The sequence below is a fragment of the Pleurodeles waltl genome, chromosome 8 (genome assembly GCF_031143425.1).
Source record: "Pleurodeles waltl isolate 20211129_DDA chromosome 8, aPleWal1.hap1.20221129, whole genome shotgun sequence".
Lineage (NCBI taxonomy): Eukaryota > Metazoa > Chordata > Amphibia > Caudata > Salamandridae > Pleurodeles > Pleurodeles waltl.
In genome coordinates, this window is record NC_090447.1 from 1,515,911,733 (window position 1) to 1,516,028,191 (window position 116,459).

Here is a 116,459-nt window from a genome sequence, read left to right on the forward strand (position 1 = left end):
CTTGAATTCTCAGCTGGAGCTTTTCACAAGCTGGATCATTGTTCTTGCTGTTCAAGACTGTTAGAAATGGGGTCTTTGGTTGACAGTCAGGTTACCCCCTGTCCAAGCAAGGACCCTCACTCTAGTCAGGGTCAGTCACACACAATCCAAATTATCCTGTGCCCACCCTCGGGTAGCTTGGCACTGAGCAGTCAGGCTTAACTTAGAAGGCAATGTGTAAAGTATTTGTGCAATAAACCATGCAATAACACAGTGTAGCACCACAGAAATACACCACACAGTGTTTAGAAAAAAATATAATATTTATCTGATAAGATGCAGGTCAAATGATTAAAATGCTATAAGTATATGTTGAGATATCACTGTAAAAGTGATATAAAGTGTCTTTAGTCTTTTAAAAGCATTAAATGTCTCTTTCAAGCACAAAGTACCTGGTTTGCGTTCAAAATCCCAGCAAAGAACCGCAGAGGAGGAGATGTGTGGAAAACAAGGGGGTGTGCATCGATTTCTCGGGCTGCACACGGCGATATTTCATTTTGTTTTCACGTAGGAATGGCTGTACGTCGATTTCTGGCGCTCGGTCCTGGATCCTCTTCGGATTTTTGGATGCCCTGGGGACGATGCGTGGATTTCTGGTGCTGACAGGATGAAGTCACAGCGGCTGCGTCGATCTGGTGGGTGTTGTGTGGAAATTTCTAATGCACGGCAGGTGCTGTGTCGATTTCTCTCTGGAAGTCAGGCTGCGTCGTTCCGGCTCCGCTGTGCATCGATCCAGTGGGTTGTGCGTCGAATTTTCGGTCGCTACATTGGCGCTGCATCAATCTTCTCGCTGCAAAGTCAGGCTGCGTTGTTCCGGTTCGGCATGCGGTGAATGTTTCACCACAATCCAGGCTGTGCGTCATTTCTGGCAGGTTGTGCATCGATTTTCGCCACACAAGGAGTCCTTCTTGTAGAGATGAAGTCTTTTTGGTCCTGAGGCTTCAGGGAACAGGAGGCAAGCTCTATCCAAGCCCTTGGAGAACACTTTTCAGCACAGCCAGAGAGCAGCAAGGCAGTAGGGCAACAGCAAGGCAGCAGTCCTTCACAGAAAGCAGTCAGGTGAGTCCTTTGGGCAGCCAGGCAGTTCTTCTGGGCAGGTTGCAGATTCTGGTTGAGGTTCTCTTCTCCAGGAAGTGTCTGAGTTGGTAGGGGCAGAGTGACTGTTTCAGGTAGTATCTATGCATACAGTTGTTTAAGCCAGCTTTTAATTTCTGGGGGAGGCAGGGGATTTCCAGCACATTGCAATACAGCGTTTAAGCAAAACCAATGGCAACTCCACAAAACCAAGTACATCTATTTTTTTTGTTTTGCCAGGGACATTAAGCCCAGCAAGGTAAGCTTCAGTTCTTGTGGGAAGGTGTGTCGGTCAGTCCAACAGCACCTTCAGTAACTTCTCCCATGTCTGATACAGCACCAGGTAAGATCAGACCATGTGAAGAAAGTCTACATTGGTCTGCCTGCACCATGAGCATGTGTTGTATGTGCTTCAGAGTGAGGTAACCTAGAGTTCTGTGACATTTCCTTGACATATGTTAACGACTGGGCCCACTGTTAGTTGAGTATCATATACCCCAGGCACTGTTCCCATCTATTTCTTCCACTCGGGTGTTGAGGTTGGTGCTGTGTTAGTAACAACATATCCAGGATCATGATCACTTTTCTACTGCACCCATGTGTCAACAGGTTCTCCTACACCTCTGACAGAACTGGTACACTCTGCCCATGACCCATTATCTGGTGTAAACCCACTACCACAATGCTATGGGTCATACAGATTCTGCATTTCTTGGAAGGTGCAACGTTCTCCTACTGTATATAGAGCCCCTATGGTACGGACCCCAGCATCTAGCCATGGCTGTTGATCATGCACATTTGCAGTTCTTTTAATTCCAGTAGTTTCCATAGCAGCAACCCGTGGCAAAAGGGAGCTCCCATCCGCAGACTTGGACATATCTATGCAACAGGTTTTTGCTGTTGATGCTAGTCTGTCCAGCTGTCGGGAGAATGTATTGGGGTCAATCAACCAGTCCATAATTGAGGTCTCATACAGACCCTGGAGTAGGTCACTCCTTTTGTGGCACAGCTCGCCAGCTAGCTGATGCATTGGCCATTGCAGCTGGGGGTTGCATTATAGTTCCTAATTAGGGGCACCTAAACCGCCATTAGTCGACCCCTGTTGTACTTTGCTAGGTGCCATGCATTTTTTACCACGGCCCCATATCAAATCTGACAATAAGTCATGAATTACAGCAAAGAAAGCCTTTCTAGGCACTACTAGCAAGGATGTGAATAAATACAGAAAGTGAGGGAGGACCAGTGCCTTTGCATACATACCTAATACCACGTGTCCCAGCATTGACAGCAGTAAAGCAATCCAAAAATAGGTCGATTGGTGGGATGCTGCAAGAACAGTGCCCAGATTACCATGCATCAGGTTCTCATCAGCACGACAGACATTGGCATCCACGTATTTAAAAGTGTCAAACTTCCACTCAAGTCAGCTGGATGGCAAAGCAGCTCAAGCAGCTGGAGAAAAATTGAGAAAAAAGCAGGCAGGACTTGACCAAATTTATTTTGTGGGGGAGACTTCAAAGAGAGGCATTCGAAGTGTGCAGTGTCCCTGCTCTTCCTCCAGACTCACTACAGGTGGGTATGCAGCCCTTTGTGTGGGATTAGGACATAGCCCATTCAGGTGTGTCAGTACTAAAGGTTGGTGGAACTTGCGGAGTTCTACTCTGCTGAATTCCGCAGAGTTACATAAATAGCCTGTGCAATTCTGTGGATTTCTGCCTACCCCTACAACTTAGCCCTTCTCCTCCTCTGTTGCGTTAGGGTGATGGCAGAGACGTGTTTGCCCACAACTAGAATAGCAGTGCAGGCGAGCGCCCAGGCCTGCTCGAGCATGAAAGTACCTTCTACAACAAAGGAAACAAACAGGCCCATACCAACTCTCGCGGCAGGCTTCGCCTCACAGCTCTTTTAGATTTTAGCTCAATTAATCCCAACAATCTGCACTTCGAATAACAAAGCCTCCTCTGAGAAACAAACTGCAGGGCTCTTTCACAGGAAACATGGCCCCATTTCTTGGCAGAATTGCGGCCTGTCAATCTGGCAGCACTTGCCCTTTATTAGCCCGCCGGATCAATGTCTTGTCCACACATTTTCACACTCACAGCAAATAAATGCTATCTGAGGGAGCACTCCTTCAAGACAAGGGATGGCAGACGCAACACCTTATTCACAAGACATTAAAAAACAAGACTGGGAGTCATTACGACCCCGGCGGTCAGCGATAATGTGGCAGTAAGTACCGCCAACTGGCTGGCCGTACTTACCATCATATTATAACATAGGTGGGTTGGCTGAATCCAACCCGCCAATGTACCACTCCGACCACCACGGTGGTAACAGCCGCCAAGCTGGAGATATCCATCTCCAGCCCGGTGGCCGCCATTTCTCCGCCTGCAGGATTATCACCCCGCCTACCACCATGGTTTTCGTGACGTTCGTAACACCACGAAAACCATGGCGGTAGGCCATTGCATTGACAGGGAATTTCTTTCCTGTCACTGATAGGGGCCTGCTCCCCCCTTCCTCTCCAGTTGCCCCACCGCCCCTCTTCTTCTTCAGTTACCCCTGTGCCCCCCTACCTCTCCAAACCCTCCCCAAACCCTCCCCACCCCCCTACATTCACACCCCCTTAACACACACATGCATACACACACCCATTCCCACATACTTACACGCATGCATACATGCATTCACACACACTTCCAAACAAGCATGCAGACATGCATTCACATTTCACAACATACACGCACTCACACATCCGTACATGCACACACGCATTCACCACTCAACACACACCCACATTCATGCACACACATACATACACACACCCCCACAACACCCCACACCCTCCTCCCCTGTCAGGGACCCGACTTACCTGAATCCAGGGGGTCATCAAGCAGGAGACGGGACGGGGCGCTGCTACTGCCAACATCACCCGCTAGCAGAACACCGCCAGGCCGTATTATTGGTCATAATACCGCTGGCGGTGGTCTACTGGCGTGGTGCTGCTGGTGGTAGCAACGCCACCTTACCGCCATCCGCCGGCATGGCCACAGCCGGAATTCTGCCATTCTTGTGTTGGAAATACGGCTGTGGTCATAATATGGCAGATGGCTGGTAGCCGCGGCGACGGTCTTTTGGCAGCCGTCGCCGTGCAGCGGTAGGCGGTTTTTACCACCAAAGTTAAAATGAGGGCCTGTGTTTGTTTTATTATAACATAGTTTAAAATGACAACATGGTGACTCAACAATGTCCCATATATTTTCTGAAAGCATACATTGTAAGTGCATGCGGGGGAGCGATACAAAACAAGTTTCTGAGTATTTTAGGTTAGAGGGGTCAACAAGGGCATAATGGAGCATATATTAATGAAAGTACTTTCAAGCCGCATGTCGGTAATAGATGATCTTGCCAGTACTTAGGACCAACGACTGATTGTTACCATTAAGCTATGGGCTTGGACAAGGAATTGAGTGCTCTTTTTCTATGTGTTGACATCTGAAGAGTCACAAGAACTGAAAAGGCGAACTTTATTTTAAACATAATACCGTGTTTTCCACACAGGCAGGTGCAAAAGGGACACTTCTGATATAAACTTAAAGTGGCACTGAAGCTCATTGCATTCTCACTAAGAAAGAACAAGGGGCCTGATTACGACTCCGGCAGAAGGGATTACTCTGTCCCAAATGTGACGTATATCCCGCCCGCCGAATTACAAGTCCATTATATCATATGGAACTCGTAATTCAGCGGACGGGATATCTGTCAAATTTAGGATGGAGTAATGCCCTCCGCCGAAGTCGTAATCAGGCCCAAAGTGTTTCTATGGCTTGATATTAACGTTTATCCTTTGAATAATCATAGATATATTTATACTCACACTGTAACACTACAATGGTGGTCATTACAACATTGGCGGTAAAAGCCGCTTACCGCGTGCAGAAGACATCCAAAACACCGCCGCGGAATTCCGCCACAGCTATTATGACACACATCTCGGAATCCGCCGAAATTCAGACACCCACACAAGTCTGCCACACCAAAGGTCAGTGATAAACTGGTGAAAACAAAACCTCCACCGTCACGCCAACAGAAACACGCCCATGCTATCACGACCCACGAATCCACGCGGCGGTCTTTCAACCGCGGTATTCCATTGGCGGTACACACCGCCGCGCTCAAAATACACACACATCTCCAAAACACCACCACATTGGACAATTCCAAATACAGACACCTGATACACATACAAACACCACTCCCACACACCCAATACAATATAAAACACACACCCACATCACCCACAAACCCCTACGACCAAAATTCACGGACGAAGGCCAGATATACAGAGAGCACAGCAACTGAGAACCCCACCACACAGAGGCACACAACACCATCACCCATACAAGATTGCACGCACAAAACACCACACACCACTACAAATCAACACACACATCAACACTTACAGCACCCCTCACATCACCCACACCACCCCATGTCACGCCAAAGACACCCCCGGTTTTCCAAGGAGGAGCTCCGGGTCATGATGGAGGAAATCCTACGGGTAGAGCCACAGCTATTTGTCTCACAGGTGCAGCACACATCCATAGCCAGGAAGATGGATTTATGGCGCAGAATAGTGGACAGGGTCAACGCTGTGGGACAGCATCCAAGAAATCGGGAGGACATCAGGAAGAGGTGGAACGACCTACGGGGGAAGTTGCGTTCAGTGGTCTCTAGGCACAACATCGCGATACAGCGGACTGGCGGCGGACCCCCACCTCCTCCCCCTCAACTAACAACATGGGAGGAGCAAGTCTTGACCATCATGCATCCAGAGGGCCTCGGAGGAGTCGGTGGAGGAATGGACACTGGTAAGTCAAATCTCAACTATCATATCCCCCACCCTACCTGCATGCTATCACACACCCCCACCCTCACCCCCTCCCCTAACACTCAAACTCCTCACTAATGTCCTAATAACACAAACCACTCATCCCAACACCAAGTCTGCATGACACAACTAAGCATGGTCACCCCTCACCAAAGCATGCTCACTGCACATACCCATAACAACCCCCTAACCATCATCACACAAACCCACACACAGGAATGCTTGCACTGGGGTACACAAACACCCACCCATTGCACACCATTACACACACTCATGCAATAATCATGCTCTTATATCCCTGCAGGACCACTAAGGAACGTCACCACACCAGAGGGTCCAGACAACTCCACTCCACCCACAGAAGAGGCCCACAGTGACAACAGCAGCTCTGCCCTACTGGATCCTGATGACCAGCCCGGACCATCGTGGGCCTCGGGACAGTCGGTTCCCCTTGCACAGGCACAGCCCAACACTGACCTTCCACCCTCTGGTAACACCAGCACAGCACCCAGCCGGCGGGCCCATACCTCCATACCCAGGACACGTCAATCAGCGGTGTGTCCACCACTACAGGGAACCCAGGATAACCCACCACCCCAACAACAACAGGGACCTGGGGGCAGTGGTAGTGGGCACACGGTCCAGGGGACGGAGGCACAGGAACACAGAGGAACTGGGAGGGCTGCTGTGCGACAGGGGGCGGACAGCCAAGGGAACCCACTCTCCACGAGGCCCTATCCTCCATCATGGGAGCATACCACCACTCCCAGGAGACGATGGCAACGGTCCTGGCCAAGTTTCAGGAGACCCAGCACCTGCAGGAGGAGCAGTATTTGGGGTTCAGGGAGGAGCTCAGAACCATCAGCTCCGCCCTGGGCACCATCGTAGGGGTGCTGAAGGACATACAAAAGACCATGAGGGACACCGTGGCACTCCAAGGGGCCCCTGACACTAGCCTGGACGATGAACTGCCCACCACCTCCGCCGGCGCTAGTGGACAGGACGCCCCACCACAGGACCACCACACCAGCACCCCACCCCCTGCAGACGGACAACCACCACACAAGCGGTCCCTGAGATCCAGGAACAGGACAGAGCAAGATGGCAAGACCCCCGCCAGGAAATGAGACCACCCTGATTGTCCTCCCACTGTCCCACTTTGTTACCCTGTCCATACTTAAACTGCCCCAGCTCCACTTCCTATGCCCATATGGGCAGTGCACCTGTGTGACCAATGGACTGGACTCTGCTATGAACATTCCTCCACCGTCCCCCATCACCATATTACAACCCCCCTCCATTTTTGAGCACTTAAATAAACACCCTTGAACCACAAAACAATCTGGAGTCAGTCTGTGATTTGGTAAATATGTATTATCAATGACAGTGTCAAAATGCGTTTCCAATTGTAAAGCCAACATACCTATGTCACACATCACAAGTCCTTGAAGGATGCAAGCAGATGACAGACGTTGCTAACCACACCTGTGAAACCATAATGGAAAGGTACAACTCAGTGACCAAATACTGCTATGAAATGACAGACAGGATAGAGGTAGAAGTGTGAAAGTGAATGTAATGGTAAAAAGAAAACTGTTCTCACCTGTGTGTCACTGGAAATATTGCTGTATGACTGACTCCCTGTTGTCTATGCCTTCTTCCTCAGCTTCCTCCTCATCACTGTCCACAGGCTCCACAGGGTCCACAGCTGCCACAACACCGCCATCTGGACCATCCTCCTGCAGAAAAGGCACCTGGCGTCGCAAAGCAAGATTGTGAAGCATCAAGCAGGCGATGATGATCTGGCACACCTTCTTCGGTGAGTAGAATAGGGAACCACCTGTCATATGGAGGCACCTGAACCTGGCCTTCAGGAGGCCGAAGGTGCGTTCGATCACCCGCCTAGTCCGCCCATGGGCCTCATTGTAGCGTTCCTCTGCCCTGGTCCTGGGATTCCTCACTGGGGTCAATAGCCAGGACAGGTTGGGGTAACCAGAGTCCCCTAATAGCCACACACGGTGCCTCTGGAGTTGACCCATCATATAAGGGATGCTGCTATTGCACAGGATGTAGGCGTCATGCACTGAGCCATGGAACATAGCATTTACCTGCGAGATGTACTGGTCTGCCAAACATACCATCTGTACATTCATGGAATGATAACTCTTCCAGTTCCTGTACACCTGTTCACTCCTGTGGGGGGGACCAGAGCTACATGGGTCCCATCAATAGCACCTATGATGTTGGGGATATGTCCAAGGGCATAGAAGTCACCTTTCACTGTAGCCAAATCCTCCACCTGAGAGAAAACGATGTAGCTCCTTACGTGTTTCAGCAGGGCAGCCAACACTCTGGACAACACGTTGGAAAACATAGGCTGGGACATCCCTGATGCCATGGCCACTGTTGTCTGAAAAGACCCACTTGCAACGAAATGGAGCACTGACAGCACCTGCACGTCAGGGGGGATTCCAGTGGGATGGCGGATTGGTGACATCAGGTCTGGCTCCAACTGGGTACATAGTTCCTGGATAGTGGCACGGTCAAACCTGTAGGTGATGATTAAATGTCGCTCCTCCATTGTCAACAGGTCCACCAGCGGTCGGTACACCGGAGGATTCCGCCATCTTCTCAAATGTCCCAGCTGACGGTGCCTAGGAAGGACAACAGCGACCACAGAGTCAACAAAATCCCAGGTATGTACCCACAGATACACAGAACACGACACCAAAGACAAAACTCTTCCTGTATGTGTGTCGAGTGTAGGCCTCGGTATGTGTGACGCAGTAGTAAATGAAGCCATGTGGGCCCCTGAAATGGCGGCTGCCTGACCTCTAAACTGGGACAATGGGATGTGAGGTATCTGCGCTGGCGTTGTATACCGTTGCGGTAGGCGGTCGTAGACCGCGGCGCAATGCTGCATTGGTTAACATTGGACCCTATGGGTCCCAGGAGCCAATGATGAAGTGCGCCGGCGGTGATGATACGCACCGCCGCGGACGTCACTGCCGCGGACGTCACCGCCATTTTCTATTGTCGTAGTTTGGACTCTTGCTTTGAGCAAGACTGCTGGTCTCAGGATGACAGTACTTTCGTTCGTAGGTGACTAGGTCTCTTCCTACAACTATTTGTAACTGTTGTCCAAACCTTACCGACTTACTAGCAGTACCTCACCGAAAACACAATAGTAAAAGGTGATTTGTAGCAGTCGCTTACACATGGACTCAAAATACAATATTTCAGGGTTGTCGTGGTTAAACAGAAATTACCCTTTTCTCACAGATTTATAATGTCTCATACAAACAAAGGCAATAACACAGATGCAGTAAAGTTATAATCGTTTTTATTCAACATAACTGCAATTTGTGATAAGTTGCATGAACTGCAATGATTAGGATAATGAATATACCAAGCAACAGTATAGTAAAGAGGAGAGTCATTGTTATAAAGACCCCCACCATTATGCAATATAAGATAAAAATATATATATATGTAAAAGATGGAATAAGCCCTAATACCCTAAGGAGAGTAGATCTAACCTTCTACCTAAAAAGGAAGAGCTGGGTTCGTTAAACCTAATCTGCCAAAACCGTGTCCATGAGAGGAGCCCCCAACCCTCGTTACCTTGGAATGAGGTCTCTATCTCAGACTCCGCAGGGACACGAAGACTGGATCAGTGTCAAGATGACTGGAGCATTGGTTTCAGCGATGGTGGCGATAGTGGCGATTATCTGTCTAAAAGTGTGTTGTATTTATACAGATCTACAAGGTCCCCTGACATAAGTGTTATTCATAACAATAGATAACAGGCATGCTTGGGACGGCAATTAATATCAACAATCCCTCGAAAGTATAGAGAGGGAAAATCCCTAAGTGTGAATGCCTACTGTATGTTTGTCTTTGGTGCTTGATCTTGACGCCTTGGCGCAGTGACACTGATAATAGAACCCATAACAAGTGGCCTAACTATAAACAAGGCCGCCATTTTAAAGGAAATAAATAATTAAATGGACTAAGCCAGAGCAAGCTAAGTAGGTTAAAAGTCACTGGGTGACGGGGGCACGAGTTTACAAGCCTACGGCTAAGCTAACTCCTGTTAACCCATTAAAATAAACTAGGATTCACTACACTATCTGTTCAATCACTCGATACCTGATCTTCGACAATGGAGGACCTACACTGCAAGTGCTGCTGTGACCTCGGTCTGGAAGAGACAATGGCTGCTGCGTCTGGGGAAAGGGCCCCTGCCTTCACTGCTCAGGAGTTGGAGAAGCTAGTAGATGGGGTCCTCCCCCAGTACACGCTACTCTACGGTCCTCCAGACCAACAGGTAAGTACACAGGGAGCACGTTGTATGGGCTATGCCTGGGTGGAGAGGGCTGGTTGTAAGAGGGAAGGGGGCAGAGTTCAGGGAACATGAATGAGTGTGAATGCATGTGCCACATGGCAAGGGCAGGGATGTGGGCCACTCACTTCGACGGTGCAGTTGGTAATGACTTCTCTTCTTCCCCTGTGCATGTCATGTAGGTCAGCGCCCACCAGAAGAAGGACATTTGGCGTGCCATCGCCAAGGACGTCCGGACCCTGGGGGTCCACCAGAGATGGGGCACCCACTGCCGGAAAAGATGGGAGGACATTCGCCGCTGGAGCAAGAAGACGGCGGAGGCTCAGCTGGGGATGGCCTCCCAATGTGGGAGGGGTGCCCGTCGGCCCATGACCCCCCTGATGTTCTGGATCCTGGCGGTGGCCTACCCGGAGTTGGATGGGCGCTTGAGGGCATCACAGCAGACACAAGGGGGTGAGTACACCCTCATTCTGGGGACTTTGCGCGCAGTTGAGGGGTCTGGGTGTTGGAGGAGGGCTGTGGGTTTCCCTAGGCCAGGGCGACTTCCGTAGGCTAGGCCCCTCCGTAATGCAGGCCATGTGCCACTCCACCCCACCTCAGTAGAGTGCCAAGTACAGGTATACATGCCCCTGTGGCATCCATGTGTGCAGATGTCCACCATAGCGATGTAGGCCATATCCCAGGAATTGCATCTGTAGAGGCCAAGAGCACGGCGTAGTGCAGGGGGCTGCTGTGTCTGTATTGTCCGCCAACGGTAGCGGTAAGCCATGCACTCGACCTCTCTTTCTTCTGTCGTCCCCCCCCCCTTTTTCTGCTCTCCCTGTTCTTTTGTGCATCAGCATCATCAGGCGGCGGTACAGTGGCACCGGAGCATGAGGGAGCTGCATCCCACATGGCCATGGAGGGCCACACCACGGACTCAGAATGCACCAGTGGGACGGAGGGCGAGGGGAGCCACATGTCGGTCACCGGATCACCAACCAGCGACACGGACTCGTCCGCCGATGAGAGCTCCCTTGTGGTGGCGGCACCATCTGTGCCCCCCACTTCTACAGGTACAGCCGCCACCTCCCCTACCAGCAACGCCCTCCCAGCAGCCCCTCAGCGTTCGCCCCGTGCCCGCTCACCCAGGAGGGTGGGCATCACCTTCGCCCCAGGCACCTCAGGCCCTGCCCCTGTCACCCCTGCTGCCCTCACTGAAGAGGCCATTGACCTCCTCAGGTCACTCACTGTTGGGCAGTCTACCATTGTGAATGCCATCCAGGGTGTAGAAAGGGAGTTGCAACACACTAATGCATTCCAGGAGGGCATTCATTCTGGTCAGGCTGCCCGTCATCGAACCCTGCAATCTCTGACCTCAGCACTGATGGCAGCCATTGTCCCCGTGTCTAGCCTTCCTTCACCAACTTCCTCCACCCAGACCCAATCCCCTGTACCCCAGCCTATCCCAAGCACACCATCAGACAAGCATGAATACACCTCAACACACAAAAGTAGCTCAGGCAAACATAGGCACCACACATCCCACAGGCACTCACACAAGCATCACACACATACAGACACACCAACATCCACTGCCTCCACTGTGTCCCCCTCCTCGTCGTCTCCCTCCTCCCTCCCAGTGTTGTCTACACTCTCACCTGCATGCACTACATCTACAGGCACTAGGACTCGCACCAGAATACCCAGCACCACACCCCGCTCACCTGCACTCACCACCCCCACTACCATTTACAAGACCCCTGTGTCCTCTCCCAGTGTGTCTGTGACGCCCTCCCAAAGTACACAAACGCGGGCACCCACGCACCCAACATCCATCCACCTCACAACAGCCTCCAGTACCTGCACCCAAAACACCTAAAGTGACACCGCCTACAACCACCTCCTCTTCCTCCACTCCCAGACCCCCTCCAGCTACCCATCCCAGTGTTCGTCAGAAACTCTCCCTCAGCAACGTTGACCTCTTTGCCCCTACCCCCACCCCTCCAATTCATAAGTCCTGTAGTAGCGCCTCAGCCAAAAAGACTCCAGTACCAGTGGTGCGTGTTACAGGTGTGTGGAGTGCACCGGCCACCAGGGCAGGCAGTGTGACACGGAGCCAAAGCACTGCCAGTCCACCCCCTGTAAAGCATCTCAAGTTGGAAAGTGGCCGACGGGACAGGGTGAAGACTCCTGGCGGCAAAACTGCTCACAAGGGTCCCAGGGGGATTGCAGAGTCAGCTGTGACTCCTCCAAAGGTGGTGAAGTGCCAGAAGAAGTCTGCACAGTCTGGTAAGAGCAGCACGGCGGAGAAGGGCGCCATCCTCCCCGGCGGCCGGGACGCCACCACCAGCACCGTCGTCACTGGTCAGGAGACCACCGCCGGAGTCATTGCCCAGGAGGGCAGCAGTATTGTCACTGGTCAGGGGACCACCGCCGGAGTCAGTGCCCAGGAGGGCAGCAGTATTGTCACTGGTCAGGAGACCACCGCCGGAGTCATTGCCCAGGAGGGCAGGAGTATCGTCACTGGTCAGGAGACCACCGCCGGAGTCAGTGCCCAGGAGGGCCCCGGCTGCCACAGCCCCGCTGGGCAATGAGGGACCGTCATGCCACACACCAATGCACAAGTCAGAGACCGCCATGGCAAAGCACCGCTGAACAAGGAATTCCCCGCCATGGTGAAAACCGCTGAACAGGGCAAAGCACCGCTGAACAGGGCAGAGCACCGCTGAAGAAGGAAAACACCACCACATCAAGCATCGTTATCCCATGTACAGCTGGGACAGTGACGGAACAGGAACCGTCACGGGAGCCTAATGCAGTCTGGGCACCATTTTCCCTCCAGAACCAGTGGAGACATGCATCCACTCCGTCTATCCTTAACAGGATGAATCACTCTGGGCACCAGTCCCCCTCCAGAACCAGTGGAGACTGTTATCCACTTGAGAGACTGTGGCTTTGCACTCCCCAGGATGGAACAGTGGGCAAACCAACCACTGAAGAGACTTGAGAGACTGTGGCTTTGCACTCCCCAGGATGTAACAGTGGGCAACCCACCCACTGTAGAGACTTGAGAGACTGTGGCTTTGCACTCCCCAGGATGGAACAGTGGGCAACCCACTCACTGTAGAGACTTGAGAGACTGTGGCTTTGCACTCCTCAGGATGGAACAGTGAGCAACCCACTCACTGTAGAGACTTGAGAGATTGTGGCTTTGCACTCCCCAGGATACATCAATGGGCATGGAGCCCCGTCGTGGATCTGGCGTGGTGCTGGAGTCCGGCTGAGGTGCCCCCTCCTTCCGTTCCCCCTGAGGTGCCTGTTGTATTTCTATCTGATGCCCCTGCAGTGTTCTCTCCGTTTGTGGACAGGTATCTAGTGTGGGCCTCGCCCATGCATTTTTGGCCCAGTGGTGCACGGACATTGATATGTGCATACCTGCACTACTTCTCGTAATGTATATACTTTTGAATGTGTATATATATCTGTATATATTTGGTAACTGTATTTTGATACATTACAATTTTTGAACTGATTTCCTTTTGTCTTTGCATTCTTCCGGGGGGGTTGTTCCTGTGATGTTTGGAAATGCATTGGTGTGTGTGTTGTAATGTGCGAGGGTCGGGTGGGGGTGTTGCGTGTGTGTCCCCCTGACTTTTGCCTCCCCCCCTTCCCTATGTCGTAGGTGCAGTACTCACCGCTGTCTTCGCGGCCGCCGTTGCTGGTGTTCGTAAATGAGCATGAAGACAAGGGCAGGTAGGATTTGTAATTCCGGCTCCATGGTGTCCTCCTTACTCGTGGGATGTGTAGAAGGTGAGCGTTTTCCCATTGCAAAAGCTGTTTCCGCCGTGTTTTAATTCACAATGAATCCTCCCCGGAAAAGGTGGCGGATTGGCGGGTTGTGATACTGTGGGCGGTACATTGTCTCCCTCCTGTCTGTTGGCGGTTGTAAGAGGCTGGCCTGGCTTGTAGTGTGTACCAAGGGGTACTTACACTCTGTACCAGGTCCAGTTATCCCTTATTAGTGTAGAAGAGGTGTTTCTAGCAGCTTACGCTGCTAGAAGGTAGCTATAGCAAAGCAGCTTAGGTTGAACTAGGAGACATGCAAAGCTCCTACTATACCACTGGTGTCATATGCACAATATCATAAGAAAACACAATACACAGATATACTGAAAATAAAGGTACTTTATTTTTATGACAATATGCCAAAAGTATCTCAGTGAGTACCCTCAGTATGAGGATGCCAAATATACACAAGATATATGTACACAATACCAAAAATATGCAGTAATAGCAAAAGGAAGTAATGCAAGCAGTGTAAAGTTACAGTAGATTGCAATAGGAGCACATAGGTATAGGGGCAACACAAACCATATACTCCAAAAGTGGAATGCGAACCACGAATGGACCCCAAACCTATGCGAGCTTGTAGAGGGTCGCTGGGGCTGTAAGAAAACAGTGAGGGTTAGAAAAATAGCCCACCCCAAGACCCTGAAAAGTAGATGTAAAGTGCACCTATATTCCCCAGAGAACACAGAAGTCGTGATAGGGGAATTCTGCAAGGAAGATCAACACCAGCAATGCAACCAAAGTGGATTTCCGGACGAGAGTACCTGTGGAACAAGGGGACCAAGTCCAAGAGTCGCGACAAAGTCGAGATTGGGCAGATGCCCAGGAAATGCCAGCTGAGGGTGCAAGGAAGCTGCCACCGGATGGTAGAAGCTGTGGATTCTGCAAGAACGAAGAGGGCTAGAAACTTCCCCTTTGGAGGATGAATGTCCCACGTCGTGAAGAAGCTTGCAGAGGTGTTCCCACGGAGAAAAACACAAACAAGCCTTGCTAGCTGCAAGGGTCACGGTTAGGGTTTTTGGATGCTGCTGTGGCCCAGGAGGGACCAGGATGTCGCCACTTGGATGAGGAGACAGAGGGGGCGCCCAGCAAGTCAGGGAGCCCTCACAGGAGCAGGCAGCACCCGCAGAAGTGCCGGAACAGGCACTACGAAGAGGAGTGAACTGGAGCTCACCCGAAGACACAAAAGGGAATCCCACGACGCCGGAGGACAACTCAGGAGGTTGTGCACTGCAGTTTAGAGTGTCGGGGACCCAGGCTTGGCTGTGCACCAAGGAAATCCTGGAAGAGTGCACAGGAGCCGGAGCAGCTGCAAATCATGCGGTACCCAGCAATGCAGTCTAGCGTGGGGAGGCAAGGACTTACCTCCATCAAACTTGGACTGAAGAGTCACTGGACTGTGGGAGTCACTTGGACAGAATTGCTGAGTTCCAGGGACCACGCTCGTCGTGCTGAGAGGGGACCCAGAGGACCGGTGATGCTGTCTTTTGGTGCCTGCGGTTGCAGGGGGAAGATTCCGTCGACCCACAGGAGATTTCTTCAGAGCTCCTAGTGCAGAGAGGAGGCAGGCTACCCCCAGAGCATGCACTACCAGGAAAACAGTCGAGAAGGCGGCAGGATCAGCGATACAAGGTTGCAGTAGTCGTCTTTGCTACTTTGTTGCGGTTTTGCAGGCGTCCTGAGCAGTCAGCGGTCGATCCTTTGGCAGAAGGTGAAGAGAGAGATGCAGAGGAACTCGGATGAGCACTTGCATTCGTTATCTAAAGAATTCCCCAAAGCAGAGACCCTAAATACCCACAAAAGGAGGTTTGGCTACCTAGGAAGGAGGATAGGCTAGCAACACAGGTAAGAGCCTATCAGAAGGAGTCTCTGAGCACTGGCCACTCAGAGCAGTCCAGTGTGCCAGCAGCACCTCTGTTTCCAAGATGGCAGAGGTCTGGAGCACACTGGAGGAGCTCTGGGCACCTCCCCTGGGAGGTGCAGGTCAGGGGAGTGGTCACTCCCCTTTCCTTTGTCCAGTTTCGTGCCAGAGCAGGGCTGGGGGATCCCTGAACCGGTGTAGACTGGCTTATGCAGAGATGTGCACCATCTGTGCCCATCAAAGCATTTCCAGAGGCTGGGGGAGGCTACTCCTCCCCAGCCCTGACACCTTTTTCCAAAGGGAGAGGGTGTAACACCCTCTCTCTGAGGAAGTCCTTTGTTCTGCCTTCCTGGGCCAAGCCTGGCTGGACCGAAGGAGGGCAGAAACCTGTATGAGGGGTTGGCAGCAGCTGCAGTGAAACCCCGGGAAAGGTAGTTTGGCAGTACCCGGGCCTGTGCTAGAGACTCAGGGGATCATGGAATTGTCTCCCCAATGCCAGAATGGCATTGGGGTGACAATTCCATGATCTTAGACATGTTACATGGCCATGTTCGGAGTTACCATTGTGACGCTGTACATAGGTAGTGACCTATGTACAGTGCGCGCGTGTAATGGTGTCCCCGCATTCACAAAGTCCGGGGAATTTGCCCTGAACGATGTGGGGGCACCTTGGCTAGTGCCAGGGTGCCCACACACTAAGGGGGTGATTCTAACTTTGGCGGGCGGCAGAGGCCGCCCGCCAAAGCTCCACCGGCAGAATACCGCTACGCGGTCAGAAGACCTCCGCGATTATTCTGAGTTTCCCGCTGGGCTGGCGGGCGACCGCCAGAAGGCCGCCCGCCAGCCCAGCGGGAAACCCCTTCCCACGAGGATGCCGGCTCCGAATGGAGCCGGCGGAGTGGGAAGGGTGCGACGGGTGCAGTTGCACCCGTCGCGATTTTCAGTGTCTGCCATGCAGACACTGAAAATCCTAGTGGGGCCCTGTTAGGGGGCCCCTGCAGTGCCCATGCCATTGGCATTGGCATGGGCACTGCAGGGGCCCCAGGGGCCCCACAACACCCGTTACTGCCAGCCAGGTTCTGGCGGTCAAAACCGCCAGAACCAGGCTGGCGGTAAGGGGGTCGGAATCCCCATGGCGGCGCTGCCTGCAGCGCCGCCATGGAGGATTCCTCAGGGCAGCGGGAAACCGGCAGGACACCGCCGGTTTTCCGTTTCTGACCGCGGCTGTACCGCCGAGGTCAGAATGCCCATGGATGCACCGCCAGCCTGTTGGCGGTGCATCCGCGGTCCCCGGCCCTGGCGGTCCATGACCGCCAGGGTTGGAATGACCGCCTAAGTAACTTAGCACCCAACCTTTACCAGGTAAAGGTTAGACATATAGGTGACTTATAAGTTACTTAAGTGCAGTGGTAAATGGCTGTGAAATAACGTGGACGTTATTTCACTCAGGCTGCAGTGGCAGGCCTGTGTAAGAATTGGCAGAGGTCCCTATGGGTGGCAAAAGAAATGCTGCAGCCCATAGGGATCTCCTGGAACCCCAATACCCTGGGTACCTCAGTACCATATACTAGAGAATTATAAGGGTGTTCCAGTATGCCAATGTGAATTGGTGAAATTGGTCACTAGCCTGTTAGTGACAATTTGGAAAGCAGAGAGAGCATAACCACTGAGGTTCTGGTTAGCAGAGCCTCAGTGAGACAGTTAGTCATCACACAGGGAAGACATACAGGGCACACTTATGAGCACTGGGGCCCTGGCTGGCAGGGTCCCAGTGACACATACACTAAAACAACATATATACAGTGAAATATGGGGGTAACATGCCAGGCAAGATGGTACTTTCCTACACAACCCCCCCAAACAAAGGACAATAAGACTAGCCATGACCTGATGAGTCTTCATTGTCTAAGTGGAAATATCTGGAGAGTCCATCTGCATTGGAGTGGGTACTCCCAGATCTATGTTCCACTGTATAGTCCATTCCCTGTAGAGATATGGACCACCTCAACAATTTAGGGTTTTCACCTTTCATTTGTTTTAGCCAAAGTAGAGGTTTGTGGTCTGTCTGAACAATGAAGTGAGTGCCAAACAGGTATGGCCTCAACTTCTTCAGTGCCCAGACCACAGCAAAGGCCTCCCTCTCTATGGCAGACCAACGCTTTTCTCTAGGGGTCAACTTCCTGCTGATAAAAGCAACAGGTTGATCCTGGCCCTCAGAATTGAGTTGTGATAAGCCTGCCTCTACCCCTAATTCAGATGCATCAGTTTGAACAACGAATTTCTTGGAGTAACATGGGCTTTTTAGGACAGGTGCAGTGTACATGGCCTGTTTAAGCTCCTCAAAAGCTTTCTGACAGCTAGCTGTCCACAATACCTTTTTAGGAATTTTCTTAGAAGTGAGGTCATTAAGAGGGGCTGCTATGGAGCCATAGTTATTTATGAACCTCCTGTAATACCCAGTGAGGCCTAAGAAGGCTCTCACCTGGGTCTGAGTTGTAGGGGGAACCCAATCTATGATAGTTTGGATTTTCCCCTGAAGTGGTGCAATCTGTTCTCCACCTACAAGGTGTCCCAGATAAACCACGTTCCCATGCCCTATCTGGCACTTTGAAGCCTTGATAGTGAGGCCTGCCTTTTGCAGGGCCTCCAAAACTTTCCACAGGTGGACCAGGTGATCATCCCAGGTGGAGCTAAAGACAGCTATATCATCTAGATATGCTGCACTAAAAGCCTCCAACCCTTGCAGGACTGTATTCACCAACCTCTGAAAAGTGGCAGGTGCATTTTTCAAAGCAAAGGGCATTATTGTGAATTGGTAGTGCCCTCCAATAGTCGAAAATGCAGTTTTTGCTTTAGCATCCTCTGATAACTTGATCTGCCAATACCCTGCAGTCAAATCAAAGGTGCTTAGATACTTGGCAGATGCCAGTGTATCTATGAGCTCATCTGCCCTGGGTATAGGGTGAGCATTAGTTTTAGTTACCTGGTTGAGACCTCTGTAATCTACACAAAACCTCATCTCTCTTTTCCCATCTTTAGATTGAGGCTTTGGTACAAGCACCACAGGAGAGGCCCATGGACTTTCAGAGTGCTCAACCACTCCCAGTTCAAGCATTTTCTGAACCTCTTGTTTTACGCAGTCCCTGACATGGTCAGGCTGCCTATAGATCTTACTTTTGACAGGCATGCTGTCTCCAGTATCTATAGTGTGCTCACACCAAGAAGTGGTGCCTGGCACAGTAGAAAAGAGTCCAGAAAACTGACCCAGGAGATTTATGCAGTGGTCTTTCTGCTCAGCAGTAAGACAATCTGCTAAAACTACACCTTCCACTAGAGCATCTTGTTCTGTGGAAGAGAAGAGATCAGGGAGAGGGTCACTCTCTTCTTCCTGTCCTTCATCTGTTGCCATGAGCAGGGTGAGATCAGCCCTGTCATAGTAGGGTTTTAGGCGATTGACATGGAGTACCCTAAGGGGACTCCTGGGAGTGCCCAAGTCAACCAAGTAGGTGACTTCTCCCTTCTTTTCAACAATAATGTGGGGTCCACTCCATTTGTCTTGGAGTGCTCTTGGGGCCACAGGCTCCAAGACCCACACCTTCTGTCCTGGTTGGTACTGAATCAGAACAGCCTTCTGGTCATGCCATTGCTTTTGGAGCTCCTGGCTGGCCTGAAGGTTTTTACTGGCCTTTTTCATGTACTCAACCATTCTGGATCTTAGGCCAAGTACATAGTCCACTATGTCTTGCTTAGGAGCTTTTAAAGGTTGTTCCCAACCCTCCTTTACAAGTGTTAGAGGACCTCTTACATGGTGCCCAAATAGGACTTCAAAGGGGCTGAAGCCCACTCCTTTCTGGGGTATCTCCCTGTTAGCAAAAAGGAGGCAAGGTAACAGGACATCCCATCTCCTCCTGAGTTTTTCTGGGAGTCCCATTATCATTCCTTTGAGAGTTTTATTAAACCTCTCTACCAGTCCATTTGTTTGTGGATGATAAGGTGTGGTGAATTTGTATGTTACACCACATTCCTTACACATGGCCTTCAAGTATGCAGACATAAAGTTGCTACCCCTGTCTGATACCACCTCTTTTGGAAAACCCACCCTGGAAAAGATTCCTAGGAGGGCCTTTGCCACTGCAGGTGCTGTAGTGGTCCTAAGAGGAATTGCTTCAGGATATCTTGTGGCATGGTCCACTACCACCAAAATAAACCTATTGCCTGAAGCAGTAGGAGGGTCAAGGGGGCCAACTATGTCAACCCCTACCCTTTCAAAGGGGACCCCAACCACAGGCAGTGGAATAAGGGGAGCCTTTGGGGTGCCACCTGTTTTGCCACTGGCTTGACAGGTGACACAGGACTTACAAAAATCTTTTGTGTCCTCTGACATCCTAGGCCAATGAAACAGGGGGACAAGCCTTTCCCATGTTTTAATTTGCCCTAGATGTCCAGCCAAGGGAATGTCGTGGGCTAGAGTTAGGAGGAACTCTCTGTATTACAGGGGAATGACCAATCTCCTGGCTGCTCCAGGTTTAGGGTCCCTTGCCTCTGTATACAAGAGGTTGTCCTCCCAGTAAACTCTATGTGAGTCACTGACATCCCCATTTTGCTGTTTGACAGCTTGCTGTCTTAGACCCTCTAATGTGGGACAGGCTTGCTGTGCCAGACTCAGCTCCTCCCTGGCAGGCCCCCCTCCACCCAAAAGCTCAGCAGTGTGTGCTTCCAGCTCCTCTGGTGAAGGTTCTGCACAGGGGGGAAATTCTTCTTCCTCAGAAGTTGAATCATCTGTAGAGGGAGGGATAGTAGGTAGGGATTTACCTTTACTAACCCTAGCTTTAGGGAGCACTTGGTCCATTGTTCCAGAATCCAAGACACCCTGTCCTTTTTGCTTTTTGGCCTGAGCCCTGGTTAAAGCAAAAATATGCCCAGGAATGCCCAGCATTGCTGCATGAGCCTCCAACTCCATTTCTGCCCAAGCTGATGTCTCTAAATCGTTCCCTAGTAGACAGTCTACAGGTAAATCTGAGGAAACCACAACTTTCTTTGGACCAGTAACCCCCCCCCACAAGTTGAGATTTACAACAGCCATGGGGTGGCTAAGAGTGTTGTTATGAGCATCAGTCACTTGGTACTGGTGACCAAGTAGGTGTTGTTCAGGGTGTACCAGTTTCTCTATTACCATGGTCACACTGGCACCTGTGTCCCTGTAGGCCTGAACCTCAACACCATTTATTAGGGGAAGTTGCTTGTACTTATCCATATTAAGGGGACAAGCAACCAAGGTGGCCAAATCAATGGCACCTTCAGAGACTAGCACAGCCTCTGTGGTCTCCCTAACAAGACCAACCCCAACTAAATTACCAAAAGTAAGCCCAGCTACTCCCTTGGTTTGGCTATTAGTAGGTTTGCTCCCACCACCACTGCTATTACTAGGGGCACTAGGTGTAGCAGTAGGGGTTGTGGTGTCGCGTGGGCTCTCATTATCCTAAATGAGACTACTGGATTTCTAGGCAGCAGGATCGATAACGGTGTGGGGGACTGAGTCTGACCCACTTGTAAAGAACTCTGTCACCCTAAATCCGGTTTTTGCTATGGCTAACTAGCAGTGCCTCATTTCTCCCACGGGGAAGGAATGATTAGGCAGCCTAGCGCATGACATCTTTGGAACTTCTCAGGGAAGTCGGGTCACTCAGATCTAAACCAACTCTCTCATTTACAATATGATCTCATATACAAATGACAAAGACAGTATAAGTTTTATATAATGTTTTAATAAAACGACTGTATTTTAGATAATAAGCAGACCAATACAACATAGTAGGATTGAAATAGTCACCAGGAGAGTAAAACATAAGAACAAAGCTATCATAGTGCCTAACAGTTTCTACTCTCCCTCTGCTTGTTCTATTTAGAGCACAGCATGTTAAGCTTCTAGCTTGCCTTTCTGAATCACTGGGGAGACATCAGCCCTCATACCTGAGCAAAGGCCTGTGATCTGATTCAGCATCTGCAACGAGGCAGTCAGCGTCTAGTTGTGGTTCTCTGGTCGGAATCTCCCTCTTGCGTGTATTGGGACAAGGAAGTGATTTTATAACTAACATGTCATCGTGATCACAAAATGTCCCTACGCAGGAATGCCAAATCTAAACTCCTACCACGTCTATTGGCAATGTACAAGACTGTATCCTTGACTGAAGCACAGAGTGAATATGTTATGGAGAACTCCAGTGCTGAAGTAGGCAAAATAGTGTGATATGAATAAAAAACAACACCGTAGAACTGGCTATGTGAAAAATAACAGTACGAAGCCTAATAAAAAGCATTTAGAGCAAAGTGCACAGAGGCTCTAAGCTGTCAGCAAATTAATAAAATACATTCAGGGCAAAGTGCACAAAGGCCTAAAGCCTGAAGCTAATGCGCAAAGGATACGTAAAACTAACCACACTACAGTGGTAGTGGGAGGATTGGTGCTTTTCTTTGGACAACTGGCATCAGTTGTCCAATGGCCTTTTACTTTACCTAAATAGCACCATGGTTTCTTTACTTGATTAGAAGTGGATTTGGATCCACCACCCCCACCAGAGTGTTTTTGTGGGCCTGATGAAGACTCATTTTTAGATTTGTCTCCACCCTTGTCTGAAGACTTACCATCCTTCTTCTTGCCATCCTTGTCACCCCCTGTATGAACTTTTCTGTTCACTCTTGTTCTGACCCATTTGTCTGCCTTCTTTCCCAATTCTTGGGGAGAGGTCAGATCTGAGTCCACTAAATATTGGTGTAACAAATCAGACACACAGTTATTCAGAATATGCTCTCTCAGGATCAGATTATACAAGCTTTCATAGTCAGAAACTTTACTGCCATGTAACCACCCCTCCAAGGCCTTCAATGAATAATCAACAAAGTCTACCCAGTCTTGTGAGGACTCTTTTCTGGTTTCTCTGAACTTAATCCTGTATTGTTCAGTGGTTAAGCCAAATCCATCCAAGAGTGCATTCTTCAAAACTGTAAAATTATTGGCATCACTTTCCTTCACAGTAAGGAGCCTATTCCTACCCTTTCCACTGAAAGATAGCCATAGGATAGCAGCCCACTGCCTTTGAGGGACCCCCTGTACAACACAGGCCCTCTCAAGTGCAGCAAACCACTTGTTAATGTCATCCCCCTTCTTGTAAGGGGGAACTATCTTATGCAGGCTCCTTGAATCATGCTCTTTCACAGGATTACTATCTGGAATACTGCTGCTGCCACCATGGGGTCCAAACCCCAACCTGTGTCTTTCTTTTTCTAAGTCTAAAGATTCCCTGTCTAGAGCCAGCTGTTGCTGTTTAAGCTTCAGCCTGGACTCTTCCACTCTCAATCTATTGAGCTCCCTTTCTAACATTCTGTCATCAGGGTGGGTGGGTTGGGCATGCTTTGACACAGAAGAATGGTGTGAATGAACAGAGGGAGAATTGTCCCTAACAGTTGGCACCCTAACAACCTGGCCTGCAGGAATGACATCCCTACTGTGATGAGAGCTCACGTTAGTACCAGTTATGCTAGGTGGTCTGCTAAGGGGCAAGTTGGGAAGAATACCATCTAACATTCTTACTGGGGGTGCCCCAGAATCAGAGTGTGAACCATCTCCTAACTTCTCAACTGATGTGCCAGCTAAGGCCTTATCATTTTCAATGAGCATGTTATTTAACAATTCTCTAGAGAGATTCTTCCCTACCCCTAAACCTCTATCAATGCAGAGACTCCTCAACCCTTTCCAGCAAAGGTTATCATAAGCAGAGCTGGCCAGATCAAGAGTAGAATCTGTACCAGACATGATAGAAGAAAGGTTTAGGGACAGAAAAAGAGAGAAAAAGTTTCAGAACTTTTTAAGGAAACAAAAAAAAAAACTTTTTCAACTTTTTAGAAACTATTTGAAAGTGTAGAGGTACTTTTCAGCACTTAGCAAATAGAGTAAGAGAAGAAAAGCAAAACATTTTGGTTAGGTGTACATACATTGAACTTGTTTTGTATATTTTTCTCTTATGAAAAGTACAAAATGACAAAGTGGTAAGCAGTTGCAAGTACTTATCCCACCGCTGCACAACCAATGTAAGAGGCTGGCCTGGCTTGTAGTGAGTACCAAGGGGTACTTATACTCTGTACCAGGTCCAGTTATCCCTTATTAGTGTAGAAGAGGTGTTTCTAGCAGCTTAGGCTGGTAGAAGGTAGCTACAGCAGAGCAGCCTAGGCTGAACTAGGAGACATGCAAAGCTCCTACTATACCACTGGTGTCATATGCACAATATCATAAGAAAACACAATACACAGATATACTGAAATTAAAGGTACTTTATTTTTATGACAATATGCCAAAAGTATCTCAGTGAGTACCCTCAGTATGAGGATGCCAAATATACACAAGATATATGTACACAATACCAAAAATATGCAGTAATAGCAAAAGGAAGTAATGCAAGCAGTGTAAAGTTACAGTAGATTGCAATAGGAGCACATAGGTATAGGGGCAACACAAACCATATACTCCAAAAGTGGAATGCGAACCACAAATGGACCCCAAACCTATGTGAGCTTGTAGAGGGTCGCTGGGGCTGTAAGAAAACAGTGAGGGTTAGAAAAATAGCCCACCCCAAGACCCTGAAAAGTAGGTGTAAAGTGCACCTATATTCCCCAGAGAACACATAAGTCATGATAGGGGAATTCTGCAAGGAAGACCAACACCAGCAATGCAACCAAAGTGGATTTCAGGACGAGAGTACCTGTGGAACAAGGGGACCAAGTCCAAGAGTCTTGACAAAGTCGAGATTGGGCAGATACCCAGGAAATGCCAGCTGAGGGTGCAAGGAAGCTGCCACCGGATGGTAGAAGCTGTGGATTCTGCAAGAACGAAGAGGGCTAGAAACTTCCCCTTTGGAGGATGGATGCCCCACGTCGTGAAGAAGCTTGCAGAGGTGTTCCCACGCAGAAAGACCGCAAACAAGCCTTGCTAGCTGCAAGGGTCGCGGTTCGGGTTTTTGGATGCTGCTGTGGCCCAGGAGGGACCATGATGTCGCCACTTGGATGAGGAGACAGAGGGGCGCCCAGCAAGTCAGGGAGCCCTCACAGGAGCAGGCAGCACCCGCAGAAGTGCCGGAACAAGCACTACGAAGAGGAGTGAACCGGAGCTCACCCGAAGACACAAAAGGGAGTCCCACGACGCCGGAGGACAACTCAGGAGGTTGTGCACTGCAGGTTAGAGTGTCGGGGACCCAGGCTTGGCTGTGCACGAAGGAAATCCTGGAAGAGTGCACAGGAGCCGGAGCAGCTGCAAATCGTGCGGGACCCAGCAATGCAGTCTAGCGTGGGGAGGCAAGGACTTACCTCCACCAAACTTGGACTGAAGAGTCACTGGACTGTGGGAGTCACTTGGACAGAGTTGCTGAGTTACAGGGACCACGCTCGTTGTGCTGAGAGGGGACCCAGAGGACCGGTGATACAGTCTTTTGGTGCCTGCGGTTGCAGGGGGAAGATTCCGTCGACCCACGGGAGATTTCTTCAGAGCTCCTAATGCAGAGAGGAGGCAGGCTAACCCCAGAGCATGCACTACCAGGAAAACAGTTGAGAAGGCGGCAGGATCAGCGATACAAGGTTGCAGTAGTCGCCTTTGCTACTTTGTTGCGGTTTTGCAGGCATCCTGAGCAGTCAGCGGTCGATCCTTTGGCAGAAGGTGTAGAGAGAGATGCAGAGGAACTCGGATGAGCACTTGCATTCGTTATCTAAAGAATTCCCCAAAGCAGAGACCCTATATAGCCAGAAAAGGAGGTTTGGCTACCTAGGAAGGAGGATAGGCTAGCAACACAGGTAAGAGCCTATCAGAAGGAATCTCTGACGTCATCTGCTGGCACTGGCCACTCAGAGCAGTCCAGTGTGCCAGCAGCACCTCCGTTTCCAAGATGGCAGAGGTCTGGAGCACACTGGAGGAGCACTGGGCACATCCCCTGGGAGGTGCAGGTCAGGGGAGTGGTCACTCCCCTTTCCTTTGTCCAGTTTCTCGCCAGAGCAGGGCTGGGGGATCCCTGAACCGGTGTAGATTGGCTTATGCAGAGATGGGCACCATCTGTGCCCATCAAAGCATTTCCAGAGGCTGGGGGAGGCTACTCCTCCCCAGCCCTGACACCTTTTTCCAAAGGGAGAGGGTGTAACACCCTCTCTCTGAGGAAGTCCTTTGTTCTGCCTTCCTGGGCCAAGCCTGGCTGGACCCCAGGAGGGCAGAAACCTGTCTGAGGGGTTGGCAGCAGCAGCAGCTGCAGTGAAACCCCGGGAAAGGTAGTTTGGCAGTACCTGGGTCTGTGCTAGAGACTCGGGGGATCATGGAATTGTCTCCCCAATGCCAGAATGGCATTGGGGTGACAATTCCATGATCTTAGACATGTTACATGGCCATGTTCGGAGTTACCATTGTGACGCTGTACATAGGTAGTGACCTATGTACAGTGCACGCGTGTAAGGGTGTCCCCGGCACTCACAAAGTCTGGGGAATTTGCCCTGAACGATGTGGGGGCACCTTGGCTAGTGCCAGGGTGCCCACACACTAAGGCGGTCATTCTGATCTTGGCGGACGGCGGAGGCCGTCCGCCAAGGTACCGCCGTCAGAACACCGCACCGCGGTCAAAAGACCGCGGCGGTGATTCTGAGATTTGCCCTGGGCTGGCGGGCGGCCGCCAAAAGACCGCCCGCCAGCCCAGGGCAAATCAACCTTCCCACTAGGATGCCGGCTCAGAATTGATCCGGCGGAGTGGGAAGGTGCGACGGGTGCAGTTGCATCCGTCGCGTATTTCAGTGTCTGCTAGGCAGACACTGAAATACTTTGTGGGGCCCTCTTACGGGGGCCCCTGCCATGCCATGCCCTGGCATGGGCATGGCAGGGGCCCCCAGGGGCCCCGCGGCACCCCCTACCGCCATCCTGTTCCTGGCGGGAGAACCGCCATGAACAGGATGGCGGTAGGGGGTGTCAGAATCCCCATGGCGGCGGAGCGCGCTCCGCCGCCATGGAGGATTCTGACGGGCAGCGGAAAGTCAGCGGTACACCGCCGGCTTTCCGCTTCTGGCCGCGGCTGTACCGCCGCGGTCAGAATGCCCGGCGGAGCACCGCCGGCCTGTTGGCGGTGCTACCGCCAACCTCCGCCATGGCGGTAATTACCGCCGGGGTCAGAATGACCCCCTAAGTAACTTAGCCCCCAACCTTTACCAGGTAAAGGTTAGACATACAGGTGACTTATAAGTTACTTAAGTGCAGTGGTAAATGGCTGTGAAATAACGTGGACGTTATTTCACTCAGGCTGCAGTGGCAGGCCTGTGTAAGAATTGTCAGAGCTCCCTATGGGTGGCAAACGAAATGCTGCAGCCCATAGGGATCTCCTGGAACCCCAATACCCTGGGTACCTCAGTACCATATACTAGGGAATTATAAGGGTGTTCCAGTATGCCAATGTGAATTGGTGAAATTGGTCACTAGCCTGTTAGTGACAATTTGGAAAGCAGAGAGAGCATAACCACTGAGGTTCTGGTTAGCAGAGCCTCAGTGAGACAGTTAGTCATCTCACAGGAAACACATACAGGGCACACTTATGAGCACTGGGGCTCTGGCTGGCAGGGTCCCAGTGACACATACACTAAAACAACATATATACAGTGAAATATGGGGGTAACATGCCAGGCAAGATGGTACTTTCCTACAGCGGTGACCGCCGTGCTGCTTGTCTGTACCGCCGTGGCGGTCGGAGTGTTAAAGTGGCTGTCTATGTTGGCGGTTTCCGCCATGGTCATAATTCCCTTTTTTTGTCCGCCAGCCTGTTTGCGGTATTACCGCACCTTTAACACCGTCCGCCAGGGTTGTAATGACCCCCAAATGAAATGTATGCATTTTTCACACTGTCCACATGTGCTCCACGTACTTCACCAATTCGCTTCGGTCAGCAATTAATTTTCTCACTCTCTCCTTCACTTACCCACTACTCTTGTTACTGCGCCCTGCACCATGGTGAAGGGGGCTCAAAGGCACCCGCGAAAGAGCAGCACTCAGCCTGCTGTCCACCTGAGCATGGTCTTGATGTGCAGCTTCAACAGAGCATGCAACTCAGCACGGTAACTAGAACTTGGAGGCAGCAACAAAGAGGTAGGACCAAAATGTGGTCTACCTTCGAGAGCCTATACCACATATATGAAATTCTGCATATGTGTTTTTCGTCGAGGCCATGTAAGTTATATCTATCTATTTTTAGTGCTGCTGGTGATTAATTATTGCCAGTGGAGCAGGGCAGCAGAATTTATTTAGTAATTCCGCATTACAAGAGTGCCTTGGATTACTAAATTCCTCCAATTCTGCAGGCGGGATCAAAAATTCCACCCACCCATAGTCAGGTCCTCCCCCCATCCTGCCCGGATGGCCCATCACTCACACCTAAGCTCCATTACTGTGTGGCTGTCTGGAGGGAATGCACAAAAGCCCTGCTGTCACCCCACCCAAGACTTGTATTAGAGATAGACAGTAGGCAACAAACGGCTAAAGTAAGAAAATGTCAGCTTTCTAAAAGTGGCACTTTCAGAATTCCAATTTGAAATCCAACTTCACCATAGGTTGTGATGATTCCTGAGACACCAACCTTGGGGGTGCCATCTATTCCCAATTAGAAGCTACAATTAAAAATGCAATAAGGCAATCACAATGCTATCCTATTGGAGATATAGGATTTCCAGTAGTGAAAAACGAATGTAAGAGTTTTTGACTCCTAGGACACGTAAAACATAAAAGTAAACGTCCTCCTTTTTAAGTACACTGCACCTTGCCCTTGGTTTGTCTCGGGCCTACTTTAGGGGTGACTTATACGTATTAAGAAATGAAGGTTTGGACCAGGCAAGTGGGTTAACTTGCCAGGTCAACATGCAAGTTTAAAACTGCACTCATAGGCTCTGCAATGGCAGGCCTGAGACTTGTTGAAGGTCTACTTAATTGGATCACACAATCAGTGCCACAGGCCCAATAGTGGCACTTACTTTACAGGCCCTGAACACAGGTAGTGAACTTTACTAGAGCCTTATAAGTAAATTAAATATGCCAATTGTGGATAAGGCAGTGCTACCATGTTTTGAGCAGAAATTGCATGCACCTTAGCACTGGATAGCAGGTGGTAAAGTGCCCAGAGTCCTAAAGACAGGAAAAAGGAGGTCAGCAAAACATGAGGTCTGAAAGCAAAAAAGTCAGGGGAAACCATGCCATAGATGGCCGGCGAAGTTCTTCGTCACCTCCACAGACTCTGAAACGCACCTCAGCTATGACATGGCCAAACGACTACAGTTCATTCACTTCACTGCAGCCCTGGGCGACCTCTCGGGAGACGTGGATAGGCTGCTTCTCCACTTCCCTTGCCTATTCACTGGTCTAGGCTGCCTGTTTCACTTCACAAGTCCATCCGGCGGTGGAGACAGTGATACAAAAACTCCATGATGCAGAACTCATTGAGAAAGTCCCTGGACTAACCGTATGGGTATCCCCCATGGTAGTCACCAACCAGCCCAGGCAGCCAGGTTCCATCCGCATCTAAATAGACATGCGCCTCTGTTAGAAATGAGGTCTCTAGTTGGCAGTCGGTTTGCACCCTATCCAAGTAGGGGCTCTCACTCTAGTCAGGATAAGGGAGATACCTGCTCAGATAACCCCTGCTCACCCCCTTGGTAGCTTGGCACGAGCAGTCATGCTTATCTCAGAAGCAATGTGTAAAGCACTTGCACATAACACACAGCAATAAGTGAAAACACTGCAAAAGGACACCACACCAGTTTTAGAAAAATATCCAATATTTATCTGTGTAAAACAAGACCAAAATGATAAAAATCCAACTTACAGTGATAAAAATATGAATTTTGCAAGGTTTACTCAAAAACACAGTCCCCTAAAGTAGATAGCTCCACCTGGGGCTATCACGGCGTCATGATCAACAAAACCAACAGTTCAGGCCGGCCGCAGCATCGTGGGCCAGCTATGGTGTCAGGGAGACCCGCAAACAGTACTTTTGGAATTGCAGGGCGTCGTGATCCTCGCGGTGAGCTCCGGAGAGCGGCGTCACTGGCGTCGCAGTGTCAGTTCCAGAGGGATCGTCAGGCCCATGAAGTCACACATGCTGCAGATCAAACTCCGGGCTGATGAAGTCAGGAGCACTGGCGTGGATGGCGTCGGGGCTGTGGTGTGAAGTGGGATGTTGCGACGTGCGGTGCCCATAGGTCACGGTGCAAGCAGCGGCTCAGTGACGGCGTCCAGCAGCGTCAGTGAGACCAGGGCTGCGGTGTGAAGCGGGCGGTGCGACGTGCAGTGTCACCAGGTCACAGTGCAGGCAGTGGCGGCAGCGTTGCTGATGGGACGGTGCTTCGTGACCCTCACGAGCGGTGTCCACAGGCCACGATGCATGCAGGGATGCCTGGTGACGACACTGGAGTCGATGGTGCTGGCGTCAGTGGACAGGGGCTGTGGTGCGGGATGAGACGGTGTTTCGTGTACCTCACGAGCGGTGACCACAGGCCACGGTGCAGGCAGTGGCGCCTGTGTCAGCAGGAGTATAGTCGTCGGGGATGCACAGGCTGCAGTGTGAGCAGGCAATGCCGGAGTGCGGGGCCCACAGGTCACGGTGCGAGCAGCGGCACAGTGAAGTCGTCCGATGAGGGTGTCGATGAGACCAGGGTCGCAGTGCGAAGCGGGCAGTGCGGCTCCGTGCGGCGTCAGCAGGTCACGGTGCAGGCCAGTGGCTTCGTTGGCAGCGGCGTGGTGGTTTCTCCTCTTGAACAGCAAAAACACATAGTTCCAAGTGCTGCAGGTCGAGGAAACTGAAGTCTTTGGTGTCCCTAACCCTTGGAGAACTTTCTCAAGCAGGACACACAGCAAAGTTGACCCTTTGCACTCTTTTCAGGCAGAAGCAGCAACTGCAGGCCAGTCCAGAAAAGGGACAGTACTTCTCCTCCAGCTCTTCAACTCTTCTCCTGGGCAGAAGTTCCTCTTGATTCCAGAAAGATTCTAAAAGTCGGGGTTTTGAGTCTACCACTTATATTCCTTGCTGCCTCTGAAGTTGGCAAACTTCAAATCAAAGTCTCACATGTTTGCAAGATCCTTCCTTGTCCAGGCCAGGCCCCAGACACACATCAGGGGGTTGGAGACTGCATTGTGTGATGGCAGGCACAGCCCTTTCAGGTGTGAGTGACGACTCCTCCCCTCCCTCTCAGCACAGTTGGCTCATCAGGATATGCAGGCTACACCCCAGCTCCCTTTGTATCATTGTCTAGAGGAGAGGTGTGAACAGCCCAACTGTCAAACTGACCCAGGAGGGGAATCCACAAACAGGCAGAGTCACAGAATGGTTTAAGCAAGAAAAATGCCTACTTTCTAAAGCTCACAATCCAAAAACCAACTTCACTAAAATATGTATTTTTAAATTGTGAGTTCATAGACCCTAAACTCCATATTTCTATCTGCCCTCAAAGGGAATCTGTGCTTTAAAGTTATTTAAAGGCAGCCCTCATGTTAATCTAAGAGGGAGATAGGCCTTGCAACAGTGAAAACTGAATCTGGCAGTATTTCACTGTTAGGACATGTAAAACACACTAGTATATGTCCTACCTTTTAAATACACTGCACCCTGCCCATGGGGCTACCTAGGGCCTACTGTAGGGGTAGGAAAGGTTTAGGCCTGGCAAGTGGGTGCCCTATTGGGGGGGGCAAACCATGTACTAAGTGGTATAAGGATGGAGGTACCCAACCAAAGTAAGTGTGATATAATCCCTGGGGCTAGGGGAGTAAGACATTTCCAGAAGTAAGTACTAGAAATCCCACAGGGCCCCTGGTGCAGAATTGTTATCTAGCCGGGTGTCCCATAGGCTAAAATAGGACAATCGCGGTTGGATTTTTATGGATTCAGAACCTTTCTCAGTGGACCCCGAGGAAACCAGTTGGCACAAGGAAGGTTGGAGAGTGCCTCCACCCGTGGATACCCACAAGACTGGAGTACCTACACCAGGGAGCCCAGGTGCATAGAGGTGAAGTGACGTCGGAAACCCTTGTTGGAGTCAATGGAAGCCTTGGTTGTCCAGCTGCTGTCGCGACCCGTGGACCAGGCCGGTGGGACCCAAAGGTGGGTTCTGGACATGAAGAACCTAAAGAAGAAGGGACAGTGTTCAAACTACTTAGAGATGTCCACGCGGTGCAAGTAGGCAATGCCCACCCTCTTGGAGGTGAAGTTCCTGCAGGACGGTGAAGGAAGAAGTCCAGCTGCAAAGTCCTGGGGGATACAGGAGATTCTTAGAGTCACCCTTGAGCTGTTGCATGTCGGTCGCCGGGTTGCAGGAAGGTCAGTGGTCAGCAAGACCACCAACAAGCCTTGGGAAATGCAAATAGTTGGTGCAAGAAAAATTGCAGGTTTTTGAGGACCAGCAAGGTCCTGATGGCTCTTGGAGGGGAGTCAGGGCAGACCTTCAGCAGGAAGGAAAGCCAAATGGAGATGAGGGAGCCCCCCAAGAGATCCACTGACAGCAGGTAGTCACAGAGAGACCTCTGCAGCACAGAAAAACAGGAGTCCCACGTCACAGGATCTGCAGGGTGGAAGCTGATCTTGGAGCAGCAGAGTGCTGGAGGCAGGGGCTTCTTGGAGCCTGAAGATCTCCTGGAGGAAGAGTCAACAAGCCTTGGCAGGAGCAACAGTCGCGTTGCACAGGGGTTCTGTTCCGGTGGCTGCAGCAAGGGCCCACCATCTCCCAAATTGCTCAGAAGACAAGAGTGCCCCGGAAAGGACCACAGAAACACTGCCTGTGATGCAGAGCTTTTCGATGTCTGTGGGACAGTAGGATCCACTAGCCAGTCGTGGTCATCTTGGGCTGCCTGCAGATGCAGGGGAGTGAATCCTGCACTCCAAGGGAGATTCCTTCTTGCTTCTTGGATGAAGAGTCCTTGTGGCCCTGGAGGATGCACAGCCATAGATGTTGCAGAAGTCTTGCAGGAGCTGGAAAAACAATGTTGCAGTGGGAGCCCTCCCAACTGAATACAGGGGGTCATTACGAACCCTGGCGGTTCAGCCCGCAACCGGCTGGCGGGATGAACTGCCATATAATGAACAGCCTGACGGTGGAAGGCATCATTATCCGACAGAGCAGCGCTGCTGCCCTTCGGATAATGATCCCTACTGCCCCCAGCCTTTCCCTGGCGGTTTCCCCCTAGGTTCGGAGAAGCCATTATGTAGTTGGACCACTCGGGTTGACCAGTGTCCACTACATACTTTAAGATCGCTTCCCGCACTTACAAAGCCCAGGGAATGGAGTCTGGGGTTCGTAAGGGCACACTGCTCATGCAGGAGTACTCTCACACTTAGGGACATGCACCATGCCCTTGGGCTCAAGGGCCTACCAGAGGGGTGACTTACAGTGTCCAAGTGTATTGACCGTGATATAATGCAAGCCTTACATCTAAAGCGAAAGGTGCATGCACGTTTCACACAGGCTGGAATGGCAAGCCTGCAGACACAGTTTGCATGGGCTCTCATGGGTGGCATAATACATGCTGCAGCCCATGGGAGACCCCTGGTGTACCAATGCCCTGGGTACCTAAATACCATATACTAGGGACTTACATGGGTGCGCCAGTATGCCAATCGTGGGGTGTAAAAGTTTACCAGCAACCAAATTTACAGGAGTGAGCACAGACACTGGGGTCCTGATTAGCAGGATCCCAGTGTAGCACAGTCTAAACACACTGACACCAGGCAAAAAGTGGAGGAACTATGTCAGAAAGATTCTACTTTCCTACAGACATCACCCAACAAGACCTGGCTGCCCTCTGGAACGTTAGCCACAAATTCAGTATCACACAATCAGGCCTCCTCATGCGCAGTCACCAGATCATCATCCCTCATTTGCTGTGCACAACAATGCTGGCTTTAGAGCACTTTGGCCACCAAGATTCCAATAAAACCAAAGCACGGCTAAGGCAGAACATATGAATCCTCACCTTACATGGTGAGGTCAATGGCATAACCATACCATGCCACGGGTGCCAAACCAGCAAACTACTGAAAAGATGCCCTCCAGTTGTGACTAGTGATGGACCCTGGTGTGACATCAGTGTGGACTTTGGAAACCTGCCTAAAGGTCAGCACATGCTAGTTATCGCTGATGCATATTCCAAATTCCCAGTTGTGGAGGTAATGCTGGCAATGTCATTCAGACACAGCAGAAAATGCCTCAACAAAGTCTGAATTTCAAGCTATATCTACATTGCCTGGCCATTGAGCACAGGAAGATCACGTCCCGTTGACCTCAAGCCAACAGACAGTTGGAAAGACTGACACCCACACTCAACAAGTCCATACACATCGGGAGCGCACAAGTTGTTATTAGGGAGGTGATCCACAAAACCCTTGTGGCTTACAGGCGCACTTTCCACAGCACATCTCACAAGGCACCGCATGACATCATGTTCGGGCACACTGTCTGAAACAGCATACCCCATGCGACAACATGGACCCTAAGGCCCGTTGACATTGTAGAAACGCAACTGAGAAGAGCGAGGAATAACGCCAAAGCCAGCAAAGCACGCAAGGCCAAAGTTTCAGACATCTGTGTAGGAGGCTGAGTCTTAGTGGGAGATCGGCACCTCAGTGGGAAGTTTCGACTTCTGATCGAAGTTCGCCAACTACAAATAGTCGCCAGAAACCGCACAATGGTAACCGTACAAATCAATAGCAAGAACAACTGCGCAAAAAGAAAAATCATACATCTAGGTTCAGCAACTGAGCAACATCAATTATTAGTTAATAACAACCTGTTAACTTGTCAGGGTTTCCCTTACTAACCTTCTGATTAGAATAGCATGTTTGGGCTTCATGCAAAACAATTTAGTCAATATGAATTTGGAAAAACATCTGACTAAGGCTCTATCAAATAGCGGTTGGTACCTAGAAACAAAAGACAAAATTACAACAAGAACAATAGCATTTTGTTATACCTCTCCGTCAGTTGGACATCTGTTCGGTCAGCATCAGCAACGGGCCATGAAAGGGGATGGTTCAGAAATGGAGACTATGGCGGTCATTCTGACCGCGGCAGGCGGTGGTCGCCGCCCGCCATGCGGTCACCGCCAAATGGCCGCTCCGCGTTCAGGAGACCGCGGATGCCATTCTGGCTTTCCCGCTGGGCCGGCGGGCGACCGCCAAAAGGCCGCACGCCGGCCCAGCGGGAAAGCCCCTGCAACATAGAAGCCGGCTCCGAATGAAGCCGGCGGTGTTGCAGGGGTGCGACGGGTGCAGTAGCACCCGTCGCGATTTTCACTGCCTGCAAAGCAGACAGTGAAAATCTTCATGGGGCCCTGTTAGGGGGCCCATGCACTGCCCATGCCAGTGGCATGGGCAGTGCAGGGGCTCCCAGGGCCCCCACGACACCCGTTCCCGCCATCCTGGTTCTGGCGGTGTAAACCGCCTGAAACAGGCTGGCGGGAAGGGGGTCGGAATCCCCATGGCGGCGCTGCAGGATTCCCTGGGCCAGGGGACAACCGGCGGGAAACCGCTGGTTCCCCTTTTCTGACCGCGGCTTTACCGCCGCGGTCAGAATGGCCCTGGAAGCACCGCCAGCCTGTTGGCGGTGCTTCCGTTGCCCTCCACCCTGGCGGTCATAGACCGCCAGGGTTGGAATGAGGGCCTATAAGCCATCTGAACCATTAAAAAGCAATATCTAAGGGGTCAGCATTCAGCATCAGAAGTCTAGGGAATAAAGTAAAAGATAGAACTAAAGTCATCAGGAACAGTTCAGCTCCCAAGCAGAATAGAATGAGCGCCCTTCTCCTCTGTGCAGCCGGGCTAAGTTAAAATCGTCTAAAGAACTTCCCACGTTGCCATTTGTCAAAGAATCACACATTCACTCTTAGGCCAATAAGGATTTATTTCTAAATCTGAGATATAACTAAACTGTCTTTCACATGTCGATGATTGGCTCCTCTTCTCCTGTTCCCACCGTCAGGCTTGTCAAGTAACAATTTTGTATCTGTCCGTACTTCAGTCAGTACATCCATTGTTAGCTCCTGGGAACATCGCTGTCTCACGCATTAAACTATACAATGTATCATCCACTAGTACAAGATTTTCTAGCAAGCAGTTCTCATGAGAAATTTAAAGAGATCTGCTAACGTTTGGTCAACTCAGTGAAAACAATACATGAATTAATTTCTCTAGTCATACATTTCCCACGAATTATTAAAACAGTACAGTTTAATATGAGGCTGTGCAAACTAGGCCCAAAACCTCGCTAACTTAAGGTCTACAATTAATAAAGCAAATACATAATGCAAAATAATTAATATATCACCCCTACTATATTTTCTTAATGCAGGTACTTCAATTAATATTAATAAGCCTTTTAATAAAGACATTTTGTGATCAATGGCGGCCACTCGAGTGGGCACCTTTTTCCACATTGCACATTATTTTATATGTTAATTAAATTCTATGCAAATTCATTATTCAAAGTACATGAATATTCATTAGCAAAAATTCAGCGTTCACAGTCCCGTTTGTGATAACTGAGCTGTGCAAGTATTTTCTTTTGTTGAAAGTATTGGAGGAATTTAACAGAGCACGGTGCCAGGCCCTGGCGCTGTAGCGCACTCCCACATGCACGCCCTAACCTTATGTTAGAGGTCAAGGTGAGCTAATAAAGAGAGGCGGATCCCACCGGCGCACCAGCTGCGCGGCGCACCAATCGAGACTCTGGGGTCCTCTTCTACTTGTGTTCATGGTGCACATGTAGTGTGGCCTAACAACGCCTGTCACTACAATTGGTTGCAGTCGCAGCACAGGCAGCAATATGAAGGAGCAGTAAAGATGTTGCATATATGCCAATAGACCCGTTTCAGGTGGGAGACTCCCCATTTTTGAAGAAAAAAATGCTTTAATTTTGTCTGTCTCCCACCTGAAATTGTCTCTGCTTCAACAGAAGACAATGGAGGAAAAACATTCTCCTAATTATTGTTTTAAATTCTGCCACTTTCTTCTTCTAAAACGTTGGCATATATGATGTTGCTATGTAGGGTTACTGTTGTATTTACATAAATTGTATATTTGCATTGTGTTCTTATCTAAATACTTTGCATTTATAAATATGTTCCCATTCATTGGATGGTACATTCCCATCACCCTCTCCCATCCCCTGCTCCTTCCCAGGCTATGTAAACCTTCTCAACGTTCTATAACGAGTTTAGGTATAACCAGAGCCCAAGATTCTATGACAGTTGGAGTTGAGGTGAATCGACCTGGGCCAAGACGTCGTGTGGAAAATAAATCGATTTTCTATATGATTCCTTTTGTAATTACTAGCGGAAGAGAGAACACTAGAGGTACGTTTCCGGGTCATCGGCCACAGACGCGGCAAAGGTAACATCCTGATAGCGCGGTGATGACGGCAATACGTAGGGTTGAGTTTCCGGGTTATTGGCAACGGACGCAGCACAGGCAACAATATGATAGAGCGGTGAGTGCGTCAATGTATTAGGGTTATGTTTCCGGGTCATTTGCAGTGAACGGTGCAGGCAGCTAAATGATAGGGCAATGAAGACGTGAAAGTGTTAGGGTTACGTTTCCGGGTCACCGGCAGAGACAGCACAGGCAGCAATACTAGAGGAAGGCTGCTTCCAGGCAGTAAGCTTGTGTCTCCTAGGAGCTGCGAGCCCCTCGTTTACCGCCTCCCGGCGCTTTACTCTTAGTCATGTCCCTAGCTCGCTGCTTGGGGGGTTCCCCCTCCTCTGGCCTCTTCTGGAATGGAGCCGGCGGTGGAGTGATCACCCGGAGTGAAGGCCTGAGGATCAGAGTCTCTACCAAGAAAGTAGCGAAGAAATAAAGAAAGACAATGGACGAGGAGCAGCCAAGGGCTTCCCTCTCTGGACTCTGCACTGCAGGTGAGAGCACCACGTGCTGTGTGGGGTGGAGAGTCCCTGGGCTGTGCTGTGTGCGGTCTGCAAAGGCTAAAATAAAACGTTATTAGGATAAGAACACTCTTATGATGTGTTGTGTGCTGTTTTGTAAACCGTTTCATGTGATTTATATTGTATTCCTTACACATATAGCCCCTTACTATGTCATCACGTAGCTATATATGTATTACTTTAGTCCTACTGTACAAAAGAAAAAAAACATTTTAAAACTGCTCTCTCGAAAGCTTGACTCTGTCTCACCATCACCCTAGACATATATCAGGCTGTACTCTATTTCCACTCTGACTCATCCTAAACCCATTCTACTACTATGATCTCCAAAATAACCCTTCCTAGACTATTCCCTCCTCTACCGCTCCTGGCTCACCTGAACCTCAGTTTACTACTACGATCTCCAAAACAACCCTACTAAATGCTCCCTCATTTATCTCTCCTTTAATTCAACCCAAACCCTGTTTTACTACTGTGAAATCCCCAATCCCTTTCTACAGACTCTTGCCTCCTCCATCTCTCCTTTACTCATCCCAAACCTCCCAATTAACACTTCTGGATTCTTCCCTCCTCTATAGCTCCATTATTCTATTCAGTCCAACTACACACTCATGTCCTCCGCTCAAATTAAATCATACCTCCCTATACTAATACTGTACTCATATTCCCCTATACTAATCCACCACTAATCCTTTTGGGTTCCAGAGTAGCGTGCTACTCACCGAAAAGCGATTTGACGCCTTGTCAGGGACAGTAAGCACTCTATAAATACAATTGCAATACAGTTTGCACTATGCGATGCTTGGATGCCAAAGCTGGGAATAAACGATTTAGATAAGATATTGATGAATTTAATTTCCTCATTAGGTGGCATTGAAGTGGAGGGAAGTTTACAAAGAGGACAGAAAAATTATGTCATTTTTGAGTTTAAAAAATTGTGAGTCTCCCATCTACATCATCGGTGTTCGCTTGTATGTAAGGCTCCCAGTTTTCTGTTGTTACTGATTTTTACAGTTAAACACAGACAGAAAACAATATGATTCCTGTTAGCATTTATTTTTAAAAGTTGAAACATACAGAAAATAGTGCTTCTTTTGAGTGACTTGCTATGGTGTCCTTCATGAGTTTCCAGGCCAACAGCTGAGCAGATAGACTGCATGGGGAGTTGAAAACAGGATGACATTTCCTTAAATACAGGCATATCTTAAAATATATATATATATTTATATAATAATGTTAATATTTACCCGTGGGTGTAGTGGTGTATTATACATGGCTGCTTTACTTGCTAAAAAGACACAGGCATGATGAGTGCATGGTTATCAATTAAATAAATACACGTGGAAATATCTCATTTTACAAATCTATTTATTCTCAAAACAAAAAATAAATATGGATAAATACCAGTGGTACGATGAAAAAAATATACATGGATAAATACAGATGGAACTGTTGAAAAAATAAATACCGTAAAACTGTAAGCCCTATTTGTATGTTATGCAAGAGCTCTTACTAAGATGTGTTCTATTCCATGTGGGTTAGAACTCTTCCCAGGGTGTAAACCTGTCAGCTTGCACAGTGTCACAGTTTGTCACACAGAATCAGCATTCACAGAGGCACACAGTGAGAACATCACACAGGAAGATTAGGTGAGCTGGAAACTAAGGAATTTGTTTCCATCCTCTTGTTTGGTGCGTTTTTATTGACTTAACCTGTTCTGTGTTTTGCATCCTACCAGGATACAGGAGGTAGACTTAAAGGCCTATGTTTATTCTGTGTAGGAAGGGCAGTCAGGATCTTAGGGTCATAGAAGGCTTTGTCTCAGGTGTCAAAGGGAAGCATATCTGAACATCCACAAAATTTCCCACTAACACTTAATGGAAAGAGTTAATTCGCATTCAACAATAATCTACCTAGCCTACCTTAGAGAATACACATGTAAACATTTAATGTTTTACATACCGAATACAGTAGAAGAGATTGAACATTGCACAATATATGGGTGCCTAAAATTGTGATGTCCAAATTTCCACCAGCTCCATATAAAGTGCTTACAATTTATGAAGTTCTTCCTACTTACAATGTAAGGCAAAGATATTTCTTGGCAGTTAAATCAATGCTTTTCAACCGGTGAAATGCTCGGTGCTTCCACTTGATGCTTCTATCGGGTGAACATCATTTTTCTGATTAACGTTTACATGTGGTGCTCCTGCAGAGAAATAATGCTCCTAGTTACTGTGGCAGAATTCAATGTATTAAAATATTTGATGTGGTCTTTTGAATTGTCTGTAAACCTATAGGTCTTTAGATAGCAGTTTCGGAATATAGTGCTTCTAACCTACAACTTTGTCCCTATTTATTTGGTTTTTGTTTGGAGGAACCACTTCTAAATAACTCTATTACTTTCTGCCTTCCTCCTGAGCATTTCGGATCATTTGCTAGGCTTGCTTCCCATCTCCCACCATGTAGCATAAAGGTTGACAGGTTCTGTATCATATGTTTTGTGTATTGATTATAACTCTCCTGTAGTTCACTGTGTGCTGTTTAGGAGAGGACTGTGAGCATTACAGGCATAAGCACTTCTGCTGGATGCTAACTGCACTGTACTTCATGCACTACCACTCAGGGCTCATATGGACGGTATGTTGTGCAATGCCTCAAAGGCCTGTTAAAATATGGAGAAGCTTGAGCATGCACTGCAATAAATCAGCCTTTTCCTGTGCGTTCTTGGTCCCCCTTTCTGTCACATGCTAGTGAGGAGAAGAGGCTTTAGTAGTTCTGTTTCTGTGCTTTAGAGGTTTTCTGCCAAATAACTTGCTTTTTCCTAATCTGTCAGCACGACACGACAAACAGTAGCAACCCATTGTAGCCGAACCTCTCCTGTGCTCAGTCCCGCTTTCCACTGTTGTCTTAGCAGATTAAGAAAAAGCTGGTGGGCTGTAGAGCAGCTTCCAGAAAGCACGCCTCATGACCTCTTTCTTGACATCACCATTGACTTGTCCTCTGAACATCTTCGTTATGGATACACAAACCCTAAATTAATTGGAAGCAACTAAGTATCACCTTTGATTTTCACTATTGCAAAGTACATTGTTTTCCTTGTCCTGAGTTTCATCAAACACAGAACACAGATCTTGAGATGTTCCACTGCTGATTCTGCTACTATCAAACTGAACATTCCCAAGACATACCAAAAATTCGGAGATGTTTTCAGTGCCAATCAATTACCACAACACCAAGAATATGATTGTTGTATTGAACTCATTCTTTAAACTAAGATTCCGCATGATCATATTTATCTGTTGACAAAGAAGGGGTGACGTATTATGCCAATATCTCACAAAAAATCTGGAGAAAGGACTTCTCACGTATCCCATTACTCATGTAGGAGCAGTGTTTACCCAAAACCAATAGGGAATATATGCTTTGTGTGTACTACAGAGAACTGAATGCCATCACTGTCCACAATTGTTACACTCTGCCACTGATATGCGGTACTCCTGAATCAAATAAAGATGGCCACATTTTTTTCAAGATGAACTTGGGTAATCACAATTTGATAAGGTTAAGAGAAGGGATGAATGGAAGATTGCCTTTAATAACTCTCGTTTTAACTTTGAATATATTGTTGTGCCATTTGACCCTTGTAGCACACCTGTGTCAATTCAGCACTTGGTGAATGCTATTTTAAGAAATCTCCATATAACCTACCTCATCACCTGTCTGGATAATATTTTAGTCTTTTCTGGAACCTTGGAACAACACCATCCAGGTATGAGAGGGATTCTCTATTGTTTTAAAAAATATTCTGTTTTTGGCTAAGGCAGGGAAATTACTGTTTAAGTTACCACTTGTCACCTTTTTGGGATTCCATATTTCAGGCCAAGGAGGCATTATGGATCTAAATAGTGTCTTGGCCTTATCCTCCTTCTAATGTGAAAGATGTGCAGAGATTTCTCAGTTTTTCCAATTTTTAGTGCCATTTTATTGAAGACCTTTCATGTACTAGTGCTGCTGTTACAAAACTTACCAGGAAATGATAAGCTAATAAGTGTGGTTCTGGGCAAGTGATTGCTTTCAAAACTCTCAAGGATGCGTGCACTTCAGATCCCATCTTCCTGTTTCGAACTAGGTTTCATTGTAGAGGCAGACGCTGCAGCTTTTGCTACTAGGGCAATACTGTCACAACCTCATCCTGATTCAGAAGCCTTACATCCAGTGACCAATTGCTCCAGAACTCCCAATTCAGCAGAAAAGAAAAGTGCAATTGAGAATGACGAGAACTTCCAAATTTCCGGGAAGCACACATTATTAATAGATCTCCATAGCCCCAGGGGAACTGTTTGTTGTACTCCAGATGGGGGTAAGGGAGAACTGGCAAGTGTCTCAGCTCTTAATTAGGGAGTGTGTATAAATATATAAATATAAACATAAAAATCACAAATCAATAATACAATACAAAAAAGCAATATTTGTGTAATTAATAAAAGACAAGTCATTCAGCAGTGTTAGTAGCTTGCAAAGAAAACATCATACAAATACCATGAATATCAATGGGCCATCTATAAAAATATTAATAAAATAGGCCTATATATTCAACCTTCAGGGTGGCGCCTACAGTTAATACACAGCCTTAGATTAAAGTTAATTAATGTCTAGTTGCTATGTCGGAGGCGTCAACATGCTGGAATCAATCATAGTCAGTGGGAGCAGAAGATAAAATAATTTTGCACTGAGTCAGCCAAATGCTCTCCAAGATCTTGGTAACTGACAAGACAATAAAGCGGGTAGTGTCAGCCCTACAAATTCTCAAAGCAACCTTGTACTGGCGAACCCCTAGTGAGCAAAATACTAGAACGATCCAATGCTTACACTGCTGGAATAGTTGTGGCAAAAAAACAGCAAATGATTGTGCGTTTCATCACACCCCTTACCTGCTGGACAGCGTTTACTACGCTCAGAGCCGCCCCTTCATTTCACTGTAAACGAGGACAGCCTGAACCTTATGTAAAGGGCTTTGGTGAAGGGTGGGTCAATTTCATCCATGCAAGCCTCGCAAACAGGAAGGGGCTTGAACTCCAAAAAGCAGTAAGTTAGGCGACCCAAACCTTGATGGTTAATCAACTTCATCTCCTCACGTTCCCAATAGAGGGACTTCAACTTTTTGACAGAAGATGAAGTGATAGAAGATGGATCTAACCAATACTCTGGGAGGCACAATGAATAGAGGGTCTGCTTTGTATGTTCCAACCAATGCAAACTAGCCCCTATTTGTTGCCTGTCCAGTATGTCTCATAAACCCTCCCGGTCGACAAGGGCAATAGACAGGTTACCCCTATTTAGATGCACCTCTTTCCACCTGGTAAGTTGGAACATATAACTCTGGTCGACTGTGCCGGTTTTGGAAGAAATCATGTCTGGAACGGAGACAGAATCTCTTTGGTTTGAGGCCCTTCTTGAAGGAAGATGGGAATAATCTCTGCACCTTTAAAAATATATATATGTGTGTATATAACTCCTGGAAACAGTAGATACATGCAATAGTTAGCATTTTGCAATACAAAGGTAAGATTAATTTATTTATCAAGAATAATCAGCTCATAAATCTTGTGTATCAAAATAATGGAAATTAGAATAATCTCAGCAGTCATTGTAATAAAAACAACAAATGAACTTTAAAAAACATGTTAAATCACAACTCTACTCCTTCTACTACTTTAGTTCCTACCTAACACCTATAAATATATTCCAATATATTCTTAGCTTCACAATATATGTGTTATTGGGGCGTTTAGTATTCTTCTAGCATAAATATGCCAAGTCACATATCCATCCCCACATACCTCAGAGCTGCCGGCCATCATTCAGATGACAGCTTTCCAGCAAGTCTCCCCTCAGCAATCACACTCTGTACATGTGTCCCCTCTCAGATCTTGAACTCTCTTTTTAATCTTTTCTCCAGTGGTCCTGTATTGTTGAAAGCAGGGGCTGCTCCCAGTGCACCCCACATATCACTCAGTAACAGTAAACACTGACTCTGTTACTGTAACTTCAGAGAACAGGCAGATGTTACAGCAGCACGCAGAAGGCTAGGCAAATGTTGCTTTTCTTATTTTCTTCCAAAAAGTGATCTGTGCAAGGCAAGGCGACCTTGTAACTTTGTACTGCAACTTTCAGAAATGTATTAACTCTGAAATATAGCAATTTCAAGTTTAGAATAAAGAAACTAAATGTCTCTGTTAGCACAAAGCTCTTATAAAAGTTTTATTTTAATAAGGCAAACTTGTGCATATATTAGTTTTTCATTCAGAACATTCGTTTTTGGACCCTAAGCGGTCACAAGCACACACTCTAAAATAATTAGTACTTCTGTGTTTACATACAATCAGGCCTGGCACATATGCAAGATGTATGTATTATGTGGAAAAGCTTTGTCACACGACACCCCCGTCTTTTGAGACAATTGCCAGTTTGACAATCACAAGCCCATGTCGTGTGTGAGTTGTATTTCTTTATTGTAAGCAGTATTCTTTTTTATATATAGTAATTTAGTAATCTAAGAATTCCTTTTATAGTGATATATTTAATCCATCAGATCTAGTCTTCATTGATTTATGTATTTATTTTTAATTTTCTCAGCAGACAAAGTACATCATAGTGTTCAGCAGGCAAATAAATACAAAAGATGGTACAACGTGTAGCGCAAAAACTCTAGCATCAAGATTGACAACCAATCACCAATAGCAGCAATCAGATTACTAAGTAGATGATAACCTCAACATAGGGCACTTATCTGAACCAGCAACAAGTAATCCCAAATTCACATCCGCCTACGGTTGCTATTACAATTATGATACTATATCATTTACTTTAGTCGAGGAATTAATCACAACCCCATACAGCTAAAAGTGCCGTGCAATGAATAACAGTAATATCGATCCATGGTCTAGTCATAAACATAAGCAGCAGACCGATTTCCTGAATAAAATACAAATAGCTTAAAAGTGCAGATGTGCTACCCTTCAGCTGCCTCAATCCAGGTAGTTAGCGAAGCCCATATTCTGGCCCATCTATGCTGTTTCTTGCGTCCTTTCAATTGATACAGAGAGGTTTTGATATGATAGAATGATAATAACCTTAATCTCCACATCAAGAATGTTGGGGGGGGAGGGTCAATGCTTAGTCATTTCTGATGTTATACAAATTTGGACAACAGCTGAGGCAATAAATAATATACGTGATTCCTGTCTGAATAATTCATCAAGCCCCCCAAGAGTCAACAGAGAAGGTGTAATACAAACATCAATACACGGTACTAACCCCAAAAATCTTTCAATTTCCTATATAAACATTGCTAGTTTTGGGCATGAAAAAAACATATGGATGATTTCAGCATCCACACTGCCACTTTGATTACATTTACCACCAGATCTGCCCCACGACCCGTCCACCTTTGCCAGGGTGTGATATAAATTAAAATTAGTATTAAAATGTTGACTCTTGAAATTGGCTGTTGGTACACAGTTCAAGAGATTCTTGGACCCATTGACCCTCGGCACCCAACTGGATCTCCCATTTCCTATTCTGCATTTCTAAGTCATGTGGAGATGCCTGTATCAATAGGTCATAAATCAAACCAATCTTACCTTTGCGAATTACTGCCTCAGCTAAGGAACTTTTCAGTGATATGTTTGTATCCCCTAAAAATCTTGCAACTGAAGAAATTTGAACAATTTGGATGTACCTCCTGTAAATCATAATAAGCCTGAAGTTGTCCATTACTGTAAGATCCCTCACAACTAAGGGACCCTTGCAATCCCACCTAGACTTGGTTGCATCACAGAAAACTGGTGGAGAAACCACTGGAGCTGCCATAGGGTGTTTACGAGTTGACTTTTACCCATAGCCTGTATGCTGCTTTAATGATCTTAAACCTGGTTTTCTTATAGGCTCTAGGAATTTGACCAAACATCTAGCAGCATCGCCCTCAAGAGCCATCTCACAGATTGTTGGACTTTCTGCAATGACAACCCTATTAAAGCCACCATCGATTAGTACACCCATTTGCTAAAGCATACATACCCAGTAGTAAAATGTAAAATTAGGAACAGACCACCCTGAGGCATTTTTTGAAGAACCATGTAGTTAGCCACCCATTTTGAGCTCCTATATCTCCACAAAAAACGAAAACAAGCATTTCCAGGCTAGAGAGCTAGAACCTATTAATTTCCAGTGAGACTATCCTAAAAATGTAAAGCACTTTAGGGAGGATAGACATCTTCAAGACATTATAGCTCCCAAATAATGATCTATACCTTCCAAACTTCGTTTATATTCTTCCAATATTGGTGCTAAGTTCTTTTCCCCCAGCTTATCTAAAGTTGTTGTGAGCTTAACCCAGAGATGTTCTGCTTTGCCAACAACACTGGGATCTTTAAATCTCCTCCTCTCAGTGCATAAGATCTGGGCTGTACCAAGCATGGTTATAAAAGTGTCAATAAAAAGGGCAAATAGTAGTAGTGAATAGGGGCACCCCTGCTTAGGTCCCCCTAGAGACTGATATCCTGTTGGACTCCTGACCCATTATACAAATGGTAGTTCTTGGCGACTTATACAACGCTTTAATAGCCTGCATTAAATATTTGCTAAAGCCTTTCCACTCCAGTACTGCCCATAGAAAACCCCATGACACCCGATCAAATGTATTCTCAGCATCTAAAAAGGCAAAACCTATGGGCAAGTTCTGGGCTTTGGCCAAGTCCAGCAGTGCAATGACCCTCCCAATATAGTCCGCCATACCACAGCCAGGAATAAAGCAATGTTGGTGCACCAAAACCAAGGGCACAATAACCCTGCCTAATCGATTTGTCAAAATCTTGGCATAGATCTTCCCATCGCTATTAATAGGAGAGATCAGCCTATACGATCCTCGGAGTTCTGCTGGTTTAGCTCTCTTTTAAAATTATTTTATTAGTCTCCCAAGATGGAGGAATTGTCCCCAATTGTGCTTGAAGAAAAGTCTGCAGCATATCCTGCCTAAGTTCACCAAAAAATACAGCATAACATTCGAATGGGATATTGTCGGGCCCCGAGGCCTTCCCTCTCCCTAGGGATTTGATTGCCTCTAATATCTCATCTAAGGTGATTGGGGCATCCAGCATTACCTGGTCATCTTGGTTTAGAATTGCCGTATCTAGATCATTAAGGAGAAGATCGTAACCCTCCCTTGAGCTACCCAGCTCTTCCGTGTAAAGTGCTTCATAGAAGTCCTTAAAGACCTTAAAATACCAGTTGGTGATTCATGTAACAGCACCTGATGGTCCTGTATAGCCGGAATACTGCTTTCAGTAATTTTTCTGTCTAGTGCGTTTAGCTAATAATCGCCCTGTACTCTCGCCAAATTCATAGCAGTCTACTCTAAGGAGGCATGATTTAGCGGCGACTTCCATCCCCAGGTGTTGATTAATTTTAGATTTTAGCATGGCTAGCTTTTGTTGTAATTTTTGAACATCTGATCCCTTAAGTAGCCCTCTAGTGAGCTCCTACTCAATAAGAATCAGCTGGCCGTAGAGGGTTTGAGTTCGTGCTTCTGCTCGTGCAGGCTGTCACTCAGTCTCCCTGCGAATCCCTGCCTTCAGAGCATCTTACACCATACCAGAAGACACTGTCCCACTATTAACTTTGAGAAATTGTTCAATCCACCTCTGCATATGATCTTGGAATATTACATCACCAAAATGTGTTTTATCAAATGTCCAGGATCTCTGAGAGCTATTCATGTCTGTTACTGAGATTTCCAAAACCAACACACTATGCTCCGAGAGGACTCGAGGAAAACGCCCAATTGCTGTTTGGGTGACTCTAGTGGTGGACACAAAAACGTAAACTAACTTTTTTTTGCAGGAACGAATACATTCCAAAGCTAGGATCAGGCCTCTTATGCTTGGCCCAGACGTCTATTAAGCTGTGATCCTTAACCAAACGGTGTAGGGCCTTATACACCCTAGGTTTCCTGCCAGCATAAAACTGGCTATCAGTTTGATTATCATGGACATTAATATGTATATTAAGATCCCCCACATAAGATGAGAGGAGCGGGTCATAGAGCCAGTTCTAAATTTAGAAACTCAAGAGTGTCGGATACATCCAGATTAGAACCATATATTGAGCAAAGCATGACATTTAAACAACCAACACCACACTGAGCTGTAGCCAGTGCCTACTTTGTAAATAAAAACGTGCCAGTGCCCAAAGCTCTCCTATGAAACACGCAGTCAAGAGAGAGAGACCTAGATCACTAAAACACTCACGCTTATCCCATGGGATGTGGGTCTCTTGTAAACTAAACAAATCCAACTTCATATGCTTCAAGGCCAAAGAAGCCTTTGTTTGCTTAGCCTAATCATTAAGAAAACATATATTAAAGGAACACATTCATAATTTGTAGCCTACTATTCTTCCTGATTAAGAAGCCTATTGCATCCACATAAGCCAAAAGTTTACCAGCGGGAACAACATTATCTTAAATCGTCCGGCATACCAAGTAGGGGACATCGCACAGCCATAGCTCCATTTCTCCCATCTGTAAAAGCCCCGGCAATACCACCACTATTATTGCTGCTGTTACTACACAATAAAAAAAAAAGTGACCAAAATAAACTACTTAAATATTGAATATATTGTCTGCTAAACTTTCCAAAGCAAAAAAAAAATCGAGTCTTTATGCTTTTGTGATGTTACGTAAAATAATAGGTAATGTAACTTTATTGAATGCTTCCATGAGCAAAAAGAAATCTCAGTGGGTTTGAGTTGTTATTGCTTCAGACCTTATTGCTAACTGCTGTTATTCTTCAGTAGCGCACCAAGTTTCATCTTTCACACGTTCCATGAGATGACAACTCACAGGTCAGAAACACTCAACTGCTAAATTAGTTCAGTTAATTTTATCATTGTGTGTTGATTGACCTGTTTCTTCAGTCAGTCCACCCACACTTTTAGTGCGTTTTGTGGCCTACTGAGTTTTTTCATTTTTTTTTTCAGTGTCACTATTACAAATAATTTGATTGCAACCACTATCTAATTAGGACCAATCCTGTGAAAACATTTGAAAGTATACCATACTGTATGCGAAGATGACCCTTATTTATTTCTGAAAAATCATAACATACCCTTTCCTGCTGATTTTACGTGTGTTACGCTGCGTGTCGTGTTTGATACATGAAATATAGTTTCTAAACCTTCAGTGAAAGAAGGCGGATACGTTTGTAGTATCTGCATTACTCTGTTTGCACTGCTCTACATACCAATACCTTACTGCTTATAGCACTAAATCCTGTTTTGATAATAACAGAATTATGCTTTCCAGTTTGTCAAAAATCACATGCGAGAACTTGTTAGTATTTGGTTAACAAAGTATAGTTAATAAGTCCAGTGTTGGTGGGTTGTGCTTTAATATCCTTATGTTTAATATTAATATAAACTATTGTATATATTAACTTCAATGTAGAACAAAATAAAAAATGCTGTACAGCATGATTAATTTAAATATATTAAATTAAATAAACATTTTTTTTTTAATTTAAATTAAATAAGAAATCCCACCTAAAGTAATTTTTACCATGCAATAATGGCTATTATAAGTGTTATACATTAACTAATAAGTAATAGTGATTTGATTTTATTTGAATAAAAATCAATGCTTTAAGTTATACATAAAAAAAAGTTGTTAAATATTTCATAATTAAATAACAAATGTTTCATTTTTGGATATATGTGTCAACATTATATTATACCTGTTTATATTTTTAACTTATTTTAATAACTTATTTTAATAATTGAATTCATTTTAACGTTATTTCCTTAGGGGTTTTATTGAAAATCCCTTCCTCCATTATTCTCTATTGGAAAGTCCAGCGCCAGGCATGATGCTGCAATTACTGGAGTAAGTTCAGCGCCACACATGGCCATCCACTGGTACTGCAACACCTTCCCATAAAAGGCACCCACAAAATTAATATATTACTTCAGCTCTGAGCTAAAGTAATATATTGCTGTTTGGGTGCCTTTTTTATTATATTACCTTTATGAGTGCAGTCTTTGAATAGCAATGGGATTACTCTTTTGTGAGTGGATTCATGTCCTTCCCTTAACCCCTCTGTAACCCTCACTAAGCCCCTCCTTTCCCCCCCCCTAAACTCCTCCTATTTAGTGATAATTAAGTCCTTTTTTAGCCACTCCCCTTGTCCCTCTCACATTTACTACTAAGTAGCAAACTTACATATATAAGGAGCTTCCCATAGAAACGATAGGAGTGGTGGAGGTGGAAATTTAAACACATAGGTTTGTGAATAGTATTTTCTAGTACTTTAGTAGTATTATTGAAGTACTAATAATGTACTACATAATACAGTTTACAAATGGGTTCAGTAGTTTTAAATTGTTCCTGTTCATTTATATAACCTCATATATTTTTCATAATATTGAAACCAACTGAAATAATTTTTTGAGTTGATCATTTCTTAAATATTTTCACATCTATTTGTTTGATTTTTCTTTTTTAGAGGTTCTGCAGCAGTTGTATGAGTTATACCCATAATACGCAATGCATCCCAATCACATTTCATTCTTTTCCTCGCAAGAAAAGCATAAACATTTACATTTTCCTCTATATGTTACTTCACAACTTCAGATGAAAAACCATTAACTCAGTGTTGGCAAAGTTGGCCTATAATATATGTGTCAATATGCACCCTTTTATCCCTAGTGTGTATTCTGTTTTCCAATAGACCTACTGCATTCATTTGTTTGCAAATTCCATACAAAGGTTTATCTAGATTCCAATGAAACATTTTTATAGATACCATTTGAAATTAATGTTTTTGTATTTCATATCTGCTCAATGCTCTTTCTAATTTGAACAACAAGAATCATTTTCCTATGGTATAGAATGTTTCAGCAGTTCTCCAACATTTTTGAAACCTCCATGTTACCTTGTTGATTACAACTATGTAAAAATATAAAACATTGTGTAAAATAACATGCTGGAAGTAATGTAGCTAATCATATGATTTGCCAATCTTTAGTCACCTCAGCTTTACATATAAATATATATATATATATTCATATAATCTCATAAATTCTCAGCATATTCATCTAGAAGCACAAACACCTGGATTATTTTGTGCTTGGAAATAAACATATGTGAAGTTAGTTGCATTTTGATATAAAAATATCTTTCAGCATCATATTTGTATTTCAATGAGGATTTATAATCTTACTCATTATTAGAATGTGGGTGCTTTTCAATTGTTGTTGTTGATGTACTATTTTTACTTTTTTCAATATATGTAGATTCCTGTCTGCATACCATGGATTAGCGTTTTACATCCAATCATGTGTCTGTAATTCCATGAGCAAGTTTTTCAAAATGTCTCTGCCCATTCCGTTGTGAAGGGACGTGAAGGCATGATAACATCTAAATCAAGAAGAAAAGTATAGGGCATTTGAACAGTCTCTTCTGTACTTTGAACGTGATGCTCTAATTCTTCCCAGTAGACATGATCTTACTGTGGTGTGGCTACTATTCTCTCTCCTGATCAGGGATGTGGAATTCCTATAGCCCGACGCCCGGGACATCTTGTTTGGGGTCAAGGGCAACAAGTTTTTATGTTTACTTTTTCCTTGGGACAAGTAGGCCCAACCCTCTGCAGCACAAACTCTTTGGCTGCCTGTTTACAGAGAGTGGAACTCTCTGCAGTTGAGGTAATGTGTTTCCAAAAGATAATGCTGTTCGAACTTGTATTTATGATTCATTATTTGAAAGCCTTCATTATTAGGGTGAGTGCTGTAAATAAATGTTTTAAGGTCACACTTCACTACTGACGTTGGTTCCAGTACAAAAAAAAAAAACGTGTATACACATGTTTAAAGTTTAGCCTATGAGGCTAAGTATAATGCTCCCAGAATGCTCTCTGATTAGATGCAAATGAAGTGTCATTTAGTAAAATGTGTTGATGTATGCTTGTATTTCCCAAAAATATTTCTAATGGAAAATCAGTGTAACCATTTTCAACACGATTATGGGAAGCATGAAAATAAACAAACACTGACAAAGCCAACTGATCTGACATATTTTTATAAGTCTTTTAGTTTCATCAATGCGTGTCTTGTTTTGACATGGCTTTTGTAACACTTTATTGTTGTGGGAGCTACCAGGCCCTCAACATTGTAACAAACACTGGCAAAAACCCCCCAAAAAGTTTTAGAACTCTAAAAGCACACAGTGCCACCAGTGGCATAACAAAGGCCCCGCAGCCGCCCTCCAGGGGGCCCCTTCAGCACAGCACCTGCTCTGAGTGAGTCTGGAGAGGCGGCTCCTCCATGTTCTTTGCAAAGGGGCACCCTCCAGTTTTGTTACGTCACGGATTGCCATTGTAGTTCCTGACACTGAACAAAACTACTTTGTGTGCCAATATGCTCCTTGTGGAAGAGCAGAATGCGATCACTCACAGTAAAGCCAGCCGAAAGAGAGAGAAATAGAAGTTGAATAAAAACACAATGGCCCTCATTCTGACCCTGGCGGTCGGCGGAGAGACGGCGGTCGGACCGCGAACAGACCGGCGGTATTAAAAATGGCATTCTGACCGCGGCGGTCCCCGCCGCGACCGACCGCCACTTCTCCACTCCGACCGCCGCGGCGGTCATGACCGCGGGGCTGGAGTTTGCGCACTCCGGCCCGGCGGTCGTCCCAAGACCGCCAAGGGTATTATGACCCTGCCTACCGCCGCGGTTTCTTGCGGGCGGGAACCGCCGTGCGAACCATGGCGGTAAGCACTATCGGGGCCAGGGAATTCCTTCCCTGGCACTGATAGGGGTCTCCCCCACCCCCCACTACCCACCCGAGTCCTCCCCCCACACCCTCCACCCCCCTGCCACCCCCCAGAGGTGGTACAAACCCCCTCCCTACCCCCACCCCGACATGCACATACATGCACCCCGACATGCACACACCCCCTACATGCACATATACACACCCCCTATACACAACGGGGACACATACCCGCACACATACATGCAGACATGCGCACCTGCCGAACAGCACACATTACCCATAGACACAGCAGCACCCCCCGCCCGCATACACGCACTCACACACCCCCTCTACACACTCACACGCACACCCCCATGCACGCCCACATCACACAACACCCCCCCACCCCCTCCCCTCACGGACGGTCAACTTACCTTGTGCGTTGGTCCTCCGGGAGGCGACGGGAGCCATGGGGAGGTGACCGCCAACAGAAGACCGCCAACAGAAGACCGCCACACAGAAATGTGGGTCGTAATTCTGTGGGCGGTGTTCTGCTGGCGTGGCGGTGGAGGTTGACCAGTCTCCACTTTCCCGCCGACCGCCAGTGTGGCTGCTGGCGGTTTTCCGGCGGAACGCTCCCAGCGGTCAGAATGCGCACAACGGCATACCGCCGCGGTCGGCGGTCTTCACCGCGGCGGTAACTCGGCGGTCTTGCGAAAAGACCGCCAAGGTCAGAATGAGGGCCAATGTCTTTGTTAACACCAGACCTAATTAGGGACCAAGACCCACATGTAGGTAGCTTTTTGCATGTCGCAAACAGCGACTTTCGCTGTTTACGACGTGCAAAAAGCACATTGCGATGCACAAACCCAGTTTTGCGATTCGGTAACCTGGTTACCGAATCGCAAAACAGGTTTGCGACTCGCAATTAGGAAGGGGTGTTCCCTTCCTAATTGCGACTCACAGGGCAATGTAGGATTGTTTTGTGACCACGAACGCGGGCGCAAATCAATCGCAGTTTGCACCCATTTCAAATGGGTGCTAACACTTTAGCAAAAGGGAAGGGGTCCCCATGGGACCCCTTCCCTATTGTGAATGTCACTATAACCATTTTTTCAGAGCAGGCAGTGGTCCTCTGGACCACTGCCTGCTCTGAAAAAATGAAACGAAAACGAAAACGTTTCATTTTTCGTTTTTGTAATGCATCTCGTTTTCCTACAAGGAAAACGGGCTGCATTACAAAAAAAAAAAATGCTTTATTGAAAAGCAGTCACAGACATGGTGGTGTGCTGTCTCCAGCAGGCCACCATCCCTGTGAGGGCCGCCATTCGCAAGGGGGTCGCAAATTGCGACCCACCTAATGATTATTCATGAGGTGGGCATTTGCGAAGCCCTTGCGAATCACAGATGGTGTCAGGGACACCATCCTACATTCGGATTTGCGACTCGCAAATTGCGAGTCGCTCTGACTCGCAATTTGCGGGTCGCAAATCTGAACCTAACTACATGTGGCCCCAAATTCTTAAAGAAAGTCACAAAAGTGCACCCATGGTATATGTCGTACCCCTATAAAATATTTGTGAACTGTATTTTAGCATGGGTAAATACGATGTGTAGATTTGCTCATGTGAAAATCTATTGAGCATTTGCAAGTTCATTTTCCCTCCAGTCACTTTCTTCCCAACCCTGGAAGAAGTTCTAATTCTGCCATTGTCAGGAGTAAATGTCCAACCTTTCTTATTATGGGAAAATATTAGAATAGAGAAGCTGGTGAAAATCTTTAAAACATGCAGGTTAGTAGGTTTGCAGACTCAAAGGCATTCCAGCCCTGGAACTATTGCTTACTGCTTCCTCCAGCCCCAGTATGCAGATCTGCAGAAAGGTGGCAAAATAAGGAAATTGCTACAGTAGGGATTGAAACTGCAAGTATTCAAGCACTACTATGTTAGTAGCCCTGACATAATCAGAGAGGCTATTATCAGAGCTCTTACATAGTGAGATTGCTGCCATAATTTGTCGCCACACTACATGGCACCAAAGGGACAAGTAGATCTTTTTACAGGACAAGTAGATTTGAGAAGCAACCTGTCCCCTGGACAAGTAGATATTTTAATAAATTCCACACCCCTGCCTGATATTCCTCTGGTGGCTCTAAGCATTTCATCTTGTTCGTTGAGTACTTTAAGTGTTGCAGTTGGTCTCAGATAAAGCTTCATCTTGTCTACTTACATCAATGTTGTCTTCGTCATCCCAGGTAATGGTGGTAATATCACTAGACTTGTTCCTTTTGTCCCCAGCACTGGCACAGGACCTCAGTGGGTTGGGCTGAACACTTCCTTCAATCCCAGACCAGCTTTTCATGTGGTTTCTCCCTAGTTTTTGGTCTATCTGTTATGCTGACATTATAACTTTGTGCATGTTACCCCTGCTAAATAGGAGTAGATAGGAGTAAATAGGAGTGACTTGCCAGGCCTGGTCCTCCCTGGACTAGAAACAAGCATCCTGGGACCGGTTTCAAGGTATCACCCTTCATCAGCCAGGCTATCTTGAATCTAGTGGCATAGTGAGCGCGGGATCCACGTCTAGGCATACCCTTCTCACTTAGGGCGACAAAAGCAAAAAGAACAGAAGATGGATGGAATGCTGAATGATGCAAATATTCACCCCAGTCACAGATCTGGGTTTAATCCATTGTTTTTTTTGCTTACCACGCCACCCCAGTTTGGACCCAGCCATACGCAAATAACTCTTGACCCTGCTTCCCATGGGAACAGTCCAGTCTGAACTTCCAGGCCTGGTACTCCCTGTACTGGAAACAACCATCCTAGAACCGGTTTCAGGGTATCAACCCTCATCTGCCAGGCTAGGTTGAATCCAGTGGCACAATGAGAATGGACCCACGTCTAGGCATACTCTTTCCACTTAAGTGTGACATAAGCAGAAAGAACAGATGATGGACAGAATGCTGAACAATGCAAACATTCACCCCCAGTCACAGATCTGGCTTTAATCCATTGTTTTTTTTCTCACCATGCCACCCCAATTTAGACCCAGCCATTTGCAAATCAGTCTTGACCTTGCTCCCCATGGAAATAGTTAAGCCCAAACCTTCAGGCCTGGTCCTTCCTGGACCGGAAACTAGCATCCTGGGATTGGTATCACCCCTCATCATCCAGGCTAGCTTAAATCCAGTGGCACAGTCCGCACTGGGCCCAAGTCTAGGCATACCCTTCTCACTTAGACGATAAAAGCAAAAAGAACAGATGATGGATCGAATGCTGAACAATTCAAATATTCACCCCCCATTCACAGATCTGGGTTTACTCCATCCTCCTTTAAACATGTCAAATTGGCTTAAGCCTGTTGGGCACAATTAACTTTTCCATACAACCATGGAAATATCGTGCAGAGATACACCTCTGCAATGGAAAGTTAAATGACACCTGTGGACTGCAGAACCTATTGTGCCATCCACTACAGTGGAAGTAAAAACATGGCTATGAGCCTACCCTGTGTAGCCTGTCAGTAGCAGCTTAAACCCTGCAACACAGACCTGTCAAAATCTCTCTTTTGACAGGTAGAAAAATCAGATTTTAAGTATTAAATTAGTCACCCCTAAGCACAACTTGCTTGTCACAAGGTAGGATGCATTATTATATTTAAGAGTGGATATTAGAGATCACATGTTCCTCCAATGCCAAGGCCCAAAATGACATTGTGTGTGGTCAGTCAAAGGTTAGATTACACACTTTAATTTATCACTTTTTACCTGTACGAGCTACAGACTCCACTCCAATACTTATATTTTTAGTTAATAAAAATCCAATTGTCACTTCTTGCGGAAATTAGTACAACCAAATATCTTGTGTTTGTTATTTCCTTGTTTTAATTATTTTTAGCCAAACATATGTAGGGATGATGAGAATCCCGTGTTGGTTAATCCTTCTTCTCTTTTCTTTTTAGCGTTATTAGCCCTTGGGAGCACCGTTTCGGAGTGTGCCCCTCAAGAGACGGAAAAGCACTCAGGTAAGTGTTTTAGTTTATTATAATTGGTGTCAAGGGATTGTGCCCAGATGAGGGAGTTTCATCCTGTGCCCTCAATATTTTCAGTGCTACTGTCACCATGTGATGCAAAGGAAACAAGAGACTGAGGGCCTCATTTTGAGTTTTTAGGATGGAAAACGCCACTCCGGTTTTCCGCCCTCTGGCCCTATTATGAGTTTTCCGTTGGGCCAGCGGGCGGAAACAGCATTTCCGCTCACTGGCCCAGCGGAACACTCACCACAACATTGATACTGGCTCATAATTGTCGGGTACAACAACACCATTGCGCCTTTCACTGCTGTAATGGCAGTGAAAAGTGCAACGGGGCTGTCCATGGGGGCCCATGCACTGCCCATGCCAAGTGCATGGGCCCTCATGGGGCCACCGGCACCCTGTCTCCACCAGCATTTGTAACGGCAGTGGGACTGCCATGCAAAAGCCGGCAGAGAGGGGACTCGTAATCCCCAGGGCGGCGCTGCCCTGGGTCAATAAGACCGCTGGGACCTCCAGGCTGTCGACTGGCGGTGCTGGAGGCCGGACTGTGGCCTTGGTGGCGGTCCGATCTCCACCGTGAGTCTGACAGTTCCAGGACCTCCAAACTTGTAATAAGGCCATGAGTCTTTGCGGAGGGAGGGTTATTGATCCTATATTTTAGGTTGTAGCGACTTAGAAGACAATGGTAACACCAAAACAAACGTATAGAAGGTATTATTCTCATACCCCAAACGCAGCCCTTTTTGTGTGTTTATGGGCCCATTTGTCTATTCTATCCTCCCACCTGGACCCAGGAGCCGATCCCATACATGAGTAAGCCAGGTTCCTGTAGGTACGTGGTGGGGTGGCTCATTTTGACAATGGCCTCCTGGAACCTTTGTCTTGCCTTCGGTAAGGCCTGTTTTGTCTCCATCTCTTCCGTCTCGTCTTCCCTCTCGGACTTCTTCTGCGTCTCGTCCCCCTGTTTTGGCATCTTCCGCGTCTCCTGCGACTTCACACAAGCGTTCCCAAAGTTTCAGATATTATAAAGGGCCAGCTTCCCCTTTCTTCTGTCTCACTGGTCCAATCCAGTGGGTTTTCACCCGACCGCCACCCTCGGACATCGAAGGAGAGGGAGTGTTCTACAAGTGTATCGTCCGGTCCTGTCTGAGCCTCGGGGACTGGCTGCAAATAAAGTACGTTAGGTTCAGCAGCTGTCCTTGGGACATCTCATACATGCTAAGGGGAATCATCCTCTCTGTCATCCTTAGTAGGTCTGTTCTCACCTTCCTCACGACACCAATGTCATAATCAAGTGTGATTTTTATCAAATATATTAGAAATGTAACTTTTGGAAAAATAACCTTTACGCTGCCTTAAGCTGCTTGAGACAAATTTGCACATTAGCTCTTCAGCCACTGCCCAGCCTGTCCTTGGCCTGAATGAGGTGTGAAAGAGTTGTGAAAACTGTTCTGTGAGGATGGACAGTGATCTCGCAGTAGGGAGCTGTTTTACTTTCCCTGAAAGGAAGACTAGTTTGGCTGAGCCCAGGATCTGAATTAACATCAAGGGTTCTACTCACCTGCAACATTCCCAGCTTTTGTTTCCCTGGTCTCCAGTTCCAGCTACCTGAGGGGCTTAGAAGTGTACTCCAATGGTTGGAAATTTTGAAAATCCTTTCCTCCAGTGCTCCAGAACTTTAGGGGGAACTGTGGGAAAAGTTATCCAATCAGCACCTGGATTCATCCTGAAAGTGGCTTCCAGTCCCCCTGAAGAACTGAGTAAGTTCCATTCTGCATTGGGACTTGGGAAATTTTCAGCAAGAAATCTCCCAAGCATTACCAGAACCTACCTACTTCTGGTATCCAGCCTTCAGTTCCATGGTGGGTGGTGGCTAAAACTTCAACGGTGGTCAGTGTAGCAAGGATTTTTCTTCTAAAAAAGAAACATAAACCCTTTTAGCATAGGGTCTTGGTTCTGGTCAAATCACTTAGGTCCTCATTATAACATTGGCGGTAAATCGCGTTTACCGCCACGGTGACGGCCGTCAACATACTGCCGCGGTGGCGGATATCCGTTCACCGTATTATGACACACACACCAATCTGACAGAATACTGCCACACACACACAAATCCGCCAGCCCAAAGGTAAGTGTTAAAGGGTCAGTACGAACACCCATACCGTTACGCCAACAATACGACCCCCACCACATCATGACCCACGAATCACCACGACAGACATTCAATGGCGCTAAACCATTGGCAGTACATACTGCTGCGCTCAGAATAGCCACCCAAATACTAAACCACACATCATTGGCCATACCAATAACACACACCTGACACCCAAACACACACCACACTCACCCACCCACAGCACTATAAAACACACACCCACATTACCCACAACCCCTTACGAACACGATTTGCTACCAGGAGACTGAGAAGAAGAGCACAGAGACAACTAGACATACACACCACATATACCCAGACATCCCTCACGCACCCCAGATCACACACCCAACCACATCACTCAAGCCCCTCACACCAACGCACACCACACAACACCCATGCCCCCACTAAGGCACCCCTGTTTCACAGATGAGGAGTTAAGGGTCATGGTGGAGGAAATTGTCCGGGTAGAGCCACAGCCGTTTGGAGCACAGATCCAGCAGATTTCCATTGCCAGGAAGATGGAGCTATGGCGAAGAATCGTGGACAGGGTGAACGCCATGGGACAGCACCCAAGAACAAGGGATGACATAAGGAAGAGGTGGAATGACCTGCTGGGGAAGATGCGTTCTGTGGCAGCAAGACATCAGCTCGCCATACAGAGGGCTGGTGGTGGACCCCACAGCTCACAGCATGGGAGGAGCAAGTCTTGGCTCTGCTGCATCCTGAGGGACTCACTGGAGTAGCCAGAGGACTGGACACTGGTGAGTCAACATTTACTACTTAATACCCCCATACCTGCATGCCATCTCAGACCCTCACTCCTATCACTCCACCGTTTCCCATGCACTGCACCTTCACATCTGACTAACCCCAGTGCCAAGCCCTGTATGCCATACCAATGCATGGACAGCCCTCCCAGCCCTGCATGAACACCCAACACTAAAGCATGCACAGCATAGGGGAACTAACAATCCCACAATACATCACCATACACATACAAAGGTGGCAGGGCAACAGTAACGATAGAGGGGAAGCTAGGGATGTACAATATGTCACAGACATGAATCATAATACATCACTTACATCCCCACAGGTGCCCCAGCCAATGTCAGCGGAGAGGAGGTGCCAGGCATATCCAGTCCACCAACAGAAGATGTCCCCAGTGATGACAGTAACTCTGGACTTCAAGATCTGGATGAACTACCTGGCCCATCAGGGACCGCTGGATAGTCGGTCACCCCAGCCCACTCACAGTCCACCACAGAGCCTCCCCATCAATGTCCAACGCCACAGCACCCACCAAGCAACCCCAAACCTGTGTCCCCAGGACACGTCAATCAGCAGTGTGCCCACCTGTTCAGGGACCCCAGTCCACACCTCGCCCCAAGACAATCAGGGACCTGGGGTCAGTGGCAGTGGGCACACGGTTCAGAGGACAGACGCCCAGGGCAACAGGGACACTGGGAGGACCGCTGTGCGCCAAGAGGAGGACAGGCCTAGGAAACGGACTCTCCACGAGGCAATCACCGAGATCTTGGGAGCCTACCAACATTCCCAGGACACGATGGGCCAGATCCTAGACAACATGCAGGAGCATAGGCGACTGCAGGAGAAACAGTATCAGGGGCTCAGGGAGGACTTGCAGGTCATCAACACCACCCTGATCTCCATAGCAGGGGTGCTGGCAGACATGGCCAACATTATGAGGGAAGCAACAGCACAGCAGCGGTCCCCTACCATTAACCAGTCCAATGACCAGCCCTCCACTTACGCTGCGGCTAGTGGGCAGGAGGCCCCACCACAAGTCCAACTGGCCACCAGCACCCCTCCCCCTGCAGAAGTCGAACCACCCCGCAAACATTCCCTGCGACCCACACAGAAGCCAGAGACACTTGCTAAGACCACCGTCAGGAAATGAGACTCTCCTGAATGCCCCCCTTGTCTCCCACCCCGTCACCTTGTCAACTTTGAATTGCCTTTCTCCCCTTTCTATGGCCCCTCGGACACTGGACCTGTGCTACAAACAGACTGGAACAATACCCTGGAAATACCTCTACCATCACCCCATTTCATTGCACTTTTACCTCAATTATTTGCACTATAATAAACACCCTTGGACAGAACTTGACTACTAGTATTTTATGTGTTGAAAATGTGCATTAATGGAAACAGTCACATCTAGTGCAAATGAACTGAACACTGTGAGAGCATACAAATAATGACCTGCAGCTGTCTGTAGTAATCACAACAGGACACTGTTGTCATATCACCAACATCTGTAAAATGACAAGCCATAGGCAGCTATCCAAGCCTAAAGCTTGCTTATTTTTTATCGCCTTTCCCCATAAGTCTTCATAATAAATTGTTTTCCCAATGTTTGAATCAAATTTACATCCTTGTACATAAACCGAGGAGTCGGATACTTTTAAGGTAGAGTGACTTCTCGGGTTTTTGTAAGGCTAAGAGAAGTGCATTTCATTCTGCAGTTTGTGTAGTTCAGTCGCTCACAGGCTTCACATGTATGTGTTCAATTTTGAATTCTGAAACCTTAAAATTTCCTTGCATAGCTGCACTCATTTCTGATTACGTTTTTCCCAATTCCTGGCTGTGCTGATCTATCAGTATAAAACCATCATGATATTTATGTGTCTGTCTCACAGATGGAGTCTCTGTAATTACCGGTTGATATTTAGAGTTCCTGTATTTTTAGTGTAGGATCACATTTTTAGTGTAAGATCACATCCAAATTGTACCTTTAAGCTAGCCTAACGAATGGCTTATTGCACTTGTAGGACATGGACATTTGAAATCCTTGCTTTAGTAACCACTCGTAATGAAGATTTAGGTGTTATCGCTATTAACTTCTTGTCCTAAGGGGTGGCCCATTCTTTAATTAGAAAGGTTTTCACTGCAACCAGTATTTTCCCTTCTTGTGCAAAGCACTCTGCAGCCGAAGAATATAAATACGGTTTATAAGCAAATGGTATATTTTGTCTTTAATTATACAAAAGGTAAGTCAATTATGATGTTAGTTTCTGCCTTAATCACTAAATTGTAAGCAATGTCCGATGTTCATAAATACACCATCACAATATTTTCTCGATTCAGCACTAAATATTTGAGATTGCTCTTCCTTTCAACCCTTTCTGATAATTATTTGAGGAATTATTTGTTGTAGTGGCCTTACTCTTCCACATAACGAGGAAGGCTCACTGTGCCACAGCTCAGGAACTTTATTAATAATTTGAGCGATCTGCGAGTCATTGTCCCACGTTTCTTCAAAAATGTAGGTATGAGTTATTTCTCCTTCGTTGGTTAACTCCTATCTCATGAAGATTATTTAAAACCATATTATGGGTTTCCTGAAGAATACTTTGTATCTTGCCTCAGTGGGTATTGAGACCATCTTCTCTAGATGTTTCATGGGCCCATGCAAATCATCATCAGTAGTGCATATTAAATCAACATAAAGAACCACACTCAAATCACTTTGTAATAATTCAATTGTCTGTCCTGAAAATACTCTTGGGCTATTTTTACAGCCCTATCAGAGTTTTATAATGTTCCTTCTTCCAAGAACAAAGTCAAATAATATGATTCTTGACTATCCTTAGAATTAAAAACAATTTAGTATGTCTTTGGTGTGTTTGTATTTTCTGTGTTAAATACATGATTTACACAGTAGTACATGCATGCAAAAGTTTCATAATGTTGGTTCAAGCTACAGTAATCTGTCTGCTCAGCCTTGCCTGGTTTTAAGACCAAGTTATTAAGATATTCATTACTGATCATCCTGGGAGGATAATTCCCTGATACTGGATTTCATGAATAATTTGTTTGAGGTGTCTCTGACCTCCAATTTTATTGAACATTGTGTTTGAACCCACAGTTCCTCTCTCAATGTCATTACTTCTGATGTTACACCTTTATCCCATTTTGGTTAGCTTTACTATGAGTATGGAGCCAGTAGTAATGCCCATTGTGTGGCCTACCAGCCCTTCGGGGGCTGAGGCACTAAAGAAGAGAATGCACCCGTTATAAGTTCTTACCCTAAAAGGGCCTCAATGTATTATGCCATGACAACCCTTCCAAACAGTTATTAAGGTTGACTACTTTACACCCCCTTCAGTTGGACTCAGAACTCTAAACTGGATCCAGCTCATTCAATTGCCCACCTGATGTTTGAACTTAAAGTAGTCCTTGCTCTTCTCCATGATAAGGAGGGGCAGACATGTCTGGTGGGCTGTTGGTATTTCTGACATTTTGCCTAGCATAGCCACTGCCCATTCGCTGCTCTTCTCCAGAACTCTTTCTGTGAAACAACCGCTTTCTTGTTATAGCTACTCTTCCCCTCTGGTCATTCTAGTAATCGCAATCCCGGACTACTCCTTTTTCGCTGCTGATATATTTGTCTCTTGTCAGGTCCTGGGGAAGGATGGGCAGTTCTGCTCGATTTATATTCTTTTCTCCACAGTCCTGTGAAGTATAAGAATAGCACTCATCAGAAGATAGCTCTCTGTAATTTATGCTTCTTTCCTATTTCTTAGGTTATATTCTCCTTGCTCGTCATCTCTATGACAGCTTTCTGGTTTCTTTCTGAGTCCACCTCAGATAATAGCGCTCTCTTCATAGAACTCATCACGGCTCCAGGTTTTGTTTCTGAATATTTTCATTCTGCGCCCTAGTTTTTAAGTGGGGTCTCTATGGCAACTCTTCCCATGCAGACTTAACTGTAGATATTATGTTTAGCATCTCAAACTCCTTCTGACTAAGTGGAGTATCCCCGTGTCATTGGCCAATTGTGCGATATGACCCATAGTTCTACCAATAACCATTTCAGCCACTGTATCTGTTTTTACCTAGAAGCCTCATTCATAATCCAGTTTTAAGTGAAGCTCTGTGTTGTTCCTGTACCTTCTTCAATACTTCAGGCAATACTGTGATAGAAGGCATGCTGTTTGCATTCATGTAATGTGTAGCAATACACTTCCCCATGACTGACACTGTTGTATGTATGCTTAGTACCATGCCCATTAGTGAGCACATATTGGATATTCAGTGTATTTCTTGTGGAGCAGAATGAGGAAACATCAATTCTAATGTTTAGATTGTCCTTGTAAACGAAAACAGTATCTATTTTTGTTTAGATGAGCAACACCCTTTATACTGTAATACGCACTGGCACACTTGTATATGTGTTTCCATCTCCTGCAACCGTTTCTCTAGTCTCTGCTAAGGAAAAATGATCTCATTTGGGATGTAGGCGAGATGTAGCTAACACTGGCCACGTCTGTTTTAGAAGCCTGAGTGGTCCAAAGTAGCCATTCTGCATTATATGTGGTAATTTACCCTGAAACAGGTCACGTTTTCTGTGTAAATCCAAGGCAGGCCAATGTACACAAAAAATCATATTGAGATTGATGGTTAGTTAATCTTAGCTTACTTTGTGAGCAACCCTGCTGCACCAGCAGCCTTTATTTCAGTCCAACAATAAAATACCTCAGGATATGAACAGGGTCTGCTTTGGCGTATAAACATGCCAAGTCACATATGCATCCTACATACCTCTGAGCATTCGGCCGTCACTTAGATGCTGGCTCTATGACAAGCCCCTCTCAGCAGTCACAGTCTTCAGGAACACTCCAAACCTCTGTCCAGAGTGCCCGCTGTCCTGCAACCGACCCTTGAACCGACTTACCTCCAACTCCAAAGGGCATCCTTGCGCACAGCTCCTGGCTCACCAATTCGCTCTGCACCCGGCTGCCCTATGCCCAGCAACGAAGAACCTGCTGTGCCTTAAAGGTCCCTCAACATTCCAAGGGGACCCCAAAGAACCACCTCTAAACTTACCTGTGCCATACTTTTCCAAGTGGTCCCTCTCAGTGGCCCTGCACCAGCTCCAGAGACCTTCTATCGCTGCTTCCGCCGGAACCGGGAGCTGCCCGAACTTCTCCAGGTGACAGTGTGCCCACCGACCACCTCAACCAATCTGCAAAAGAAGAACTTGGTAACTCAACTGTTTGATTTTATATGTATTTTTAAAGATGACTTTCCATTGATTCCTATGGTGCGTAATTACGCACAAAAAGAATATTTGTTATTATACTTAAAAAATCCATATCTTAAAAAGTACTTAACCAATTTTAATAATCTTGGTCTTAAAATGATATAAAAATCAGAAGTATTTTTATAAATAGGTCTTGAGTTATTCCTTCAAATGCGTGAGTTGGATGATTTATACTGTGGGTACAATAAATGCTTTGCACTTCTCCAAGATTGGCCTAACTACTCGACCAAGCTACCTTTAAAAATTAGAGCATTAGGTGAACTAGTTTTTACCCCTGTAAACCAACGTGTTGTTGCCTAGCTTTGTACACTGCGTAGAGGGCCAGCCTCCTACACAAAGCAGATGTCCCTTCTCTGCAAAAGGACGATGACACCACTGGCCTACTGCCCACTCCATTCTTGCCTCTCAAAAAGAATACAGAACAGAATTCCCTGGGGTTTTAAAGCACCAAGTAAAGATCCGGAACACTTACATCGACAGACCTGGATACAAGAATGTCACCAACTCAGAAATTTAATTCAAGGCTTCTTATATCACAAAGGATATTATGTGTTCCCAGAAGTAAAGTGCAGCAACAGGTTTTAATTTGGTGCAATGATTCTCCTGTAGCAGGTCACCCAGGAAGAGACAAGAATGCAGATTTAGTAAAGGGACGTTTTAGGTTGTCTTGTTTGACAAAGCGAGTCACATGTTTTTTAAAGAGGTGTCAGATTGGTGCACAGACTAAGACTAAGAGTAGAGAACCCTCCTGACTTTTCCAGCCTGTGCCAAATCCTAGCCAGACATGGTCAGTGATATGTATGGACTTCATTGTAGATCTTTCAGAGTCCAAGAAACATAATACCATCCTGGTACTATTAAACTTGTTAACCACACTAAGGTGCTTTATTCCATTAACAAACCTAGCTAGTGCTCCTGAGTTGGCAAGGATATTTTTGAAAGAAGTATGTAGATTACATGGTTTACCAAACTTCATAGTTTCAGACAGGGGAGCTCAGTTTGTTTCTAGACTTTGGAGCGAGCTAGGAACAGCTACTCGCACATCTACCAGTTATCATCCCTAACAGATGGTCAAACAGAAAGGTTATTTATTGTGGATTGGAACTGCATCTCTGATGTTTCTTCATATCACAACAGAATGAAGGGTTACAATGGTTTTCCATTGCAGAGTTAGCAAACTGTACCTCTGCATGGGTCTTTGGAATATTCATGTTTCTATTGCTCCTTTGGGTTTCTTCTAGACCTTACGTGCACCAGACTCAGCCAATATTGTTCCCTCAGTTGTATCCCTATTGCAAGACCTTCTGTCAGTACAAAAATGCTACCCAACATATCAAGAAGTACAAGGTAGACTGCGATGCAAAGTGAATGACACAATCTGGTTATTTAGCAAGTATGTGTCAATAAAAGGCTCTCACCCAAAATATTTTCTTGACTTTGTGTCCATTTAAGAGCATTCAATTGGTTGGCTCAGTAGCTATAAAATTAGGACTTCAAGCACTGCAAGATTCACCACATTTTTCAACTCTATGGGTTAAACCTGTGTTCATCTAGTGAGCCCAACACATTAGCAGTTATGGTTGATGATACACCAGAATTCGATGTAGATGGGATTCATATGGGTCAGTTGCTGTCGTTGGACACTTGGGAAGGGATATGATGCCACTGCCAGATCATGGAAACCAGCTTCAGGCCCCCAGATTAGTGGTATTGTCTCACCATCAGTTCCCTCATAAACCCTCTCCCAAGCCCATCATAGGGGACGGCTACCCCTAGGGTTTGCAATCAGGTATCATCTAGCCACAAAGTGGCCTGGCTGTTTTTGACTTGCCCATGGAACAATAAGTGCTTCCCACTTAAACACCCCAAAAGTAAGAGGTTTCACACAGTTACTGCACACTAAATGTATGACAGAAGAAAGTACCAGCAAACTTAGCTCAAAACAAAGGTTTGTGGTGAAGATGGCAATAGGGGCTTGCCAACTGAGACGGCAGACCAAGGGTGCACAAATGCTAACAAAGTTGGTATTTCCCTGAGTTTATAGTGTATGTCCTTTCCTTGTCACCCTAGGTTCCATAACCGTCCTTATCCTTTGTGTTTCTGTTGTTCTAACTGTGTTGTTGCAAGCCTTCGTCTGCCTCCTTCAGGTTGGTTTCTCTTATTCTTGGGCATGGAATTTCTTATAACAGCAAAGAAGTGGATGAGTTACTGATTGATTATTTTATTTGATTTATTTGTGACATGGCCATTCATGATGCTGAAGAGTCAAAATCCTGGTTATACATAGCCTGAGCACACCGGCATCCATCTAAACCAAATGCTAAATTGCAAAGATGTTCCAGCTGCTTTATGATAAACAAATTCTCCTCTACTGTGATGTGAAACTCCTCCAGACCTCCCTGCAATCATTTTGGTGCCAGATGGTATTGACCGCAGCAAAATGTAGATCAATGCTCTTTTATTTTAAAGGGTTGTTAACCGATGTGCAGGCATACAGTATTTTGTAAAGCTGTGCAACAAATATTAAAGTAGCATATTATTCTCTAGGACATGTGATGAATGGGAAATGTGAGTGGACACATATGCCACTTACATGCCTCATCCATTACACAGTTCAGTATTAGACCACAGACATTGGATTTCATTCTGTTTACCCAATTTGAAAAAAGTAATTTAAGGCCGAGTAAAAAGTGGGCAGGCTACTTCTCTTTAAACTAAAAAGAAGCACAAATAACATTTTCTAGCCTGAAAAGTCATAGAAAGGTGAGCCAGTTCATTGGAACTGTTTTGCTTACAGTTGCACAGCTCATAAAATACTAAATGAAGCATGTTTCCTGTTATAAAGGCTTGACACCTGCCCCAGACGTATCAACAAGTCAAGTCTACGTAGAATGAGACCTGGTGTAGAAAAGTATTACAGATTGCTTTTAATAACATTTTGGTACAAACATAAATCATTGAGAGGTTTTTCTTCCTTAATATAGCTTAGGTCTTTTTCAAGAGAGGGAGAATATGAGATCTCCTTTGTGTTTCTGCATTGATTGCTATATCACACTAGGCCGGGATCTTCCGCCTTGTATCCTGTACCTTCTGAAAAACTCCTGAAAATAAGAAGCTGACATGCCACGCATTTAACTTCCCTCCTGACAATGATAGAAAAGCAGAGGCTAGCAATGGTAGATGAAGACTCATCTCTTGTTTGTACAGATTTTTCCTGCCAACTCTGCTTCACTGTTCAATGACAGTAGCCCCAATTGGAGCCATACGAACCTTGGCCCAGTTGAAGATTGAAACCCAGCCCCTTTTTGGCATCTGCCTTCAGTTTGCTTAAAGAGGCCATACTATGTAGAAAAAAAATAAACTGTTGTCATCTCCTCTAGTTGTGGAGACACACCTGGTCAGATCTGCTGAGCTCTAAAAGTATATATACAGAACGTGCCCTCTATAGGGGAAGAGGATAACTAGCCGGTGCTTCACACTCTCTTTAACGAGTTAGGCTTTTGTAATATAAATGTAATATGAGCCACTAAAAAGTGTGAATAACTAAACACAGTAACTGTGGAGTGCCTCTCCCATTATTTGCTTAAATGTTTGTGATATTTTAGGTGTTGGGATGTTTGTAAGGAATTACATTGATGGCCGTATTCATAAACTCTACATTGTAGTACATTTTGTACCACAGTAGTAGTACAAAAGTTACTACAAAGTGCTATTCACAAACTGCACTTTTGTGGTAACATACTTTTGAGTACGTTTACTACTTTTCTGTATTCAGATTGCACTTTTGTAGTAACCTACACTTTTGTATTAAGTCCCAACCTCCATTATTTTCTATGGGGATGTTGCACCAGTGGTTGGCTATGAGCATCAATGCACTTACTACAAAAGTGTAGTTTGTGAATGCCGAAAAGTGGTAAATTTACTCAAAAGTGTAAGATACCTTTGTGAATCAAGCCCTGAGTGTGGCAGTATTTGCAACAACTACCATTGCTTTGGGATAGATAATGAGGAAGATATATTCTACCAAAGTTCAGGAGTTCTGTTAATGCTAGTAATTCTTTAAGAGATCGTGGGGCTCAAGTGTTTCACATTTTGCCAAGAACCCTGGTACAAGTCCTTTTCCTTCACTGAATAACTTGTATCCTAGGAAGATCACATTCAAACAGCATATTGTGGTTTTCCTAAAGTTTACTTTACAGCTTACCTCTACCAATTGAATCCAGAAAGTCATTGAGATTATCCACTCAACTTCAATTCAGTTTGAATCTCTAAATTATATCCAGTTCATTCAAATGCTCATTTGGTTTTTCAATATACCACAGTCATTGATCTCTACCACGGTCAAGAGTAGTTTGAGCTTTTAGTGACTATTGTTAATTCCAGCCCACTACCTAGTATGGCTATTGCCCACTCCCTATTCACCAGCATCACCCCTTTCTGTGAGGCATTCTGCTTTTTTGTTGAAGCTCCTCCTTTCTTCCGAAAAGGATATCTTGGTGGTCCCAATTCCTGATTGAACCTCTTCTCTGCTGATAGGTTTGTCCTTTGTGAGGTCCAAGGGAAAGATGACTGCAAACTGCTATCTCCACGATCCTGTGAACAATGAGTATAACGCTCATCAGACTGTTAACATCTCTCTGGAGCCCTAATTTCCCGGCAAACCCTCAGGTTATACCCTCCATCGTTCCTCATGTCTACAACGAAAGTGTGCTTCTTTTTAAATCCACTCTATTATTTTGCCTTCTCCCCATGGGATTGTTGCACCTTCAACTTTCTCTATAACCATTCTCATTTACTACCCTGGGTTTGAGTTAGGTGCTTTGAGGCCTTACAGCAAGAATGTCTCTCCCCATATTGACATAAACCTGCTAAATAATTTAATGCAACTCCACTTACTATTTATCTTGTGTAGTTGGAGTGAATCTTTGGTGCATGCGCAGCAACACTTTATTGCTGTCAATATTACAGAGGACTATCACAGCATATTATCTATGAGCTTCATTCCTGCAGATGAAGCTCCATGTTCTTCCTGTATTTGTTTTAAAACTCTTGGCAACACCACAAGCAAAGGTATGTCCTGTGTAGTAATATACAGGTTAGCAGATTTGCTTCCCCACAGCTGATACTGTTATGAATTCAGTACCATCCCCACCGTTAGGCGCATATTTAGAATCAGTTGTTTATAATGAGAAGTCAAATGAGGAGGTATTAGTTTTACCTAATAAGTTTTCCTACTGTTGGACCTGGCCCTTTTTGCAGGGTTATCCCCAAACTTTGTGCCTTCTTCCTCCTATTTCTTCGGACCTGTTTTTGTTGACTTTAGGACTCTGGGCACTTTGCTACTGCTAACCAGTGCTATAGTGCAAGTGCTCTCTCTCTAAATTGTGTTGGTGATTAATTTATCCATGATTGCCTCATTTGGTTTACTAGTAAGTCCCTAGTAAAGTGCACCAGAGGTGCCCAGTGCCTCTAAATCAAATGCTACTTGTGGGCCTGCAGCATTGATTGTGCCACCTACATGGGCAGCCCTGTAAACATGTCTCAGACCTGCCATTGCAGTGTCTGTGTTCAACTCTCATTTTGACCTGTCAAATGCACCACCTGCCAGGCCCAAACCTTCCATTTTAGTACATGTAAGGCACCCCCAACATAGGGCCAAGGTAGCCCCATTGGCAGGGTGCAGTGTATTTAAAAGGTAGGACATGTACTGGTGTGTTTTACATGTCCTGATAGTAAAATACTGCTAAATTCAGTTTTCACTAGTGCAAGGCCTATCTCCACCATAGGTTAAAATGGGGATTGCCTTGAAATATCTCTTAAGTGTAATTTCCCACTGGGAGTAGATGGAGAAATGGAGTTTGGGGTCTCTGAACTCACAATTTTAAAATACATCTTTTGGTGAAGTTGGATTTTAGATTGTAAGTTTGAAAATGCCACTTTTAGAAAGTGGGCATTTTCTTGCTTAACCATTCTGTGCCTCTGCCTGGTTGTGAATACAGGTCTGAGTCAGGCTGACAGTTGGGATGTTTGTGAATTCACTCTAGTCAGTCATACAAAGGGCGCTGAGGTGTGTCCTGATTATCCTGATGGGTCTTCCTGGGCTAGAGTGAAGGGAGGAGCTGACATTTGCACCTAAATAAGGCTGTGTCTGTCCGTACACAAAGCAGTCTCCAACCCCCTGGAGTGTGTCTGAGGCCAGGACAGGGAGAGGCAGGGTCTTGTGCACTACAAAGACTTTCCTTTGAAGTTTGCCTACTTTACTTCAAAGACAGAAATGAATATAAGTATTGGACTGCTGACCCCACAACTTCCGAACACTTCTGGACTTGAGGACATTCTGTCAGGAAGAAGAGCTGGATGCTGTAGGAGGACCTGCCACTCTGCCTGTTGCTTTGCTATTATGGCCTGCTGCTTGCTGCTTCTATCCTGAGGGTGAAAGGACTGGGCTTGGCTTTCTATATCCTGCTTTCCAAGGTTCGCCAAGGGCTTGAACTGAGCTTGCCTCCTGTTGTGAAGTCTCAGGGACATCAAAGACTTCATCTGCCAGTGCCTGGGCTCTTCTGCTGAGAGCCATGACTTGCCAATTGGTGCCAGATCCAGTCCCTGGGCCGTTGGAAGTGGAAGCTGGTGACCTAAAGTAAAATCCATGCACCAAGGCTGTTGCGGCACAAAAATCTACGCAACACCTGTTTTGCGGCTGCAAAATTGACACATTACTTGTTTCAGCACGGATCCATCGTTGCTGTGTGTGTGGATTTTCCACACAACATCCCTGGGTGTCATTTTCTTCATCAACGCTGCACTGCAGTAAGGAATCAGCGCATCACTAGCTCGGTGGGAAAAGAATCCAAGCATTGCCCGTCTGGTGGGAGAAGAATGGACGCATCGCAAACCCTATGGGAAAAGAATACTGACTATCTTTCTAAAGTGGTATTGAGTACATTTGTGCTGTTTTCACTGTGTTACTGTGTGTACAAATACTTTACACATTGCCTCTGAGATAATCCTGACTGCTTGTGCCAAGCTACCAAGGGGGTGAGCAGGGGCTATCTTAGGTGTGTGACTCCCTGACTAGAGTGAGCATCCCTATTTAGACGGGATGTAAACTGACTGCCAACTTGAGACCCCATTTCTAACACCTGCCTAATCAAAACAGTATCTCATTTTGTTTCGATGGGCAAAGCTTCATTATAGCATTTTTAGTGTGTAAATTAATGGCAGTAGTCTCTGGTGGTCTGTGTGCACACTCAACTGCATGAGTGTGTTCCAGTATATGCTGTCTCAATTATCTGTATATGTTTTTAATTTTTTTTTTTTTAGCATAACCCTGGACTCTGCTGTGGAAAGCTGACCCTGTTCAAGATGTAGTGCATATGTAGTATAACTGTGCCTAAATACACATTCTGTGTCACATGTGGTAACCTACCCTGAAACAGTCAATTGTTCAATGTAATTTAACAGAATTCAGTATAAACAAAAGGACCATATTGTTATGGAGGATTAATCTTTGCTTGCCTCGTGAAAAGCCCTGTTGCAATAGTAACCTCAATTTCTATTCAAGAATAAAATACTTCAATTGTATACACAGTATTCACACCGACCACTAGTACAATTTGACCTCCAGTGAATGGAAACTCCCTTGCCGTCATATGGGCAGCAAGGGCTGGGCGTACATTTTCTGGTATCTCAACTGCCTCGTTCAGTCTCTTCTGACTCTCCAGCCATTTCTCACAAAACTCAATCACAATTCGGTTCTAAGCTCATCCATTGTATCTCTTAAGCACTTATAAAACCCCTGCCAGAGAAGGGGACACTTCTCATATCTCTGAGGAGGATCATAAATAAGGCTCCATGTTTTCCTTTTTTACTGGTTTTTACAGATCAATACAAACCGAAAACAATGTGTTTACCATCTGTATTTATTATTAAAAGTGGAAAAATACAAAATAATTGGGCTTCTTTTGAGTGACTCTTCATGCTGTCTTTCAGAAATTCCAGGCCAACAGCTGATTCACTATCCCATAATTCCTTATTTGTGTATCGCCCCGATGTTTTGATTGCATGTTTATGGGAGATTGAGGGTGGTGGGAGTCGGTGTGCATCACTGGCAAGGTATAGTTGGTTGACTTCTTGAATGCTCGAGATCACACAATCTTGTGAGGTTTGCGGCCATCTTGGGGCCTGTTTAAAGCTCTGTCCCTTGTAGAAAGCTGTCAGTTGTACAGAGTCCATTCAGAGAGAGGATTGTGTCAAACCTGTTTTTGCATGTTGTCTTCTATAACGTTCATGAGGAACCACCCATCTACTTACCCGAGACCAAGAAGGCTACACTGTTGAATCCTTCACTTCAGCACTGATCCTGTATGAAAGAAAACAATTATACGTGAGATACAGTGTGAACCACTGCAGGATGTACCCCGACCTAGACTAGTTCTTGCCTGAGTTTCCAACAGTGACATCATGTTTCTGAATTGTGCATTGTTAAATGAGAAAAAGGCAGTAGAAATTTGAAAAGACAGTAGAACCTTGTGATTAATCTGTATTACATGTGTCCAAAGTTACTTAGGAAGACTAGGCAACGACCAATATTCTGTTTGTACCTTAACAACTATGGCCTGATTGCAAAGATGATTCTCATGTCTGTGTTTAAAGCAAACTGAACCCAAGAACAAAGTTTATTTTAAAGGCATGTTTGTATCTTAGCAAACTAGAACAGTATCAAAAACTAAGTACAAGCGAGCGTGGCTGGCCGGCAATGGGGTCCGAATTGTAGTCCGGAGCACCGCTTCTCCTCGCCAGGAATAGAAGGCAAAAATCCTGGAACTAGGCTCGGTGTTAGCCTTCTCCCCACGAGCCCCCAATGGGCATTGGAAACACTGCAACAGGTACCCTGTAGGCGCTAAACAGGTGGGGACATCGCCCTGAAGTGCGAAGAGCGATGGAAAAGATGGCAGCTGCCAAGGAAAAGCAATAAAAGACAGAGAAACTGTCAGAAGATCAGAGATGTGTTACTGGCTGCAGCGATCGTGCGCATGAAGAGAGAATTTAGACTAAAGGTCCACTCAGTGTTGTCATGCGTCTCTACATTCGTTCCTTGGTTAATGTCTGGTGACAGGCCAAAAGGAACAATTGGAGGATACAGAGATAAAGAGAGAGAGAGAAGAAAAGTTTTCCTGACCTAGCCCATCCAGTTAAAAAAAAAAAACAATTATAACAAAGGCATACTCTTAAAATAAGAGCATCTGCCACCACTTTAGCGGTATATTAGACACCATGTTACTGTGATCTGTGTAATAGTTTTTATAATGTGCCCGCCATCAAGTGGTGCTGCCAGTATATGAAGATCTGTTTGACGGGCAATACCTCTCTGGCAGTAATTGTATTCTGGAAAAGCATGGCATAGGGTGTACTATTACAGTACATATCTGTTTGTCACTGGATGGAACTCATATTGCCATTTAGAATATCTGTTTCTATGAGGAAAGCCTACTTTCTAGGGACATCTTATTGAGTAGGTTGTACAGGCCATACCTGAGCTGGTGAAGGCACATTGTGCCTGTTTTTGATTGCTGAAACAGGAGCCCTTTATGGAACCAGGCCAAAGAAAATCTTAGGCACTCTTTCTTAAAAAAAGCTTTTGGAGGGGAAATATTCAATAAATCAGTAGTATCTATGTACTCAATACACAATACTTTGGATATCTTTAAACTTCGGTGTTAAAGACCATTTGGCTGTTTACATTAATTTCTTGGGAGTCATGTAGACTTTATCTGGTTTTACAGCGTAGGCAAGAAACTTGATGGTCGAAATGTGAAATTAACAAATGTTTAAGATCGAGTAAATGTTATGCTATGCTAGTATTGACAGGAGAGAACTAATGTAAAATGTTCTACATGCTGAGTTTCAGATTAATGATAAGAATTCTGCCAACCGTGGGCATTTTGAAGCTCCGCCTAGTTTAAAAAAGCCTCAGTACAGTTAGTCTTCAATGCTCTGCGACATGAACATATTTCTCTCACATTTTGCATTTTACATGCATACATTCCAGTCCAGAATCAAATTTAAGTCATTGGCAGTTGTCCACCAAACACTGCAATGCAAAGTCTGTAGTTACTTGAATAACAGGTGGATATTGGCTGCCCCATGCTTGTGACACACTTCACTAGGAAATGTCAGTTTGAGCACCCTAAAATGAAGTGGACTCATACCACACAATCAACTGCTGATTTAAAGAAAATAACGAAAACATTGCTAATCTGGCTCCTATTCTGCTTCTATTCTTTTTTTTTGAGAAATTGGATGCTTTTGTGGGTTTATGTATTGTCTTTCAATAAAACACACTGCTTATGATGTTCTACCACAAGGAATCACCTTTTTGCTAAGTTGCTCCTACCAGATTTCATGTTTTTTGCAGGTCTTTGAAAACTGATAACACTGGTAGAGTTTAGGAACACCTACGGCAAGAAATTGGGTTACTGATTGGAGAGTAAAGCCATTCTCAAGCACCAACCACCATTCTTCCCAGGTTAAGTCGCAAGCAAACCCTAAATTATCCTGTGCTCAATCCCCAGAGAGCAGTTAGGCTAAACTGAGAGGTAATGTGTCACATATTTGTGCAACACTTCAGACAGTAGCACAGTGAAAACACACCACAAATGGAGCCCACAACAAAATAAAAAAAAACGATTATTTTTAGTAAATAAAACAAGACCAAAACAACAAATATTTAATTAGTACAACCAGAGATATTCAGGCCCATATTTGTACTTTTTTTGTGCCGCATTTGCGGCATTTTCTGACTCGAAAGCAGCGCAAACGTACAAAATATAATTGTAATTTGTAAGTTTGCGCTACTTTTGCATAAAAAATTACGCAAATGCAGCGCAAAATAAGTATAAATATGGGTCTCGGTTTGAAACATTGCTGTAAAAATAGCGCCAAAAGGTGTAAAGCTCCAACCGTGGCTATCTGGTTGTGCCAAATCGGAACAAAGTCATAAGATCAGGCCGACCGCAACGGAGACCGGGCCGGCTACAGGGACCCAGAAATGCATGCTGCACAGAGTTCCTTAAATCCTGGTTTGCTGAGCGAGGATCTGTGTTGAAAATGCATCACGCAGCAAATCGCTGCGTAGGTTCCGAGATGTGTCGCCGCTGCGGTGCTAGGTCCTGATGCATTGATGTCGACGATCCTGTCGATGAGGGCTCGCTTGTGATGTGAAGTCTGGAGTTAAGCATTCGTCTCGCAGTTGGGGCAATGTGTTGGTTCTTAGGAGCTGCAAGACTGTGATGCAGAGTCTGGCATTGTTGTGGGGGCTGCTGTTGACGAGAGATGCAAGGGCCTGCAGCTAAGATGCATTGCACAGTGGCATTTCCGATTCAGTGAGGGGCTGCAGGGTGGGTCTTTGCAGCATTTCTGATCCACGCAGCAGTTGTGCTCAGGGTTGGACTTCACAGCAGATCAGATACATCTGTTCCACTAGATCCACGGAGGCTGGCAGAACACCTTAAACTGACTTCCAAGGGTCCAGGTCTGGGGTGGCAATGCTTGCCAGGAAAGACTCACTGATGGCAGAGTCCAGGTGCAGGTGCAAGGTTGTTGGAGCCTTCTGTCCCTCAGGCTCTTATCAGAAGGCCAGCCATCTATCCCTTGGAGTCTCGTTGGGGTTCTTCGTTCAAGAGATGCAGACCCAGTCCTTCTCACCCAGGTAAAAGGGCAGCAGGTCAGAACACCAAGGCAGCAACACAACAAGGCAGGGCAGCAGTCTGGCAGAGTGGCAATCCTTCAGCAGCTCAGCCGTCCTTCTTCATGGCAGAGTATCCACAGGTACTTAAGAGTTGGTGTCTAAGGTCCTATGTTTATGCCTAGTGGTGCCTTTGAAGTAGAGAGAAGCTTCTAGAGGAATGCCTTAGAAGTACCATGTGCCCTGCCTTCCTCGCCCTAGCTTCAGACTACATACAGGGGGTATGGAGGCCTTTGTGTGGGGATAGGACAGAGCCTATTCAATTGTAAGTGGGGTTGGGTCCAGCTCCCCCCCCCCCCCATCCTGCCAGTGAAGGCCCACCTAGTCACACCTAAGCTCCCCATTGTTTGTAGCTGCCTATGAGAAATACACAAAGCCCAACTGTCAAATACACCCAGTCATGTGACCCAGAAACAGGCTGCGGGTATCAAGTGGCTAAGGAAAGAAAATGCCAGCTTTCTAAAAGTGCCATTTTCAAAATTGTTATTTAAAATCTGACTTCACCATAAGATAGGATTTTTCATTACAATTCTAAAGACCCCAAACATGATCCAGGTACTTGCTCCCATCTGGAATTTACAGCTTATTAAATGTAGTGATGTAACTCCAATGTTATCCTATAGTAGAGGTAGGCCTTGCAGTAGTGAAAAACAAAGGGGTAATCACTCCCACGGCCTGTAAAACTTAAAGGTACATGCCCTGCCTTTTTAAATACACTGTACCCTGTCCTCTGGGCTGTCCAGGGCCTACCTTATGGGTAACATATGTATAAAAAGGGACGTTTTGGGCTTGAAAAAGGGTTTATTTTGGCAGGTTGAAATGGCAGTTAGAAACTGCGCACAGGCTGCCTAAGGTATGTTTAAAGGGTTACTTAAGTAGGTGGCACAATCAGTGCTGCAGGCCTACTAATAGCTTTTAATTTACAGGCCCGAGCACATGTAATGCCACCGTACTAGGTTTTTACAAGTAAATTAAATATGCCAACTGGGTATAAGCCTACCATGAAACACAAGCACTTTAACACTGACTAGTATTGGTAAAGTGCCTAGAGTCATAAGGCCAGAAAAAACGAGATCAGCAAAAAGAAATTGGGGGAGGAAGGAAAAATGTCTGGGGAAAGGCCATCCTAAGGCTGACAGACCTACCACCTATATTTGAGTGTTAAAGGTTTGTAGTTACAGCCAGGACTGGGGCTAAACAGCTTGCCAGTAAATGCATGGCTTGAAGTAAGGACATTTTAGGTGATCACATCTTCATAGCAACTGAAGTGTGTTTTTCTCTCTTGTCCTTGTGTATGATGTGTCTTTTGTGTGTGATGCTGAAGAGCAGGTTTGTAATTGTGTTTTTCCGTAGAACTCGCAAAAGCATATGTGCGTCAGGTCTACTAAGCATGTCATCTCAATCAGTATTCTTCTCCGATGGCAGGCCTTTCCTACATGGCATTGAGGTTGAGCGTCTACATTCCATGTGTTCAAGACTTTGACAGTTTTCAAGTTGTACTTTCTAGGTGGCTGTTGCTTCCCCATCAATAAAATGTGTGGTGTTGCCTGCACCATTGTTTAACAATTTTCAGTCACAAGAAATTTTCATCTGATATTCAGTTTTGGTTATTGCCTTTTGCTAGATTGCCTGAACGGGTCAAGTTATCCTGCTGCAAGCAAGCGGTGTTTAGTTCTGTGATAGCATACAAGTGCCAAACATTTGCTTAATGCGCGGTCGCTTGACACCTGCCTCCCAATGGTTAGTTTGCCAGTCCAAAATTTGCTGATTATCGGAATTTAAAACTGTGCCAATTTAACATTAATGTCTTTTTAATTTAGCATACTTTTTGAATAATTCATTTTACTTTTCATTTTTTTCAACAGAAAACAAACTGGAGAAAGTAAGCATAAATGGGAACGAGTCACCCACATTTTCTGACTCCAAGGATGTCTCTACTCAAAAGTGTTCTTTTGATTCATACTATGGAATCCACACAGGGAAGAGGTTTTGTCCCTGCAGGGAATGTGAGAGCAGCTTTGCTAGTAATGAAAGTCCTGAATGTGGTCCTAGAATCCTCATAGATATAAAGCCATTTCCTGCTACCGAGTGTGAGAAGAAATGTACTCAGCTTTGGGATATTCACCACCACCTGAGACTCTACACAGAGGTGAACCACTTCTGGTGCAGTGAATGTGGAAAGACCTTTAATGAAAAGTCAACGCTTCAGCGACACCTGAGAATCCACACAGGTGAGAAACCCTTTTGGTGCAGCGAATGTGAAAAGACCTTTAATGAAAAGTCAGCACTTCAGCGTCACTTGAGTATCCACACAGGAGTAAAACCCTTTTCCTGTACTCAATGTAATAAAAAGTTTATCCAAATGGAAGGTCTTCAGCGCCATTTAAGGATCCACACAGGTGAAAGGCCCTTTCACTGCAGTGAGTGTGAGAGGAGCTTTACTCAAAAGGCAAATCTTCAGTGTCATCAAAGACGCCATACAGGATTGAAGCCTTTTTCATGCACAGAGTGTGCAAGGAGTTTTACTACAAAGTCAAGTCTTGCAAATCATCTTAGAATCCACACAGGTGAGAAGCCATTTACTTGCACTGAGTGCAAGAAGAGTTTTTCTCAACAGGCTTCACTTCTGCGTCACCTGAGAATCCATGTAGGGCTGAAACCTTTTTCCTGCACTGAGTGTGGGAGGAGCTTTGCTCAACAGAATGATCTGAAACGTCACTTGAGAATTCACACAGGGGTAAAGCCTTTTCCCTGCACCGAGTGCAATAAGAGCTTTAGTCAAAAAGTGCATCTTCAAAGTCACCTGGGTATGCACACAGGATGGAAGCCTTTTTCCTGCATTGAGTGCAAGAAGACGTTTACTCGGAAGAAACATTTTCAAAATCACCTGAGAATTCACACAGAAGTAAAATCATCTTCATGAACTGTAGTGAAAAAAGTTTTGACCAAAAGAGTGATCGTTTACATCTTTAAAGTGTCATCTCCAAGGTTATCTCCTCTCTCTGTGCTGAGCATGAAAGCACTTTACAGTAAACACAAATCTTCAATCCCAACTGTCACTCCACAAAGCAGTACAACCTTTTCAGTGCACCAAATGAGATATTAAAAGAATTGTGTCTAATTGAACAGCAGGAGTAAACTTTCACCAATCCAAATCCTTTATTCTCCCCAACTTCAATCAGAATTCCAGAAATACATGCCTGACTCTACCAGTCCCGCAAGCTCTATAGTCATATGATGGACATTTGACCAACTTTGCCTGGTCCTAGGTGGCCTGCTTGGTGATTTACTGCTGCATTCCTAGAAGTCTGAACCAGCACAATCTGTGCACTTGTCTGTCCCAGCAGTACCAGTTGATTAGAAGGAAACAAAAAAGTGACTTACTGTGCCCTCAGCTCATGCATAGACATCAAGACGATGTGATTATCAGTTACGTCCAGCTGGTGTAGTAAACATAAATACATCTTTGAGACCAGCACATATTGAATGAACTTTATATTGCATTGTACTTTGAGGTATTTGGGTTGGCTAAAGCATAACTAAACAGTATAATAGCAAACCCTGCTTTGTATAAAGCAGACACCCTGTAGATTCCTAGTGGAAAGGAGTGTCTGAAGCTTTTAAATTCAATAAACACTGAAGTAACAATATGCTTTGTCACAGTGTGCTAAGGTTTTCTGTTAGCATATTAAACGTACAAGATGGTTATGTTCTTATGACAAATGCATAAAGAAAATACAGAAACTGAGAAGTCCCTGAACAAAGATTGTGTATCCAATGCAAAAACTGTAATTTCTTTATATTGACAAACTTTACTTGTTCAGAAAAAATAGTGTAAGAAACGGGCACTGTCGGTCTTATGGCAATTATCCAGTCATGTGATATTGTCACTTCAAATTTATTCTGGACTTTTTATTCAGTCTATTTGTAATTTGTTTCAGTTTCAATAAGGGTGCTCTTCGGTCTACTCAGGTTGCTTAAATAGTGTAATATTTTCAGAAATGAGTTTTCGAAAAGAACAAGCACTAATTCACAAAGCATTTCAAAGACCAAACCTCTCCTTCAGGGGAAACCTCATTTAAAATTAGCAGGTATAAAATCTCATAGATAAAATAGATAAATAAAATAATAAATCCCTGGAGATTTTGTGGGGAAAAAATAGGGAGGACCTGCACTCTGAAATACAGACATATGTGTCCTAAGTAGGCAAATTAGGTCATCTGACTGATGCCGGTTTTATTCAAGGGGAACTGGAAGATGATGCAGACAAGGGTTTACTTCAAAATAAAGCTAGAAATGGGAATAATGGAAGGCAGAGGTGAAGGGAAGAGAGTTGGAAGCAAGTTTGAAAGGATAATAGAAAAACAAGTGCTGTGTTGTACTGATGGTATGTCTATCAGGTTGATGAAAGGTTTTATCAATGAAATAAAATGTCGCCTAAAGTTGACTCCAAGAAAGAAACTGTACCCAAGCAAGGTAAGAGCTCGGACTGTGTTGAAAACCAGATTGAACCAGGGACCTTTAGAGCGTCAGTCTAACGCTCTCCCAACTGAGCTATTTCAGACAGTTGTCACATTGTGCCTTCCTGAGTATTTTTAATCAGGTAGAAATGAAATGTCCATCTAAGGCATTCACTATGAGGGTACAGCTATGTGTTACACTTTGGTGTATCCTTCTGCAGTTAACTGGACGCAATTAGTGAAGTAAATTTTTGGTACACAAGGTAGGTAGTTGTGTTTTTTTGTAAACTCTCAATAGGCTAGCACTCTGATACACAGAAATGGCATGTGTAAGCAAGCTATTGCATCTGACTGATGACAGTTTTGTTCAAAGGAAACTGGAAGATGATGCAGGCTACGGTTTACATTAAAATCAAGATAGAAACGGGAAATAATGGAAGTCAAAGTTGAAGGCAAGAGAGGTGGAAGCCATTTTGAAAAGAAGATAGAAAAGAAATGCTGTTTTGTACTGATATGTCGATAAGGTTTTATCAATTAAATAAAATGTCACCTGAAGTTGACTCCAAGGAAGAATCCATGACACGCTCAGACATTGCCAACATCCAGGATTGAACCAGGGAACTACAGATCATCTACAGATCAGTCTAAAGCTCTCCTAACCGAGCTAATACAGCCCCCTGGAATTCATTATCTTCCTGATCATTGAAGTATTGTAAGAAATGTAAATGTAAAAAATAAACACAGTGCTGTAAATATGAAATGTGAAAACATTGTGCAACATCAGGGACTTGTAGAAACTGCACTGCTGTTCAGACTAAAATAACAGTTTAGGCTTAACCTCCACACTGACACAAGTAAGGTGAAAGGTCGGTTCAAGGATGTAGTGGAATAAGAAAACATAAAAGGGTATTTGTTAAAAGCCAACTCAGGTCTCACCATCCTGCAAGTATTTACAACATCAGCAGACGAGTCCCCGGCATTCTCTGTGTGCCTACAAACAGATTGCAGGCTGATTAGACAATGGGTACATGATTGAATTAGTCCAAAGCTCACAAGTGCATGACTCACAATGGGTGCAGGGAAGGAAACCAGAATCTAAACACTCAGAGGTCCCGGACACACAAGGCTGTCAGCATTTACTTCAAATAAAAGAATGCTCTGTCATAAAGCATTGTGGAACGCCTAATAAAGAATGTGTAATGACTTAGCTCAGGAATTTGGTGTTATGGGGGAGGGGGGGGGGTTCTCATGTTTTCAAGTGTTTTTCCCTTTTAAATTTGTAAACTTGCAAGTCATCTATTATTGATCATGTGTAATAAAGTATTGTACTGATGTGTATAAAAGGTCTGTCTGTGAACAAGCATTTGAGAAAAACCGTAGATCCAGCTTTTGCAGGACTGAGGTGGAGTCTGCAGTGTTTTTCTCCCTGTCACAACAGTAAATTCTGTCTCTGTGTTGCAAAGAAGAATCCGCCTGGTTATTTGAGTCTTCGGGGCATGTTCATTCACCCAGTAAAAGTTGGCGAGCTAGAGCCTAGGAGGTTTATTTTCGCCCCCACCTAACGGCTGGCATCGGAAGACCGCCTGCTCCCTGCTGCAGAGAGACCAGTGTGCACAATTTTTTTTTCATGTATATGTATTGGTAAACTTACAGAAGCTGGGTTAGGCTTAAGTTCTGCCTGTGCACGGGGGGTTCGGAAGCCTCTGGGGACTGCCATCTCCTTAAAGGTGAGGGCAAAGCGAATCGTGATCCATGTTTTACGAGCGCGCTCCTCTTGACATTGCTAAATGCAGATGTAAGTGTAATGTAACACGCATGCGATTTGTTGTTTTCTATTATTGAAGGATTGCGTACGTGCGTTGTGCAATCAACAGAAATATATATATTGGGAAAATTGTAAGGCCAGAAGGGCGACAAATGAGATTTGTGTTGTTGTTTCATATTGTTGGAGTGCGTACGTGCACTGCTCAATCAACTGAAATATATTTATTGGTGAAATTGTAAGGCCAGAAGGGCACCACATCTGATTTTTCTTTTTTTTTTTATTGTTGAAGGATTGCGTACGTGCATTGCACAATCAATAGAAATATACGTATTGGTGAAATTGTAAGGCTAGGACACCACATCTGATTTTGTTGAAATGTATTTATTTTTTTTTTTATTGTGGAAGGATTTGTACGTGCGTTGCGCAATCAATAGAAATATATGTATTGGTGAATTTGTAAGGCCAGAAGGGCACCGGAGGCGATTTGTATTTTTTGTGCAATCAACAAAAATATATGTATTGGCGAATTTGTAAGGCTAGAAGGGCACCACATGCGAATGTTTTTTTTTTTTTGTTGTGATTTTTTTTTTTTGTGATTTTTTTTTTTTTTTTTGTGATTTTTTTTTTTTTAATTCTTGAAGGATTGAATACGTGCATTGCGCAGTCAACAGAAATATATGTATTGGTGAATTTGTAAGGCCAGAAGAGCATCGTATGCAATTTGTTTTTTATTGTTGAAGGATTGCGTACGTGTGCTTTGCAGTCAACAGAAATATATGTATTGTTGTATTTTTAAGGCCAGAAGGGCACTGCATGCGGTTTGTTGTTTATTGCTGAAGGATTGTGTGAGAGCATTGCACAATCAACAGAAATATATGCATTGGTGAATTTTTAAGGCCAGAAGGGTGCTGCATGCGATTTGCATTTTATTGTTGAAGGATTGTGTATGTGCGTTGTGCAGTCAACAAAAATATATGTATTGGTGAATTTGTAAGGCCAGAAGGGCATCACATGTGATTTGTTGTTTTTTATTGTGAAGAATTGCGTACAAGTATTGGGCAATCAGCAGAAATATATGCATTGGTGAATTCTTAAGGCCAGAAGGGCACTGCATGCGCTTTGTATTTTATTGTTGAAGGATTGTGTACAAGTGTTGCACAAATATATGTATTGGTGAATTTGCAAGGCCCAAAAGGCACCAAATGTGATTTCATTTTTTATTGAAAGATTGTGTACACCCGTTGTACAGAGATATAAGTACGGTAAATTTGTTAGGCCAGAAAGGCACCACATGCGATTTGTTACCTTATTATTTTTTCTGTGGATGAATTGTTGTTTTGCTTCACTAATGACCGAGCTGAAACACTCATGCACTGACAAAAATCTCTGGAATGCGCTTCTTAGTCCAAAGAAGACATTTATTACTTCACGTCCCAAGTTTCCTAGGAGATTAGCATGCTGAAAGCACACGTTTAAAAATGGTCACAGCAATGAAATGAAAACATGCACAAATGATTCTCCACTGCAATATACACATCAAATATATGTACCTATATTATAATAAAAAGCAAATAATGAATTAAAAATATACATCACCATGAGGCAAGGGCATCACTGCTTCTTCTCCCTCCTATTCAGCATCAGATCGCCAGATCCCAGAATCGATCAAGGAGAGAGAGATCAATTATCCTCACGGGAAGGATGACACACTCCAGCGTCCTGGATATGCCTGAGATCTGCAACACTCTCTGTCCCCGTCCATCTGGTCTTGGCCTCGGCCTCTTATACTTTGAACAAACAAGAGAGGAAATTTCTAGAACTTCCCTCTCACTGCAGAAGTTTATTTATTCATAAAAATGCTGATTGCTTTAGGCCAGCTTTGAAAATAACACGTCAGGACTTGGTCACAATCCCAAAGTGCCAATTAAAAACAAGACCGTTTCACGCCGTCTGAGTAAATTTTTATTAGCCTAAGCCCTTGGTGGGAAAGAACACGAAAAATAAAAACATGTGCACATTGTACAATGTGGAAAACTACTTGCAGCTTTTAACGTGACAGTGGCTAATGCTAAAATAAAGTCAATAGGCAAAATGAAGCTGGTGGTCACTAATGTGACGGTGTGCTGCTAAGTGCAACATGGAGTCAGTGGTCAAAACACACATATCATTACAATTGTGTACATGAGTTGCACAACCAAAAAAAGGTGCTTTTGTAAGTAGTAGAGTGTGATTTGTTTGCGTGACTTAAGGTGACCGCCTGCAGTTGAATGAAGTGCGGCCACCGTGTGATGTTGTTGTGAGATATTGTATAAATATACAAACTGTTGTTCTGAAATGTACATTGCATGTAATTAAAAGTTTATACTGTAATGTGTCCCGAAGACTCGGTAAACAGAATTAAAAGCTGAAAGTCTATTGTAAAACGGTAAAGTAGAACGGGTAGACAAAATGTCTTCCTATTGAGAAAATTAATTGGAGTCTACTTTAAAATTATTAAATCTGGTAGGAGAAGTTATAATTAAAAATACTAAGAACTCCTAGTTATGGAGACTCCCTTAGAGCATATTTCCCAGTGACAGAAAGACATTACAAAAAAAATAGACAGAAGTGGTTTAAAGCCACCCAAAAACATACATATCCTTGACCAAAAGAAGGAACATTCAGTGATAGAACAATTGAGAATGTTGTCACATACCTCCGATGTCAATATGCCGGAGCCAAATTAAAGAAAAGAGAAGCCACCATTGTTTTATGGAGAATATTTTGTGAAGGTTCAAAGGATTCCCCACAAGAGGAAATCCCTAGTACCCCATCTGGTTGCCCACCCCAATATAGCCCGGCGAGCACTGCACCCACTGTGTCCATCATCTACCCACTAGTGCAGTTGCAAGAAGCCGCAGTAGGATTTGAAAACCCTGAAATTGAAACCCCTACAGTGACCCCCAAAATGACATCACACATTCCAAAGCCAAAGAGGGCAAGCACCCCTAGACAGCAAACTTGGGTAGGAATCCCCACTTTTCAGGGCAATTAGAGGTGTGGTTCATACTTCATCTAGACCCATCTTTTGCCTGACAGGAGAAGAGCAAAGAAAAGAGCTCAGGGGATAGTGATGATGAATCACAGATTTCATCATCAATGTTGCAGTTGGTTCAGGAAAGAGACACTTCAGGTAGAGTAATTAGGCAACAAGTGTCCACCCCACATCAAAGGGTTGTAGGCAATGCACGGTGGAGTTACTATGTGCATAGAACTGTGGATAAGACAGGGCAGCCTTTGTCTCAAGGAAGGGAACAGGAACAAAGCAGGACAGAAGGTAGTCCGCCCCCTTGGCGGAGAGCGAGAAGTGGGCTTAGTAGTTCACCAGAGAGTGTGCAGGACTAGCTGTCACACAGTGAGGCTAGGAGAGAGACAAGTGAAGTAAGGAGAGAAGGACATGACAATGACTATACAGGACAAACTCAGAGAAGTTTTGGGAAATTAGCAGGCAGGTTAGAGTCCATACACCAGTGTGTGGGGGGCATGGGTGAACTTCTTCAAACCCAAGAAGCAAGTCACCCCATGGATAGTAGCCAAGAAAGACCACTTATTGACTTAGACTGCACAAGGGGCGCATGAAGACTGCCTGACCCAACTGATGCAGGAGGAAGGGAGTGAAGTGTGCTCCCTAGATGCAGGAAACCCAGGGCTACAGAGCTTGAGTAGTTACAATTCCAAAGCACCCATAGCCAACCAGAATGGAATCAAGCGAGGTTACAGGATGGGTAACTCTCTACAACAGACCCGCCTAGCAAATGAGTGCCAAATGCGCACAGCATAGGCCTCACCCCAGTGAGATTATTGCTGAAGGAGAGGATAGGTGGCATTTTGTTGTGCCATTTGTAGAAAACTTAGCAGACTGGACTGAGCGGTTAGCTCCACAAATGAGCCCATGGCCACAAAAGGGATCCTTTGACCCACACGTCATGGGAAACCCTGAAGACTGCATCCTATATGGTGAGGATAATCCAGACTGGGACTACCCTTACATGAGGAAATGTCTGTGTATATGGCAGAAGTACGCCAGACAGCATCATCCCCAGTGTTCCGCCACCTCTTTGCATTAAAAATGCCCTTAATGCATAAGGAGCCTGGGGCACCACATTGTGGGGGTTATTATGACCCAGGCGGTAAAAACCGCCTACCGCCGTGGTGACGGCCGCCAAAAGACCGTCGTCGCGGCTATCAGCCGTCCACCAAATTATGACCACAGACGGATTTTCACCAGAAGGATGGCGGAAATCCGGCTGGGGCCATGCAGGCGGATGGTGGTAAGGTGGCGCTGCTGCCAGCAGCAGTGCCACGCCAGTAGACCGCTGCCAACCGTATGATGAGAATTAATACGACCTGGCAGTGTTCTGCTGGCGGACGCTGCTGCTGGCAGCAGCGCCCCATCCCGTCTTCTGCCGGAGGACCCCCTGGACACAGGTACGTGGGTGCTCCGACGGGAGGGGGGCAGGGGGTGTTGTGTCTGTGTGTGTGTCTGTGCATGTCTGTGCGTGTGTGTATGCAGGTGTCTGTTGGGTGTTGTATGTGTGTGCATGTTTGGGGGTGTGAGTGAGTGTATATTGAGTAGTGTGACCGCGTGTCTGTATGTATGGAAGTGTGTGTGGATGTGTGTGAATGGATGTATGCATGCATGGATGAATGTGGGAATGGGTGTGTGTATGCGTGTGTGCATGTGTGAAGGGAGGGGCGTGTATGAAGAGGGAGTCTGGAGAGGAAGGGTGGGAACCTGTGGAGGGGGGTGGGGGAGACCCCTATCAGTGACAGGGAAAGAATTCCTTGTCACTGATAGTGCCTACCGCCATGGTTTATGTGGTGGTAAGGAAGCCACGAAAACCATGGCGGTAGGTGGGATCATAATCCCGCAGGCAGGCAAGTGACGTGCTGCCAGCTGGAGATTGATGTCTCCAGCCCGACGGCTGTTACTGCTGTGGCGGTCGGTGTGGTACATTGGCGGTTTGCCTGAAGCCAATGTCATAATATGGAGGAAAGTACAGCCAGCCTGTTGGCAGTACTTTCCTCCATATTACCGCCTACCACTGGGGTCATAATGACCTCCTATGTTCATTTGCCACAAATGGACAAGGAAGACCTCAGAAAACAGTTGCCACTAATGAATGATGGAGCAGGGAAACAGATCTAAGCATTTGAGAAACAAACTGCTGCCATCACCCTTGCAGTAGGGGATATAAAAAGTCTGCTTAGCTCCCTCATAGGGGACAGAACAGATACAATATTTCAAAAGTCTGGGGTTAGAAACATGACCCTCACTGAGAACAGGTGAAAAAGATCTCCATTTAATCTGGTCAAATCTGTAGTGTGGGATCAAATTAGGAAAATGTACCCCAATAGTCCAGACATCGGATCCCTTATGACTCAGTCTATGCAACTGAATGAGGATCTGGTGCAATACATCAACAAAATGAAAGAAAAATGGCCACAAGAAGTAGGGTCAGGGCTAGGAAGTGACATGAGGTAATGCTGTACTGTTCTATAATGTAGTCAAGAAAGGGTTGCCTTTTGATGTGCAAAACAGCTTAGACAACATAGTGGCTCTTGAAGCTAAGCCCTGGACCAAAGTTCAAGCACACATAATCCATTTTGCAAAACAAAGCAAGAAAGGAGAAAAGTAAACAGGAAGGAGCAGAGAAAGCTGCAGCCAAGTTGGTACAGCAGAAGTTAGCAAAGAAGAGAGCAGTGGAAGGTGCTGGAGTGGCAGCGGCCACTAGGATGTCCGCAATAGCCGCAGGAACTGTCCCAAGGGTCATCGACAACAGTACCCGCAGCAGCAGGATGATATAAGTACACAAACAAATGGTAACGGGGCCGAGGAGGAGAAGGAAGAGGTAGGTTGGGTCCTCCAAGAAGGGATCAGCCATGTTAATATTGTCAAAGGTTTGGGCATTTTATAAGCAAGTTTAATGTGAAGAGATGCGATGAGCAAAATCGAAGAATGAGAACTTATGGTCCATCCGAAAATATGGCAGTGCAGCCACAGCAAAGTCCAAGTGTGCCCCAGACACCCTTGCAAAATGTGCAGTCACCAGGAAAATCCCAAGCACAGCAAGAATTGCCTCAGCAGAACCATGAAGTACCCTCCACAGAGGCCCCACCCCAAGGTGGACAAGAAGGCGTAGCTGTGAGGGGGGAAATCCTTTCCAGGTAAATCTTGTAGGAGGATTCACACAATGAGGATGCCCACAGAGAATTTCTGTGTTTCTGATGGATACAACTACCTGCGGATTCCTCACCTAATGAATTCTCCCTAATGCGTAGCATTCGACGGAAACTTCTTTCCAGCTCTGCACGTCGGCGAGGACGTCATAATAGCCCGGCTCCATGCAGCTCCGTCAATAAGAGGTCCCTGCCGGCTTGCTGACGTCAGTTCCCTTTTTTCCGTGCCTTCGATAACAGTTATTTCTCTAGCTCTTGTGTCGATTGCTGTTGAAAGGGATACTTTGTATTTTCGGAAATGTCTGCTACGAAGAAGTCAGGGTTCAAGCCTTGCAGAGAATGCAGAGGTCGTATGTCAGTTACTGACCCGCATAATGACTGCCTTTGGTGTCTGAGCTCGGACCATGACGTTCAGGAGTGTGGTTCGTGCCAGAAAATGAATCCCAAGGCTCTTAAGGAGCGTGAAGCCAAGTTGTTTATAGTGAAGGCTAAAAAGGAGAAGAGGAGTCACCATAGATCTTCGTCGGGGAAGTCGGCGAATAGTCATAGGAAGCGGCGCTATCACGATTCCCGGCGTCGTTCCAGAGTAAGCCGTTCGAGGTTGAGGTCTTTATCTGCTCGGCGCCATAAGTCGTAGGAGGTCAGACCGACGGTGACTCCTCAGCCTTCGACTCCGTAGACTTCTCCGGCGCCTTCGGTCTTTGAGGTGGTGGAACCTCGGAGTCCTAGCTTTTCTCCAGCGCATCCGGATATCCAGGATCCGGCTCTGACTCCACAGGAGTATCCTGTCTTCCCTACTCCGGGATCGGATCCAGCGGCATTCCAGCGGCATTCCTTAATGCCATGTTTACCATGTTTCAGACCATGGCGCTAGGAGGTGGTGCGTCGGCTGGCCCCACTGGTCCCTTGGCATTTAATTTAGGGGCTCCGGCTCCTTATAGACCGGCGTCGTTCATGCCATTCTGTCCGGCAGGGGACGTCAACGTCGGTGGAAAGGCCTTCGATGCCGGTGTCTATCCAGATGGAGTTGTCCCGAAGCCGGATGGCGTAGGTTGGTAGAGAGCGGATGTCCACGGCACCAATGGATCCATCTCCGGCTTCGGATGAGTCCGGAGATCGAGTGGTGACACCTAGTCCGTCAACTCTTTGTCAATGCCAGGGCTGGAGGCAAAGTTGCGTTCCCTAAGAAAGGCCCTGAGATTATTGGAGGAAGTAGAGTATCGGAGACAGCTCCTTGAAGAACTGGAGATTGTGGAGCCCATGGGTGACTTTCAGGGGTTAGACACTGCCAGTGGGCTGGATATTTCCCCGGAATGGGATTTAGCCTAACCAGGGGAATTTACCGAGGAGGCAGCCTCGTTTCATTCTGTGATAAGAAAGGCTGCTGATTTCTTAGATCTCCCGCTTTCTGTTGCCCAGTTCAAGACAAATATCCTGACGGAGGTGCTACATCCTGCCACTTCTGTTGCAAATCCATTGCTGCCTTTTAATGAAGCTCTCATGGATCCCATTGTCGAGGTATGGAGAAAGCCTGTTTCTTCATCAGCGGTGAACAGGTCGGTGGCCAGAAGATATGGATCAGCTCCAGGGGACCCTGGGTTCCATTCGAAACACCCGTCTCCTGGGAGTCTGGTGTTACAGGCGTCTTGTTCATCGCAGTCTGCTCTTGGTTCCTTCCCTGGTGTGCCGTCCGACAGGAGTCCAAAACTATGGAACAGTCTGCAAAGAAGGTTTTCTCGTCCTGCAGTATGGCGCTTAAGTCAGCAAATGCCACGTGTATCCTGGGTAGATACATTCATGCTGTTATGGATGCGGCTAAAACTGCGTTGCCTGATATGCCCCAGGACTTGCAAGGACTCCTTACGGATGCCCAGACTGCAGCGACACAAGTCATACAATCGGGACTGGACACCACGGACTCAGTTGCTAGAGCCGTGGGAACATCCATCGCTACCAGACGTCATGCTTGGTTACGTACGTCTGGGTTCTCTTCAGATGTCCAAGCTACTCTGTTAGACTTGCCTTTTGATGGCGATAAGTTATTTGGCACTAAGGCTGACTCTGCGTTGGAGCGCTTCAAAGAGTGTAGGGCAACAGAGAAGTCCTTGGGCCTGCAAGCTGCTTCGATCCCTTTTAGGTCGTTTAGACATTTTAGGATGTTTAGACGAGGGGCGTCCTTTCGTGGAAGATCGCAGCAGACAGGCCAGCAGCCCTCAAGTCTCCCTTACAGATCTTTTAGGGGGCGGGGGTAGAGTCCCCACTAAAGGGGCCATCCAACAGCAGCACCCTGCCTCTTCCTCGGGGGGGTGCAACAGGGTAAGCAACCCTAGTCCTCCAACCATTGCTTCCCATATATCTCCTTTAGGGGGAAGGTTGTCTCTTTTTCTTCCCATGTGGGAGTCAATTACATCAGACTCCTGGGTCAACAGTGTGGTGAGGAAAGGCTATGCCCTTCCCTTTCGGGAGATTCCTCCTCCCAGTCTTTCCTTTTGTTTGGAAGACCATCTCCTGTTGTTAGAACAGGAGGTTCTATCCCTATTGTGAAAAGGTGCAGTGGAGTTGGTTCCCGAGCTGGAGAGGGGTCAGGGATGTTACTCAAGGTATTTTCTGATCCCCCAAAAAGGATGGACGTTTGAGACCTATCCTGGACCTGAGGATTTTGAATTGGTTCCTCAAACAGGAGAAATTAAAAATGTTGACTCTAGCACAGGTGCTTATGCCGTTGAGCAAAGAGGATTGGAAGGTGCCTGTCGACTTGCAGGATGTAGGGTCGTACCTTCCCTGCAGAGAGGCTCTGCGGCTCTGGTCCTGGGCACGGGACCATCCGATTTGCTTAATGTCAAACCATCTGCCCGGGGTTCAAAACGTGCGTGCGGACAGTTTCAGTCGGCTCCTCTCGGCCGATCACAAGTGGCATCTTCATCCAGATTTGATCCTTTACATCTTTCGGATGTGGGGATTTCCCCAGGTAGACCTATTTGCCATTCGGGAGAACGCGCACTGCCTGTCGTTCTGCAGCCTCCAGTATCCAGTGCAGGAAGCGTTGGGGGACGCGTTTCAGATGTCCTGGAACGGCCAGTTGGTTTATGCGTTTCCCACCATACCCTTGATTCCTCGAATTCTGAGGAAGATTTGCCAAGACTGGGCCCAAGTTATCTTAATAGCTCCGGATTGGCCAAGAAGGGTGTGGTACATGGACCTTCCCCAACTCTCACTGTGCCCTCCGCTCCGTCTCCTTGCAGGGCAGACCTCTTCTCGCAGTCGCAGGGGCAGGTCCTACACCCCCACCTCCAGAGCCTGCACCTTCATGCCTGGAGATTGAACTGGGCAATCTGAGTTATTTTTCTCTCCCACCAGAGGTGGTGGACGTTATTTTATCGTCCAGGCGACACTCCACCAAATGTGTCTATGCGAGCAGATGTGCTAAATTCGTTGCTTGGTGTGGAGAGAGGCAAATGAATCCCTTAAATGCCCATTTGTCGGACATATTGGTGTTTGCATTGTCCTTGGCACAGCAAGGCTGTGCTGTTGCTACTGTCAAAGGCTATCTTTCGGCTCTCTCAGCCTTCTTATGCCTATCTGCTCAACCCTCTTTGTTCAAATCCCCTTTAGTATTGAGGTTTTTGAAGGGGCTTACCAATAGGTTTCCTCCCACTCCGTTTCTGATGCCCCAGTGGGATTTAAATCTGGTTCTAACCTTTTTAATGGGTTCTCCTTTTGAGCCGCTACATTCTTGCCCTTTGAGATTTTTAGTCTTAAAGACTGTTTTTCTTATGGCCATCACCTCTGCTAGGCGTGTAAGTGAGCTTCAAGCTCTTTGTGTTCACCCTCCTTTTACGACCTTTCATGCGGACAAGGTAGTGCTGAGGACCAGGGCGGCTTTCCTCCCCAAGGTAGTGACCCCTTTTCATTTGGGGCAGTCTATTACACTCTCGTCATTCTATCCTCCTCCACATCCATCTAAGGAGGAGGAGAGACTACATCGACTGGACCCAAGGAGGGCATTGAGTTTTTACATAGACAGGACAAGAGAGTTCCGCTTGGACAACCAACTCTTTGTTGGATACGTGGGAAAGAGGAAGGGGAAGGCCGTCCACAAACGAACACTGTCCAGGTGGGTCATTCTTTGTATTAAAATGTGTTATTCATTAGCAAAGAAAGTTCCTCCTGTTGGTATAAGAGCCCATTCCACCAGGGCTAAGTCGGCCACGTCGGCCCTGGCTAGAGGTGTTCTAGTGGCAGACATTTGTAAGGCTACGACTTGGTCGTCCCTCCACACCTTTGTAAAGCATTATTGCTTGGACTCGGAGGTGAGGAGGGATGGCCATTTTGCGCGGTCTGTACTGTGGGATTTCTTGGTATGATCAGTCAGACACCCACCTCTGAGGCGGTACTGCTTTGGGACTCTATTCATTAGGTGAGGAATCCACAGGTAGTTGTATCCATCAGAAGAGCAAGTTACTTACCTTCGGTAACGCTTTTTCTGGTGGATACACTAGCTACCTGTGGATTCCTCACGATCCCACCCGCCTCACCTTAGTCTGTCTGGTCATACCGAGATTTCCTTGGGTGTATATATATGTATAATTGTATATTGCTGAATTATGAGTGGATGTATGTATGTATATATATATATGTGTGTGTATATATGTATATGTATGTATATATTTATGACTATGTATTCTTGCGGATATATATATTGATATTGTTTGCTATTTCTATTTGATTACATTTTGTATAAAAGTTTTCTTGGATACAATCATAATGAGTATGGAATGTCGGTATTCACCTGTTCGCCTCGAAGGCACGTCAATAATAGTGTAAACTGACATCAGCACGCCGGCGGGGACCTCTTATTGACACGATGACGTCAGACAGAGCCGCAGGGACTCGGGCAATTGTGACATCCTCGCCGACGTGCAGAGCTGGAAAGAAGTTTCCGTTGAATGCTACGCATTGGGGAGAATTCATTAGGTGAGGAATCCACAGGTAGCTAGTGTATCCACCAGAAAAAGCGTTACCGAAGGTAAGTAACTTGCTCATCCAGTCTTGTCAGTAACGCACAGGCCAGATGAGCCCACTGTGAGGGTTTCCATCAATGACAAGAGATATGTATTCCTCATTGATACAGGAACAAAATCTTGTATTATAGAGGGAGGCCTTCCGATTTCCAATAGATCCATGGACATGCAGGGATTCTCTGGGGAAGTTATAAGGGTCCCTTTTACCAAACCAGTAGAGATGAAAGTAGGTTGGAGACATATTGACAGCTGCTTACTGTTCTCCTCACCTGCCCCAGCAAATTTGTTAGGATGAGACCTAATGGCAAAATTTAATATGACCATTCATTTTGAGCCGGACAGAAGTATGAGTTGCTCCACAGCTGGAGATCCACCCCCCAGAATCATGGTACTAATAATGGACTCCTCCAGCAGAGACCAGACTAGAGCATGATCCGCTTATATGGAGGCATTTTCTGCAGCGGCATACACCATCATAGCAGAGACACCAGAACTATTGTGTAGGGAGGTTCAATTAACCAAAGAATTTCTTTTTAGGTAGCAAGGACAGGACTCTGTGCTATCAGAAACAGAGTTAATATTGCAGATAGAGGCTTTGGAACTAACATCTACCTATGGCGCCCTGACAGCCAGCAACCATAATGGTGCGCTATGGGCATGTGTCATCTTCCTTGAGCCAGGAAAGTTGATTAGGGAGATACTGGACGACAAACTATTTGATGATAGTCCCAAGAAAAGGGTTATACTTTCTCAAAAATATATACCGCTAAGGACTGTGGTAGAAGTTAGAATGCATACCCCAAGCAAAGCTTTTGACCCAGAAAAAGAAGCCCTATTTACCCAGTTAAGAAAGGTAAGAGCACTAGTTGGCGCATGGTTCAGGACCTGCGCCCTTTGAACAATATTGTGTTACCAGAGGTCTCAATAGTCCCAGACCTCTTCATCATCTTGACAAATATCCCACAGGATGCCAAGTATTTGTTAGTCATTGATCTTAAGAATGCCTTCTTCAGCATTCCTCTCCATCCAGATAATCCGTTCTCATATCATGGTATCCAAGGGTATTGCGAGTCCCCTAGCGTATTCAACAGAGCAATATGTTGATGACACATTGATTTGTAGTCCTACCAAGCAACAGTGTAGAATAGACACTTTGGGCCCCATTATGGTCTTAAGACCGCCAGGGTTGCGGTGGCAGTCAGACCGCTGCCAATGTGGCGATCCGACAGCCACATTACGACCGTGGCGGTCGGACCACTAGCACAGCCACTTCTCCACTTGAGGGGCTGGCGGTTCTAATCCACCAGGAGATAACGAGTCCCTTCTCTGCCGGCGACACAGTGAAAATCGCGACGGGTGCTAGTGCTCCCTACACTCTACAGTATTGCTGCCAGCTCTATTATGAGCCGGCGTCAATGTTGTAGGTTGTTTCCCACTGGGCCAGCTGGAAACTCTTAATGGGGCCTTTGAGAAGGCTGCTGCACTGGCAGTAACCAGACCGCGGGAGTTTGGCCGATGACCTTTTCCGTCTGCCAAACTCATAATCGACCCCTATATCTCTTCTAGCCACTCTTGCTCAGAGAGTATACGAAGTGGAGAGGGAACAAATTCAGTATTGTCAGGAAGAAGTCTAATATTTAGGGCAACAGGTAGGTGCATAACACCTTAAAGTGCAGCCTCCATCCGGCAAATGTCAGAGCCAGAAACTGTCAGAGGAATGCAGAAGTTCCTGGGTCTCTGTAACTACATAAGACAGTGTATATTTGACTATAGTACTCTAATAACTCCATTGTTGGCTGCCATCAAACAGGCAAGAGATTGGGATGAGAAGATAACTTGGATAACGGAGATGTGGGAAACTTTTCAGATATTGAAGGATGAGATAACAAATGTTCCGGTTCTGGGAACTCCAGACTACACCAAGGAGTTTTACCTATTCTGCCACTGCAGTGGTCAGGTGATAACAGCTGTCCTCACACAGAAGTATCCACTATGGCACAAACCAATTTCGTACTTCAGTTGGCTGCTGGACTCAGTCATGAAAGGATACCATTCCTGTGAACAAGCTCTGCAGTACAGAAGAGAGCCCCCATAGTTATGGGGGCACCAGCGACACTCTATGCAGAACATACAGTGTTTGCAATCATCCGCAAGGCCAAAACCAATCTGACTACTCAGAGTGTGTCAGGATATGAGGTGATATTGTCACTACCATCCTTGAAGGTAGTGAAGTGTCATGCAGTGAATCCTGTGACATTCTTCGCCCACCCAATATCAAACCCGAGTAGGATGAGCACAACTGTGTAACCCACAGTCTCAACGAATGCCGTCAAGCCACAGAAGACCCTCTACCAGGCAGTGTTGTTTATTGACGGTTCCTCCACGGTCGACCAAGAAACAAGAATCGGACACATGGTGGCAGCAGTAGTCAGGGCTCAGCAGCATGGTTCCTTGGACACACTACAGGTCATAGAACAATCGACATTACCCGCACATTATTCGCCCAGGCATCAGAGCTGACCGCATTAATAACAGCCCTCAAGTCAGGAGCAGGAGAGATCATTATTGTATACTGAGATTCAGCATGTGACAACTACTGTGCACTCCAGCATTGTGAGGTGGAGTAGGCAAAGGTTTTTAAATCAGATGGTAGTCCTGTGATACATAGAAAGCTCTTGGAGACTCTAGTAGAGGCACTCATACTACCACAGACAGTGGCGGTTGTGAAATGTGCCACGCACACAAATGGACAGGATTTTGTGTCCTGGGATAACGCTCTAGCAGATCAAGCAGCTAGGGATGCAGTCAGACGTACACCCCCAAAGGTACCATCAGGTCCACAACCTGGCCCTGTCCTGGTGGCTCAGACTGCCTTACCAACGAAGCCCGAAACAAAGACACACCTCATAACACTGAGTTAGCAAGGTTACACCTGAGGGATTTACAGGAAGCAGCTTCGTTGCTCAAAAAAACAGTTGGGAAGACAGAGGATGCATCCAGGCAGGGGATGACCTAGTGTAAAGACAGCTATCTACAGGAAAGCCAGTAATGCCACAAGCCTTGCTTACAATTGCCCTGGATCAGATTCATCTGCCAGCTCACACTTCCAGGAATATTTTGCCAACACAAGACTGATTTGTCCCCAATTTGCATCATATATTAACCATGTATCTACACAGCTGTATGGTCTGCCAGCAATATTCCCCTAATCCAACTTTAAACGTGATACGCTCCACCTTTGCACAACCACTGGGTCTCTTTGAGCCATACTTCTTAATGAACCTCCTTAAGAAGGCTCTCACCTGGGTTTGAGTCGTACGGGGAGTCCATTCCATAATGGTTTCGATCTTCCCCTGCAGTGGTGCTATCTGTTCCCCACCTACCAGGTGGCCCAGATAAACCACTTTCCCCTTCCCTATCTGACACTTTGAAGCCTTGATAGTGAGGCCTGCCTTTTGCAGGGCCTCCAAAACTTTCCATAGGTGGACCAGGTGCTCATCCCAGGTGGAGCTAAAGACAGCTATATCTTCTAGATATGTTGCACTAAAAGCTTCCAACCCTTGCAGGACTGTGTTCACCAACCTCTGAAAAGTGGCAGGTGCATTCTTCAAACCAAAGGGCATAACAGTGAACTGATAGTGCCCTCCAATGGTGGAAAATGCAGTTTTAGGTTTAGCATCTTCTGATGTTGAATTTAATCTGCCAATACCCTGCAGTTAAATCAAAAGTGCTTAGATTCTTGACAGAAGCCAGTGTATCTATGAGCTCATCTGCCCTGGGTATAGCGTGAGCATTAGTTTTGGTTACTTGATTGAGACTTCTGTAGTCAACACAAAATCAAATTTCTCTTTTACCATCTTTACAGTGAGGTTTTGGGACAATCACCACTGGGCTAGCCCAAGGGCTTTCTGAAGGCTCAATCACTCCTAAGTCCAGCATTTTCTGTACCTCTTGTTTTATGCAATCTCTGACATGGTCAGGCTGCCTATAAATCTTACTTTTGACAGGTTAACTGTCTCCAGTGTTGATTGTGTGCTCACACCAGGTACCTGGTATCAGTGAGAAGAGGTCAGAGAATTGGCGTAGGAGATTTACACAGTTATCCTTCTGCTCAGCAGTAAGGCAATCTGCAAGCACCACTCCCTCCACTAAGCCATCAGCTTCAGTGGTGGAGAAGAGGTCAGGGAGAGGACCACTCTCTTCTTCCTGCCCCTCATCAGTTGCATTGAGCAGGGTTAAGTCAGCCCTGTCATAGTAGGGTTTTAGGTGATTGACATGGAGCACCCTAAGGGGACTCTTGGCAGTGCCCAGGTCTACCAAATAGGTAACCTCACCTTTCTTTTCAACAATGAGATGGGGTCCACTCCATTTGTCCTGGAGTTCTCTTGGGGGCCACAGGCTCTAATACCCACACCTTCTGTCCTGGGTGGTACTGGGTCAGGACAGCCTTCTGGTCATGCCATTGCTTTTGGAGCTCTTGGCTGGCCTGAAGGTTTTTACTGGCCTTTTTCATGTACTCAGCCATTCTGGATCTTAGGCCAAGTACATAGTCCACAATGTCTTGCTTTGGAGCTTTTAAAGGTTGTTCCCAACCCTCCTTCACAAGTGCAAGGGGACCTCTCACAGGGTGCCCAAAGAGGAGTTCAAAGGGGCTAAAGCCCACTCCTTTTTGGGGTACCTCCCTGTAAGCAAAAAAGGAGGCATGGCAACAGGACATCCCATCTCCTTCTGAGTTTTTCAGGGAGTCCCATGATCATACCTTTGAGAGTTTTATTAAACCTGTCAACCAGACCATTTGTCTGTGGATGATAAGGAGTAGTGAACTTATAAGTTACACCACACTCCTTCCACATAGCTTTGAGGTATGCAGACATGAAGTCACTACCTCTGTCTGACACCACGTCCTTAGGGAAACCTATTCTGGAAAAGATTCCCAGGGGGGCTTTTGCCACTGCAGGAGCTGTGGTGGTACTTAAGGGAATTGCTTCAGGATACCTAGTGGCATGGTCTACTACCACCAGGATAAACCTATTGCCTGAAGCTGTTGGAGGGTCAAGGGGGCCAACTATGTCAACCCCTACCCTTTCAAAGGGCACCCTGCCATCCAGTTTGAGAGCTGTTTTTGTAACCATGGTGACTCTGTAGGGGCCCTCAACATGTTTTGCTTTTGTAGGAAAGTAACATCTTGCCTGGCATGTTACCCCCATTTTTACTTGTGTGTCAGTTTGTTTTTGCCTGTCTCACTGGGATCCGGCTATCCAGGACCCCAGTTCTCATAGTTGTGGCCTGAATGTGTGTTCCCTGTGTGGTGCCTAACTGTGTCACTGACGCTCTGCTAACCAGAACCTCAGTGCTTATGCTCTCTCTGTCTTTAAAATTGCCACTGCACGCTAGTGACAATTTTCACCAATTCTAATTGGCACACTGGAACACCCTTATAATTCCTTAGTATATGGTACCTAGGTACCCAGGGTATTGGGGTTCCGGGAGATCCCTATGGGCTGCAGCATTTCTTTTGCCACCCATAGGGAGCTCAGACAATTCTTACACAGGACTGCCAATGCAGCCTGAGTGAAATAACATCCACGTTATTTCAGAGCCATTTTACACTGCACTTAAGTAACTTATAAGTCACCTATATGCCTAACCCTCACTTAGTGAAGGTTAGGTGCAAAGTTACTAATTGTGAGGGCACCCTGGCAATAGCCAAGGTGCCCCCACATAGTTCAGGGCCATTTACCTGGACTTTGTGAGTGCGGGGACACCATTACACGTGTGCACTACCTATAGGTCAATACCTATATGTAGCTTCACAATAGTAACTCTGAATATGGCCATGTAACATGTCTAAGATCATGGAATTGTCCCCCATGCCAAATTTGGTATTGGGGTGCCAATCCCATGCATCCCCGGGGCTCCAGCATGGACCCCGGGTACTGCCAAACCAGCTCTCTGGGGTTTTCACTGCAGCTACCGCTGTTGCCAACCCACAGACAGGCTTCTGGCCTCCTGGGGTCTGGGCAGCCCAGTCCCAGGAAGACAGAACAAAGAATTTTCTCTGAAAGAGGGTGTTACAACCTCTCCCTTTGGAAATAGGTGTAAAGGGCTGGGGAGGAGTAGCCTCCCCCAGCCTCTGGAAATGCTTTGAAGGGCACAGATAGTGCCCTACTTGCATAAGCCAGTCTACACCGGTTCAGGGATCCCCCAGCCCCTGCTCTGGCGCGAAACTGGACAAAGGAAAAGTGAGTGACCACTCGCCTGTCCATCACCACCCCAGGGGTGGTGCCCAGAGCTCCTCCAGTGTGTCCCAGACCTCTACCATCTTTAATGCAGAGGTCTAAGGGCACAATGGAGGCCTCTGAGTGGCCAGTGCCAGCAGGTGACGTCAGAGACCCCTCCTGATAGGTGCTTACTTCTCTAGGTGGCCAATCCTCCTCTTAGGGCTATTTAGGGTCTCTCCTGTGGGCTTCTCTTCAGATAACGAATGCAAGAGCTCATCAGAGTTCCTCTGCATCTCCCTCTTTGACTTCTGCCAAGGATCGACCGCTGACTGCTCCAGGACGCCTGCAAAACTGCAACAAAGTAGCGAGAAGACTACCAGCGACATTGTAGCGCCTACTTCTCAACTGTTTCCTGGTGGTGCATGGTCTGAGGGCTGTCTGCCTTCACCCTGCACTGGAAGCCAAGAAGAAATCTCCAGTGGGTCGACAGAATCTTCCCCCTGCTACCGCAGGCACCAAACTTCGGCTTCACCGGTCCTCTGGGTCCCCTCTCATCGTGACGAGCGTGGTCCCTGGAACACAGGAGCTGGATCCAAGTGACCTCAACAGTCCAGTGGTCCTTCTGCCCAAATTTGGTGGAAGTAAGTCCTTACCTCCCCACGCCAGACAGTAATCCTGTGTGATGCGTGAACTGCAGCTGCTAGGGCTTCTGTACACTCTTGTAAGGATTCCTTCGTGCACTGGACAGCCCAAGTCCCTAGCACTCCATCCTGCATTGCTCAACTCGCTGAGTTGATCTCCGGCTTCGTAGGACCCTGTTTTGTAGTGTTGAGACGACTGCTGTGCTCAGTTTTCTTGAACCCATGTTCAAGTGCTTCTGCGGGTGCTACCTGCTTCTGCGTGGGCTCTCTGTATTGCTGAGCGCCCCCTCTGTCTCCTCTTCCAAGTGGCGACCTCCTGGTCCTTCCTGGGCCCAGGCAGCACACTTTTTCTTCAACCGCGACCTTTGCAGCTAGCAAGGCTTGTTTGCGGTCTTTCTGCGTGGAAACAACTCTGAATCCTCCAGCACGCCCTGGGACATCTTCTGTGCAAAGGAGAAGTTCCTGGCACCTTCCGTTGTTGAGAATCTTCCTCTTCTTCCACCCGGAGTCAGCCATTTTGCACCTTCATGTGGGGTTTATTGGGCTCCTGCTCCCCCTGGACACTTTCGTGACTCTTGGACTTGGGACCCTTCCTTTCCAGGTCCTCAGGTCCAGGAACCCGTCTTCAGTGCTTTGCAGTCTGTTGTGGTCTTTGCAGAATCTCCTATCACAACTTTAGTGTGTTTCTGGGGAATTAGGGTCACTTTACTCCTACTTTTTAGTGTCTTGGGGTGGGGTATCGTGGACACCCTTAGTGTTTTCTTACACTTCCAGCGACTCTCTACACACTACACTAAGCCAAGTGCCCCTAAGTGGTTTGCATTTCACTTTCTTAGTATATGGTTTGTGTTGCCCCTAGGCTTATTGTATTCTAGTGTTTGCACTACTTTTCTAACTTTTTACCTACCTGATTTTGGTTTGTGTATATATTTTATGTGTTTTACTTACCTCCTAAGGGAGTATATCCTCTGAGATATTTTTGGCACATTGTCACTAAAATAAATACCTTTATTTTTAGTAACTCTGAGTATTGTGATTCTTATTATATAGTGCTATATGATATAAGTGGTATAGTAGGAGCTTTGCATGTCTCCTAGTTCAGCTTAAGCTGCTCTGCTATAGCTACCTCTATCAGCCTAAGCTGCTAGAACACTACTAATCTACTAATACGGGATAACTGGACCTGGCACAAGGTGTAAGTACCATCAGGTACCCACTATAAGCCAGGCCAGCCTCCTACATTAGTGGTTCAGCAGTGGGATAGGTACTTGTAACAGCTTTACCACTTTGTCACTGGTGCTTTTCATAAGAATAACATATTCCAAATACTTTAAAATATACACAGTTAACCTAAACAGTTTAACTTTCTTTCTCAAAACTTTCTTAAAAGTCTGTAAAAAGTTTTCAAAAGTTTGCAAAGTTTTTCTCTTTTCTTCAAAAAGTTTCTAAACATTTTTATCTCTGTCCTAAACCCTTTCTAACAACTATGTCTACAGTTGCGCTGATTCCCACAGTTGTCCAGGCAACCTATGGTAGTTTAAACTTTAAAGGTTTGAGGGGTCTCTGCATAGAAAGAGATTTAAGCATTGGTAAGAACCCTACCAAAGATCTTCTCCTTAGCCTTCTCCTAGAAAGTGGCCAGAACCAGTCTGGCCCATCCCAGGATCAGGAGGTAGAGAGGGAGGGTACCCAGCAAGAATCAGTAGAGGGCCCAGAGGACTCTGGGGAGGGTTCCTCCAAAGACCTGTCAGCTAACAGGCCAGCTAGTGAAACTGGTAGTGGTAGGGGGTCACACACTAGTAGGGCACCTTTCACTCCAAAAGGCCAGGTATCTAGAGTCCAGCCAGTTAGAGACAGATCTACTTCTGCCAATTCCCACATCACCTCTATGTCTCAGAACTCCCAAGCCTCCCACCCTGAGGATAACACCCTAGACAGGGAACTCAGAAAGCTGAGGTTGGAAGAGGCCAGACTGAAGCTAAGACAGCAGCAGTTGGCCTTAGACAGGGAATCTCTAGATGTAGAGAGGGAAATACAGAAGTTGGGTTAGTTCCCCTAGGTGGCAGCAGCAGTGTTTTTTATAGTAATCCCGTAAGAGAACAAGTATCTAGAAACCTGCATAAGGTAGTCCCCTCTTACAAGGGGGGGGGGGTTGACATCAACAAGTGATTAAGAGGGCCTGTAGGGTACAGTTGGTCCCTCAAAGGCAGTGGGCTGCTATCTTGTGGCTATCTTTCACTGGTAAGGGTAGGGATAGGCTCCTTACTGTCAGAGAAAGTGATGCTAATAATTACAACGTTTTGAATGATGTACCCTTAGATGGATTTGGCTTAACCATTGAACAATACAGGATAAAGTTCTGAGATACCAGAAAAGAGTCCTCTCAAGACTGGACAGACTGAGAGCATATTTTGAATAATTGTGTGTCTGACTTATTGCATCAGTACGTGGTAGACTCAGATCTGACCTCTCCCCAAGAATTGGGAAAGAAGGCAGACAAATGGGTCAGAACAAGAGAGAACAGAAAAGTTCATACAGGTGGTGACAAGGATGACAAGAAGAAGGATGGTAAGTCTTCTGACAAGGGTGGGGACAAAGATAAAAAACATTCTGAGTCTTCATTAGCCCCACAAAAATCCTCTGGGGGTGGTGGGTCCAAATCCTGTTCCAACAATCCCAAAAAGCCATGGTGTTATTTATGTAAAAGTAAAGGCCATTGGGCAAGTGATTCCACTTGTCCAAAGAAAAACACCAAGGCTCCCACTACCACAACCCCAACTGCGTCCTCTAGTGCCCCTAGTAATAGCAGTGGTGGTGGGCAATTTACTACAAATAGCCAATAAAAGGGTGTAGCTGGGCTCACCATTGGTAATGTAGTTGGGGTTGGTCTTGTTAGGGAGACCACAGAGGCTGTTATAGTCTCTGATGGTGGTATTGACTTTGCCACCTTGGTTGCTTGTCCCCTTAATATGGGTAAGTACAAGAAACATCCCCTAATAAATGGTGTTGAGGTTGAGGCCTACAGGGATACAGGAGCCAGTGTCACTAAGGTGATTGAGAAACTGGTTCACCTTGATCAACACCTACTCGGTCAGCAGTACCAAGTGACGGATGCTCATAACAACACTCTTAGCCACCCCATGGCTGTTGTGAATCTCAACTGGGGTGGGGGTTACTGGTCCAAAGAAATTTGTGGTAGTCACTGATTTATCTGTAGACTGCTTACCAGGCAATGATCTGGAGACATCAGCTTGGGCTGAAGTGGAGTTGGAGGCTCATGCAGCAATGCTGGGCATTCCTGGGTGTATCTTTGCTCTCACAAGGGCTCAGGCCCAGAAGCAAAGAGGACAGGGAAGCTTGGATCCTGGAACAATGGACCAAGTGCTCCCAAAAGCTAGGGGGTGGGAAGGGTAAATCATTGCCCACTATCCCTCCCTCTCCAGGAGATTCCCCTTTAGAGGAAGAGGAATCCTCTTCCTGTGCAGAACCTACAGCAGATGAGCTAGCAGAAGACACTGCTGAGCTTTTGGGTGCAGGGGGGCCTGCTAGGGAAGAGCTGAGTGTGGCACAACAGACTTGTCCCAAACTAGAGGGTTTAAGACAGCAAGCTGTCAAACAGCAGAATAGAGATGTCACAGATAGCCATAAGGTGTATTGGGAAGACACCCTCCTTCATACTGAGTCAAGGGACCCTAAACCATCCCTTTGGTTTAAGCAACCATCCAGATTGGTCATCCCTTTGCAGTATAGGGAGTTTCTTCTAACCTGGGCACATGACATTCCTTTGGCTGGGCATTTGGGCCAGAGCAAAACTTGGGACAGACTTGTTCTATTTATTTTACCGGCCTCACATGTTAGAGGACACTAAGGAGTTTTGTCGGAGATTCATCACATCCATGCGCATCTCAACCAAGCTGCTCGGCAAAATTAATGGACAGTGCAGATGGAACGGGGTTCGCAGATTGTCACCTTAGAAGGGCTCTCCTCCAACTATACTTTTGCACTATTTTTTGAATGGACAATACAAAATATATGCATTTTTGTTTTTATGTTTCTTTTCTGTCTCTTAACTTTATCTTTTCTCCTCTTTGCTAGTGAAGTATCCCCTAATTCTAATGTCTCTTATGTCAGGAGAGAGCTCTCTAATAACAACGTGACCCATAACGCCCACGCTAAATTGTCAGAAAACATGTGTTAGCACATGTCGGAAATAGGTGCAGAGACTACAAAAGGATCATGCTTTGTGTGTTACCTAATTCTTCATGCTGCTGGTTCAGATAGACTGCACTCCACAAAGGATGTATCACCAGAGACAGCTCACTGCGTATTACATCTGTATCTGTATCGAATTAAGGCCCAAATGCAACTAACACATGTCAAAGTAGTATGCTTCATAGACAATGCCACAAGATATGACACCTTACCAGGAATGTTACACATCTTCACCGATAGACACGATATGAGGGAAGAGATATCATAGGAGTAACATGCCCACCTACCGAATGTAACAGCTATTTTGCAAACCCCTTACCCCCAGATTGAGTCTGGAGTCCAGGGTTCAGAATAACAGGGTCAGTCTTTGCTCATAATCAGTGACACCCCCAACATTGAATTTTCCTGTAGGGTGATGTCGTTATGGATCGGCACTGATGTTAGTCAGGAAGCAATAAAGAAATGTGCACCCATGTAGGACGAGAATATCCCATGCTATTCCTGAGTAGATAACACTGTAAGTAACTTTTGTCTCCAGATGTTTCAGGGGAAATGACATAATTGACTCTGAATATTGGTTGTAAGGTCACAGTCTTCCACGCTGACATGCAGGGGGGCACCTCCAGCCTTATCGATTTCTTTTGGCAGTGTGGAGAATTGCTGTATGCTCAGTTCTAGTAATCCCTAGAATAAACATATCCGCTTTGCATAAACACCCCATGAGCTATCCAACGACCTTGTTACCTTAAAGCCGAAGGAGGAGAACTGCAGGATACTCTGGTACAAGCACCTGGAATGAAATCCCTCAAGAGTACTGCTTGTTCAGTGAAGCTCAACTTTTCTTTGGGAATATCTTGCCATTTGCCCAAGCTAAAGCAACAGCTCGTTGGCTCCTGATCACAAGGTGGGAACTCCTCAAGGTCATTAACACCACGAACGAAGGCATAAAGAAATATAGGTACCACGTGCTGCATGTTTATCTCAGCAAATGACTCATAAAATGGAACTTTATCAGAGGCAATATAGACACTGCATAACTTACAAACTGAAATCATAAGTGAAGGGACTCCCCCAAATAGTTGGTTCAGTGGTTGGATTTCATCACTGCCATCTGGGATGTTGAGACTTGGGGGCTCTGTCACCAATGATTGTGATCTTACTGCTAATATGTGTGATGAGGCAATTCCATCATGTCTTATTAGAGTAGACACCAAGGCAGAAGGGATGTTTTCAATTAGGACACTAACACAAGTAGTGAATTGCCAAGGCAACATGTAACACCTAGTACCCAAGACAGACAAAGATCTGGATAAGATAGTTGAAATATCAACTAGAGGGGGGAATGTTAAATGCACTGCTGTAAACATGAAATGTGAAAACATCGTGCAACATCAGGCACACATAGAAATACACCATTTTTCAGAGTCAAAAAACAGTTAAGGCCTAACCTTGACACTGACACGTGTAAGGTGAAAAGTCAATTCGAGGATGTAGTAGAATAAGAAAACATGAAAAGGTATCTGTTAAAGGCCAACTCATGTCTCACCAGTCTGCAAGTATTTATGACATCAGCACACAATTCCCTGGCATGCTCTCCATGCCTACAAACAGATTGCAGGCTGATTAGACAATGGGTACATAATTGAATTAGCCCAAAGCTCACAGGTGAATGACACACAATGGGTGCAGGGAATGCAGGGAAGGAAATCAAATTCTAAACACCCAGACACACAATGCTGTCAGCACACACTTCACATAAAGTATATTACAAAAGAGCAGGTAAATGTTTTCAGGTCAAAGAATGCTCGATCATACAGCATTGTTGAACGTCTAATAAAGAATGTGTAATGACTTATCTCAGGAATTCAGGGTTATGGGGTCACAATGTTTTAAAGTGTTTTTCCCTTTTTAATCTGTAATCTTGCAAGTTATCTATTATTGATCATGTGTAATAAAGTATTGTATTGATGTGTATAAAAAGGCCTGTCTGTGAACAGGCATTTGAGAAAAACATATAGGCAGGTCGTGCAGGACTGAGGTGCAGTCCGCAGTGTTTTTCTCCCTGTCGCAACACTTTGTAAATACTGTTTTTGTATTGCCAAGAAGAGTTTGCATGGTTATTTGAATCTTCAAGGTGTGTTTGTTCACCCCATAACAAAAGAAAAAGAATGTGGGTCTGCATCATTCAATCTGTGGGTACAGAAATGTCTTAAAGTATCCTGTATCCTTCGGCAGCTAACTGGGTGCAATTAGTGAATTGCATTTTTGGGACGCAAGGTGTGTAGATTCTATTGTAAATTCTGAATGGGCTAGCACTCTGATACACAGATATATGTGGTCTGAGTGGGCACCATAAATCATCTGACTGTGTTTTGGAGAACTGGAAGACGATGCAGACTAGGGTTTACTTTAAAATAAAGCTAGAAATGGGAAAGAATGGAAGGCAAAACAGAAGGCGAGGGAGGTGGAAACAAGTTTGAAAGGAGGATAGAAAACAAATGCTATGTTAAATTGACCGTATTGTTGATCAGATGGATAAAAGATTTTGATCGATGAAATAAGAAGTTCCTTGAAGCTGACTCCAAGAAACAAGCTGTGACAAGCAAGGTAACAGCTCGCACTCTGCTGAAACCCAGGATTGAACCAGGGACCTCTATATCTTCAGTCTAACACTCTCCCAACAGAGCTATTTTGGCCAGTTGGCAGCCAGTGTCTTCCTGATTATTTTTAATCATTGTGGGAAAAAATGTGGTTCTAAATTCTTCAATCTAAGGGTACAGCTATGTGTTAAAGTTTCCTATATCGTTCTGCAGCTAACTGGCACAATTAGTGAATTACATTTTTGGGACTAAAGGTAGGTAATTTTTTTTGTAAACTCTGAATAAGCTAGCACTCTGCTACACGGAAATTTGTGACGTGTAATCAAGCTATATCATCTGACTGCTTGAACATTTGTTCAAGGGAAACTGGAAAATGATGCAGGCTATGGCCATGCACAGCGCAGGTTGGCCACAGGGTCTGTCTCTGTCAGTGGATCTGTGAGTGGGTGTGTGAGTGGGTCTGAAAGTGGGTATGTGAGTCTATAAGTGGGTCTGAGTGGGCGCATGAGTGTTGGAGTGGGTGTGTGAGTGGGCACATGTGTCTCTGAGTGCATCTGTGAGTGAAAGAATTAGTGTATGAATGAGTCTGTGGTGTTTTGAACTTTTTTCATATACACAAGATTTTGTGAATACCGTGCATGGAAACGCAAAATTATTTGAAACCCATAATTTGTCTCTAAAACACGGCCATATCACAACCCTGGGGTCAGGGTACCTGCACCCTGACCCCTTATGCCAATTTCAATTAGGATTTTCAGCCCTGGGTACCGTGTCACGTGAAATAAAATGGTGGCCACAACTTTCTGGTCAGGTTGCGGTCAGCCAATTAGGCGCTTCATTTCGCAGGCCCATTCATGAAAAATTCACGAACATTTGCGAATTTTCATGAATTCTTCACGAAGACGCCACAGCCAGAGATAAACAGATTTGGATTTCCCTACATTTCTCCAAAAATACAGGATGGATTTTTATCAAATTTGGTGTAATTCTGTACAGACGTTTCTAAAGGTCCTATGGGAATTAACATGGCAAATGCAATGTTTTTGAAGTCCCCTTTTTCTCATCCCCGGCTTGATGGATCACCCCAAAACTTTCAGTGCACAACAAGGATCACCCCAACACTTTTTTTTTTAAATGTTGTGTCGATTCTTCAAATGGTGCCAAAGATATAGACAAGTCAAAAAATGCTTTTTCTATGGAAACATGGTCCTAACTATACCTACCTAATGACGACCGCTACTAGATAATATATATATATTTATCACTTAAAGCACCTAATACAAACCTATACTTACCTGCAAAACCTTTAACATGCATACACCTTTACCATTCATTCCTTTACAAATTTTTTAAAAAACTTAACTTTAAATCCTTTACTACGCATATGCCTTTACCATTCATCCCTTTAGAATGTGGGAAATAGCCTTTACTTCCTGGAAAACTAAAGGCTTTTGGCAACATGCTCAATTTCATGGGCAGAAAATTAATAAAGTATCTTTGAGCCTAATATGTAAAGGAGCAGCTGTTAGCTGCATCAGTTTGGAGCCCTGTGTGATGAGTTCTACTGGTACCTTTTCACAAATCATATTATGCAAAACAAAGAACAAGTCATACACTTTCAAGTTATGGTCTATCAGGGTGTACCCTTTGAATTTTGTCTGCATGAAGGTGTTAACAAAATCATTCAGGTAAGGAGTGCCTTCAAACTCCCAGTTTTCTTTAGAAGTTAGGTGGTGTGCGAAAATCTAGTTAGGCTGTTGCATGGCTGTCTCTTAGGTACACTCTATATCAAACACTACATAGTCTTCTGTTTTGGTCTGTGGATGGCTTTTAGTCATGTAATACACATGTTCTGTGTGGTATCTGCAGTGAAGGCAGCCCTTCCATCTCAATACATGGATTGTCTCTTAGTACATGGAATGTTCAGGTCATGTGATTCTAGATTGTGGTGGTTGAGACTGGAGAGATGAAGAAGGAGATGAAGTGATCAGAGCTGCTGGGCCAATCTCTGTGGATGAGATATTAATCCTGGATTTTAATAAAAGACTTTATGACACATTATCTACGGATTATTTCTACACTGGCGACGAGGATGGGATTAATTCATTAGGATATTTCAACACAACTGTTACCCACGTTGGAGCTCCACTGTCGGCTGGTTTCTTTCTTATTGACTTCGTTTTCTCCAACTTGGTGAGTTTCTCCTGTCATTCTGTATCATTTTGGATCGGAGTATATTATTAAAAAAAAAAGAAGTAAAGGAAGTAATGGAAAAGGAATATTGAAAGGAGTGAGAGATCCAGCTTTTCCATCAAGATCCTGAGGAAAGTTTATAACTATAAGTTTTTACCAAGATTTTAAGGTAAAGGAACTTTTTTACTGCTTCTTTTATTTCAAGTGTGTATTCTACTTTTAATTTATACTGGAATTCAAACTAATATTGATACTGGAACTGGGCATTTTTCAATTTCATGGTCAGCGCGTGCAGCTACTCGACATGTTGTTTACTTTTAAAGCAGACTGCTGGTGACTGCTGCCGCAAGCGTTTACCGCGCTCCACCGTGCCTCGCGCTCCAATGAAACTGGATTCAGTGCGTCAATTAATTAATTAATGTTAAACTCGGCGTGTGCAGCTTCTGTACAACTGCTGCCGCGAGTGTATGTGCCTACGCGCTCCTTGCTCCCTCACTATCATTGAATTGAGCATAGCGCTTCAATTTCAGTGCTCCCAGAACGCAAATCCAGCATATTTCCAGTGCCTTGTTCAGCGCGTCAATTTCAGCGCTTCCAGGACGCAAGTTCAGCATATTTCCAGCGCTGTATTTGACTTACCAGTGTTTATTTCTGGCCCTGCTGCTGGGACACTTGATCAAAAAAAATAAAATGATTTTGATGTCAGACTACAAGGCGGATTGCCTTTAGAAAACGCCCTTGTGGTTTCATCTCTTTCTAAGGAGAGTTATAAGCTGCAAAATATTTGATGGTATTGAAAAGAAAATAACAATTATAAAAGGAAAAAAATAATAATAATAAAATAAAAAGGGAGAATATTCTTTCTCAACATTTTATCCAACCCACAGAAATGCAAAATATACCTCCACCTCCTTTTTTCTTGACTGTACCTGGGGAAGCACCTTTTATATGGTCAAAATGGAAGAAGTCCTTTCTTCACTATACAAGAGTGTGTGGTTCCTCTTTATCAAATGAAAGGAAAGTTTATCTTCTCATGCATTGTTTAGGATGTGAAGGTCTGGAGATTTATGAGACCTTACCTGAACCGGAGGATGATGGGACAGATTTGAATGAATTTGAACTTTGTTTAAAAAAACTAGATCTACATTATCTTCTGAAGATCAGCACAATTTTAGAACGTTATCATTTTGGTATGAGGGAACAAGGACCAAATGAATCTATTGAGGAGTACATAACGGCGTTAAGGTAACTAGCGGCTACATGCAAATTTGGATTAACGCTTGAAGAACGCATAAGGGATCAATTTATGCTGAAGTGCTCCAGTGACAAAATTAGTCAGGAGCTTTGGAGTAAGGATGATCCTTCTTTACAAGAGGTAGTGAGGATTGCTAAGAGTGTGGAGCACACTTTAGCTTGTGTGGGAGGGTTGGAAAAAAGCAGATGTCCTCCTGTAAATAAAATATCTAAAACAATATGAACAACAGGAAGACCGCACATTGGAAGCAGATGGAGGAAAAGATGAGACAAAGCTAACTCAAATTCAAAAATCTAAATATAAAGATACTAAGTGCTTTCGGTGTGGAAATTTGGGGCATTTTGCGTCTTACAAAAAGTGTCATGCTGTCAGTGCCGTCTGCAAATTATGCGGGAAAACGTGGACACTTTGCTAAATGCTGTAGGTCGCAAAAGGATTTTCCTTCTACTTCAGTCAAAATGGTACAAGACTGCATTTTGATGGTGGATGAACAAGGAGGAAAGAAGAAGTATCCAAAGGACATTGTGACCATGTGTGGGATTAAGTGTGAAGTCCTCTTTGACTCAGGAGCATGGTTAACCTTAATGTCTAATGAGATGTTTGATAAGTATTTGAGTCACTGTGTGAAGTTGAAAGACCCTGATGTAATCCCGGGGGTTATGGTGGTCAAACTATAGAGTTGAGGGGATACTTTGAATCTGAGATTATCTTCAAGTCTAACACTATTGTTGCGAAAATCTATGTTCCAGTAAAAGTGGACAGCGTCTTAAGCTGGCCTCATCAGAGGGAACTCAAGGTCCTTTTGGATCCTAATAATTCTACACTAGTCTTACTCAAGAAAGACTTTGTGCGGAGTGTTTGTGGTGTGTATGAGATATCTGCTGACGTTAATGTGGAAAGAGTACCAGACTTTGCGCGTGAGTTCAGGGATGTGTTTAGTGACACTTTGGGGTGTCTTACCAAATATGTACATCGCATCAAACTCAAAGATGGTGCAGTACCAGTGACTTGTAAAGTACGACCCATACCCATATCTGTGAGAGACGATGTGGAGAAAGAGCTTTACAAATTGTGTCAGAATGGCATTATAGAACCCGGTGAAGCTTCAGAATGGGTTTCTCCCATAGTTGTCGCACGTAAACCCTCTGGCAAAATAAGACTGTGTGTCGACTTGAGAAATCTTAACAAGGCTGTTGTGAGTGATCTGTTTCTGCTTCCTAATATCAAGGAAATGGTAACTCTATTGCATGGAGCTAAATATTTCAGTACATTAGATTTAGCTTCAGCCTATCATCAAGTGATGCTTCATGTAGATTCGAGGGATCTCACCACGTTTATCACGCCTTTTGGGACATTTAGGTTTGTAAGGATGCCATTTGGGCTGGTGTCAGCTGCATCTGTGTTTCAACGGTTAATGCATGATCTGTTTGGTTCTGAAAAAGGTGTGAGGTATTTTCAGGATGATATTCTAGTATTTGGACAGACCAGAGAGGAACATAAAGAGAGAGTTAGAAAAGTGTTGAGTATTTTAAGGGATTATGGGCTCACATTGAAACTGAGTAAGTGTCATTTTGGTAAAGAGGAAATAGAATATTTGGGACACAAAATTACCTCTACTGGATTGTACCCGAAACAGGACTTAATTGAGAACATTTTGAAACTGCATTCCCCGGAGAACAAAAAAGAATTACAAGCTTTCTATGGTATGGTTGAATTTCATGGAAAGTTTCTTCCCAACCTTGCTTCGAAAGGTTTTGAATATGTGTGGAGTGAGAAGTGCGAGAATGACTTTATGGTTGTTAAGAATGAACTATCTAAAGTGCGCTGTTGGAAATCGTTCAATCTGAATGAATTGTGTGTAATCATGACAGATGCAAGCACAAGAGGTTTGTGGGGAGTTTGCTTACAGAAAGGAGATGGGCATGAGTGGAGACCAGTTGTGTACTGCTCGTGAACTTTGAGAGGCTCAGAGGTAAATTATTCTACAATTGAGAAAGAAGCATTATGGGTTTCCTGGGCTATTAACAGATTTAAGAACTTTTTGTGGGGAAGGCTCTTCAATGTTTATACGGATCACAAACCTTTAATTGAAGTTTTCATGAGAAAGGGTCTCGACCAAATTTCATCCAGAATAAGTAGGTGGGTGGTTAAGCTTCAGGATTTAAATTTCAAAATGTTTTATGTTCCCGGAGCTTACGATAACACTGCTGATTGCTTGTCCAGGCTTGCATCGGTTTCAGAAGAAGACTTGTATATTAACCAAGAAGATGATTTCAGTGTGTGTAGTGTAACAGAAGGGGTGATTGACCATGATGAGTGGGTACGTGCTGTCGCCAATGATCCTATTCTGCAACACGTATGTGGTTTCCTCAAGGACAAATGGTATTTTGAAAGTTTAAGAAGTTCTGAAGTTTTAAAAGGAGTTTGGAAGGTAAAAAATGAGTTGTCGGTTTCTGAAGAATTATTGTCTCGTTGTGGAAGGTTAGTAGTCCCGAGTGCTTTAGTTGAGAAAATTATTCAACTGGGACATACTGGGCATCAAGGGATAAGTAAAACTAAAGCTAGGATTCGCATGAACTATTGGTGGCCGGGGATGGATTTGGGTATAGAGAGAGCGACTAGGGATTGTCCTGACTGTTGCAACAGCGATAAAATCTATAAAACAAGAGTGCCTTCGATGTGTATCAGGAGTCTGTCAAACAGACCGTGGGACATTGTGGCTATGGATATTGTGGGACCAATCAATGGTAAAGGAGGAAGTAGCTATATTTTAGTATTAGTTGATCAATTTTCCAGGTGGGTTGAAATTGATATAGTCAATAGTGTGGAAACCAGAAGGATAATCAGTCTTCTTGAAGAAATTTTAGCTCGAGAAGGTTTTCCCAATGCCATCCTAACAGACAATGGTCCGCAATTTGTGTCCAAGGAAATGGAAGATTATCTGAAGAAATTGGGGATCAAGCACAAGTTGAGCTCGTTGTATCATCCTGAAGGGAATGGTATTGTTGAGAGGTTTAACAGGTGTGTAAAGGAGTGTCTGCAGTTGGAAGTGGCAGCAGGGAGATGTTGGAAAGAAGGCCTGAGAATATTCTTGATAGCTCACCGTTTTACTCCACATTTAACCACGGGAGCCGTTCCTTTTAAGTTATTCAGGGGAAGTAAGGCCAATACTATGCTTGTTCCTGGTTGGGTTACCGGGGGTAAGAATAAAGCTGTCTCTTGGTCTCAGGAGGAGCGTGATAGGATGTGTGAAAAGAAATCAGTGGAGGAGAGGAAGGAATACTTTGACAGAATGAAACGTACATGTGCTGTGAAGGTAAATGTTGGTGATAAAGTTTTGATTAAGAGACCTATTTTAGGTAAGAGCGGGAACCAATTTTGGGGCCAGTTTAGTGTAACAAAATTGTTCAAAAATGCTGTCAAAGTTAACGATGGCAGAATTTGGAATTTCAATCGTATTGTGATTTCTAGGAGAAAAAATGTTTGATTCTTCTTTGTCAATCTTTAAGGAAACTCTTTTTTCTTGTTTCTTTTATCACATTTCAAAATGAATTTTCTTCCTACGTTTTATGTATATAGTTTGATATGTTGGGTTTATTTTAATTACTTCTGTTGAACTATGTTTTCATTGGGGGGAAGGTGAGTGGTATCTACATCTGCAGTGAAGGCAGCCCTTCCATCTCAATACATGGATTGTCTCTTAGTACATGGAATGTTCAGGTCATGTGATTCTAGATTGTGGTGGTTGAGACTGGAGAGATGGAGAAGGAGATGAAGTGATCAGAGCAGCTGGGCCAATCTCTGTGGATGAGATATTAATCCTGGATTTTAATAAAATACTTTATGACACATTATCTACGGATATTATTTCTACATTCTGTTCACGGCGGGAAAGACGCCTTGCACCTGGGGCATTTCAGAACTTGGCACTTGTGATCGACGGTTGTGGACCGCCTGCATCCCGAACAGCCTGCTTTGGGGATGACTATATAACCCTGGTGTGAGCCACTTGACGGTGTATGCTCAAGCAGGTTTGCAAGCAACAGAACAGATCACATCCACGACATCTCACCTTCTGATCATCATCTATGATGCATCCATGCCTTTGACACATTTTACAATGCATTTCACACTGATGAGCGATCTGTGTGATGTAGATTTTATTGCAATGGGGGCACACATACTTGGCTCCTAGAAAACCCTTCAGGTTCAAGATACTGTAAAAGTGATTTTCATGATGGAGTATGTAAACCACCTTAGTTTTCACAGGGTCTCCAGTTGTGAAGTACTTCCATGATCCATTATAGTTAAGAACTTTTACTGTAACTGCAAAATCGTCTTCAAACAGGCCCACTTCTCTGAAACCTACCAGTCTGTCGGGAGGTATTTCAAGTGCAGCATGGGCTTGAGATACTCTAGACAGCACAACTGCGTCGCTGGTGCTGCGATCCATTAGTAACCCAGCGATTCTCACTGCCAGACACGTGTTGGGCTCACCATTGTTTAAGTTGAGCGACCACCGTTTTTTTCAATTACTTTACTGCAAAAGATATTCTTTAGAGGTTTAGACATGACCCCCTTGCAACGCCTAACATGGAGGGTGCCTATTCTGAAGGTTTCAAAGTTTAGAAAGGTTTTCTAAAAACACCTCAGCGTCAAACACATCGTATGTCAAGCGTCTGGTGAACAAGGGGGTATCAATACCCTGACCATGGAAACGGAGTGGGAGGAAATCATTCGGGCCCATGTCATGTAACGAGCACTCTATGAGAGTTTGTATGGCCTGGTGAATAGCTAAGAGTCCTTGATTAGCTGAATTTATGCCTTCTGAGTTAACAAACCTGAATTCTTCGTAATGCTCTGTAGCTTTAAATCTGTCAACATTTTGCCTGTACCTTCTGACGCTCTCTAAAAACACCATCTCTGAATCCTCAGACTGGGGGTCTGTGGCAGATGCCGAGCTCTCCGGCGAATCATTTTGGGAGGGCTGACTCTGATTCTGAGGTTTTGCAGTTTTAAACCTCCTTGTAGCAAACATTCTGGCTTTAT

At 45.5% G+C, this 116,459-nt stretch overlaps 1 protein-coding gene across 2 annotated transcripts; it reads left to right on the plus strand.

Annotated features, from left to right (window-relative positions):
* The first annotated feature begins 37,576 nt into the window (after window positions 1-37,576).
* LOC138248856 (gastrula zinc finger protein XlCGF57.1-like) lies at window positions 37,577-82,751 on the plus strand. 2 transcript variants are annotated; one of them, XM_069202813.1, is made up of 3 exons: window positions 37,577-37,984; window positions 56,784-56,846; window positions 78,689-82,751. In XM_069202813.1, the coding sequence occupies exons 1-3, from the start codon at window positions 37,936-37,938 to the stop codon at window positions 79,744-79,746; spliced, it is 1,170 nt and encodes a 389-aa protein (XP_069058914.1). In that variant the 5' UTR covers window positions 37,577-37,935; the 3' UTR covers window positions 79,747-82,751. The 2 variants fall into 2 exon arrangements, with proteins under 2 accessions (XP_069058914.1, XP_069058915.1); XM_069202814.1 differs by lacking the exon at window positions 56,784-56,846 and having other exon boundaries at window positions 37,583-37,984.
* The last annotated feature ends 33,708 nt before the right edge of the window (window positions 82,752-116,459 follow it).

Coding starts and splice junctions, on each gene's coding strand:
- LOC138248856 (XM_069202813.1), top strand. CDS start 37,936: ATGGACGAGGAGCAGCCAAGGGCTTCCCTCTCTGGACTCTGCACTGCA. Junction 37,985..56,783: donor CTCTGGACTCTGCACTGCAG/GTGAGAGCACCA, acceptor TTTTCTTTTTAG/CGTTATTAGCCCTTGGGAGC. Junction 56,847..78,688: donor AGAGACGGAAAAGCACTCAG/GTAAGTGTTTTA, acceptor TTTTTTCAACAG/AAAACAAACTGGAGAAAGTA.